The following is a 144,179-nucleotide window of genomic DNA, read 5'->3' on the forward strand; positions in this document are numbered from 1 at the left end:
TTGGGAAACGGACAAGGCTGAATACACACTACATATGCTTGTTTAGTGTCAGTTAGAAGTATTTTCGTTGCTTTTGATGTTGGTAATTTGAAGTGATATGATTCAGTGTTTGTGACATCATGTCCAGAAAAATAGGTACATTTCTTGACACATGTCTTGGAACTCCCCACTGTAGGAGGCTGGACTGGCTTGTAGTGAGTACCAAGGGGTACTTGCACCTTGCACCAGGCCCAGTTATCCCTTATTAGTGTATAGGGTGTCTAGCAGCTTAGGCTGATAGATAATGGTAGCTTAGCAGAGCAGCTTAGGCTGAACTAGGAGACGTGTGAAGCTACTACAGTACCACTTAGTGTCATATGCACAATATCATAAGAAAACACAATACACAGTTATACTAAAAATAAAGGTACTTTATTTTTATGACAATATGCCAAAGTATCTTAGAGTGTACCCTCAGTGAGAGGATAGGAAATATACACAAGATATATATACACAATAGCAAAAATATGCAGTATAGTCTTAGAAAACAGTGCAAACAATGTATAGTTACAATAGGATGCAATGGGGAAACATAGGGATAGGGGCAACACAAACCATATACTCCAGAAGTGGAATGCGAACCACGAATGGACCCCAAACCTATGTGACCTTGTAGAGGGTCGCTGGGACTATTAGAAAATGGTGAGAGTTAGCAAAATAACCCACCCCAAGACCCTGAAAAGTGAGTGCAAAGTGCACCAAAGTTCCCCTAAGGACAAAATAGTCGTGTTAGAGGGAAAATGCAAGGAAAACACAAATCAGCAATGCAACAACGATGGATTCCTGTCTGAAGGTACCTGTGGAACAAGGGGACCAAGTCCAAAAGTCACAAGCAGCTCGGAGATGGGCAGATGCCCAAGAAATGCCAGCGGTTGGTGCAAAGAAGCTCTTACTAGGCTGAAGAACTGTGAATACTGCAGGAACGACAAGGGCTAGAGACTTCCCCTTTGGAGGATGGATCCCCCACGCCTTGGAGAGTCGTGCAGAAGTGTTTTCCCGCCGGATGGACGCCAACAAGCCTTGCTACACGCAAATCGTGCGTTTGGCGTTTTTGGACACTACTGGGGCCCAGGAGGGACCAGGAGGTCGCAAATTGGACCTGCAGAGAGAGGGGACGTCGAGCAAGACAAAGAACCCTCACTGAAGCAGGTAGCCCCCGGAGAAGTGCCAGAAACAGGCACTACGAGGATGCGTGAAACGGTGCTCGCCGAAGTTGCACAAAGGAGTCCCACGTCGCCGGAGACCAACTTAGAAAGTCGTGCAATGCAGGTTAGAGTGCCGTGGACCCAGGCTTGGCTGTGCACGAAGGATTTCCGCCGGAAGTGCACAGGGGCCGGAGAAGCTTGCAAAGTCGCGGTTCCCAGCAATGCAGCCCAGCGAGGTGAGGCAAGGACTTACCTCCACCAAACTTGGGCTGAAGAGTCACTGGACTGTGGGGGTCACTTGGACGGTGTCGCTGGATTCGAGGGACCTCGCTCGTCGTGCTGAGAGGAGACCCAAGGGACCGGAGATGCAGCTTTTTGGTGCCTGCGGTTGCAGGGGGAAGATTCCGTCGACCCACGGGAGATTTCTTCGGAGCTTCTGGTGCAGAGAGGAGGCAGACTACCCCCACAGCATGCACAAGCAGGAAAACAGTCGAGAAGGCGGCAGGATCAGCGTTACAGAGTTGCAGTAGTCGTCTTTGCTACTATGTTGCAGGTTTGCAGGCTTCCAGCGCGGTCAGCGGTCGATTCCTTATCAGAAGGTGAAGAGGGAGATGCAGAGGAACTCGGCTGAGCTCATGCATTCGTTATCTAAAGTTTCCCCAGAGACAGAGACCCTAAATAGCCAGAAAAGAGGGTTTGGCTACCTAGGAGAGAGGAAAGGCTACTAACACCTGAAGGAGCCTATCAGCAGGAGTCTCTGACGTCACCTGGGGGCACTGGCCACTCAGAGCAGTCCAGTGTGCCAGCAGCACCTCTGTTTCCAAGATGGCAGAGGTCTGGAGCACACTGGAGGAGCTCTGGACACCTCCCAGGGGAGGTGCAGGTCAGGGGAGTGGTCACTCCCCTTTCCTTTGTCCAGTTTCGCGCCAGAGCAGGGGCTAAGGGGTCCCTGAACCGGTGTAGACTGGCTTATGCAGAATTGGGCACATCTGTGCCCAACAAAGCATTTCCAGAGGCTGGGGGAGGCTACTCCTCCCCTGCCTTCACACCATTTTCCAAAGGGAGAGGGTGTCACACCCTCTCTCAGAGGAAGTTCTTTGTTCTGCCATCCTGGGCCAGGCCTGGCTGGACCCCAGGAGGGCAGCTGCCTGTCTGAGGGGTTGGCAGCAGCAGCAGCTGCAGTGAAACCCCAGGAAGGGCAGTCTGGCAGTACCAGGGTCTGTGCTACAGACCACTGGGATCATGGAATTGTACCAACAATGCCAGGATGGCATAGAGGGGGCAATTCCATGATCATAGACATGTTACATGGCCATATTCGGAGTTACCATGGTGAAGCTACATATAGGTAGTGACCTATATGTAGTGCACGCGTGTAATGGTGTCCCCGCACTCACAAAGTTCAGTGAATTGGCTCTGAACAATGTGGGGGCACCTTGGCTAGTGCCAGGGTGCCCTCACACTAAGTAACTTTGCACCTAACCTTTACCAGGTAAAGGTTAGACATATAGGTGACTTATAAGTTACTTAAGTGCAGTGTAAAATGGCTGTGAAATAACGTGGACGTTATTTCACTCAGGCTGCAGTGGCAGGCCTGTGTAAGAATTGTCAGAGCTCCCTATGGGTGGCAAAAGAAATGCTGCAGCCCATAGGGATCTCCTGGAACCCCAATACCCTGGGTACCTCAGTACCATATACTAGGGAATTATAAGGGTGTTCCAGTAAGCCAATGTAAATTGGTAAAATTGGTCACTAGCCTGTTAGTGACAATTTGAAAGTAATGAGAGAGCATAACCACTGAGGTTCTGGTTAGCAGAGCCTCAGTGAGACAGTTAGGTACCACACAGGGAACATATACATGCACACCTATGAGCACTGGGGCCCTGTGTGACAGGGTCCCAGTGACACATACATATAGGCCACAAACCTATGAGCACTGGGGTCCTGACCAGCAGGATCCCAGTGACACATAACAACCATACTGAAAACCTAGTGTTTTCACTATGAGCACTGAGGCCTGGCTATCAGGATCCCAGTGAGACAGTGAAAACAGTGACAAACATCCTGACATACACTCACAAACAGGCCAAAAGTGGGGGTAACAAGGCTAGAAAGAGGCTACCTTCTCACACAACCCCCCCCCCAAACGAAGGACAATAAGGCTAACCTTGGCCAGTTGAGACTTTATTGTCTAAGTGGTGATAAGTAGAGAGTAGCTCTGCAATAGACTGGTTACTCCCTTTATCATCCACTATATGGTTACTTCCCTGTGGGGATGTAAACCACCCTGTTTGAAGTTTTTTAGCTAACCAACAATGTGAAGATGTATTTTCAGAGTTTCTATCAGTAAGTTTTAGTTTAGAGCAGTGGGAATTATCCACTGAACCTATTTGTAATGATGGAAATGCCAGACAGGGATGCTGTCTCAGTAAAGCCATAGCTGGACAAAAACTTTGTCCATTTGGCTGGAAGAGAGAACAGGGATGCTGTTTCTCTTGAGTTGGAGCAGGGCAGGGATGCTGTCCTATGAGCTCCACACTAGGGCAGGGATGCTGTCCTAAGTGTTGTGAGGCAGTACAGGGTTTCTGCACTAAAGTTTCTCTGGGAGGGTTGGAGGGATGCTCCATGTTAACTAAAATGGTGCTCTTTTTCTCACCAATGTTAGTTATCCCACAGAGAGGTACTTCCACCTCAGGGAGTCCAGCTTTGCCAGCTGATGATTCCCTTGGAACAGGTGCCACCCCAGGAGAGGTTTCTCCCACCACAGGAATAGTATCCTGAATGGTAGGGTGGTTAGGGGATACTGTGATACCCTTTTTACCTGTTGATGGAGAGGGATCCTGAGTTTTCAGGCCTTCTCTCCTTTGCTTTTTCATTTCACTTGAAATGAGAGGGAACAATTCCTCAGGGATGCCCAGCATGGCTGCATGGGCATAAAACTCTACATCAGCCCAACCTGAGGCCTCTAGGTCATTACCTAAGAGACAGTCTACAGGTAAGCTAGGTGATACCACCACCTGCTTAGGGCCAGTAACTCCACCCCAACTAAACTGAATTATAGCTAAGGGAAGAAACTTAGTGGAGTTATGGACATCAATAATCTTATACTGTTGTCCAATGATGTGTTGTTCAGGAGGCACTAGGTTTTCAGTCACCAAAGTGAAACTGGCACCTGTGTCCCTGTAGGCCAAGGCCTCAACACCATTTATTGAAACTGTCTGCCTGTACTTATCCATTGTAAGGGGACAAGCAGCCAGTGTGGCAAGGCCAATGCCACTAGGTGTGACAGAAACTGTCTTGGGACTGATTACATCAGTTTCCACTATGGACCCATAAGTGAACCCAACTACACCCTTTGCTTGACTGTTGCCAGCAGTCCCACCACTAGTACCACTACTGCTAGGGGCACTAGAGCTTGATGTATTAGTGGTGGTAGGCTCAGGGGGTTTACCTGGACAGGACTTATCCCCTGGCCTATGGCCTCTGTTTTTACACACAAAGCACCAAGGCTTTTTAATGTGTGCAGGTTGGGAAGAAGAGGAAGAATTTGTTTTATCCCCACCCTCTGAAGAGTGTTTAAGATTTGAAGTGGGATCTTTGGTTTTACCCTTATCCCCATGCTTATCTTGAGATTTTTCACCATCTTTCTTCTTATTGCCATCTTTGTCACCCCCTGTATGAACTTTTCTGTTCACCCTTGTTCTGACCCATTTGTCTGCCTTCTTTCCCAATTCTTGGGGAGAGGTCAGATCAGAGTCTACCAGGTACTGGTGCAACAAATCAGACACACAATTATTAAGAATATGCTCTCTCAGGATCAAGTTATACAGGCTGTCATAATCAGTAACTTTACTGCCATGTAACCACCCCTCCAAGGCCTTCACTGCCTGGTCAATGAAATCAACCCAGTCTTGTGAAGACTCCTTTTTGGTCTCTCTGAACTTTATCCTGTACTGTTCAGTGGTTAAGCCATAACCATCCAGGAGTGCATTCTTAAGAACTTGGAAATTATTGGCATCATTTTCTTTCACTGTAAGGAGCCTATCCCTACCTTTTCCACTAAATGATAGCCATAGGATAGCAGCCCACTGCTTTTGAGGGACATCCTGTACAGCACAGGCCCTCTCAAGTGCAGCAAACCACTTGTTAATGTCATCCCCCTCCTTATAAGGGGGAACTATCTTGTGCAGATTCCTAGAATCATGCTCTTTTGCAGGATGACTATGGGGAATACTGCTGCTGCCACCATGGGTATCTAAACCCAACTTCTGTCTTTCCCTCTCTATTTCTAAAGACTGTCTATCCAAATCCAGCTGTTGCTTCTTGAGCTTCAGTCTGGTTTGTTCCACTCTCAATCTATTGAGCTCCCTTTCTAACAATCTGTCATCAGGGTGGGTGGGAGGGACATTTCTAGATACAGAGGTATGATGGGAATGAACAGAAGGAGACCTGTCCCTTACAGAGGGCACCCTAACAGCTTGGCTACCAGTATAATGTGAGAGCACACCATTAGTATGGTGTGATTCAACTTCTGTACCAACTATGCTAGACTGTCTAGTAATGGGCAGGCTGAGAAGTTTCTTTCCTGAACCTTTTCCTGGGGGAGTCCCTGGATCAGATTGAGAACCATTAGCTACTTTTTCTACAGATTGGGCACTTATGGCCTTATCCTGTACTCTAAGCATATTAATTAACAGTTCTAAGGAAGGATTCTTCCCTACACTCAAACCTCTCTCTATGCAGAGACTCCTTGCTCCTTTCCAGCTAAGGTGATCATATGCAAGTTTGGACAGTTCAACATTTTGGCCTGTGCCAGACATTTTTAGAGAGAGTTGAAGTGATAGAAAAAGAGAAAAAAGTTTTCAGAACTTTTTGGAAAGACAGAAAAAAACTTTTTAAACTTTTAAGAACTTTTTGAAAGTTTAGAAGTACTTTTCAGCACTTAGAAAAGAGTGAAAAGAGGAAATGCAAAACTTTTTGGCTATGTGTATATACACTGACCTTGTTTTGTATATTTTTCTCTTATGAAAAGTACAATGACAAGAGTGGTAAGTAGTCTCAAAGCACTTATCCCACCACTGCACAACCAATGTAGGAGGCTGGACTGGCTTGTAGTGAGTACCAAGGGGTACTTGCACCTTGCACCAGGCCCAGTTATCCCTTATTAGTGTATAGGGTGTCTAGCAGCTTAGGCTGATAGATAATGGTAGCTTAGCAGAGCAGCTTAGGCTGAACTAGGAGACGTGTGAAGCTACTACAGTACCACTTAGTGTCATATGCACAATATCATAAGAAAACACAATACACAGTTATACTAAAAATAAAGGTACTTTATTTTTATGACAATATGCCAAAGTATCTTAGAGTGTACCCTCAGTGAGAGGATAGGAAATATACACAAGATATATATACACAATAGCAAAAATATGCAGTATAGTCTTAGAAAACAGTGCAAACAATGTATAGTTACAATAGGATGCAATGGGGAAACATAGGGATAGGGGCAACACAAACCATATACTCCAGAAGTGGAATGCGAACCACGAATGGACCCCAAACCTATGTGACCTTGTAGAGGGTCGCTGGGACTATTAGAAAATGGTGAGAGTTAGCAAAATAACCCACCCCAAGACCCTGAAAAGTGAGTGCAAAGTGCACCAAAGTTCCCCTAAGGACAAAATAGTCGTGTTAGAGGGAAAATGCAAGGAAAACACAAATCAGCAATGCAACAACGATGGATTCCTGTCTGAAGGTACCTGTGGAACAAGGGGACCAAGTCCAAAAGTCACAAGCAGCTCGGAGATGGACAGATGCCCAAGAAATGCCAGCGGTTGGTGCAAAGAAGCTCTTACTAGGCTGAAGAACTGTGAATACTGCAGGAACGACAAGGGCTAGAGACTTCCCCTTTGGAGGATGGATCCCCCACGCCTTGGAGAGTCGTGCAGAAGTGTTTTCCCGCCGGATGGACGCCAACAAGCCTTGCTACACGCAAATCGTGCGTTTGGCGTTTTTGGACGCTACTGGGGCCCAGGAGGGACCAGGAGGTCGCAAATTGGACCTGCAGAGAGAGGGGACGTCGAGCAAGACAAAGAACCCTCACTGAAGCAGGTAGCCCCCGGAGAAGTGCCAGAAACAGGCACTACGAGGATGCGTGAAACGGTGCTCGCCGAAGTTGCACAAAGGAGTCCCACGTCGCCGGAGACCAACTTAGAAAGTCGTGCAATGCAGGTTAGAGTGCCGTGGACCCAGGCTTGGCTGTGCACGAAGGATTTCCGCCGGAAGTGCACAGGGGCCGGAGAAGCTTGCAAAGTCGCGGTTCCCAGCAATGCAGCCCAGCGAGGTGAGGCAAGGACTTACCTCCACCAAACTTGGGCTGAAGAGTCACTGGACTGTGGGGGTCACTTGGACGGTGTCGCTGGATTCGAGGGACCTCGCTCGTCGTGCTGAGAGGAGACCCAAGGGACCGGAGATGCAGCTTTTTGGTGCCTGCGGTTGCAGGGGGAAGATTCCGTCGACCCACGGGAGATTTCTTCGGAGCTTCTGGTGCAGAGAGGAGGCAGACTACCCCCACAGCATGCACAAGCAGGAAAACAGTCGAGAAGGCGGCAGGATCAGCGTTACAGAGTTGCAGTAGTCGTCTTTGCTACTATGTTGCAGGTTTGCAGGCTTCCAGCGCGGTCAGCGGTCGATTCCTTATCAGAAGGTGAAGAGGGAGATGCAGAGGAACTCGGCTGAGCTCATGCATTCGTTATCTAAAGTTTCCCCAGAGACAGAGACCCTAAATAGCCAGAAAAGAGGGTTTGGCTACCTAGGAGAGAGGAAAGGCTACTAACACCTGAAGGAGCCTATCAGCAGGAGTCTCTGACGTCACCTGGTGGCACTGGCCACTCAGAGCAGTCCAGTGTGCCAGCAGCACCTCTGTTTCCAAGATGGCAGAGGTCTGGAGCACACTGGAGGAGCTCTGGACACCTCCCAGGGGAGGTGCAGGTCAGGGGAGTGGTCACTCCCCTTTCCTTTGTCCAGTTTCGCGCCAGAGCAGGGGCTAAGGGGTCCCTGAACCGGTGTAGACTGGCTTATGCAGAATTGGGCACATCTGTGCCCAACAAAGCATTTCCAGAGGCTGGGGGAGGCTACTCCTCCCCTGCCTTCACACCATTTTCCAAAGGGAGAGGGTGTCACACCCTCTCTCAGAGGAAGTTCTTTGTTCTGCCATCCTGGGCCAGGCCTGGCTGGACCCCAGGAGGGCAGCTGCCTGTCTGAGGGGTTGGCAGCAGCAGCAGCTGCAGTGAAACCCCAGGAAGGGCAGTCTGGCAGTACCAGGGTCTGTGCTACAGACCACTGGGATCATGGAATTGTACCAACAATGCCAGGATGGCATAGAGGGGGCAATTCCATGATCATAGACATGTTACATGGCCATATTCGGAGTTACCATGGTGAAGCTACATATAGGTAGTGACCTATATGTAGTGCACGCGTGTAATGGTGTCCCCGCACTCACAAAGTTCAGTGAATTGGCTCTGAACAATGTGGGGGCACCTTGGCTAGTGCCAGGGTGCCCTCACACTAAGTAACTTTGCACCTAACCTTTACCAGGTAAAGGTTAGACATATAGGTGACTTATAAGTTACTTAAGTGCAGTGTAAAATGGCTGTGAAATAACGTGGACGTTATTTCACTCAGGCTGCAGTGGCAGGCCTGTGTAAGAATTGTCAGAGCTCCCTATGGGTGGCAAAAGAAATGCTGCAGCCCATAGGGATCTCCTGGAACCCCAATACCCTGGGTACCTCAGTACCATATACTAGGGAATTATAAGGGTGTTCCAGTAAGCCAATGTAAATTGGTAAAATTGGTCACTAGCCTGTTAGTGACAATTTGAAAGTAATGAGAGAGCATAACCACTGAGGTTCTGGTTAGCAGAGCCTCAGTGAGACAGTTAGGTACCACACAGGGAACATATACATGCACACCTATGAGCACTGGGGCCCTGTGTGACAGGGTCCCAGTGACACATACATATAGGCCACAAACCTATGAGCACTGGGGTCCTGACCAGCAGGATCCCAGTGACACATAACAACCATACTGAAAACCTAGTGTTTTCACTATGAGCACTGAGGCCTGGCTATCAGGATCCCAGTGAGACAGTGAAAACAGTGACAAACATCCTGACATACACTCACAAACAGGCCAAAAGTGGGGGTAACAAGGCTAGAAAGAGGCTACCTTCTCACACCCACTTGTGGAGTCAGGCAATGTTCCCATTGCTTGTAATTAAAAACTACTTTGGAAGTACTAGCTCAATATAAAAAAATTGTGTCCATAATAATGATAACAGAACAGTTCCCCATAATTTGCAGTGTCCATATATAAATCTTCACTTTCAAACACAGTATAATACTAAAGCTCAGAAAGCAGACAATCAACTGTTTTAACATCCCAGTCATCAGAAACAAACCCAGGGGTAATGATGTCATTCATTGACATTTTAAAAACATATGAAATTTGTAACAATTCAGTTGATCCAAATATATTACATGGTACTTTATCCCAAACAATCCCACCCGGAACTGGAACAGCCGAAATATTCACAAGGGACATGTACCTTTGCACTTTGGAAGAAGACAAACAAGGCTTTAAAACCTCATCCATCAGATTGACAGCAGAACGTTCAGGAAGATAATGGCCATGTATTGGCAGAAAGAAGACAACGAAAATTCCAGTGCAGAGAAAGAAAGCAAGCAATGCCAATATGATCTGCAGATAATACCATGGACGAAACAAATAGTTGTGTTTAAGTCAGTTAAAAAGCTTACATATACCATGTGCTGGTGCAATAGCTGGTGCTGAAGAAGCTGATGAAAAATCATGATTGTCACCAAAATACCCAGTAGCAGTCTGTGCAAAAACTGCAGCTGGTGCAGGTGAAAGAAAAGTAGTAGATATATCCAAAGAGGGTTCACCGTAGACAATCCCATCTGTATGTGTTTCATTTGTAAATTACAGGTCAACATTTTGGACATTTCTTATTAATGTAGCGGTGACTGGAATCAACAAAAATTCATTCTCCACCCTCCCCAACCTCAGGGAAATAATTTCAGTGCTGTTTAATGCTTCAAGAGGCATCTCCTGTATGGTAGTGTGAGAGGCATGGGAACTACCCAGAAATCCTTGTGATCTTTTCTCAAACTAGATCCCCAATCTTGGGAACCCAACCTGTGGATGTTGGTAAATCCCTCATTCCCAAGGTGGCAGAATGTGCTGATGAGTGTTCATCACAGAACTGTTGTAATTACTGCAAGACAGTGACAAGTTCATTTATGTCAAAAGGTGTTTTAGCTGCCACTGCACCTAGACCATCAAGATCTGGGACATACATAAGTATGCCAAACAGGACTTGATGGGGGTACGGCCTACAAAGGTTCTTCTTGGCAGATTCTTTAAACTCTCTGGACTCCATACAAGTGAAGGACCCACCCACAACCTGAGCCTAGTACCGTAGATGTTAAGGATTGCTTTGAGTCCTAGTTTTTCCTTTCCATTACCAAATTTGCCTTGGGATGTTAGGGTGAAGAAGAATAGTGCATTGTATTACCCATCCCATTGTTCTCATGGCATCCCCGTATGCCCTAGAGGCAAAAGCAGGGTGGCTGGTCCAAGTGGGAGACTTGCAAATCTTTAGTAACAGCTAGAGCGTCAGCTGATCATTGTGGCCACACCCATAGGAATCTGGAACAAGAATCTACTGCAAGTAAAATATATTTGTATACACTATCTGAATTTAAGGGACCACAATGGTCTAGGTACACACACTACATAGGCTTGTATAATATTAAGAGGGGTGTCTGTAGTGGGTGCTCGATGGTGGAATATTTAATTTAACAGATGTCACAGCTAAGGACATATTGCTTGGCCTGTTTGTATAGGCCGTGCCACCAATAGCGTTTTTGTAAATGAGAGATAGTAGCCACCACACCAGCATGGGCAGAAGCAACACCCTCATGAGCTGCTTTGATCAGTTCTGGTCTACGATCTTGGCTGGTATCATACGATCACCCACCCCTGGTAATGTAACAAAAGGGATGTTTTGGGCACTTCAATGGCAGGAATATTTGGTAGGGTATGCTTTTGGTAAAGGCTTGCCTGCAGCTGATGTATTCACAGCAGCCAGAATGTCATCATCCACCCTCATGTGAGAATGAGTTACTGCAGCAAGAAAAGATGTAGCAACTGCAGATTTGGCAGCTTCATCAGCCAATGAGTTTCCTACATGTATTCCAACAATTAGGTGGCCCAGTGTATGTATTACATGAGTGCGTGGCAGTTTGTCTTTGAGTCCTGTCAACTTCCCCCAAAAGAATTTGTGTTTTATTGTGTTTCCTTTGGAATCTCTGAACCCATTAAAGCATCAGTAATGCAAGTTTTCGTTAAAGTACTGGGCACAAACAATTAGTATTGGAAGAGCAGGATCCATATGTTCCAGTGCCAAAAGCAATTCTTTAATCTCAGCAAGTTGTACTGTGCAATCCCCTAGTGACTGCCTGTAGGTTCATAGAGGGTGGGAGTTATCATCCCTCATAACTCCACAACAAGATACACAATCCGCAGAGTATTGGTGTTTTGTACCTACTGCTGTGTAAATGATGATTCTGTAATGGTCAGGAGGCATGACATTAGTGTGCATGAGGTACTCAAAAACATATTGGAGAAATTCTTGGGTCTGTGGTTTTGGATCAAAATCATAAAATAACATCAGTGGCAGTCAAGGAGTTAGCCCATTGCATCAAAAGTCGATGTAATGCTTTAGCATTTGAAATGCAAGCTTTGGTAACAGCCTCAAACACTGGAATTGGGGTAGCAACAATAATGTGCTTAGCCTGGGGCAGAGGTTTCTCCTTGATTACCACCATCTGAACTGAAGTCAGCATTTTGTCTGTTGGTGGAGTATAGATGTGATTTGTAAGCTATGGGTATCATGTCACCTTCATTGAATGTGACATGTGTGAATCGTATGGCACCCAGAATGACTCAGATCACCACATTTGTTTTGTTTTAATGGGTGTGTAAGTGTTTTGCTTCAAGCATGTCAGTGTGTAATCATCTCATTATTTCTATAAGTTGTGGTATCCAATGTATGCTTGAGAAATCAAGATGTATTAAATCATAAAGTGGTTTTATGCACTGAGCATAATCTGTAATGTATGTTCTGCCAAAATGAAAGAATCCTAACAAGGATTGGAGTTTTTTTATATTGTTTGGTGGTTGTAGCTGTGCACACTTCTCTGAAAAGCGTGGTGCAAGACTTTTACCCTCATTTGATAGCTCATATCCCAGATGCAGGACACTGACAAAAACACTTTTAGTTTTCTTCAAATTGAAGTCATAGACATGGTCGGCAAATTCCAATACAAAGTGATCTACCCTGGCCAAGGTGTGTGTTGAGGTCGTTGTCCGTCAGAGAAATGGCATCTACATAGGAAAACTCCTCAGGATAAATATCATGTAATACTGATGTCACATGGGCTGAGAACAATCCTGCACTGTTCTTATACCCCTGGGGAAAACTGCAAAAACATCGCTGAGAGACTAACAGAGAGAATATGCTTCAATCCAGGCTTTCAGGTGCTGGATTTTAGCAGAAAAAAACGTAGGAAATATCTAGGGTTGCATTGTTTTTTTTGCATACAATGTTGTTCATAAGAACTTGCCTATGTGAATTTTGAAGCAAATGTACGTATATGACTGTTTAAATGTCTGTATTCTAAGACTATTCTGTAAGAATGGTCCGGCTTAGCTACAGGAAACAAAGGGTTATTAATAGCTGATATGCAGGGTTCATTTACTCCCAGGTACTCAAGTTGTGAGAGAAGTTCCCTCACTGGGGCTTTAGCCTCATGTTTTTTGGGGTATTGAGGTCATACTTGTAGATTGGACCATATAGGTATTATGTGATAAGGTGGGTGCCCATCCCAACCGATGTGTTTGCGGTACAGCACTGGAGCCTGTGACAGAGCCAAATCTGCAGGATAGGCTTCCTTTACTGGTGCTGGAACTAGGACCAAGAAATAAGACAAAATGACATTTTCCCCTTGTGGGAACATTTGGACAAACTCTGGTGGCCAATCTTTTTCTGCCAGAAGAATGTCATAGCTTGAGTTAACCTTTCCCAGAAAATTACGTTAATTGTGCTGTTAATGTCCCCCTCAATTTGAGTTTGTAATTTGTAGACCCTATTGGATGGGGTGACGTGCTGTTCTGGGATTTCATCCTGAAAGTAGTCATTAGTTGCTGTCACCTCTTGAAGCTGTTGAAGATTCTGGTGAAATATCATGACCTCTGCTGCACTGTCTAGCAGAGGCCCTGCCCAAGTCTTGTTCATCAGTAATGTTCTCAATATGTGTGGCATACTTAGCCAAAATTGCTGCAACCTTTTTCTTTTTGATTTGGGGTTTCTGCAGTGGAAGTACCACTTCCTTTTTTATTGTGATGTCATAGTAGCGTGTGAGTCTTTTTTTGGTTACATGTGCTTGTTTCTGTGTTCGCCCGCTCACCTGTCTCAGTCCATTTGTTGGATGAGTCCAGAAAGGTACGAGAAGGGTGCACATCAGTATACTGATGCCTGAAGGTTTATTTAAATTGTCCCGATTTCTAGGATTGTATCATTTCTCAGAGTTTTCCATATGCAGAGATTTTCCTAGTTCTTTTACTTTATCTTTATTCAATTTTTGTTTGTCCTAGCATTGTTTAGAAGCCTCCTGAGCTTGCTTGGCATTATCCTTTTTGGAATTACCTGTAAGCTGTGGCTTAGTTGGTCTGGCTTCAAGACTGTCCTGACCTATACTACACTAACATATGTCTCTGTGATAATCTTTGGTAGCTCACGTTCCTGTTCTATTTGAGGAATGTCTCTGAGCCACTGGTATAGTGCCAATGCTTCTGCTTTCCCTTTATGCTATTTAAAATGGCTGAGGAGACTGTGCCAAAATTACCCATTAATTTCATACCCAATTACAGGGCAGGACAAGCCCCATGTTAATTTTGAATTATTTTTAACACATCTGGTAAATTTGCCAGGGTCAGCATACCATATGTTGTTGTGTAAATTGCAGCAAATACTGTGCCCTAAGTGGCATAATCATCTATAAAGGAACCATTTCAAATAACAGGAATACTGTGAGAATTATGTGTTTATCTTGGGGTCCCTTATGCAAAAACCCTGCTTCCAGCTGATTTTTGTTTGTGCAATCCAAAATGGAATTTCTTCACGTTTGGTGGGAGCCTTACCCATAATTGTATTAATAGTTACTAGGTTTATCCCAGGTGTAGTCAACTGTGGAGCGGCTGGAGGAGCCCTCGCTGGGGTGGTGTTCAAAGTCTGCATTAAGAATTGTATTATGTGTCTATATAAGTTTAATAAATTATTATATAATGGCTGCAGATCCGCCGCTTGTAAATTTTGTATGTTTGGAAATGGTGTGCATGTAGCCAATTCTGACCATATAGGTTCACCATTACTTAGGGGACCTAATTTAACATGTTGAATTACATGAAGAAGGGTGTCTTGAAACCAATTTTGGCATTCTTGCTATGTGTGTGGTATTTCTAAATATTGGTAAGATGTGTATTGCACAGGTGGGTTTGCTACAGTGTATGTATGAAAAGTGTTTGTTTTTGCATCAACTGAGGAAATATGATCCATGAATAGAAAAAATCTGTTATGTATGCATTGCAGGCTTCAACCACATACATAACATCTCCACTCCAACCAGCAACCCCATTGCCAGTTAAATATTAAATAGCATTTGGTCTTCAATGTACTGGAATAAACACTGATTGTGGTTGTGCCATATTTAAAAGACAAAATTCAGAGATTAAAACACCAAATGGGGTATCAATTTAAGGTTCAAGCTTGACCAACCTCCACACTAAGATAGGTACTTCCTATTTAGCTGAGAAGGATTTTTTCTTCATGCTACGGACATCTCTGTATAAAGACGATTAGGGTACCTTTAGCATCTGAAACAGAGTTACTCAGGAGATCTGTTAAAGTTGCTCCTTACCAACATTGGTAGCGCCATGTCATGCAGTTCCTATTATGATAATAAGACTGAGGCCCTCATTACAACCCTGGCGGTAAATCCGGCTTATTGCCGTGCAGAAGACCGTCAACATACCGCTGCGGCCATGGAATTCCGCTACAGGTGTTACGACCCACAGCTCGGAATCCGCCACAATACAGACACCCACACAAGTCCGCCACACCAAAGGTCAATGATAAACTGGCGATAGCAAAACCTACACCGTCATGCCAACAGGAATACTCCCACACTATCACGACCCACAAATCAACGCGGCGGTCATTCAACCGCGATAATCCATTGGCGGTTACACACCGCTGCGCTCAAAATATACACACACTTACAAAACACAACCACATTGGACAAATCAAAATACACACACCTGATACACATACACCCACCACACCCACACACCCAATCCAATATGAAGCACACACCCATATCACCCAAAAACCCTTACTACCAAAATTTTGAAAGAAGGCCAGAGAGAGAGACTAACTAAAACAACACCAGCAGCCACAGACACACAACATCCACGCACCTCAAACAACACACACCAACACATCCCCTCACACATCACAACAGACACCACCTCACACATCACCCACACCACATCATGGCACCCCAAAGACACCCCAGGTTCTCTGAGGAGGAGCTCAGGGTCATGGTGGAGGAAATCGTCCGGGTAGAGCCACAGCTATTCGGATTACAGGTGCAGCAGACATCCACTGCAAGGAAGATGGAGCTATGGCGCAGAATTGTCGACAGGGTTAACGCAGTGGGACAGCATACAAGAACAAGGGATGACATCAGGAAGAGGTGGAACGACCTACGGGGGAAGGTGCTTTCCGTGGTATCCAGACACCAGATTGCCATACAGAGGACTGGCGGTGGACTGCCACCTCCTCCCCCACAACTAACAACATGGGAGGAGCAAGTCTTGGCAATTATGCACCCCTGTGGGCCTTGCAGGAGTAGCAGGCGGACGGGACTCCACCTGCATGCCATCACATCAAAAAACAAATGGCAACTCATCAATTGAAATCAATGCACATCCTAATTATGTAAGAAAAGACTTAAGGGTGCTCATACACTGAAACACATCGTTGCCCAGGTTTACTAAAGTAGACCCGTTCTAATAGTAAGGAAACAAACCAGTGGGGCACACCAACAAAACAATGTCTATACTTTAGAGATAATATAATATCTTGATGAGATAAACTGAAGAATCATAATAAATTCAACTAGAATGCTTGTTTGGTCCTCTCCCTTCCTTAAACAAAAACAATCATCTGACCAAAAAAATGAAATATACAAATATAGAACTACCCAAGAGAGGAGTCTGTCCATGCAGATAGATATTTTAATACAAAAAGACTATAACTTCTTATATACATAAAGATATACATATATACACAAAACATATAGAAAAAGAATGAATAGCCATCAGCCGACACGTGTTTCGTCCTGACTGGACTTCTTCAAGGCTGAGAAAATCATAACAAACAACAATCAATCAAGACAAACATATATATACAGTTTTACACAGAAATGAAAAAATATATACATTTTGTTCTATTATTTTTCAAGATAAATAGTCAAAAGTATTTTTTTTTGGTCAGTTAAATGCTCAGAATGTTATATATACATCCTGTTTATAGTCTTAATTTGAATCTGAACGAGGAACTACAAAGGAAAAGAAGAGAACCACCACCACATACCCTTAGTGGCAAAGTGTTAATTTATGTCCGAAGGTATAGCATGAAGTACTCCCCATGTATTCAAGAATTGGTATATTAAAGCCACAACAATAATGAAACATGCCACATGCACACCCAAGTGTGAAAGGATTTCTCTTTTGTTGGCATTAGACCTAGATATGTACCTTTGATCACTTCTATGTCCGTTATACTCATATCCCATCTACCATACTCTATACAGAGAGGGGAGGGAAAATGAAAATTCCATTACCCTCCTTTTGCTTGTCAACAAAATTCCTCAAGAATGTGAATGTTATTTGTTATAGTGCCATTACTAACCTGTTTTAAACCACAGTCAATCACCTCTTTTCCTTCTTCGTAATCAATCCAAATACTAGGCATCGCACGTTTCATCTATTGATGAATCAACTGAAATACAAACAATTGAAATATCTCTAATGGCCTTTCTAAAAACAAAAAACCTTAGTTTCTATCATTACTGTGTAATCTTCATCCATCCATCTAGCAAAATTTATATCAGTGTCTGCACGGTTTCAATAATGGAACAGAAACACTAATGAGGCTCCATTTTTCCATTACTTACATTAACTAGACCTCCCAAACTCGTGCTGATAACTTACCTATCCACCCATTTTTTTCCCCGTTCTTTTGTATCTTCCCAATCCTGTTTGGTAATCAATCTCGGCAAAAATGTCGAGGGAATTCTGTGCCTCCTGTCAGTCTTCCGGTTTTTTAAAGTCAATAAAAGCCCCTCGCCGGCATTTTAAATACCGCGTTTGTATTCGAGAAGAGCTAGTTAGCAGCGAAGGCGAAGGGAAATTGTGTACCTCCTGCCAGTCTTCCGGCTTTTCTTTACAATGAATGCGAGCCCCGCGCCGGCATTTCAAATGCCGCGTTCATATTCCAAACGAGCTAGTTGACAACGAAAACAGACTTCCGCCTGTCCAGTAGGACTACGGCAGCCATTTTAGAGTGGTTCATTCTTCAATAAGAGCTATCAAACAACGTAGACGGATTGCCGTCTAATATATGTATCAACGGCGGCCATTTTGAAGTGGCAATTTTAATACATTGTATCCTTCACCTAATGCACCAGCCACATTACCAACCTCTTGTAAATCTTCCTGCTTTCACAAAAAGTGAGTGCAAGTCTCTCGTCGCAACAGAGACAGACTTATGCCTATCCATTGTGACAATATGCTTCAAAATTTATGCGAGAATATAAATTAGATCTAATAACCAACAAAAGGGATGAATTTTCCCTTTAGCTTTCAGCCATCAAGTTTCATGATGGCAACGTAATTCATGCCCCAAATATGTACAGAAATGTTACATCACTACACATGCAGAGTAAAGGGTCGCCCCAGTGTATAGAAAATGAGGGTGAGAGAAGGGAAGCTCCCCCCAAACCGTGGGGGATTTGCGGTATGCAGTGTATATCACCAGAATAGGTTGCTCATATTATATGCATGTTATTCTTCATCAATAGTATACCAAATTGATACGTTCAAAGAAAATGATACATTCAGAGGAAATGATATAATTCGTCATCCAAATTCATGCCCATTTCGATCGTTCTCAATTTAATGATCCATTTTGCTTAATTTTTTCGCAAATCCAGTGTTCTATTGCCACCCCTAACGTTTATCGGGATGTGATTTATACCCATGTATTTTACTAATGGGACCTCAGTTCCTGGATGTTTGTCATTAATATGTCGTACTAATGGTGATGCTGTGTCATAGTTTCTTAGGGCTCTGATATGTTCTTGAATTTGTTCCTTCAAGGGCCTGATTGTACTGCCCACATATATCTGGCCACATATACATTCCAATATATATACCACAAATTTCGTATTGCAGTTAATAAAAGTGGAAATTTTGTATTTGTCACTGCCATTATAACTGAATTCAGAAGTGTTATGCAGTGCCATATTGCACATGTTACAATTCCCACACCTATAGAAACCCGCAATTTTTTTAGGAAGCCATGTTGCTTTGCTTTCCATTATCGGTGGTAGAAAACTTTTACAGACTTCATTTCTAATAGTTTTACCTCTTCTATGGATCATTTTTGGTTTCTTAGGAAGTAGAGCAGCAAGTGTCTCATCTGTCTGTAGTACGTTCCAATGTTTACATAGAATGCGATATATATTGCGACTATTCTGACTATATGCCGTGCAGAAACGTATTGCTCTGTATGCCGAGCTGTCTCGCGTTTTCGTATTTTGACCCAGTAGAGTGGTTCTACATGTTTGATCCATCTTTTTTCTTGATGTTTTAATGATATGCTTGGAATAGCCTCTCTGTGCAAACCTGTTTTCCAATTTGTTTAATTCTATGTTGCATATATTGGAATCACTACAATTTCTTTTTAATCTCGTCATTTCCCCAAAAGGAATGGCTGAAATTTGACTTTTGGGGTGCCCACTTTCCGCATGTAGTACAGAATTACATGCTGTTGGTTTGCGGTAGACTTTTGTATGGATCTTATTAGCTGTGATGGATATCTCTAGATCCAAAAAGCAAACTTTGTTCTTACTGAATTCATACGTCATTTGAATATTATAGATATTACAGTTAATATATTCATAGAATTCCATTAATAGTTGTTCAGATCCAGTCCAAATCATTAAGACATCATCGATATATCTTCCCCAGAAGAAAATGTTATCAGTGAATATAGAAGGTCCCTTCTTCCAAACATGTATTGCCTCAAAGAAACCCATATATATATTTGCATATGATGGAGAGAACCGTGAGCCCGTAGCTACTCCTTGTGCTTGCTTGAACCATTGTCCCTCATGTAAAAATACATTATTTTCCAATGTAAATTCAATCATACACAGTATCATTTCAGTATGTTCCATATGAGATGCAGATCTTCCAGACAGAAAGTGCCGCACTGCTTGTAAACCCTTGTCTTTAGGGATACATGTATATAAAGAAGATACATCTAGAGTGACCAACATCATGTCTGGAGTCCAATTCACGTCCTCCAGCTTACGAAGAACATCCTTCGTATCTTGTAGATATGAGGGAATGTTTTTCACAACCAGCTGCAGATAGCTATCAATAAACTCGGAAAGTCTTTCCATGGGCGATCCTATTCCCGATATTATGGGTCTGCCTGGCGGCGAGATGGCACTTTTATGCAATTTAGGTAAAATATATATACATGGTGATGTGGGATAAGGATTAAAGATATATTTGAGTTCCAAATCGGAAATCAAACCCTGATTACACCATAAAAATAACAATTTCACCAATTCATCGACAATCTTTTTGATGGGATTACATTGCAATTTCAAATATGCATTACTATCAGCTAATTGTCTATCTATTTCTTGGACATAGTTTGCTCTGTCTAGAATCACAATGTTTCCCCCCTTGTCTGCCTCTTTGATCACTATATCATGATTGCTCCCCAGTTCCTTTAGAGCTAATCTCTGTTTGTTAGTTATATTAAATGATTTGTGAAAGTTGCCACATTTTATCTGTTTTTGAAGTTTAAACAGATCTTCTTTCACTAATCTCCCAAACACTTCTATGGCGTTATTACCAGGTAACTTAGGGGTGAAACTTGATTTTGGTTTGAGGCCACTATTTAAAGATGTATCCTGAACAATTTTAAGGTCATTCAATAAGTCTAGCCTATCCATGTTGTTATAATCCATATTTTCCAAGGTAAGTAAAAGTTCAATATCTGCAATATCTTTGATAGTATAATTACTTACTGTAGTACTCATTGTGGTATCAGGTGTTGCTTCTATATGTATTTCTGTCTTATCTGGAAAGTATTTTTTAAGTTTCAATTGTCGAAGAAATTTTAAAAAATCAATATGTACTTGCGTCATGTCACACAGATTGGACACACAGAAGCCCAGTCCTTTACCTAAAACCTTTAGTTGTTCTTCACTAAGGATATGTTTAGATAAATTAACAATTGAAATGCTGCTACAATCCTGTGCGGCATCTACCATCTTTTTATTGGATGTAAGTATCAATTGTTCTTGATTTTGTTCCTTGCTGCTCTGGTCTGCATCCCTGTAACTGACTGATTTTTTACTTCCTCTTCTCCTTTGGCCTCTACGTGTTTTGGCCTTGCATTTTGAAAAGGTTGGTTGTAAGCATACCTCTTGTTTCCTAATCTGTACCTTTTTGCTTCCTGTAAAAAACTAGTGGTGGGCATTTGGTCATCATTGAGATTTAAATTAGAATTATCACTAGATACGCTAGTATTGTCCGATTCATCTGACATCACATACCGCCACCCTTACCCTCACACCCATCACCCCAACAACCCACAGATACCCCACTAACACAACCCACACATCCCAAAACCAAGCCCTGCATGCAACACCAATGCATGGACACCCATCACCAAAGCATGTCCAGTACAGAGACTCACTCATGCCCCAAAATCACCAATCACACAAGGACCAAGCCAATAATGCAAGCACAGGAGTACAGGATCACTCACCCATCGCACAAGATGGCACACACAGATACAATAACTATGCATTTACACCCCAACAGGACCCATACCCAATGTCACCGGACAGGAGGTGCCAGACATATCCAGTCCCCCACAGAAGAGATCCACAGTGATGACAGCAGCTCTGCATGCCTGGATCAAGATGACCAGCCCGGCCCATCAGGGACCTCGGGTCAGTCGGTTTCCCTGACACAATCACAAACCACCACAGAGCCTCCCCCCTCAGGAAAAACCAGCACAGCACCCACCCAGCGGTCCCACCCCTCTGTCCCCAGGACATGACAATCAGCAGTGTGTCCACCACTACAGGGAACCCAGGCAACCCCACTAACACAGGACGATCAGGGACATGGGCACATGGTTCAGGGGACAGAGGCAAAGGATAACAGGGAAGCTGGGAGGACTGCTGTGTGACAGGGGGAGGACAGGCCCAGGGAACCCACTCTTCACGAGGCACTCTCCAACATCATGGGAGCTTACCACCATTCCCAGGAGACCATGGGCACGGAACTGGCCAAGTTTCAGGAGACCCAGTGGCTGCAGGAGGAACTCTACCTGGGGATCAGGGAGGACTTGAAGTCCATCAACACCACCCTGGTCACCATTGCAGGGGTGCTGGCAGACCTTCTCAACACTAGGAGGGACACAGTGGCACACTAACGGGCCCCTGACAGTAGCCTGGATGATGAACAGCCCTTCACCTCCGCCGGTGCTAGTGGACATGAGGCACCGACACAGGAACAACAGGCCACCAGCACCCCAACACTTGCAGATGGAGAACCACCCCGCAAGAGGTCCCTGAGATCCAGAAACAAGACAGAGAACATTGCCAAGACCCCCACCAGGAAATAAGACCCCCCTGAATGTCACCCTTCTGTCCCACTATGTCACCCTGCCCATCCTTAAACTGCCATTGCTCCACTTCCAATGCCCCTTTGGACAATGCACCTGTGAAACAAATAGACTGGACTCTGCCATGGACATACCTCCACCATCACCCCAGCCCATTTTACAACCCCCTCCACTTATTTGCACAGGAATAAACACACTTCAATCACAAAACAATCTGTAGTCAGTCTGTGATTTCACAAATTTGTAATTGCAATATCTATGGAATATAGCTTTGTCAATTTACTTGTTCACATACCAATGTAACACAGCTGTAGGCCAGGAGTAAACATAGCAGAGGGCACAAAGTGGGACGCAGATCTGTGAAATGGAAAGTCAAAGTGACAAGTCAGGGTCCATACACTGAGTGAAAATGACAGACTTATGCTAGCTCCAACAATAGTATGAGATGTGGGAAGCACTGACATCTTCTTACCTGTGTCTCACTGGAAGTATTGCATGATGATGTTGTTTCAGTTGTCGATATCCTCTTCTTCTGCCTCCTCTTCTTCACTGTCCACAGGCTCCACAGCTGCGACAAGACCACCATCTGGCCTATCCTCCTGCAGAAAAGACACAAGGCGTCGCAAAGCCAGGTTGTGCAGCCAACATCAGACCACGATTATCTGGCACACCTTCTTCGGTGAGTAGTATAGGGAACCACCTGTCAGATGGAGGCACCGGAGTCTGGCCTTAAGGAGGCCAGAGGTGCGTTCTATTATCCTCCTAGTTCGCCCCTGTGCCTAATTGTAGTGTTCCTCTGCCCTTGTCCTGGGATTCCTCACTGGGGTCAGTAGCCATGACAGGTTGGGGTAACCAGAGTCACCTGCAAATATTGAGGGACAACTGTTAGACATCCCCTAAACATTAGGGAATCTCCCATACCCAGACACCAAATGGAACTGTGTGGGGACTTTAGGCTCACCTATTAGCCACACACGGTGCCTCTGGAGTTGCCCCACCACGTAAGGGATGCTCCTATTTCTCAAAATGTAAGCCTCATGCACTGAGCCAGGATACTTGGCATTCACATGGGAGATGTACTGGTCTGCCAAACACACCATCTGCACATTCATCGAATGGTAGCTTTTCCGGTTTCTGTACATCTGTTCATTCCTGCAGGGAGGGACAAATGCCACATGTGTACCATCAATGGCACCAATGATGTTGGGGATATGTCCCAGGGCAAAGAAGTCACCTTTCACTGTGGGCAAATCCTCCACTTGAGGGAAAACGATGCAGCTGCGCATGTGTTTCAGCAGGGCAGACAACACTCTGGACAACACGTTAGTACACGCAACTGTACGGTCCTCCAGACAAACAGGTGAGTACACTGTGAGCATGCTGCAAGGGCAATGCCTGCTTTGAGTGGTGTGGATGGAAGATACATGGGGGGGCTGAGGCCTGCATGTGCGGATGGTAAGTGTATGTGCATCAGGGCATGGGTGGGAACTGGGGGGCAATAAGTATGACGGTCCGGACAGGTGAGTAATTTCCTTTCCCCCTGTACCATTCCTCTAGGTCAGCACCCACTAGAAGAAGGGTATTTGGCATGCCATCACCAAGGACGTCTGGACTCTCTGGGTCTACCACAGATGGAGCACCCACTGCTGTAAAAGATGGGAGGACCTGCGCCGCTGGAGCAAGAAGACGGAGGAGGCCCAGCTGGGGATGGTCGCACCATGACCCTCCTGATGTCCCGGATCCTGGCGGTGGCCTATCCGGAGTTGGATGGGCGCTTGAGGGCATCACAGCAGCCACAAGGGGGTGAGTACACTCTCATTCAGCTGACTCTGCGCGCATAACGAGGTGTCTCTCAGTGGGTTCCCCTAGGCCAGGGCGAACTTGGTAGGCAAGGTACCTTGTGAGGCAGGCTCTGTGGCACCCCAACCCCACTCGTAGTAATAGCCATCTACACCTAGTCAGGCTCTTGTGACTTCCAGGTGTGCAGCAATTGGGCTTAGGCCTTGTACCCCATGGTCATGTGAATTTTCTAGGAACTGTTATTGCATGGCGTAGGGCTGCTCCCTGTGTGCTGTGTCTGCCAACAGTAGTGGTGTTGCATTCACTGAACATGTTTTTCTTCTGTCTCCCCCCCCTTTTTGTGGTCTCCCTGTTCTTGTGTGCAATAGAATCATCAGGCGGAGGAGCATTGGCACCGGAGCAGCAACCCACTTGGCCCTGGAGGATGAAGCAACGGAGTCTGAGGCCACCAGTGGGACGGAGGGCGAGGGGAAGTCCAAGGCAGGGACAGGAGCAGACACCAGTGACAGCGACTCCTCCTCTGATGGGAGCTCCCTTGCGGTGGCAGGCACCTCTGTGCATCAAAAAGTATAGCCGCCACCCCCCCACCAGCACCGCCCTCCCAGCAGCCCCTCAGCGTGTATCCCGTGCCCGCTCACCCAGGAGGGTGGGCATCTCCTTCGCCCCAGGCACCTCAGCCCCTGCCCCAATCAGCCCTGCTGCCCTCAGTGAGGAGGCTATTGACCTCCTGAGATCCCTCACTATTGGGCAATCTACCATTTAGAATGCCATCCAGGTTGTTGAGAGGCATTTGCAACAAACAAATGCATACCTGGAGGTCATTCATTCTGGGCAGGCGGCCCAAGAGAGAGCATTTCAGGCTCTGGCCTCAGCACTGGTGACAGCCATTGCCCCTGTGTCCAGCCTCCCCCCTCCAACTACCTCCACCCAGACCCAATCCCCTGTACCTCAGCCTATCCCAAGCACACCATCAGACCAGCATGCACACACATCAACACACAAGAGTGGACATGGCAAACATAAGCACCACACATCCCACAGATACTCACACAAGCACCATCCCCAAGCAGACACAGCAACATCCACTGCCTACACTGTGTCCCCCCTCCACGTCATCCTTCTCCCTCCCTGTCTCATCTCCACTCACACCTGCATGCACTACATTCTCAGCCACTACCTCCATCACCAGCACGCCCATCACCACACACTGTTCACGTGCAATCACCACCCCCACTACCATTCACACATTCCCTGTGTCCTCTCCCAGTGTGTCTCCGAGCCCTCCTCCCAAAGTACACAAACGCAGGCACACACCCACCCAACAGCCATCCACCTCACAACAGCCTCCGGTCCATGCACCTTCACCCAAATTCAGCAAACGTACACCTCCTACAACTACTACCTCTTCCTCCACTCCCAAACCCCCTCCATCTTCCTGTCCCAGTGTGTCTAAAAAACTTTTCCTGGCAACCCTTGACCCTTCCCTTCACCTCCCCCCGTCCTTCCCCTAGGGCCAGGCTTTCCAGTTCCCAGCCCCCAGCCCAGCACCTCAGCCACCAAATCCTCAGGGACAGTGGTGCCAGCAACCGCGGGGTCATCGAGTGCGCCACCTATCAGGGCTGCCAGTGTGCCACGAGGGCAAGGACATTCCCCCACCTGCCAAGGTGAAAAAGGTGCCCACATCCCGGAGGGAGAAACCGAAACTACCAGCCACCAAGGGCTCAGCAAAAACAAAAGGGGATAGTGGCAAGACAACTGCAGCACCATCAAAGGTGGGGAAGTGACAAAAGCACAAGAGCAGGTCAGGAGAGGGCGCAGTGGCACCGACTGAGGGACCAGAGTCACAAATTCTGTCCACGAGCACACCAACCTGTACGGCGGCGAACACCGCTAGCTGCCCCCCAACACAACTGCCACCTGCACTGCCACCTGCACCACCACCTGCACAGCCACTGACACGTCTGCAGCCTCAGCGACAGTCCCCAGCCTCTTCCCCAGTGGGCAGCCGTCTGAGACTGTAGGAGACGTCCTGCTGTGTCCCTCAGCAGGTGCTGACCCATGCACCACCGCCAGCACCGCCGCCACAGACACCGCTGCAAGCACCGCCACCGGCCCCACAACGTCCTCGGACAGTGGCACCACCACTGACATGGCTACCGTCCCCAGTGGTCAGTCGTCCAAGGCTGGAGGAGAGTTCCTGGACCATGGGCAGCTTACATGAGGCATGACCTCCATCACTGTTTGCACCTGCAGGTGGAAGGCGAAGCCGCAGCAGTGTGGGGTATGTCGCTGCCTCCATGGCATATCATGCTACCTGTACCTCGGCAATCTCGTAGCACACACACCCAGGTGAGGGAATTGTACCGGCCACACTGCACGTGGTGCACTCTGGGCACCATGTCCCCTCCAGAACCAGTGGAGAGATACATCCAGTACCTCAGTCCTTGGCAGGATGAAGCACTCTGGGCACCAGGCCCCCTCCAGAAACAGTGGAGAGATACATCCACTACCTCAGTCATTGGCAGGATGAAGCACTCTGGGCACCATGCCCCCTCCAGAACCAGTGGAGAGGTGCATCCAGTGTCCTTCATCCTGCCAAGGATAGGGTGAGTGGATGCCTTCTTCCACTGGTTCTGGAGGGGGCCTTGTGGCCAGTGTGGTTCATCCTGCCAAGGATAGGGTGAGTGGATGCCTTCTTCCACTGGTTCTGGAGGGGGCTTTGTGCCCAGTGTGCTTCATCCTGCCAAGGATAGGGTGAGTGGATGCCTTCTTCCACTGGTTTTGGAGGGGGCTTTGTCCCCTGTGATGCAGCACATGGGGAGTGCAAGGTCACAGTCACTCACCTGGGTGTCAGACCCACACGATTTTCTGTGGGCAGGATGCATGACACACCATGGAGGCAGGACTACAGCCCATCCTCCGGCAGGGATGGCTGTACAGTGGTTGCAGTGCCGGTGTCGTTGCTGCCAGTGGTAGGGGGAGGCTCCAGCCCTTCCCCTGCAGCCTTGGACAGCTGCACACTGGGGCTGCCGCTGTTGGCAGTGGTGCTGCTTGCGGCAGTGCAGGTGGTGGTGCTGGTGTCGGTGCTGCCAGTGGTGGGGGGAGGCTCCAGCCCTTCCCCTGCAGCCTCGGATGGCTGCAAACTGGGACTGCTGCTGCTGGCAGTGGTGCTGCTTGCGGCGGTGCCGGTGGCAGTGCTTGCGGCAGTGCTTGCGGCGGTGCAGGTCGTGGTGCTGGCCACGGTGCAGGTGGCGGTGCTGCCAGTGGTGGGGGGAAGCTCCGGCCCTACCCCTGCAGCCTCGGACGGCTGCCCACTGGGGCTGCTGCTGTTGGCAGCGGTGCTGCTTGCGGCGGTGCAGGTGGTGGTGCTAGCTGCGGTGCAGGTGGCGGTGCTGGCCGCGGTGCAGGTGAAGGTGCTGGTGCTGGTGCTGGTGCTGGTGGTTGTGGTGGTAGCCTCCAGGCCTTCACCTTCAGCCTCGGATGGCTGAAGTGCCCTGGCTGGTGTTCTGTGCCCCTTCCTGTCCTTAGCAGATGGTGGTGCCTCCTTGCTTCTGGCAGTTGGAGTCTTTGACTTGGCCTTGCTGGCTGGTTGTGTCTCCCTCTACTTGCTGGATGTTGTCCCGTTCTTGCCCTTGCCAGGTGGTGGAACCTTCTTGGCCTTGGCAGGTGTTGGTGGCACACTGGCTGGGCTGATGGGTGCCTCTGTAGAGCCTCTCACAGCTGCAGAAACCACAGCAGACGTGGACTTGGTGGCTGAGGTGCTCGGCTGGGTTCTGGCCACCCTGGCCTGAGGCGAAAGATAGGGGGAGGGGTAGGGAATAGGTCAAGTGTGACGAGGAAAAACTTCTTAGGGACATTGGGTAGGGAAGAGGGTGAAGGTTTGGGAGTGGAGGAAGAGGGATGTGTCAGTCTGCTGTGTTTGGGTGCAGGTGCATGAGCTGGATGCTGTTGTACTTTGGGAGGAGGGGTCACAGACACAGTGGGAGAGGACACAGGGGACGTCTGCATGGATATGGGGTGGTGACTGCTAGTGAGGGGCGCATAGTGATAGGCATGCTGGTGATGGAGGTAGTGGATGAGGATGTAGTACATGCAGGTGTGAGTGGAGATGCTACTGGGAGGGAGGTGGACCATGAGGAGGAGGGGGACACAGTGTTGGCAGTGGATGTTGGTGTGTCTGCATGGGGATGGTGCTTGTGTGAGTGCCTGTGAGATGAAATGTAGTGCTTGTGCTTGCCTGAGCCACTTCTGTATGTTGATGTGGGTGAATGCTGGTCTGAAGGTGTGCTTGGGATAGGTTGGGGTTGAGGGGATTGGGATTGGGTAAAGGAAGTTGGAGGGGAGAGGCTGGAGACAGGGACAATAGCTGCCATCAGTGCGGAGGCCAGAGCCTGAAATGCTCTCTGTTGGGCCACCACGCCAGAGTGAATGCCCCCCAGGTATGCATTTGTTTGTTGCAAATGCCTTTCGACACCCTGGATGGCATTCAGTATGGTTGACTGCCCAACAGTGAACGATCTCAGGAGGTCAATAGCCTCCTCACTGAAGGCAGAAGGGCTTACTGGGGCAGGGTCTGAGGTGCCTGGGGCAAAGGAGATGTCCACCCTCCTGGGTGTGCGGGCACGGGAAACACACTGAGGGGCTGCTGGGAAGGCGGTGCTGGTACGGGGTGGCGGCTGTACCTGTTGTTGGGGTGAGCACAGAGGTGTCCGCCAACACCAGGGAGCTTCCATTGGAGGAGGAGTCGCTGTCTGTAGTGTCCCCTCCTGTCTCCGTCGTGGTGCTGCCCTCGCCCTCCATCCCACTGGTACCCTCACCGTCGGTGGATTCTGCCTCCAGGGCCATGTGGGTTGCAGCTCCCTTCGTCGCCAGTGCCTCTGCTCCTCCGCCAGATGATGCTAATGCACACAAGGAGAGGGTGACAAAACAAGAAGTGCGGGAGAGACAGAGGATACACTTGGTCAATGCCAGCAACAACACTACAGTTGGCGTACACAGCACACAGGGATCAGCCCTATGCAATAGGCTATGATAGTCAAAGCTAGCCACTAGCCCATGGGGTACATTGCCCAACGCCATTGGCTGCACACCTGAAACCAACAGGACCCTGCCCAGTAGTAGATGCCCACTAACACTATTGGGTTTGGAGTGCTTCAGAGCCTGCCCAAAAAGGGACCTACCCTGCCAGTTCGCCTTGGCCTAGGGATACCCACAGCCCACACCCCCACCCAGGTACAATGCACGCAGAGTCATGATTCAGAATCTGTACACACCCCCTTGCGGCTGCTGTGATGCCTTCAAGCGCCCATCCAACTCGGGATAGGCCACCGCCAGGATGCGGAACAACAGGGGGGGCAGGGTACGACGGGCACCCCTTCCTCGTTGGGAGGCCAGCCCCAGCTGGGCCTCCGCTGTCTTCCTTGGGCCTCCCTGTTCCCTGTGTGTGAGGGTGCTGTGTTCACCAACGGTGGTGTTGGTGCAGCCATTGACCAAGTGTATCTTTTATCTCTTCCCCTCCCACTTTTGTTTTGTCTTGGGAGATGTACTGGTCTGCAAGGCACACCATCTGTACATTCATAGAGTGGAAACTCTTCCGTACACACATTCATGTGCATTAGCATCATCTGGCGGAGGAGCAGAGGCACTGGCGATGGAGGGACCTGCGTCCCACAGGACCCAGGGGGCAGAGTCCTATGACGCTGAGGGCACCAGTAGGACAGAGGGCGAGGGGAGCACCATGGCGGAGACTGGAGGGGACAGTTCTGACACAGATACCTCCTCCGATGGAAGCTACCTGGTGGTGGTGGACACTTCTGTGACCACCCCAGCTGCAGGTACAGCCACCACCCCCCATACCAGCACCGCCCTCTGAGCAGCCCCTCAGCAAGTTGCCCATGCCCACTCACCCAGGAGGGTGGGCATCTCCTTCGCCCCAGGCACCTCAGGCCCTGCCCCAGTTAGCCCTGCTGCCCTGAGTGAGGAGGGGGCATCCATCTCCATCCAGATCCATCTCTGTAGGGCAGTCAACCATTGTGAATACAATCCAGGGACTAGCAGCCCATATGCGACAATCTAATGCATTCCTGAAGGGCATTCACACTGGATTGGCGGCCCAACAGAGATCGATTCAGGCTCTGGCCTCCTCCCTGATGGCAGCCATTGTCCCTGTTTCTAATCTCCCCCTCCAACTTCCACTGCCCAGTCCCATTCTCCTCAACCGCAAACCATCCCAAGCACACAGGCAGACGAGCATGCACACAAGACACCACCCAGGAGTGTCACAGGCAAACACAAGCACCACACGTCATTCCACAGGCACTCACAGAAACACCATCCAGTTGCATCCACTATTTCAACATCCACTATTTCAACTGTCTCCCCCTCTTCCTCCTCTTCCACCTCCCACCCAGTTCCATCCACACTCACACCTGCATGCACTACATCATCATCCACTACAAGCATCACCACACCAAGCAGAACACACACATCACTGCAGACACCTCCACAATAGCCATGCACTCGTCCCCTGTGTCCTCTCCCACTTTGTCTGTCCCCCTCCTAAAGTACACAAACGCAAGCACTCAGACACCCAAAATCCATCCAGCTCACAACAGCATACAGCCCATGCACCTGCACCCAAAAGCAGCAGACAGACAACTCCAACAACCAATCCTTTATCCTCCACTCCCATTCCTTCTCCCTCTTCCCGCCCTAATATCCCTAAAAAACTGTTACTAAATTGTTTTTACATTCTTTTATGGTCAGCACTTGGCTGAAAAGTGATTTATGGAAGTGAATTGAATGTAAAGTGATACACTGAAAAGCCATATTAGTGTGCATTCAATCCAGACTAGCTATCAAAACCCCTGTGGTATAGGGATTAGATTTAATGTTTGAAGAATAAATCTTTTATTACGTTATGTTTTAGAGTGTAAACTAATACGGCCTGATTTATATATTCCAGGATGGGTTACTCCATCACAACGGTGACGAATATCCTATCCACCAATATCTAAATCCCATACGATATAATGGGATTTAGATATTGGCAGATGGGATAACCATCACTGTTGTGACGGAGTAACTCGTCCGTCAATATCTAAATCAGGCCCTTAGTCTACATTAAAACAAAACAATATTAAGGCCCTCATTATGACATTGGCGGTAAATCCCACTTACTGTCATGCTGACTGCCGCCAACTTAAAGCTGCCGCCGCGGATATCCGTTCACCATATTATGACACACACACACCAATCCTTCAGTATTCAGCCACATATACAAATGCGCCACACCAAAGGTCAGTGATAAACTGGCGGTATCAAAACCCACACCGTTATGGCAAGAGAACTACACCCATCACATTATGACCCACGAATCGCCACAGCAGACATTCAACGGCGGTAAACCACTGGCGGTACATGCCACAGCTCTCAAAATGGAAACACACAAACAAAACAACACCACATTGTACAATTCAAACAACACACACCTGACACCCATACACACACCACACCCACACACCCACAACACCATAAAACACACACCCACAGTACCCACAACCCTTTATGACTACTAAGCATTGCCAGCAGAGAGACATCAAGACCACTGACACAACTAGTGCCACACACTCTTCACACCAATACACACTCACGCACTCCACATCACACACCCCAACACATTACCCAACACACCCTTACCTACAGACCTCACACAACACCCATGGCACCACAAAGACACCCCCGTTTCACAGAGGAGGAGCTAAGAGTCATGGTGGAGGAAATTGTCAGGGTAGAGACACAGTTATTTGGAGTACAGGTGCAGCAGATATCGATAGCGAGGAAGATGGAGCTATGGCGGAGAATCGTGGACAGGGTCAACGCCGTGGGACAGCACCCAAGAACTAGGGATGACATCAGGAAGAGGTGGAATGACATACGGGGGAAGGAACGTTCCAGCAAGATACCAGGTAGCCATAGAGAGAACTGGCAGTGGACCCTCACTTCCTCCCCCACAACTAACAGCATGGGAGGAGCAAGTCTTCGCAATCCTGCATCCTGAGGGCTGGCCGGGGTAGGAGGAGTACTGGACTCTAGTAAGTGAACTCTCAGGTACTACAACCTCCCTACCTGCATGCCATCACATACCTCCACCCTCACTCCCATCTCTCCACTCTGTCCCACACACCCCATCATCACATCACACCCATCGCAATGCCAAGCCCTGTATGCTGTACCAATGTATGGACACCACTCACAGCCCTGCATGGACACTCATCACTAAAGCATGCACACTATGGAGAACTAACTATCCCACCATACACCAACGTACACAAGTGAAATCTGCCAGGGCAAATACAACCAAAGAGGGCAAGCCACAGATGCATAATATGTCAGACACAGAAACGATAACACATCATTTACATCCCCACAGGTACCCCAGCCAATGTCAGCGGAGAGGAGGTGCCAGCAATATCCAGTCTCCCAACTGAAGAGGCCCACAGTGATGACAGCAACTCTGGTCTTCAGGATCTGGATGACCTACCTGGCCCATCAGGGACCTCTGGACAGCCGGTTACCCTGGCCCAGTCACACACCACCACACAGCCTCCCCCATCAGGACACAGCACCACAGCACCCATCCAGCGAACCAACACCTCTGTCCCCAGGAAACGTCAATCAGCAGTGTGTCCACTTCTACAGGGACCCCAGGCCACACCTCATACCCAAGACAATCAGGGACCTGGGGTCAGTGGCAGTGGGCACACGGTTTAGGGGACAGAGGCTCAGACCATCAGGGAAACTGGGAGGACTGCTGTGCACCGGGGAGGACAGGACAGGGAACCCACTCTCCAGGAGGCACTGGGAGCCTATCAAAATTCCCAGGACACAATGGGCCAGATCCTAGACAATATGCAGGAGAACAGGCAGCTGCAGGAGAGACAGTACCAGGGGATTAAGGAGGACTTGCAGGCCATCAACAACACCCTGATCTAATATTGGCCATGTCTGCCAGCAGGGGTGCTGGCAGACATGGCCAATATTGTGAGGGAGGCAGCATCACAACAGCAGGCCCCTGCCACTAGCCAGACATCTGAACAGTCTTCCACCTCATCTACCGCTAGTGGACAGGAGGCCCCGCCACAGGACTCACAGGCCACAGCACCCCTCCCCCTGCAGAAGGTGAATCACCCCGCAAACGTACCCTGCGATCCAGACAGAAGCCAGAGACACTTGCCAAGACCCCTGCCAGCAAATTAGACTCTTCTGATTGTGACCCTTGTGTCCCACTCACTCACCCTGTCCACCTTGAACTGCCATTGCTCCCCTTCCTATGTCCCCTTGGACAATGCACCTGTGCTACAGACTGGAGCAATACCCTGAACTTTCCTCCATCATCACCCCATCCGATTGCGCTTGCCCCTCTATATTTTAGCACTTCAATAAACACCCTTGGAAAAAAAAGAATTTTGGAGTATGTCACGTATATCAATTATGTATTCATTGAAATAGGTACAAACATTGCAATTCAACTGTACAGAAAATGAGCATAGATTAATGACCTGTAGCTGGCTGCAGTGATCACACCAGGAGAATATGTGACGTCACCAACATCCAAAAAATGAATTGGCAGAGGGAACAGTAAGTGGGCATAGAAGTGGGAAATATCAGCATGCCAGTGTCACAGAAATTCAAACACATGTCATTGAAATGTAAAGTAACACTGTCCTACCTGTACGTCATTGGAAGTATTGTCTGATCACAGATGTTCTGTTGTCCTCATCCTCATCCTCTGTCTCCTCATCCTCACTGTCCACAAGGTCCACTGCTGGCACACAGACATCTCCAGCCTCCTCCTCCTGCAGGAATGGGATATGGTGTCTGAGGGCCAGGTAATGCAACATGCAGCATGCCACCACTATCTGACAGACCTTCTTTGGTGAGTAGCACAAGGATCCACCTGTCAGATGGAGGCACTGGAACCTGGCCTTCAGGAGGCCAAAGGCCCTTTCAATTATCCTTCTGGTTTGCCCATAGGCCTCATTATAATGTTCTTCTGCCCTTGTCCTGGCCTTCCCCACAGGGGTCAGCAGCCATGATAGGTTGGGGTAACCAGAGTCACCTGAAATATTGAGGGACAACATTTAGCCACACACTATCCCATATGGCCTACACCATACCCATACACCAACATCTACTGGGTGGGAACCAGGGCTCACCTATTAGGCACACTCTGTGCCTCTGTAGTTGGGCCATCATATTTGGGATGCTGCTATTCCCCATGACAAAAGGCATCATGCACCGACCCAGGATACTTGACGTGGGAGATGTCCTGGTGCACAAGGCACACCATCTGTACATTCATAGAGTGGAAACTCCTCCGATTTCTGAGCACCTGTTCATTCTGGTGGGGGTGGGAACAAATGCAATATGTGTTCCATCGATTGCCCCAATTATGTTGGGGACATGTCCCATTGCATAGAACTCGGCCTTCACTGTGGCCAAATCTTCAACCTGGGGGAAAACAATGTACCTGCACATGTGTTTAAGCAGGGCAGACAACACTCTTGTCAGCACGTTTGAGAACATTGGCTGTGCCTTTCCTGCTGCCAAGCCCACTGTCACTTGGAAAAAAACAGGTGGCAGGAAATGAAGCACTGACAGCACTTGCACAAGAGGGGCAATCCCAGTGGGATGACGGATACCACTTATCCAGTCTGCAGACACCTCCACAACAGCCATGCACTCGTCCCCTGTGTCCTCTCCCACTGTGTCTGTCCCCCTCCTAAAGTACACAAACGCAAGCACTCAGACACCCAAAATCCATCCAGCTCACAACAGCATACAGCCCATGCACCTGCACCCAAAAGCAGCAGACAGACAACTCCAACAACCACTCCCTTATCCTCCACTCCCATTCCTTCTCCCTCTTCCCACCCTAATATCCCTAAAAAACTGTTACTATCCACCACTGACCTCTTCCCAACTCCTCCCCCCATCCTGCACATATGGGCAGGGTAGGAAGAACCCAGCCAAGCACTTCAGCCACACAGTCCACAGGCCCAGTCATCACCACACCCACTTGTGGTGGAAAGGGATCCAGGCCACATGTCCTGAAGGTGAAGGAGCCTGCACCAGGCAGCCTCAAGAGAAAGGAGCCTGCACCAGCAGGCAAGAGGGGAATGGAGCCTGCCCCAGCAGGCAGGAAGACCAAGGAGCCTGCACTAGCAGACAAGAAGGGAAAGGAGCCTTCCCCAGCAGCCAGGAAGACCACAGAGCCTGCACCAGCAGACAGGAAGACCAAAGTACCTGGGCCAGGAAGTGTGACGAGCCCCCACCACCACCCATGGTTGTGCAGCCATCCGAGGTTGCAGGGGATGGGCTGGAGCCTCCCCCCACCAACAGCATCACCACCACTGTGCAGCCATCCGAGATTGTAGGGGATGGGCAGGAGCCTCCACCCCCAGCAGCACGTCCACCACTGTGCAGCTGTCCGAAGTTGCAGGGGATGGCAGGAGCCTCCCCACACCAGCAGCACCACCACCACTGTGCAGCCGTCACTGCCGGCAGACGGTATGTAATCCCGCCTCCAAAGCCAGTGGGTATGACACCCACCTGAGAGACTGTGGCCTGGCACTCCCCAGGATCAAGCTCAGGGCATGTTGCCCCCTCCAGAACCAGTGGGCAAGACACCCACCTGAGAAACTGTGGCCTTGCACTTCCCGGGATCAAGCACAGGGCACGTTGCCCCCTCCAGAACCAGTGGGTAAGACACCCACATGCCCATCACTCCCCAGGATCAAGCACAGGGCATGTTGCCCCCTCCAGAACCAGTGGGTATGACACCCACATGCCCATCACTCCCCAGGATCAAGCACAAGGCATGTTGCCCCTCTAGAACCAGTGGGTATGACACCCACCTCCGAGACTTTGGCCTTGCACTCCCCAGGATCAAGCTCAGGGCATACTGCCCCCTCCAGAACCAGTGGGCAAGACACCTACCTGAGAGACTGTGGTCTTGCACTCCCCAGGATCAAGCACAGGGCATGTTGCCCCCTCCAGAAACAGTGGGTAAGACACCCACATGTCCATCACTCCCCAGGATCAAGCACAGGGCATGTTGCCCCCTCCAGAACCAGTGGGCAAGGCACCCACCTGAGAGACTGTGGCCCATGACTCCCCAGGATCAAGCACAGGGCATGTTGTCACCCCCCAGAACCAGTGGGTAAGATACCCACATGCCCATCACTACCCAGGATCAAGCACAGAGCATTTTGCCCCCTCCAGAGCCAGTGGGTATGACACCCACCTGAGAGACTGTGGCCCATGACTCCCCAAGATCAAGCACAGGGCATGTTGCCCCCTCCAGAACCAGTGGTCTTGTAACATCTTCCAGCTGAGCTGCCCCTGTCCCCCTGAGGTGCCTGCCTATTTACCAATTGATGCCCCTGCAGAGTTCTCTCCGTGTTGAAGCAGGTGACCTGTGTGGCCTTGGACTTTTGCCTGTGGTCATGTGGCCTACGAACATTGTGGACTGGCTGTGTCCCTTTTTCTGTACATATGTATATATCTATTAACCTTGCCTAACTTATTTTCCATACTGTGTTGATCTCATTACATTCACTTTTTTTAAATCATTTTGTCCTTGAATTATTTAGCTGAGTGACGGGGTAAATTTTTTTTATAATGCATCTGGTTGTGTGTATGGTGTGTGGGTGTGGGGCGTGTGTTGTGCGTGTGTGTGTCACTCTCTTTTTCCTCCCCCCTCCCCTGTGTGCTAGGTGTCTGTACTAACCATCGTCGTCTTCGCCGGTGTTGGTGTTCGTGGTGGAGCAGAACGTAGAAGATCATTGGGCAGACATGCAGTTCAGGTTCCATGGCGGCGTGGTTGTTCCCTGTGTCTCCAATGGTAAGTCCTTTCCCTTCTGAGCTCTGTTTCCACCAGACTTTTGATGTTGTTGGCACCACCCCGGGAAAGGTGGCAGTTTGGCATGTCATAACATGGTGGGCAGGACATTGACTTCTGCCTGGCTGTAGGCGGCTACCACCGTGGTGGCTGTTGTTTCTGCCCTGGCGGTCGGTGTGGTACATTGGCTGTCTTACAGAGATCTTTCCGCCATGGTCATAATTTGGCAGTAGTTACCACCAGCCTGTTGGCAGTATTATCGCCACTTTATCACCGACCGCCAGGGTGGTAATGAGGGCCTACATTTCTAAGAAGAAGTGTTTTAAATTCATATGTGAAAATGTAGTTCTGCCCCAAATTGACTCAAATGTATTAACAGAGTTACTCCATTTTAACTTACTATAACATGAATCCATGGAACATTGAATTTATAATGTGTGTGTTATATGCGTTTTTTTAATGTATTATTCTTATATTTTAATTCACTTGCATTAGCCTAAGTGAGGCCGTCTAGGCCCTATGTTTATTACTGTGCGGAAAATGCCTAGTCATCTTGCTACCATGAACCTTTTAGATTTCACTCTCATGAGAATGCTAGCCTGGTAATAGATGTCTATTGTTTATACAGAGTCAGCCTGGGAAGTTGTCCATTAACATTTTCTATTGGATGTTACACCTTCAACGTCATGTGGAGTGATAAATTGACAAATCAACTTGCCCAATGAACTTTAATATACGATTCCCCAGTAGGACTTTGGTCAGAATCCGAATCCCGAAGAAGCTAAATCTGCATTCCCCTTTGCTGAACACCTTAGACTCTGAGAGGTATAATCCTCTTTGCCCTTGTTTTTTTTCAAAATGCTTTAGTCAGACTTAGAGATGTTTCCCTAACGAAAGAAGAATTTTGACCAAGCTTCTGAAATGCCGAAGCCTTCCCTTATTTCTTTTTGCCCACTTTAGTTAGTGGCCTATCGCCCAAGATTTCCATTTGCCAAATCATTTTTGTCCTTTTTATTTTTTTTTGTCTTTGGTCCTCATATGTTCAGCCCAGCACATCTTAATCCCTGATTGGCTGATCTGTAGGATTTTCTCTTGCCGAACTAGCTGTACTGAGTTGATCTAAATTTTCTAATGCTTGCTAAAACGGAGCAGCGTTTGTTTTCCATCCATGAGGTCATTCTGCTGATGTTTTGTATTGTGTTTGTAGAGTGCCTAGTTCTCTCAATATTTGTTCTCCTTAATTTATTTCATCATCTTGGTCAACCCTTAGTGATTCTTTATCTTTATAACTTTGTCTTGAGAATTGTCTACATGACTCTGAGTGAATTAAAGCTTGTAATAAAACCCATTAACTTTTTTCTTGTATGACCACATTGGTCATACTGTGTAACTGAATTGGTTTGTATTGAGTCTTAATGATTTGTTCTCCACACCATTTGCAGGGCCAATAGATTAATTGACCTTGTCAGGTGTGATTCCTGTGAAGAAAGAAATGCACCAGCAGCTAGCTGTGCTAAACAATATGAAATTAATAAAATGTATCTAAGTGTAAAAGGCACAGGCTACAGGTCTAATGCTGAAATAAGAGTGCCCATACTAGGTAGTAAGGGCGATCCACAACAGTGTCAGGACTTTAACATGACTTAGGCCCTCATTACAACCTTGGCGGTAAATGGCGCCTACCGCTGTGCTGACGGGCACCAACATACCATGACCGCGGCGGTATTCCGCCACGGGTATTATGACCCACACAGAGAAATCCGCCACTATACAGACACCCACACAAGTCCGCCAGACCAAAGGTCAGTGATAAACTGGCGGTACCAAAACCCACACCGTTACGCCAACAGGAATACGGCGAGAGTGTCACGACCCACGAATCACCGTGGCGGTCTTTCAACCGCGGTAAACCATTGGTGGTACACACCGCTGCGCTCAAAATACTCACACACTAACAAAACTCCACCAAATTGGACAATTCAAACTACACACACCTGACACACATACACACACCACACACTCACACCACTAAACAAAACACACCCACATTACCCATAACCCTTTAAGACCCAAACATTTTGGCAAGTGAGAGAGAGAGAAGCCAGGAGCACCCACTCAATCAGAGCCACAAAACAACCTCACCCATATACCATCCACGCACCTCACACCCCAAAAGAGCACCCCACACACCCGCACATATATCACTCACACTATATCCATGGCACCCCAAAGACACCCCAGGTTTTCAGAGGAGGAGCGAAGGGTCATGGTGGAGGATGTCATCCGGGTAGAGCCACAGCTATTCGGATCACAGGTGTAGCAGACGTCCATTGCTAGGAAGATGGAGCTATGGCGGAGAATCGTGGACAGGATCAATGCAGTGGACAGCATCCAGGAACAAGGGATGACATCAGGAAGAGGTGGAACGACCTACGGAGGAAGGTGCGTTCTGTGGTTGCAAGACACCAGGTAGCAGTACAGAGGACTGGCGGTGGACCCCCACCTCCTCCCCTACAACTAACAACATGGGAGGAGCAAGTCTTGGCAATAATGCATCCTGAGGGCCTCGCAGGAGTAGCAGGAGGACTGGAATCTGGTAAGTCAAATCTTTACTACTATATCCCCCACCCAACCTGCATGCCATCACAAACTCCTACCCCTACTCTCACCCCAATCACTCCACCACCTCACATATACCCCACTATCACAACCCACCCATCCCAATACCAAGCCCTGCATGCAACACCAATCCATGGACCCCCATCACAGACCTGCATGGACACCCATCACCACAGCATCCACATTAGTGACAATCACTTAGCCAAACCAAGCACAACTCACATAAGCCAAAGCTGCCTTGCGAATAACAACCATAGTGGGGAACATACCCATGCACAAGATGGCACACGCAGAAAAGTTAACACTGCAATTGAATCCCCACAGGACCCCTACTCAACGTCACTGGAGAGGAGTTGCCAGCAACATCCAGTCTCCCCACCCAGAAGAGGCCCACAGTGATGACAGCAGCTCTGTGCGCCTGGATCAGGATGACCAACCGGACAGTCGGTTACCCTGCCACAGTCACAACCCACCACAGAGCCTTCCCCCTTAGGAAACACCAGCACAGCACCCCCCCCCCAGCAGGCCCATGCCACTGTCCCCAGGACACGTCAATCAGCAGTGTGTCCACCACTACAACCCCACAAACCCAGGACGATCAGGGACCTGGGGTCAGTGGCTGTAAGCACACGGTTCAGGGGACAGAGGCACAGGACAACAGGGAAGCTGGGAGGACTGCTGTGCGACAGGGGGAGGACAGGCCCAGGGAACCGACTCAACAGGAGGCACTCACCAACATCCTGGGAGCATACCACCATTCCCAGGAGATCATGGGCCAGATACTGTACAAGTTGCAGGAGACCCAGGGGCTGTAGGAGGGACAGTACCTGGGGATCAGGGAGGACCTTAAAAACATCTACACCATCCTGGTCACCATTGCAGGGGTGCTGGCTGACATGGGCAAGAGCATGAGGGAGGCAGTGGCACAACAACGGGCCCCTGACACTAGCCACACCGAAGAACAGCCCTCAACCTCCACCGGTGCTAGTGGACAGGAGGCCCGCCACAGGATCAACAGGCCACCACACCCCACCCCCTGCAGAAGGAAAACCACCCAACAAATGGTCCCTGCGATCCAGGCAGAAGCCAGAGAACATTGCCAAGACCCCCTGCCAGGAAATAGGACTCTCCTGATTGTCACCCTTGTGTCCCACTCTGTCACCCTGTCCACCTTGAACTGCCACTGCTCCACTTCCTATGCCCCCTTGGACGATGCACCTGTGATACAAATAGACTGGACTCTACCCTGGACTTTTCTCCACCATCACCCCATCCCATTGCACATCCCCTTCTACTTATGAGCACTTAAATAAACACCCTTGGAACAAATACACATCTGGAGTCTGTCAAATGATTCAAATATGTATTAGTACAACATTATCAAAGCATAGAAAGTAATATGAACAGTTAAATTTTCATTGGAATGACCTTTAGTGGGCAGCAGTAAACACACCAGGAGCCAGAGTGGGCCACAGAGATCTGAAAATAGAGATGCCAAAGGGTACAGTAAATGGCCATAGACATAGGGAAATCAGGCTGCCATGTACAATGTCCAACTGAAAACTGAAATGTAAAGTGAAGTTACAGTGTCTTACCTGTGTGTCACTGGAAGTACTGCTGTGTTATATTACTTCTGTTGTCCACATCTTCTTCCTCTGCCTCCTCTTCCTCACTGTCAACAGGCTCCACCACTGCCACAAGACCATCTCCAGGCTCATCCCCCTGCAGAAAAGGCACCTGCAGTCTCAAGGCCAGGTTGTGCAACATGCAACATGCAACGATAATCTGGCAAACCTTCTTGGGTGAGTAGTGCAGGGATTTACCTGTCAGATGGAGGCACCTGAACCTGGCCTTCAGGAGGCTGAAGTTTCTTTCAATTATCCTCCTTGTTCGCCCATGTGCCTCATTGTAACGTTCCTCTGCCCTTGTGCTGGCATTCCTCACTGGGGTCAGTAGCCATGAGAGGTTTGGGTAACCGGAGTCACGTGCAAATATTGAGGGACTACTGTTAGCCACACACTAACCCTTAGGGACAACCCCATACCCATACACCTACTTATACTGGGTGAGCTTCTTGGGCTCACCTATTAGCCACACCCGGTGCCTCTGGATTTGGCCCATTACATATGGGATGCTGCTGTTCCTCAAGATAAAGGTGTCATGCACAGAGCCAGGATACTTGGCATTAACATGGGAGATGTACTGGTCCGCCAAACACACAATCTGCATATTCATAGAGTGATAGCTTTTTCTATTCCTGAAAACTTGTTCATTTCTCAGGGGGGGGGGGAAATGCCACATGTGTACCATCAATGGCACCAATGATGTTGGGGGTATGTCCCAGGGCATAAAAGTCAGCTTTCACTGTGGCCAAATCATCCACTTGGTGGAATACGATGTAGTTGCGCATGTGTTTCAGCAGGGCTGACAACACTCTGGTCAACACGTTGGAGAACATTGTCTGAGACATTCCTGATGCCATGGCCACTGTAGTTTGGAAGGAACCCCTTGCCAGGAAATGGAACACTGACAGGATCTGCACTAGAAGGGGGATACCTGTGGGCTGCCGGATAGCTGACATCAGGTCTGGCTCCAATTGGGCACACAGTTCTAGGATTGTGGCCCGATCAAGTCTGTATGTTATGATAATGTGTCTGTCCTCCATTGTCGCAAGGTCTACCAGGCGTCTGTACACCGGAGGGTGTCGCCATTTCATATTCGGCCTCAGTGGTTGAAGCCTATGGAAGAAAACAGTGATCAGTGGGTCATATTCACAAATCTATTGCACTAATGATGCATTTTTTCCTTTACAGAACCAGTATGTGAATCCGAAAATCAGTTGCTGTGCAAATATCTGCTGTGACGCAGTTAGGTGCCATGCCTTGTGCCCCCCTGAAATGGCGGCTGCCTGACCTGTGAGGAGGGACAAGTGGAAATGAGGTAATTCTGCTGGTGTTGTGCGCCATTGCGTTAGGCGGTCGCATTGGTTATCATTAGGCCTTATGAGTTCCAGGAGCCAATGGCTATGGACGCCGGCGGTGACGGTACGCACTGCCACGGACGTAACCGCCATTTTCTATCTGTTCACTCACTTGCTACCTGACCTTCAACAGGAGAGGACCTACACTGCATGTGCTGCTGTCACCTGTGTCCGGAAGCGACAATGGCTCATGTGTCAGCGGAAAGTGCCCCTGCCTTCACTAAGGAGGAGTTGGAGAAACTGGTGGATGGGGTCCTACCCCAGTACACATTACTCTACAGTCCTCCAGACAATCAGGTGAGTACACTGTGAGCATGATGCGTGGGCCATGAATGTAGAGATTGCTGTGTGTGTAAGCCACATGTAGGGAGGGGCAGAGGCGTTCTGGCTAGAGTGCTGCATGTATGGTGGTCAATGTATGTGTGTCAGGGGATGGGAGGGATCTGGTGGGCCATGAGTGTGACGTCTGGACGGTTGACTAATTCCCTTTTCTGCTGTCTTCTCCATGCAGGTCAGTGCCCACCAGAAAAAGGGTATTTGGCGTTCCATCGCCAAGGAGGTGCGGACCCTGGGGTTCTTTGATAGGAGGAGCATCCACTGCCGTAAACGGTGGGAGGACCTGCGTCGCTGGGCAAAGAAGACAGCGGCAGCCCAGCTGGGACTGGCCTCCCAACGAGGAAGGGGTGTCCATCGCACCATGACCCCCCTGATGTTCCGCATCCTGGCGGTAGCCTATCCGGAGTTATATGGGCACTTGAAGGCATCACAGCAGCTTCAAGGAGGTGAGTACAGATTCTGAATCCAGACATTGACCATATTAAGGGTTAACTGGGTGGCGGATGTGGGCGTGGGTGCCCCTAGGCCAGGGCGAAGAAGGCAGGGTAGGTCCCATGTTGGGCAGGCTCTGGAGCACTCATACCCCAATGGTGTTAGTGGGCATATACTACTGGGCAGGGTCCTGTGGGTTTCAGGTGTGCCGCTGATTGGCGGTAGGCATTGTACCCCATGGCCTGGTGACTAGCATTGTAACTGGTAGTGCATGGCCTAGTGCATAGGGCTACTCCCTGTGTTGTGTACGCCAACGGCGGTGGTGTTGCTGGCATTGACCAAGTGTATCCTCTGTCTCTTCCCCCCTTTTTGTTTTATCACCCTGTCCCGTGTGCATTAGCATGGGCCTGGAGGCTGAATCCACCGACGGTGAGGGTACCAGTGGGACAGAGGGCGAGGGGAGCACCACGACGGGGACTGGAGGGGACACCACAGACAGCGACTCCTCCTCCGATGGATGCTCCCTGGCGGAGGCAGACACCTCTGTGCCCACCCCAGCAACAGGTACAGCTGCCACCCCCCCTACCAGCACCACCCTCCCAGCAGCCCCTCAGCGTGTTTCCTGTGCCCGCTCACCCAGGAGGGTGGGAATCTCCTTCGCCCTAGGCACCTCAGGCCGTGCCCCAGTCAGTCCTGCTGCCCTCAGTGAGGAGCCTATTGACCTCCTGAGGTCCCTCACTGTTGGGCAGTCAATCATTCTGAACGCCATCCAGGGTGTCGAGAGGCATTTGCAACAAACAAATGCATACCTGGAGGGCATTTACTCTGGCGTGGTGGCCCAACAGAGAGCATTTCAGGCTCTATCCTCTGCACTGATGCCAGCCCTTGTCCCTGTCTCTAGCCTCCACCCTCCAACTTCCTCTACCAGTCCCAATCCCCTCAACCCCAGCCTATCCCAAGCACACCTTCAGACCAGCATTCACCCAAATCACCACACAAAAGTGCCTCAGGCAAACACAAGCACCACACTTCATCTCACAGGCATTCACACAAGCACCATCCCCATGCAGACACACCAACATTCACTGCCTCCACTGTGTCCCCCTCATCCTCGTCATCCACCTCCCTCCCAATAGCGTCTCCACTCACACCTGCATGCACTATATCCTCATCCACTACCTCCATCACCAGCACGCTCATCACAACACACCCCTCACTGGCAGTCACCACCCCCACATCCATGTACACGTCCCCTGTGACCTCTCCAGAGTGTCTGTGACCCCTCCTCCCAAAGTACACAAATGCAAGCACCCATCCATCCAACAGCCATCCACCTCACAACAGCATCCAGCCCGTGCCCCTGCACCCAAACACAGCAGACAGACACCTCCTACAACCACTCCCTCTTTCTCCACTCCCAAACCCTCTCCCTCTTCCCGCCCCGGTGTCTCTAAGAAGCTTTTCCTGGCAAACATTGACTTCTTCCCTCCCCCCTCCCACTATCCTTCCCCTTGGGCCAGGGTGTCCAGAACCCAGCCCAGTACCTCAGCCACCAAGTCGACATCCACTGTGGTTCCTGCAACTAACAGAGGCTCAAAGGAGGCACACGTCAGCCCAGCCAGTGCACCACCAACACCTGCCAAGGACAAATCCATTCCGCCACCTGCCAAGGTGAAGAGGGGGACAGCATGCAGCAAGGGGAAGGAGCACCAACCACCCAGCAAGGCCACCTCAAAGACTCCAGCTGCCAGAACCAAGGTGCCACCACCATCTGTCAAGGTGAGGAACGTGCAGAAAACACCAGGCAAGGCACTTCAGCCGTCGGAGGCTGCAGGTGAAGGACTGGTGGCTACCAGCACAACCGCCAGCACCACCACCTGCACCGCGGCCAGCACCGGCAGCAGCCCCGCCGCTAGCACTGCCGCAAGCACCGCCACCTGAACCGCCTCAAGCACCACTATTGTCAGCAGCAGCAGCCCCGGTGGGAAGCCATCCGAGGCTGCAGGAGAATGGCTGGAGCCCCACCCACCACTGGCAGCACTGGCACCTGCACCACGGCCAGCACCGCCACCTGCACCGCCACTAGCGCCGCCGCAGGCACTGCTGCAAGCACCGCCACCTGCACCACTGACAGTAGCACCACTACCAGCAGCAGCAGCCCCAGTGGGCAGCCATCTCAGGCTGCAGGAGAAGGGCTGGAGCCTCCCACAACTACTGGCAGCACCCCCACCAGCACCGGCACTACAACCAGTATGCAGCCTTAGCCGCCGCAGGATGGAGTCTAGCCCTGCCTCCATGGACTAACATGCAACCTGGTCCCTGCAAATCTCATGCCTCAGACACCCAGGTGAGGGACTGTAAACTGCCACACCCCAAGTGTTGAATCACTAGGTAAAAGCACCCCTCCAGAACCAGTGGAGATATGCATCCACTCACCCGATCCTTGGCAGGATGAAGCAGACTGGGCACAAAGCCCCCTCCAGAACTAATGGAGAAAGGTATCCACTCACCCAATCCTTGGCAGGATGAAGCACACTGGGCACAAAGCCCCCTCCAGAAGCAGTGGAGAAAGGCACACACTAGAGAGACTGTGGCTTTGCACTCCCCAGGACCAAGCAGTGGGCAGACCACCCACTTGAGAGACAGTGGCTTTGCACTCCCCAGGACCAAGCAGTGGGCAAACCACCCACTTGAGAGACTTGAGAGACTGGGGATTTGCACTCCCCAGGACCAAGCAGTGGGCAAACCACCCACCTGAGAGACTGTGGCTTTGCATTCCCCAGGACCAAACAGTGGGCATGGAGCCCCCTCGAGGAGCAGTGGCGTTATTCCATCTTCCGCCTGAGGTGCCCCCCCTTCCCAGTCCTCCTAAAGTGCCTGTGTGTTTTCGACCTGATGCCCCTGCAGTGTTCTCTCCGTATTGAGGCAGGAGTCAAGTGTGGGCTTGGCCCATGATTTTTGGCCCAGTGGTCTACAGACATTTTGAACGGACAATGTACTGCCTTATGTACATATTGTATATTTTTGTAAATACTGCTTTTCTATTTATTACGTATATCTGCCTATTTCTAAAATATCACTGATTTGACTCTATTCCTTTTGTCCTTGCGTTCTTCCCGGGGGTTACAGGGTGTAAATGTAATAATGCATGTTTTTGTGTGTATGGTGGGCTGGGTGAGGGTGGGGGTGTTTCGTGTTGCATTTGTGTGTCACTCTCTTTTTCCTCCCCCCTCCCCTGTGTACTAAGTGCTGTGCTCACTGTGGTCGTCACCGCCTCCTTTCGTATTTTTGGTAGATGAGGAGGTAGACCAGCATGGGCAGGACCTGCAGCTATGGCTCAATGGCATCCTGGTTCTTCGTTTGTGTCGAGCAGTGAGTGCTTTCCCTTCCAAGTCCTGTTTCCGCCATGCTTTTGATGGCGTTGGTACTGCCCCGGAAAAGCTGGCGGATTTGGCGGGTTGTGATGGGGTGTGTGGTACATTGTCTTCCGCCTGTCTGTTGGTGGTTACCGCCACGGTGTTTGTTGCTACCGCTGTGGCAGTCAGAGTGTTAAAGTGGCTGTCTGTGTTGGCAGTTTTCACCGTGGTCATGATCCTATTTTTTTTACCGCCGGCATGTTGGCAGTATTACCAACGCTTTAACACCGACCGCCAGGGTTGTAATGAGGGCCTTAATAATTATGGAGATACTCATCTTTCCTTGCCATTATGGCAGTTCACCTTTCTTTGGTCTTCCACAAAACCTGTCTTGAAGTTCTCTGCCTGTAATTTCCTCCTTGGGCATTCTTTGTTAAAGCCTCTATGGTGTCCTCTGCAACAAGATACTTGAATTATGACCTCAACTGCTCAAAACGACAGGATGCGACAACCACAAAGAATCTGCCAGAGTTTAAAACACTCCTGCCTTTCAGGCAGTGGCGATCGTCAACATTTTCATAGCTACCGTGTGATTCACCTAATACTGCAGCTACAGAAGTAAACATGCATAGTGTTAAATTATCCGCTGGCATTTAATGATTAACTTCGCCACACGAGAAATAGAAAGTAAAATATACGTGGATTTTGTGTAAAATTATTCTTTTCATTTTCTGCATTCTTTTGGGCTGTGCAGGCTACTTAATTTTCGTTCTACAAACTGACTTTAAATTTCACCTAAATTCATTTATTGGTGTGTTTTAGCATGCCCAGATTGACGTGTTCAGGCCCTGACTAGAAAGCTTTTGCTTCGAGGAAGGAATTTCAACTGCTTTTGACTTGACTGTGCAATCTTTGGCTCATTTTGTGATCTTGACAGAAATGTAAACAAAAGCTTCATTGGTTCCAAGGGAATCGTAACACGTGACAGGCTTCTTCACTCTGCACTTCACAGTTACCCGAATTCTCTCGAAATTCCTGCAAGAAAAATAAGATATTAGTGCAGTCGCGTAGCACTTAGTCAGTCAACACCTTAACTATATGCTTTGCGTATCTCACTGCGAGGAGACGGCTTACTTTAAAATTAATTAGGCCACAGGGGTTGTTTCTGAAGAAAGGAATCCACGTATAAACACACTTCTATCACGCACCAAAATCTGCCACACAAACCGATGCAACCTTCTTCCAACGTCAAGAAGGATCTGCTTCACCTTTCAGTTTACAAGTGGGGTTCCTTTTCTAAATGCGCACAGCACCCGTTCATGCTTGCATATGTACAACGAACAATTATCAGACAGTATTTATGTCCCCCTTACCAATAAATGCAATCATAATTTTATAAGCTGGTAAAATCGGAGTTTACAATGGTGCAATTTCAGTGACATCGTCTATCTCTTGATTAATTAAATATTAGAGAGGGAGAGAGATATCGATGATCAGACATATTAAGACATGTGGGCCCATATTTATATTTTTTAGCGCCGTATTTGCGTCATTTTTTGATGCAAAAGCGACGCAAACTTCAAATGCGGCGCTAAAAAAGTATACATATGGGCCATGAAGCTTTTATCCAGCTATTTTTTCCTGCTGCTCGTTGTATTGGACTGCACTTATTGTAATGGGAATTATATGGTGCTACATCCCCAGACGAAGCGCCGAACCATATTTGTGGATGAGCAGTATGCTAGAGCTTTGGAGTGCTTTAGATGGAAGAGTGTGCGTCGGCCATGTGGCCGACATAAGTACTGTATGATATCTTGCAGGGTTGGCTTTAGTGCTGGTGGTACCCAGTGCGGCAATCTCTGTTGATGTTTCCCACCCAAAACCACCTTCTCTGCAAATTCCCTCACTACCACGCTCCACCAGTGACCCTTAACTCTCCATAGCCATTTTCTCACATACATTTCATTTGTATTATAGTACTACTCATACCAGTGTAGGATGTCTGAGTACTTGACATCACACATGCATTATACAGAGCCAATGAATTATACCTGTGTATATTGGTCTCTAGAAAATGATACTGTTCTTGTCAGACTGGTTTAGGTGGAAAACCTTCTTAAGATGGCCACTTCGTCAAATCATCCACGGAAGTGGATTTGTGGAGAATCAGAATTTCAGTTTCATCTGTGTTAACCTTCAGTAGTTTTTTCAACATCGAAGGGCCCCCTCAGTCAGGCAGTTGCAAACGTGAGGGTAGCTGGAAAGAAGTTCCTATCAAGGTAAAAATTAATCTGAGTATAATCTGCATATGCCATAAATATCGATCCAAATGACTGGATACGACAGGTCAATGGAGCCACATTGACAGGAACCCCGACATTAATGCATCTCAAGTAAGACACAGTTTTTATCCCACTAGAAGATGTAAGAAGATGGAGTCAAACGGAATTCACTTAGATACATCTCTTAGAGAGTGATAGAACTTCTGAAATAACACACATGAATATTTAAGATTTGATTGAGTCATCCAGCAATGATGCAAGGGAAGCCCCAGAAAGATGCACCTTCCAAAAACAACCAGGAGATTCAAGAGACAATGGAATCACCCAATCATTCGATTCGGCCACAATCCTCCAGGGAGGTGCTCCTTCCAAGAACACCCAGAGATTTAAGAGACCGTAGAGTCACAAGTAGCAAATTAGGTGGAACCCAGGGAAGACACAACTTCCAAAAACAACCAGGAGATTTAGGGCCTGATTTAGATATTGGCAGAAAGGTTACTCCGTCACAATGGTGACAGATATTCCGTCTGCCAAAATCTAAATCCCATAGGATAGAATGGGATTTAGATTTCAGAGAATAGGATATCCATCATCATTGTGATGCAGCAACCACTCCACCAACATCTAAATCAGGTCCTTAATAGCAATTAGGTGGTCACTCAGAAGCAATGTTGGTGCAACCTCCAGTTAGACCTAGCTTCCTAAACCACAATGCTATTTACAGACCATGGTGTCACTTAGACTCAAGCTACATGCAACTCAAACAAAAAAGCTGGACCCCATCCAAGGCAGTGCATTGTTTTTGCATTAGTAACCTGGGAATGGGGTCCCTGGGCCCGGAGTTTAGTTTGGGAGGGAGTACCATGTACACCCCCTTCCTCAGAAAATAATTAATTACAATTTGTGCAAACATCTGGGCACTGATCCACTTCCCGGGTAATTAAAGAAAGTTGGGGCAGACCCCACGTGGTCGGTCAGCCATTGTAGGCAGGTTTAAATTGGCAATCTTTAAACATGCATAACTTGGACTCTGTTGGGCTGATTTTCTTGATCTTCAGTTCATATTACTCCTGGTGGCAAGCTCTAGCTACCAGGAACACCTCTTGACCTATACTGCCAAACTTTGCAGGTAGCTGGTTCTACTGAATCCCTGCACCAGTCTTCTCCTCTACCGGTGCTCCTTTCCTGCTGGTGGGGGCTGGTGGGGACTTTCCGCTCAGCGCTTCCATTGGACCTGGCCAATTTTGCAGGGTTACCTCGAAGTTTTATACTTCGTTCCTCCTTCCTGCCTTTAGGACTCTCGGCATTTTGCCACTTGTAACCAGCGCTAAAGTGCATATGCTCTTTATCTAAAAAAATATATTGGGGATTGATTTCTCCATGATTGGCATATTCGATTTACTAGTAAGTCAATAGTGCAGTGCACAGTTTGTGCCCAGGGACTGTAAATCAAATGCTACTCGTAGGCCTGCGGGACTGAATGTGGCACCCTTATGAGTACCCTTGTAATTATGGCTCAGGCCTGCCATTGCAGTGTCTGTGAGTGCATTTGAAACTACCATTTCGACCTGGCAAGTGTACCCATGTGCCAGGTCCAAACATTCCTTTTTATTACCTGTAAGTCACCCATAAGGTAGGCACAAGGCACCCCCATTGGCGGAGTGCAGTGTATTTAAAAGGTAGGCCATGTACTGGTGTACTTTACATATCCTGATTGTGAAATACTGCTAAATTCAGTTTTCACTATTGCAAGGCCTATCTCTCTCATAGGGTAACACTGGGATTGCCTTAAAATATCTTTTAAGTGTAATTTCACATTGGGAACAGATAGAGATCTGTAGTTCGAGGTCTCTGCACTCACAATTTAAAAATACATCTTTTGGTGAGTATGGTTTTTGAATGGTGAGCTTGAAAAAGCCACTTTTAGAAAGTGGGCATTTTGTTGCTTAACCAGATTAAGGCAGCGTCTTGTGCACTACAAAGACTTCTTTTTGAAGCTTGCCTACTTCAAAGACAGAAATGGATTTAAGTACTGGTCCTCTGACCCCACAAAGTTAAAACCCTTCTGGACTGAGGACATTCTGTCAGGAAGAAGAGCTGGATACTGTAGTACGGACTGCCCCTCTGTCTGTTGCTTTGATGTACTGGCCTGCTGCTTGCTGCTTCTGTCCTGGGAGTGAAAGGTCTGGCTTGTCTTTTTACATCCTGTTTCCAAAGCTTCTACAAGGGCTGGGACAGAGCTTACTTCCTGTTAAGAAGTCTCAGGGACATCAAGGACTTCAGCTGCCAGTGCCTGGACTCTCTGGCTGATAGTACTGACTTGCCAAGTGGTGCCAAAACCAGTTTTTGGGTCCTTTGGAGTGTATTCTGGTGCAACTAAGAAGAAACTAAGCACATCAACCTCCAGGGAGACTTTGGAACTGGTGTGTGCTTTCTGACTCCATGCCGCTGCCTGCACCGGAGCTGTGGTCACTGCTGAGTGCAATGACCATGACTTGCAACACAGGCCCGATGCTGCCGCAGCGCCTCCGACGTCCAAAGTGAGTCCTGAGTGCTATGTCCCCGACATCCGGAACACCTGACTCCGCTGCAGCACCTGAGGCCCCTTGGTGTGATTGTGGCACCTCAAAGTTGACACCTCGCATCTTAACCTTCTTTATTAATCGATCTGGCTGGGTCATAAGGAACCAACGCCTCACCACCAACGCCTCATTACCTCCCCTGCAACTGTAAGGAACAGACGCCTCATCTCCCCTGCCTAGCAGCAAGGAACCCATGCCTCGCCTCCATGGTAGCAAGGAACCAACGCTGCACTGGCTCTTGTGGCACCTCTGTGAGAGGAGGCCTCTTTTTGCATGGTTAGCCCCCACTGCCTGATGTTGATATGTTCTAGAAGTTGGTAGTGCCCAGGGCCCCTGCTAACCAGATCCCTGGGCCAGAGATCTTTCCCTAAATTGCTGTGATGCTTGGCACAATGGGATACACTCAGATATAACCTGTAAGACCCTAGTAAACAGGTACCCTAGTAACCAGGGCATGAGATAGTAGGAGTAGGGAATAGGCCCCTGAGGGCAGCAGCACTGATTGTGCCACCCTCGAGTCCTCAAGAGTCCTGCACCTAGATACCCCCAGCACTGCCAGTGCAGACTGGGTGTATTGGGGCAAACCTAAAAAGGCAAATTCGACATGGCACACTCTCTGTGTGCACTGTATACCGTACACTGCAAATGCTGTGGGTAAGTCACCCCTCTAGTAGGCCTTACAGCCCTAAGGCAGGGTGCACCATACTATATGTGAGGGCATAATTGCATGAGCAATATGCCCCCACTGTGTCCTTGCCAGTCCTGGGACAAAGTGAGTGAACAGAGTAGCCATTTTAAGTACATGTACTGGGCACTGGTCAAACACGGGTTCCTCAGCTACATGATGGCCACTCTCTACCCTTGGTTGTTTGGTATCAAACAACTCGGAATATTACATCCAAACTGGTATCAGTGTTGGATTTAACCCTAAATGTACCCAGGGGTAACCTTAGAGGTGCCCCCTGCAAAAGCTAACCCTACCTGGCATAGTTGCTGACTGATTCTATCCAGACTGCCACTCCAGACGGCCAATATAAAAGCCTGGGGGAGAGCCATGGCTCTCTGGTCTGTAAGACAATACCCTTCCTGGGTGGAGGAGCTAACACCCCTCCCTAAGGAATGTGCAATACCCTGGCGGTGAGCTTCAATGGGCTACTGACCCAGAAACTCGGGCCCCAGGCCTGCTGCTAGCAGCAGATGACTTCCCCCTTTGGAAACTCCCATTTTTGGTGGGAGCAAAGGCGGGAAACCAGACAAAGGGTAGGAGGAGAGGCCTCACTGAGAATGCACCACCCCTAGGGGCTTGCAGGCGAAGTGGACCCTCCATCTCATTTTCCTCCATGTTGGATGGCAGGAAAATAACCAATAGGGTTTAGGGAAGTGACCCTTCCCACAGGAAGTGGTCACTGTAGTGGGTGTAGCCACCCCAGGGGAAGTGGCCCCTAGGACACTACCAGGTTCCCCCTAAAACACCCACTAAATTCATTATTTAGTGGGCTCCCTTAGACCAAGAAATTAGATTCATCTGGAAGAAAAGGAAACAGCACCAAAGAACCCGAGAGGATGAGAACAGAGAACCTGCTGCATCAGAAGAGGCTCCAAGACCCCTGCTTGAAGCACCAGTCCAGACAATTGCCACTGCGGAGGAGCTGACCACTGGACCAACTTCAGAAGACCCTGAGGACCTCCAGGCTTTGCAAATAGCCAAAGAACTCCCTCCTGAGTGGAGGCACCACTCAAGAAACCACAGGAACCTGCAAGGAACCTGCAAACCGGTGAGGGACACTTCACCGACCAGATGTTATCTCTGCAACCGGAAGTTGTAGCAAGACCCAACAACACACCAACAACAGCCCAGATGAGACCTGCAAGTGTGACCAGTTTGGTGGCACAGCACCCTCCCGTGGCCCAGTTGTGGCAATACCCCAGGTACTGACTAGTGCACATTGGACATCACCAACAACAGCTCTGCCAGAGCTGCGACTGGACCAGAAGGAAGCCCCATTTGAGGGACTTCAGTGACACCCTGGACCTCCCGCCAGAGTGTCTGCGACATCCTGTGAGACCCCAAGAAGACTTACCTCCAGCTCCAAAGGGTCCCTTTGGGCACAGCATCCAAAACCTCGAAAACGCCCTGAACCTGCCCGCCCTGAGCTTCGCATCACAGGATCTGCTGTGTGCTCTGGGTCCCCAGCCCCTTTCAACCTCAACAGCCCAAGGGGACCCTCAAGCACCCACTTTAAATTTGTAAACCAGCTCCTTTTCCAAGTGGCCCCTCCAGGTGGCCCTGTGGCAAGAGGTGTTCCAATGCTGCTCCTGCCGGTACTGGGAGCCGACCGAGGCTCTCCAGCTGGCACAGTGTGCCCACCGACCACTCAAGCCACATTGCAAGAGATACTGGTACCCCAACTGTAGGATTTTTTATCCATTTTTAAAGGTGACTGTGCATTGATTCCAATGGTATGTATTTACAGACAGAAAGACTAACTTTATTAAAACTTCAAAAAGTCATAACTCAAAAAGTACTTAATGTATTTAAACGATCTTGGTCTTAAAATTTATATAAAAGTCTGAAGTATTTTTATATATTCTGGTCTCGAGTTACTGAGTGTGTGTGTGTGGTGCATGATTGGATTTGGCAGTACAGCAAATACTTAGCACATCTCCTGGATTAGCCTAACTGCTCGACCAGCTATCTTAAAATTTGGAGCATTAGGTGGTGTTATTTTTACCTCTGGAAACCAACATGTGGTTGCCTGGACCCCCTGCATAGTGTGCCTAGTTTTGCACACTACATAGAGGGTCAGCCTCCTACATTTGGTGTATCAGCGGTGGGTTAAAGACTTTGGCGGTCATTATGAACCAGGCGGGAAAGACTGCACCACCGGCGGAGACGGTAACTACCCCCAAATGAAGAAGCATAGGAGAAACAGCCAGTGGCCCATCCACTCACTGCCATTTTGGTACCACTGCCGACGACAGCGAAGGCGATCTTCAGCCCAGCAGAAACGCCCAACCTGACCACATCATGAAACACCACACTACCAGCAGTTCCGGGGCGGGAACCACCGGCATGCAAAGCCTGGCGGAAATGACCCATATAAAGGGAAACACTCACCGGAGGCACACAGAACACGCTGACGTTGACATGGAGCGAGAGTTGGAAATAATCCCAGTGCTCCTCCTTGCGATATTTCTCCAGGACCGTGACTGCAGACGAAGACGGCAATGGTACATACCGCAGCCTAGCACACATGGGAGGAAAGGGCACAATTACACAACCACCCACCCCACCCACACCGCAATGCACACCCAACCCCTCCCAACACCCCAAGCCGTACACACCCTAATAAAATGTACTTACCAGACACAAGCCAACAAATACCTGCACCAATGCACACCCCTGTGCACACCCTCCCCCACAGTGAAACGCTGCACAATGGGTCAACAGAGCACCAACACGTCTGCTGGCATCAGAATTTATTCCCAACAAAATCCAATTTGTACAAACAAGGTAATTGGCCAGTCCATTTTAAAGTCCTGGAGGGGCAAATATAGCCCACACTTGACCCCTACGATGGAAAAGAAAACTCCACTGAGAAGGGGCATCCATGGTGCAGCCAGGCACCTCAGGGTTCAGGGGCAGGGGGTGGTGGGGATTCCGGTTTGGAAGGAGGGGTCTTGGGCGTAGGCTCTGGAGGCGGAGAGGGTTTGGGCTTGCCCTTGAGAGGAGGAGGAGTGGGCCTGGACCAGGGGTGGCAGAGGAACCAGGGTCCACACAGGCCTTCTTCCTCACTAGGGAAGGGGCACAGGAATAGGTAAGGAGGACTAGGAAGGACTTGGATGAGGAAGGAGTGGGTTTCTGGGGCCCAAGGGAACGTTTGGGCACAAGACGGGTGGGCCAGTGGGTTAGAACAGGTCAACATGGAAGAGGAAATGCTTTCGAGGAGCAGCTGGAGGGGTTTTGGAGACAGGTTTGGGAGTGGAGGTTGAGGGAGTGGTGTTATGAGATGTAGGTTTGCTGTGCTTGGATGCAGGTGCCTGTACAGTATGCCCGTGTTTGGTGGATGAGTGTGGAGTTGATATCTGTGAGTGTTTCTGTGTCCTGGGAGGAGGGGGGGTGGACACAGTCAGGGGGGTGGATGTTGCCGTGTCTGCCTTGGAATGTTGGGTGTGTGCCTGCATGTGGTGGGACGTTTGGTGCTTGTGTTTGTTTGCCTGCTTCTTGGGTGTTGATTTGGGTGCATGGCTGTCTGCAGGTGTGCTTGGGATAGGAGAAGGGAGTGGGGTGCTGGAAGGAGTAGAAGTGGTGGCTGTGGGAACAGAAAGACCAGGGACACTGGCTGCCATCAAAGAGGAGGCCAGAGCCTGAAAAGATCTCTGTAGGCCAGATATGGTACAGTGAATGCCTTTCAGGAATGCATTGCATTGCTGCATCTTTGATGCCAGCCCCTGAATGGCATTCACAATGATTGTCTGACCAACTGAGATGCTCCTCAGGAAGTCAATAGCCTCCTCAGTGAGGGCAGCAGGGCAAACGGGGCAGGAGATGAGGTGCCTGGGGCTAAGGAGACGCCCACCCTCCTGGGTGAGCAGGGACGGGCTATTCACTGGGGAGCTACTGGGAGAGCGGTGATGGTATGGGGGTTGGCAAAAGAGGATAAAGAATGGTTGGGCCGAGAAGGGTCTACCACCACCAGGGAGCTGCAATCGAAGGAGGTGTCGGAGTCATTACCTCCAGTGATAGTTGCCTTTCCCGTAGTACTCCCCTCACCCTCCAACCCACTGGTCCCCTTGGCGTCGGTGGACTCTACCTCCTGAGAACCATGGGCTGCAGCATCCTCACTCACCGGTGCCTCAGCTCCCTCACCAGATGATGCTAAAGCACACAAGGAAACAAGAGCACAGAGGGGTGGAGGGAAAAAACACCAAAGAAGTATGTCAAATCAAGGTCAAACATACCTGTTGGCACACATACAACCCCAACCATCTCTGGCACTAACCCCCAGCAGACACAATATTTGACATGAATGTGCCCCTGACTGGTAGACATGATCCCAGAGTACACTACATGACCATCCTGGCCCTCTACTCTGATACACTTTGCAATGGGATACAATGAGAGACAATGGCAAGACCACAAATCTGCAAATCCATGAGGCTACATCTAAACCAATAGCCCAAGCAGGGGACCCCTCACAGGCCTACAGTCCCAGCCATTTCTACCTAAGGCCAAAATCCCACGGATGTAGAGGGGGGCAGGACTTCAGGGACACACCTGTCTATGTGCCTGGCACTACACTGCATGCACCCCATGACACCCAATTGCACTCAGCACAGCAGCCTCACAATAGTGTTGGTACCCACCCCATTGTGGCTGCTGTGCTGCCTTCAAGCGCCCATCCAAATCGGGATGGGCCACCACCAGTATGTTGGCCTTTAGGGGGGTCAGGGTCCGACGGGCACCTCTCCCACACAACCCTGTTGGGCCTCTCCGGTCTTCCTGGCCTAGCACCGCAGGTCCTCCCCCGCTTCCTGCAGTGGGTGCTCCGCCGGTTGTAGACCCCCAGGGTCCGCACTTCCTTGGCGATGGCTTGCCACAATCCCTTCTTCTGATGGGCGCTGACCTGCATGGGACACAGAGAGTAATGAAACAGATGTCAGTGTGGGTGTCCCATACACAAATGCCATGCCAGTTTGACCTGACATGGCCCATGGAGACACACATATTGACAATAGCCAAGCAAACAACAGCCAGACACATTACGGGTAAGCATCCACACAGCCAATAAAAATGTCTACAAGCATCCGCCACATTCATGGATGTCAATTAGCAACTTACCTGAGCCTCTGATCGCCCATACAGCTTTGCATACAGGGGTAGGACCCCATCCACCAGCTTCTCCAGTTCCTCTGAGGTGAAGGCCGGGGCCCGTTCCCCTATAGCATGTGCCATCTTGAGGACCAGAGTCAGGACACAGTAGCTCACGCAGTGGAGTTCCGTCCCTCTCGAGGTGCAGGAGTCAAGTTACAAGGGCAAATCAAAATGGCGTTATTTCCCGTGGGGGTGTGCACCGTCACCGCCGGGGGTGATCGTGATTGGCCCTGCTTCCCCATAGACACCAATGATATCCAATCAACAGGTGCACAGCAGTGATCACCGTCTACCGCCATGACGATTAATGCCAGCGGAATGAAGTCACTTCCTACACTACACTACCTGTAGGGCAGGGGGCTTCCATTTTGCATCCACCACACCTTCATAGTCTGTCTGGCGTCCTAATCCATGGCTCCATTCCCTCTCCCATTCGTCGAGTACTGGTATGATCAGTGATCCTCCTCATTGAATAATAGTGGGAAGCGTGCCTACACTGTGATGCAATGACACATACTCACCTCACCAGACAATACCCTGACAGGATTACCATGTTCTCTGCATCTGTGTGAGGGACAATAGTGTTGCATGTACAAGAGGAATGGTGGAACAATGTTATTGAAGTGTTTGCCACAACTCAATGTGTCTCTCTTCCACCCCCATAGGTACAGACACATGTGGTGAGGGAGAGCCCCATCTGTTTACAGACTGTGTCTGTGCTACATTTTCTGGCCACAGGCTCATTCCAAGTTACCGTGGGCATGGCAGCTGGGGTATCTCAGCCAATGTTCAGCAACATCCTGTCTAATTTTCTTGATTTCTTTGTGCAACACCCGCAAAGTTATGTCCAGTTTCCCCAAGGGGCTGATCTCACCTCCATCAAATCTGGATTCTATGCTTTTGCAAATATCCCCCATGTGATAGGTGCCCTTGATGGTACCCACATAGCTTTCATACCCCAAGAGTAAATGAACAAATGGTCAGAAATCATAAAACCTTTTACTCCATGAATGTCCAATTGGTGTGTACGGCTGATCAGTCCATTACTCATGTCAATGCAAGGTTGCCAGGATCACTCCATGACTCCTTTGTCCTGAGAAACAACAGTGTGCCACAAATGAAGGGACAACTACAGGGGGGCAGAGCTTGGCTCATAGGTGAGTGTGTATGACACTGGATCAGTTATGTAGCTGACAGACAGGCTGTATGCAAGTAGATAGGGTGTGTTTCATACCTCTTTTGCCCACTTTTCCAGGGGGTTCTGGCTACCCAAACATGCAATGGCTCCTGACACCTGTAAGGAATCCTAGGACAGATGCAGAAATCCATTCTAATGAGGCACATGGTCTCACTAGACGGGTCATTGAGCAGACCATAGGACTCCTGAAGACAATATTGCTGCCTCCATCTCTCTGGAGGATCCCTGTGCTATGTCCATGCTATTCCCCTGACAAGGTGATTCAGATAGTGGTGACTTGCTGCATGCTGCACAACTTGGCTATGAGGAATCTATCCCACTACTGGATGAGGAGGATGCTGACCCAATCACCCCTGCCACCTCAGAGGATGGATGGGAGTGATGGGAAAGAGGAGGGGCAAGACACCAGCTCCAGGACCCAGCTAGTCCGGCTATACTTCCAGTGACTCTCAGGTACTGTTCTATGATGCCAATGGGTCTACTGCATTGTTTCAGGGTGACTCATGTGCAAAGTGCTCTGGTGTCCCTTACCAGTGATGTGTAATCTTCATGTATGAAGGGGGAGATGTGTGCTACAGCAATGGAATGTACAGTGTAACATACTTCAAACTCTGCAGTCTGTTGGACTCCCTCATGCAATGTAAACTGCGTTTGAGGGTAACTGGCTAATATATTCACATTTCCATTTGAGTGGTCATATTAATGAAGGGCAGATATTCTGAGTGCACAAGTGTATTTATTCTCAGACAAGACATTCATGAGGGATGGGACAGTGGAAGAGAGTGAGCACATGGTGAATAATATCCCATGTACATTTCCACAGCTGTTGGTAGCACAGGGACATAGTCCATGGGGCCATTGGAAGATGGTGATATGGCAGTGGCATGTCAACAAAGTAGCTCAGTAGCACACAAGCAAGACAGTTCAGGGCAAAGTCACTTTCTGGCGGTGGCCTAGGTCTTGGCTGGTGTTTCACAGGGATGTCTGGGTCTGAGGCCACGTTTGCAAGGGGGAAGCTGGGCTGCAGGGCAAGGGGTGCTGGTGTCCTGTGAATCCTTTGGCAGTGCCACCAGTCTACTAGCAGCTGCAGATGTCCATGGCAGGGCATTGTCCTGGCTAGTGAAAAGGGCCTGCAAGTGGGTGGTGGACTCAGGCTGGCTGTGGTACTGGCACTGCAGCACCCCTGCAATGGAGGCCATGGTAGCTTTGAGCTGTTTTCATTTCTCCATGGCCTCCTAATGATGTGCTACATGCAGCCTCTGATCCTCCTCCAGCGTAGCCAGGATCTGGGCCATCCTGTCCTGGGAATGGTGGTATGCTCCCAGGACCTCAGCAATGGCCTCCTGGGCGGCAGCATCCCTCCTTGGGCCACCCCCTTGGGCCACTGCTCCCCTCCCACTGGCCCTAGCCCCCTGTACCTGTGTCCCCTGCACAGGTCTGGCAGTCCCACTTGCACTGGGCCCTTCATCATCCTGCCTGGTGGTAGGTGGAGACTTGGGTTTCTTTACTTGTGGGCAGCCAGTCTGTGGCCTGGAGACACTGGTGTGGGGGTGTTGTGCCAGAGCTGATGGTGGTGGCTGAGTGGTGGAGGTGTGAGTGGTGTCCTGGGTGGGGCTCCTGGAGGGTGACTGTCCAGGGCTGTAGGATGGCCCAGGGATTTCTTCTGTGTCCAGGCATCCCTCTACACACTCCTGAGTGGGGACTTCATCTTCAGGTGGAGGACTGGCACTCCTTGACGTCTCCATCCAGGTGGGATGGGTGGTGGTGCCTGTGTGTGAGGGAATAGAGATGTGGGTGTCCGGCATTTACTTGTCCCTTTCAGCACTGCTTAGGAGTTATTGGTGGTTCCATTCCCATGTGGTTGCATGCTGGGTCCCTTTGTCTTCTTTTGGATGCATTTCGGGAGGGGGGTGTTGCTTTCTGAGTGTTGTGTTGCTCCTCCCATTTCATGCCTGGGTTGGTGACTGTGCACAAAAGGCTGGATAGTGATCTGGGGGGGTTGTGGGCATGCAGGGTACATGGGTAGGAGTGTCTGGGTGTTGTGTGCTGGGTAGGGGATGGTGGCATGGTGGTAGTGAGAGGGATGGGGTGATACATGCATTCCAGGTGTAGTTGACTTACCCGGGTCCAGCCCTCCAGGGAGTCCAATGAGGACCTCTGGGTGCAGGATTGCCAAGACCTTCTCCTCTCAGTCGGTGTATTTGGGGGGAGGAGGTGGGGGACCACGCCAGTCTTCTGTGCGGCGATGTTGTGTAGTTATGACATGGAATGCACCTTCCCCCGCAGGTCGTTACATCTCTTCCTGGGGGGTCATTACAACACTGGTGGTAAAAGCCGCATACCGCCATACAGAAGATGCCAACACACTGCCGCGGCCATGGAATTCCGCCACGGTCATTATGACCCAAAGGTCGGAATCCGCCAAAATCTAGACACCCACACAAGTCCGCCACACCAAAGGTCAGTGATAAACTGGCGATAACAAATCCTCCACCGTCACGCCAACAGGAATACGCCCACACTATCACGACCCACAAATCCACGCAGTGGTCTTTCAACCGTGGTATTCCATTGGCGGTACACACCGCTGTGCTCAAAATACACACACATTTACAAAACACAGCCACATTGGACAATTCCAAATACACACACCTGATACACAAACACACACCACTCCCACACACCCAATACAATACAATACAAAACACACACCCACATCACCCACAAACTCTTACGACCACAATTGCGACTGAAGGCCACAGAGAGACACCACCATCTACAAACGAGCATCCACAGGCACTCAACACCATCACCCACATAGCATCCACGCACCTCACACAACACACCTCTAAAATCACCCCAAACACCACAACACACACCACCCCACACATTACTCACACCACCCCATGGCACGGCAAAGACACCCCAGGTTCTCTGAGGAGGAGCTCAGGGTCATGGTGGAGGAAATCATCCGGGTAGAGCCACAGCTATTCGGGTCACAGGTGCAGCACACCTCCATAGCTAGGAAGATGGAGCTATGGCAAAGAATAGTGGACAGGGTCAACACAGTGGGACAGCACCAAAGAAATAGGGATGACATCAGGAAGAGGTGGAACGACCTACGGGGGAAGGTGCGTTCCGTGGTCTCAAGACACCACATCGCGGTACAGAGGACTGGCGGCGGACCCCCACCTCCTCCCCCGCAACTAACAACATGGGAGGAGCAGGTCTTGGGTATTCTGCATCCTGAGGGCCTCGCAGGAGTAGCTGGAGGAATGGACTCTGGAAAGTCAAATCTTTACTATTACATCCCCCACCCTACCTGCATGCCATCACATACCCCAACCCTCGTCCTCACCCCCATCACTCCTGCTCCTCACACATGTCCCAATATAACAAACCACCCATCCCAACATCAAGCCCTGCATGCAACACCAAAGCATGGACACCCATCACCAATGCATGGCCACTGCACATACCCATACACCCCCCTAAACCATCATCACACAAGGTCCTACACAGGAATGCAAGCACTGGGATACACGGTCACCCACCCATTGCACACCATGGCATACAGATGCAATAATCATGCCTTTACACCCCTGCAGGACCCCTACCCAACGTCACCGGACAGGAGGGTCCAGATATGTCCACTCCACCCACAGAAGAGGCCCACAGTGATGACAGCAGCTCTGTCCAACAGGATCTAGATGACCAGCCCGGCCCATCTGGGACCTCAAGACAGTTGGTTCCCCTTACACTGGCACAGGCCACTACAGAGCTTGCCCCCTCTGGAAACACGAGCACAGCACCCACCCAGCGGGCCCATACCTCTGTCCCCAGGACACGTCAATCAGCAGTGTGTCCACCACTACAGGGAACCCAGGCTAACCCACCACCCCAACAACACCAGGGACCTGGGGACAGTGGTAGTGGGCACACGGTTCAGGGGACAGAGGCCCAGGAGCACAGGGGAACTGGGAGGGCTGCTGTCCGACAGGGGGAGGACAGGCCCAGGGAACCCACTCTCCACGAGGCCCTCTCCAACATCATGGGAGCCTACCACCATTCCCAGGAGAAGATGGCAACGGTACTGGCCTAGTTTCAGGAGACCCAGCGGCTGCAGGAGGAACAGTAATTGGGCTTCAGGGAGGAACTCAGATCCATCAATTCCACCCTGGGCACCATTGTAGGAGTGCTGATGGAACTCCTCAACACCAGGAGGGACACTGTGGCACAACAAGGGGCCCCTGACACTAGCCTGGACGATTAACTGCCCACCACCTCCGCCGGCGCTAGTGGACAGGAGCCACCACCACAGGACCACCACACCAGCACCCCACCCCCTGCAGAGGGAGAACCACCCGCAAACGGTCCCTGAGATCCAGGACAAAGACAGGGAACGATGCCAAGCCCCCCGCCAAGAAATGAGACCACCCTGATTGTCATCCTTTTGTCCCACCTTGTCACCCTGTCCATCCTTAAACTGCCCCAGCTCCACTTCTTATGCCCCTTTGGACAATGCACCTGTGAGACTAATAGACTGGACTCTGCCATGGACATTCCTCTACCATTATCCCTCACCATTTTACAACCCCCTCCAAGATTGAGCACTTAAATAAACACCCTTAAAGCACAAAACAATCAGGAGTCTGTCTGTGATTTCGAAATAGTGTATTAGCAATTACAGTGGCAAAATGCTCTTTCAAATGTAATGTCAACATACCTATGTCACACAGCTCTAGTCCATGAGGAAACAAAGCAGATGTCACACTGTGGGACCCACATCTGTGAAATCGTAAGGGAAAGTGACAACTCAGTGACCATACACTGGGTGAAAATGACAGACAGATGAGAGGTAGTGGATTAAAATCAGATGTAGCAGGCAGTGTTGTCTTCTTACCTGGAAGTATTGCAGGATCATCGTGTTCCTGTTGTCGATGTCCTCTTCTTCTGCTTCCTCGTCTTCACTGTCCACATGGTCCACAGCTGCCACAATACCTCCATCTGGACCATCCTCCTGCAGAAAAGGCACCTGCCATCGCAAAGCCAAGTTGTGAAGCATACAGCAGACCACGATGATCTGCACATCTTCTTTGGTGAGTAGAATAGGGAACCACCTGTCATATGGAGGCACCGGAACAAGGCCTTCAGGAGGCCGAAGGTCCGCTCTATAATCCTCCTAGTTCACCCATGGGCCTCATTGTAGCGTTTCTCTGCCCTTGTCCTGGGATTCCTCACTGGGGTTAGTAGCCATGACAGGTTGGGGTAACCAGAGTCACCTGCAAATGGTGAGGGACAACTGTTAGACACACACTGACTCATAGGGACATCCACAGACCCAGACAACTATTCCCACTGATTTGGGTCCAGGTACTCACCTAATAGCCACACCCGGTGCCTCTGGAGTTGCCCCATCACATAAGGGATGCAGCTATTCCGCAGGATGTGGGCGTTATGCACTGAGCCAGGGAATTTGGCATTAACATGGGAGATGTACTGGTCTGCCAAACACACCATCTTCACATTCATCCAATGGTAACTCTTCCGATTTCTGTACACCTGTTCACTCCTGCCGGGGGTAGCAAGGCCACATGTGTCCCATCAATGGCACCTATGATGTTGGGGATATGTCTTAAGGCATAGAAGTCACCTTTCACTGTAGGCAAATCCTCCACCTGAGGGAAAACGATGTAGCTCCACATGTGTTTCAGCAGGGCAGACAACACTGTTGACAACACGTTGGAAAACATAGGCTGGGACATCCCTGATGCTATGGCCACTGTTGTTTGAAATGACCCACTTGCTAGGAAATGGAGTACTGACAGCACCTGCACTTGAGGAGGTATTCCTGTGGGATGGCGGATAGCTGACATCAGGTCTGGCTCCAACTGGGCACACAGTTCCTGGATTGTGGCACGATCAAGCCTGTAGGTGATGATCACATGTCTTTCCTCCATTGTCGATAGGTCCACCAGCGGTCTGTACACCGGAGGATGCCGCCATCTCCTCACATGCCCCAGCGGACGGTGCCTATGGAGGAGAACAGCGAGCTGAGAGTCAACCAACTCTGAGGTACGTAAACACAGCTTACTCTGAAAATATTCATAAATCGAAATTTGCCTGTATGAGTGGTTAGGCAAGGCCTAGGTATGTGTGACGCAGTCAAAAATAATGCCTTGTGGACCCCTGAAATGGCGGCTGCCTGACCTGTAAAAGTGGGACAGGGGGATATGAGGTAACCGTCGCGGTAGGCGGTCGAAGACCGTGACGCAATTCTGTATTGGTTAACATTGGGCCCTATGGGTCCCAGGAGCTAATGACGATGTACGCCGGCAGTGACGGTACGCACCACTGCGGACGTGACCGCCATTTTCTATCTGTTCAATCACTTGATACCTGATCTTCGACAGGAGAGGACCTACACTGCAAGTGCTGCTGTGACCTCAGTCTGGAAGAGACAATGGCTCGTGTGTCTGGGGAAAGGGCCCCTGCCTTCAGCACGGAGGAGTTGGAGAAACTTGTGGATGGGGTCCTCCCCCAGTACACGCTACTCTACGGTCCACCAGACAAACAGGTAAGTACACTGTTAGCATGCTGTATGGGCAATGCCTGTGTGGAGTGGGCTGGATGAAAGTTGGGGGGGGTGAGAATGAGGCATGCATGAAATAACTGTGAGTGCATGTGCGTCATGGCAGGGGTAGGGATGCGGGCCAATGACTGTGACGGTGCAGTTGGTAATTACTTCTCTTTTCCCCTGTACAATTCCTGTAGGTCAGCGCCCACCAGATGAAGGACATCTGGCGTGCCATCGCCAAGGAAGTCCGGACCCTGGGGGTCTACCACAGACAGAGCACCCACTGCCGGAAAAGATGGGAGGACATTCGCCGCTGGAGCAAGAAGACGGTGCAGGCCCAGCGGGGGGTAGCCTACTAACGTGGGAGGGGTGCCCGTCGCACCATGACCCCCCTGATGTTCAGGATCCTGGCGGTGGCGTATCCGGACTTGGATGGGCACTTGAGGGCATCACAGCAGACACAAGGGGGTGAGTACACTCTCATTCTGCGGATTCAGCGCTCAGTTTAGGTGTCTGAGTGGGGGAGATGGGCTGTGGGTTCCCCTAGGCCAGGGCGAGTTTGCTAGTTAAGTTCCCTTCTTCAGGCAGGCCCTGTGGCACCCCACCCCACCTGTGTACAGTGACAACTACACTTAGTCAGGCTCCTGTGACATCCATGTGTGCAGAAATCCACCATAGCCTTGTAAGCCATGTCCCAGGGATTGAATAGTGGACCCCAAGTGCGCGGCGTAGTGCAGGGGGCTTCTGTGTCTGTCGTGTCCGCCAACAGTAGCGGTATTGCATGCACTGAACATGTTTTTCTTCTGTCTCCCCCCACTTTTTGTGGTCTCCCTGTACTTGTGTGCATTAGCATCATCAGGCGCAGGAGCAGTGGCACCAGAGCAGGAGGGAGCTGCATCCCACATGGCCCTGGAGGGCGACACTATGGACTCCGAATTCACCAGTGGGACGGAGGGCAAGGGGAGCTCCACGGCGGGGACAGGAGCTGACACCAGCGAGACAGACTCCTCCTCTGATGGGAGCTCCCTTGCCCCCCGCATCTACAGGTACAGCCGCCACCCCCCCTACCAGCACCACCCTCCCAGCAACCCCTCAGCCTTTGCCCCGTGCCCGCTCACCCCGGAGGGTGGGCATTACCTTCGCCCCAGGCACCTCAGGCCCTGCCCCTGTCACCCCTGCTGCCCTCAGTGAGGAGGCCATTGACCTCCTCAGGTCCCTCACTGTTGGGCAGTCTACCATTTTGAATGCCATCCAGGGTGTAGAGAGGCAGTTGCAACAAACCAATGCATTCCTGGAGGGCATTTACTCTGGTCAGGCAGCTCTTCAGCGAGCTTTTCAGACTCTGGCCTCAGCACTGATGGCAGCCATTGTCCCTGTCTCTAGCCTCCCCCCTCCAACTTCCTCCACCCAGACCCAATCCCCTGTACCTCAGCCTATCCCAAGCACACCTTCAGACCAGCATGCACACACCTCAACACACAAGGGAAGCTCTGGCAAACATAAGCACCACACATCCCACCGGCACTCACGCAAGCATCACACACATGCAGACACACCAACATCCACGGACTCCACTGCGTCCCCCTCCTCCTCATCTCCCTCCTCCCTCCCTGTCTCATCTCCACTCACACCTGCATGCACTACATCCTCAGCCACTACGTCCATCACCAGCACACCCACCACCACACCCCGTTCACGTGCACTCACCACCCCCACGACCATTCACACATCCCCTGTGTCCTCTCCCAGTGTGTCTGTGAGGTCACCTCCCAAGGTACACAAACGCAGCCACACACCCACCCAACAGCCATCCACCTCACGAGAGCCTCCAACCCATGCACCTTCACCCAAAGTCACCAAACGTACACCCCCTACCACCACTACCTCTTCCTCCACTCCCAACCCCCCTCCAGCTACCCATCCCAGTGTTCCTAAGAAACTTTTCCTGGCCAGCCTTGACCTCTTTCCATCACCTCCCCCACCCTGTCAGTCTCCTAGGGCCCGACTCTTCAGGTCCCAACCTAGCACCTCAGCCACAACATCGGCGGGACCAGTGGTGCCAGTAGTCACCGGATTATGGAGTGCACCTGGCAGCAGGGCAGGCAGTGTGGCAAGGAGCCAGAGCACAGACAGTCCCCCACCTGTCAAGCATAAAAAGTTGGACAGTGCCCGGCGGGAGAGGGGAAATAAACCACCCACCAAAGCCTCTCCCAGGGGTACAGTTGGGAGTGTGGAGACAGCTGCGACACCATCCAAGGGGGGAAAGGGGCACAGTAAAACCGGCAAGTCTGGGAAGATCAGCACAGTGGAGAAGACCGCCACCAGCCCCGCTGCCCAGGAAGCAACCGCCAGCAGCAGCCCCACTGCCACAGACAGGACCGCCAGCAGCCCCGCTGCCCAGGAAGCAACCACCAGCAGCAGCCCCGCTGCCACAGACAGGACCGCCAGCAGCCCCACTGCCCAGGAAGTGACCGCCAGCAGCAGCCCCGCTGCCCAGGAAGCGACCGCCAGCAGCAGCCCCGCTGCCCAGGAAGCGACCGTGAGCAGCAGCCCCGCTGCCCAGGAAGTGACCGCCAGCAGCAGCCCCGCTGCCACAGACAGGACCGCCAGCAGCCACACTGCCCAGGAAGCGACCACCAGCAGCAGCCCCGCTGCCCAGGAAGTGACCGCCAGCAGCAGCCCCGCTGCCCAGGAAGCGACCGCCAGCAGCAGCCCCGCTATCACAGACAGGACCGCCAACAGCTAAACTGCTGCCCAGGACACCGCCGCCACAAGCACCGCTGCCAAGGACACTGCCACAAGCACCGCTGGCCAGGACACCGCCGCTAGCAGCCCCTCAGGGCAGAACAAGACCGCCAGCAGCTGAACCGCTGCCCAGGACACCGCCGCCACAAGCACCGCTGCCAAGGACACCGCCACAAGCACCGCTGCCCAGGACACCGGTGGCAGCAGCCCCGCAGGCCAGTCAGCGCAAATGATTCCGATGCTACTGAGTCCGCCACGGGCAGGATGAAGCACTCTGGGCACCAGGCCCCCTCCAGAACTAGTGGAGGGATACATCCACTACCTCTGTCCTTGGCAGGATGAAGCACTCTGGGTACAAGGCCCCCTCCAGAACCAGTGGAGAAAGGCATCCACTACCTCAGTCCTTGGCAGGATGAAGCACTCTGGGCACAAGGCCTCCTCCAGAACCAGTGGAGAAAGGCATCCACTACCTGAGTCCTTGGCAGGATGAAGCACTCTGGGCACAAGGAGACCTCCAGAACCAGTGGAGAGATACATCCACTACCTCTGTCCTTGGCAGGATGAAGCACCCTGGGCACAAGACCCCCTCCAGAACCAGTGGAGAAAGGCATCCACTACCTCAGTCCTTGACAGGATAAAGCACTCTGGGCACAAGGCCCCCTCCAGAACCAGTGGAGAAAGGCATCCACTACCTGAGTTCTTGGCAGGATGAAGCACTCTGGGCACAAGGCCCCCTCCAGAAACAGTAGAGAGATACATCCACTACCTCTGTCCTTGGCAGAATGAAGCACTCTGAGCACAAGGCCCCCTCCAGAAACAGTAGAGAGATACATCCACTACCTCTGTCCTTGGCAGAATGAAGCACTCTGAGCACAAGGCCCCCTCCAGAACCAGTGGAGAGATACATCCACTACCTCAGTCCTTGGCAGGATGAAGCACTCTGGGCACAAGGCCCCCTCCAGAACCAGTGGTGACTGTTATCCACTTGAGAGACTGTGGCTTTGCACTCCCGAGGATTGAACAGTGGGCAAACCACCCACTGTAGAGACTTGAGAGACTGTGGCTTTGCACTCCCCAGGATTGAACAGTGGGCAAACCACCCACTGTAGAGACTTGAGAGACTGTGGCTTTGCACTCCCCAGGATTGAACAGTGGGCAAACCACCCACTGTAGAGACTTGTGAGACTGTGGCTTTGCACTCCCCAGGATACATCAATGGGCATGGAGCCCCCTCATGGATCTGGCGTTGTGCACACAACCGGCTGAGGTGCCCCCCCTTCCCCTCCCCCTGAGGTGCCTGTTTTATTTCTTTCTGATGCCCCAGCAGTGTCCTCTCCATTTTGATCGGGTATTGAGTGTGGGCCTCGCCCATGCCTTTTGGGTCCAGTGATCCACGGACTATGATGGTGGAATCCCTTGGACTTGTGTTCTTGGTGTATATAATTGTATATAGTATAAATGTATATATTTGTATATATTTTTGATTCATGTCTTTGAATATATCACAATTATTCAACTCATTTCCTTTTGTCCTTGCATTCTACCAGGGTGGGTTGGGGGGTGTAATTGTGATGTATCAACATGTACTTGTGTGTGTGTTGTAGTGGGTGAGGGTGGGTGTGGGGGTTTTGCGTGTTGCATGTGTCACTGTTTTTTCCCTCCCCCCTTCCCTGTGTCGTAGGTGCAGTACTCACCGTTGTCTTCGCCGCCAGCGTTTGTGCTCCTGGTAGAGGAGCAGGAAGATGAAGGCTGGCAGCGTTTGGAGCTCCGGTTCTATGGTGTTCTGGTTCCCCGTGGGGTGTGTAGAGGTGAGCGTTTTCCCTTCGAAGTCCTGTTTCCACCATGTTTTTGTTTGCGGTGAATCCACCCCGGAAAAGGTGGCGGATTGGTGGGTTGTAATAGTGTGGGCGGTATATTGTCCTCCGCCTGTCTGTTAGCGCCGCTGTGTTTGTTTGTACCGCCGTGGCGGTCAGAGTGTTAAAGTGGCTGGCTATGTTGGCGGTTTCCCCCACGGTCGTAATTCCATTTTGTTTACCGCCGGCCTGTTGGCGGTTTTACCGCTGCTTTAACACCGACCGCCAGGGTTGTAATGACCACCCTGATGTTCTCCCTTGTGCGTGGATGGATTCCCACAGCATTGACCTTGTTGACAATCCTCTGCCATAGCTCCATCTTCTTGTCCAAGGGCGTCTGCTGCACCTGTTCCCCAAATAGCTGCAGCTCACCCTGAGTATTTTGTCCACCATGGTCCTCAGCTCCCTGTCGGTGAAACGTGAGTGCTTAGGGGGTACCATGGTGTGTGTTGTGGGTGGTCTGTTGTGGGTGTGTTGGTGACTGTGCTGTTGTGTTGTTGTGTGGTCTGTGATGGTGTGTATGCTGTGTTTGATTTTTGGTGGTGGTTTTGTGTGTGTGACTTGTGTGCTGGTTGCTTGAATGTATGTGTGTTGTGGTGTTTATTTCTGTGGTGCTGTTGGTGTTGCAAAGGATTGTGGGTTGTGTATGTGTGTGTTTTATGGTGGCGTGGATGTGTGTCAGGTGTGTGCTATAGATATTTGCCAATGTGTGCTTCTGTTGCTGGCGGGTCCTGTTTCTGAGTGCAGCAGTCATTACTGACAATGGTCGTTCGACATTCACTGTCCACTGAGCTGATTTGTGCTTCATTGTTTGGTGGGTGGGGGGTGTGTAGAGATGGTGGTGGCGGGGTGCTGTGTCCTGACTTTCCACCGTCGTTGGCCCTGGCCATGAGTGGAGGTTGTCATTTTTTTGACAGATTATTTTTTTGGCATCATTATTCGGCGGTGTGCAGTCCACTGCCACTGGCGGTCTTTTGTTCACTGTCAGCACGGTGGTTGGTGGTGATTCCCGCCAAGTTCATAATGAGGGCCTTTGTATTGCTGAAACAACTTTTTCAATTGTGTACACACATGAATAATTCTCTAAATTGTCTTTAGATAATTGTTTTGGATTTTTCTAATTGACTACCAATTTTTACACATTTTTAAAAGTAATTGTTAGGGACCTGGTTAGGTCCCTACAATTTTAGAAAACGTTTAAAGGACTTTGCTTTAGTTGGTTATCTAAAAAGTAGAACTCTAAATTCTAAAAAGGTCCCAACTTTAGTAAGATAAAAATGTCTGACTCAGAGTCCAGAACTCAGGACCTCAACCTGGAAACTTATTAGGCATATACCAAAGACCAATTAAGGGGACTCTGCAGACTATACAAGATTCAAACTGGAAAAAAAACCAAAACAGGGAAACATAGGTTTTTGTTGGTCAAGTATGAAAGAGATCATCCCCCAGCTATTGCTGATGATGCATCTGAGGTGGATGAAGAACCTGTGGGCAATGGGGAATGGGGTAGCTCCTCTTCTCACACAAGCTCTAGAGAACTCACAGATACAGACCTGGATATTGCCAGACTGACCAAAGGACTGGCTTTAGAAAGTCAGCTTTTGGAGATAGAAAATTAAAGAAAAGAGTTGGGCTTGACACCCATCTCTGGTGGCAGCATACAAGTGTTGAAAGAAAAAGCTTTCAACATTAAACTCCCAAAATAAGTTGTCCCTCCCTTCACTGAATGGGATGAGATAGTGAAATGGATTTCTGCCTTTGAAAGAGCCTGTAATGAGTGGTAAATTGAAAAGAAACACTGGGGCACACTTATGTGGATGTTATTCTCAGGAAAGTGCAGTGATAGGCTCCTGACACCTAATGAGGCAGATTTTAAATCCCATGACCTCACGAAGGGTACCCTGATTGAAGGCTTTGGATTTACAACTGAAGAGTACAGGATAAAGTTCAGGGAGGCTTGAAAATCCCAGAGCCAAACCTGGGTTGACTTTGCGGACTATTCAGTAAAAATGCTGGGTGGTTGGTTAGCTGGAAACAAGGTACAAGATTATGATGGGCTGTATAATTTATTTATGAAAGAGCAGTTGTTGAGTAACCGTTCCAATGATAGGCTACATCAACATCTGGTAGACCTGGGTTCACTTTCCCATCAAGAAATGGGGAGGAAGGCAGACCATTGGGTCAAAACAAGGGTGACCAAAACTACCATTGGTGGGGGAGACCAAATAAAGAGGCCAAAAAGCCCCCCCAAAGAAAAGATGGGAGCCAGGGTAAAAACAACAATGAGTCTTCTCAAGGCCCCCAAAAATCTGCACAGAAGGGTGCGCCCAGGGACTACTCACAGTCCGGGGAATGGTACAAAGGGAAACACTTTCACCCCAGCAAGGATTGGTGCCAAGAATGTAAGACAAAAGGGCACCAAACTGGAGACTCTGGCTGTAAAAACAAAATGAATGCCTTTAGTCAACCTGCAGTAAATGCAGTTGCCATATCCAGATGTGGTCAGCGGTGTGCCCTGACCATGTTAGTGTCCCCACAGAGACAACAGTAGTCACTGAGGGTGGGGTAGATTTATCCTGTGCTGCCTGGCCAAGTAACATGAACAAATACAGGCAGCACCCTGTGATTAATGGGAAGAAAACAGAAGCCTTGAGGGAAACAGGGGCTAGCATCACTATGGTGTCTCAGCACCTGATTCTCTCATCTGAGGTCCTGGTAGGGAGGTCTTATCCTGTCACCAATGCTGACAATGAGACCGAGTTCCACCCCATGGCCATTGTAAACTTTGAGTAAGGAGAAGTAGCAGGGCAAAAAGCAGGGCAAAAACAAAGTTGTTGTGTCCTCATCCATCCCTGTAGATTGCCTACTTGGTAATGACCTGGAGCATTCCCCCTGGGCTGAGGTAGAGCTTAAGACCCATGAAGCAATGCTTGGGATCCGAAAGTGGGCTTTTGTCAAGAATAGGGCACAGAGCAAACTTCAGAGAGAAAAAGGAGAGCTGGATCCTGAAATAGTGAACCAGCCTTATAAGAGAAAAGGCAAGAAGAGGAGGAGTTACCTACCTGAGAGGGAACTGAGCGTGAAGACCTTAGGCCTTACCACCCAGAACTCTTGGGCCCAGGGGGACCCTCTAGGGAAGTTCCGTGCCAGGGACAAAGGGAGTGTCCCACTCTTGAAGGCCTGAGACAGCAAGCTGCTCAGGAGGGGCTAGGAAATGTCAGAGGTACCCACAGGGTCTACAGGGAGGAGGGGCTCCTGTTCATTGAAGCCAGAGACCTCAAGCCTGGTGCAACCATGAGGGTGGTAGTGCCCCAGAAGTTCAGAGACATCCTTCTCACTTTAACCCATGACATCCCCCCAGCAGGGCATCTGGGCCAGAAGAAAACATGGATTAGGTTGGTGAACCACTTCTACTGGCCAGGTATGTCCCAAAAAGTGAAGGACTTTTGGCAGTCCTGTCCTTCTTGCCAAGCCATTGGCATGGCAGGTGGGCACTTAAAGGTCCCTCTGATTCCACTGCCTGTGATTGGGGTTCCCTTTGAGAGGGTAGGGGTTGACATTGTTGCCCCCTTGACCCTCCAACAGCATCAGGACATAGATACATCTTAGTGGTAGTGAATCATGCCACTAGGTATCCTGAGGCCATTCCCCTTAGGACAATCACTGCACCTGCAGTGGACAAGACCCTCCTGGGTATCTTTACTAGGGTGGGCTTCCCTAAGGAGGTAGTATCAGACAGATGGTCAAACTTCATATCTGCCTTCTTAAAACACATGTTGCAGGAAAGTGGTGTGACATATAGGTTCACTACCCCATACCATCGACAAACCAATGGGCTGGTAGAAAGGTTCAACCAGACCCTAAAAGGCATGATTGGAGGATTCCTTGAAAAACTCAGAAGGAAATGGAATGTCCTACTTCTTTGCCTGCTGCTTGCCTACAGGGAAGTGACACAAAAGGGAGTAGATTTTTCACCCTTTGAACTTTTGTTCGGGCACCCTGTTAGGGGACCACTGAGTCTTGTAAGGTAAGGCTGGGAGAGACCTCTCAAACAGCCCAAACAGGACATTGTGGACTATGTGCTTGGCCTATGTTCCAGAATGGCTGAGTACATGGAGAAAGCCAGCAAAAATCTTCAGGCCAGCCAACAGATTCAAAAGCTTTGGTATGACCAAAAAGCTGCTATGGTGGAGTTCCAACCAGGGCAGAAAGTTTGGGTGCTGTAGACTGTTGCTCCAAGGGCCCTCTAGGACAAATGGTCTTGGCCCTATTCCATTCTTGAAAGAAAAGGGGAGGTCACTTATCTAGTGGACCTAGGCAGTTGCAAAAACCCAAAGATAATTATCGGTCAATCGCCTAAAACTCTTTTTTGACAGAGCTGATGTGACCATGCTCATGGTCACAGATGAGGGACAGGAAGATGAGAGTGAACCTCTCCCTGATCGCCTCTCCAGCAATCCCCAAGACGGTTCTATAGATGGAGTGATCTTGTCAGACACCCTCTCAGGACAACAGCAGACTGATTGCGGGAAAGTCTTCAACCAGAATGCTGAGGTTTTTTTCTCTGACCCCTGGTAAGACAAACTGGTGTACCTATGATGTGGACACTGGTGACAGACTGCCTGTCAAAAATAAAAATTTCAGACAGTCTGACCATGTCAGAGAAAGCATAGAAGCTGAAGTCAAGAAAATGATGGATTTTGGTGTCATTGACCCTCAGAGAGCCCCTGGACTAGTCCAGTAGTGTTAGTCCCCAAACCTCACTCCAAGGGTGAGAAGAAAGAAATGAGGTTTTGTGTGACTACAGGGGCCTCAACTCAGTAACGAAGGCAGATGCACACCCAATCCCAAGAGCTGATGAGCTCACTGACAGACTAGGGGCAGCAAAGTACCTAAGTACTTTTAATTTAACATCAGGGTACTGGTAGATTGGCCTGACTCCAGGAGTAAAAGAGAGGTCAGCATTTTCTACTCCTAGTGGGTATTATCAGTTCACTGTTATGCTCTTTGGACTGAAAAATGCACCTGCCACCTTACAAAGGTTAGTGAACCAAGTCCTTGCTGGACTGGAAACTTTTAGTGCAGCTTACTTAGATGACATAGCTGTTTATAGTTCCACCTGGCAGCATCACCTGATCCACCTTGGAAAGGTCCTTGAGGCTCTGAAAAAGGCAGGCTTCACTATCAAGGCCAGTAAGTGCCAGATAGGGGAGGGGAAAGTTCTGTACCTGGGCCACCTAGTTGATGGAGGCCAAGTACAACCTCTAAAACCCAAGGTTCAGACTATTCTGGCTTGGGAAGCTTCTACAACCCAGGCACAAGTCAGGGCTTTCCTTGGCTTTACTTGATATTACAGGTGGTTTGTGGAGGACTATGGCACAATAATTGCCCCCCTCACAGAACTCACCTCCAAAAAGATGCCCAAAATGATCAACTAGACAGTGAGTTGTCACAAGGCCTTTGAAACTCTGAACAAAGCAATGTGCTCTGCTCCAGTACTACAAGCACCAGACTACTCTAGGGAATTCATAGTCCAGACAGATGCTTCAGCAATGGGGATAGGAGCAGACCTCTCCCAAAGGAATGATGATGGACATAACCAGCCAGTTGCTGTTATTAGCAAAAAGCTACTCCTTAAGGAAGGCCATACTTGTTTGGCTCTCACTTCTCTGTTCAGACTGACCACAGGCCTCTCAGATGGCTACAACAAATGAAAGGAGAACACCCCAAGCTGAGGTAAAAAACTGATCTTTTGCATGAAGATACACTGAAGAAACACTTGCCGGGCAATAACTAAGTCCAATTTGAAAAGCAGGGAGGCTGTTTTATTTCGCAAAGATCTAAGGCTCAAGATTCAAACATTAAATTTATTTTATCATTTAGTAAACAAGAGAAACGGCTCAGGGCGATTATCAGAAAACATTGACCTTTGACTCAAGGGGACCCGGTAATAGGCACTACAGTTTCTAAGTCACCGCCTATTATATTTAGATATGTCCCCTCTATCAGGGATGCCTTGGTTAATAGTATTCCTGAATTGATTGAAAAACAAAGTTGGCTCTCTAAGAAAAGGTTTTTACAAATATATCGCCTGTAGAGCCTGTAAATTTAGGACCAATACCACTGAATACACTACGCCATTCCATGAAGGATTGCAAAGGATAACTGTTTTTTCAGTTGTAAAACTGAATATGCAGTATATGTATTGGAATGCAACTGTACTTTAGGCATGTTGGTAGTACCAAACTACAGGTTCACAAAAGAATTCTTCAACATTTACGAGCCATTACCAGCAAAGATACCACATACTCAGTAGCAGGACATTTCAATGAATGTCATGACAATAAATCCAATTGCCTTAAGTATTATGTAATTGATGTGGTCCCCAAACGGATGCTAGGAGGTAACCAGGATCGGTTATTAGGCAATAGGAGACACAATTTATGTTAAATTTAGATTCCATATCTCCAAATGGGTTGAATTTGGAAGAAGAGTTGGACTTTTTTTATAAGATTATTATTTAGTTGGAAAATGCACAAAAAGAGGTAGTTATTATAGATAGTTCACTGAGGGTGGTTGTAAGTAGGGCCGTTATGTCCCTTCCTGTTGCTTATTCTGAAATTTTATGGTAACACTCGTGAAAGAGACAGGAACTTTCATACTTGATGTCAGGTGGTCTATGCATGATTCATAATACGTTATGATTATGTTCGTGATCATAAGTAATCAGTAAGAAATTCAGGGATATGCATCTGTTGATATGCTGCTTTGTTAAATTTGACCGGTGTTACACGGTAAAGTTAGCCCATAATGGGCAGAATTGCTCTTAAAATGAGGTTACATAGGTCAGTGCATATATAACTATCTGTGTGTATTTGTTACATGTGAGTACTAGAGTAGGTCAATTATGACTTGAGCTAAGATGATAAATAATTGTTGTTGTCACATGTCATGAAGGAGAAAGGAAAAAATATTTGACATTTTTTATTTTAAGGATGTTTTCACAATTAATTTTGCATAATTTCTATGGCATCTTTTAACTAGAATTATGTATGAGTTTTGAGAAAATGTGATTTTCAATCAATCAATCAATCAATAATTTGTTAAGTGTGCTACTCAACTGGCAGGGTTTCAAGGCGCCGGGGGTTGGGGAGGTTCTACTGCTCGAAGAGCCATGTTTTGAGGCGCTTTCTAAAGGCTAGGAGGTTCTCGGCCTTGCGTAGGTTGGTGGGGAGGGAGTTCCAGGTTTTGGCGGCGAGGTGGGAGAGGGATTTGCCGCTAGTAGTGGTGCGTTGGATGCGGGGGACTGTTGCAAGGGTGAGGTCGGCAGAGCGGATCTGGCGGGTCGGGATGTGACAGTTAAGTCATTTGTTGAGGTAGGCCGGTCCAGTGTCGTGGAGGGCTTTGAGAGAGTGGATTAAGATTTTGAAGACGATCCTTTTGTTGATGGGCAGCCAGTGTAGGGTTCTGAGGTGGGCAGAGATGTGCTTGTGGCGAGGGTGGTTGAGGATGAGACGTGCAGTGGTGTTCTGGATGCGCTGGAGTTTTCTCTGAAGCTTGGCTGTGGTCCCCGCGTAGAGGGCGTTGCCGTAGTCCAGTCTACTGCTGACGAGGGCGTGGGTGACCGTTCTTCTGGTTTCTATTGGAATCCGCTTGAAGGTCTTGCGCAGCATACGGAGGGTGTTTAAGCAAGAGGATGATATGGCGTTGACTTGCTGAGTCATGGAAAGAGGCGGGTCTAGTATGAAGCCAAGATTGCGTGCATGGGTGGTGGGTGTCGGGGGTGGTCAAGGGTGGCCAGCCACCATGAGCCGTTCCATGCTGACTTGTGGGTCTGAAGATGATGATCTCGGTTTTTCCTGAATATAGCTTGAGGTGGCTTGCTGTTATCCAATTGCCGATCGGGAGGAGTCCGGCGTGGAGGTTGTTCTTGGCGGTAGAGGGGTTCCTCGTGAAGGAGAGGATGAGCTGGGTGTCGTCGGTGTAGGAAATTATGTTGAGGCAGTGGGGTCGGACGATGCTGGTGAGCGGAGCCATGTAGATATTGAAGAGGGTGGGGATGAGTGAGGATTCTTGGGGGACTCCACATATGGTCTTGGAGGCTTTAGACCGGAATGGAGGGAGGTGAACTCTTCGGGTTCTTTCGGAGAGGAAAGAGGTGAGCCAGTCCAGGGCTTTGTGGTGAATTCTGGCATCAAAGAGGTGTGTGTGAAGGGTTTGTGGCATACGGTGTTGAAGGCTGCGGAAAGGTCGAGAAGGATGAGGGCAACGGTTTCACCCTTGTCAAGTCTGGTCCTGATGTCGTCAGTGCAGGCGATGAGGGCGGTCTCGGTGCTGTGGTTTTTGCGGAATCCAGACTGGGAGACGTCGAGTATGTTGTTGTCCTCCAGTAAGTGGGACAGTTGTTTGTTGACTATCTTCTCTATGACCTTCGCGGGCAAAGTCGGTAGTTTGTGAGGTCTTCAGGGTCTGCTTTGGGTTTTTTGAGCAAAGCGTTGACTTCAGTGTGTTTCCAAATATCTGGGAAGGTGGTGGTCTCGAAGGAGCTGTTGATGACGGACCGGAGCTTGGGAGTGATGATTTGGCTGGCCTTGTTGAAGACGTGTTGGGGGCAGGGTTCTGTTGGAGATCCTGAGTGGATGGTGCTCATGGTTTTGGTGGTTTCTTCATTGTTGGCGGGGGTCCAGGTGCTCAGTACGTTGGTGCGGCAGGGGGTTGGCTGTGTCGGTGCTGGTGGGTGACGGTGTTATGAAGTTTTCGTGTATGTCTGCAATCTTGCAGTGGAAGTAGCTGGAGAGGGAGTTGCAGAGGTCTTGCGAGTGCGGAGGGTCGATGGCACAGGATTTGGGTTTGGTGAGTTCTTTGATGATGGTGAAAAGTTCCTTGCTGTTGTGTGCATTGTTGCCTATGCGCTCTTTGTAGAAGGATCTGTTGGTGGTCCGGATGAGCTGGTGGTGTTTGCGCATGGCTGATTTGTGGGTGGAGAAGTTGCTCACTGATGGTTCTTGGCGCCAGGCTTTCTCAGTTTTCCGGCATTCTCCTTTGGAGGTCTGAAGTTCTGCGGTGAACCAGGGAGCTGTCTTGTTGATGTGTTTTTTTTTTTTTTTAGTAGAGTGAGGGTGTTTGCGCAATCGTCAAGCCATCATCTGAGGTTGAGGACGGCGGCGTTGGGGTTGTTGGTAATGGGTGGTGTAGATTGGGTGAGGTTGGAGATCAGTTGTTCCTTGGAGATCTTGTTCCACTTGCGGTGAGGGATAGGATGTTGTTGGTGGTGGGTGGTGGGCTTCAGGAAGGAGAAATGAACGCAGTGGTGGTCAGTCCAATGGAGTTCGGTGGTGTGAGTGAAGGTGATGTGGCTGCTGGAGGAGAATATGGCGTCAAGCCTGTGTCCGGCTGAGTGGGTGGGCGAGGTGACCAGTTGCTTGAGGCCGAGGTTTGTGAGGTTGTCCAGCAAGGCAATGGAGTTGAAGTTGCTGGCGCTCTCCAGGTGGAAATTTAGGTTGCTGAGGAGCAGGTAGTCCGGGGAGGCGAGGGCGTGGGAGCTGATAGTGTCGGCGATGGTGTAACAGAATAGGGGACGGGCGCCTGGCAGTCTGTAGACTGTAGATTTTACTAAAGTGACCAGTAAATTATGAATTGCAATTTTGTTCACATGCTTATAAAGCAATTTTTTGAACTGTTATATGAACATGTATTTATTGTGATAATATTGTATGGTAATTTTATGGCAATTGACTGTTAAAGTGTAAAAGTCTGTCTTCCATGACCATAGATCAGATAACTACCACTTAAACAAGTGGCAGTGACGTTGTGCCTCTGTGAACAAGGCCAGGCTTGACGAAACACATTATGGTGGATATGTTGCAGTAAACGAGGAGAAAAGGAGTTGGGGACTGTGCCCGGTTGTTTGGGTTGGAGAGACGGGAGTGTTGATAAATATATATATATGCCCGGTTGTTTGGGTTGGAGAGACGGGAGTGTTGATATATATATATATATATCAACACTCCTGTCTCTCCAACCCAAACAACCGGGCACAGTACATGTGTATGTATATATATATATATATATATATACATAAATTCTGCATTTTTCATTAATGTTATAAAAGTTGTCATGAGTTCTGTATTATCTGGGGTAATTACCAGTCCATGAGAAGGGAGCAAGTTATAGTTCCCTAGGACGCAAGTTATAGTTCGCAGGAGTTGGCCACTGGGCCTGTCTCTCTGGGTGTGAGATTGGCTGTGAGAGTGTCTGTCTGGGTGTGAGAGGGTTTGTGTATTTGTGAGAGTGTCTGATTGTACTCCAATAGATGAAAGATGCATTCACCTCATGAAGTATTTCAAATAATGTTTCAGTATGGAATTGCTGAGTAAGCACACATGCTTTGCCTTCAGGCCCAGAATGGAAGCTCACCTGCTCATTTAGTAAATGCTACTTTGTTGGGGAAATGTCTATTGTGGTAGAGGAGGGCCCCCATCCCCGGGGTCTGAAATAATTCTATAGGGGGGCACGCTGCCCCCCTCCCCGGGTCGATTTCAGCCCAAGGACCCCATCCCTCAGGATCCAGCCATGTCACCTGAGTGCCCTAGGGCACCCAGTCACCACCATTGGGACCTTGGGGGGAGCCTCAAGGCCCTCGCAGTCCCAGCCGGCTCCCTGCTTCCTACGGATAAGGCTCCCTCTTTGTGAGAGCAATCATGTCCTCTGGTTCTCTGCCTGCATCGCTGCAGACAGGGAAAAAGAGGAGACCTCCGCTGAAAGCAAGTTAGAGCTGTTTGAAAGCTGTCACTTGCTGCGAGTGAAATGTTTGCTCTGACTTAGCAGGTGCTGTCAAAGCTCACAGCAAGTCAGAGCAAACAACTATGTCCTAGGGGTGGGCATCCCAGGACATAGCAGGAGCCGGCCTTGGGGGATGACTGTTCCCAGGGCCATCTATGGCTCCTTGAGGGGGGCCGCACAGCCCACCTCCAGCTTAAATAGCCCTGGGTAGGTGGTGTTCCTTGGGGCAGACATTCCTTATTTAAATTAAGCCTCAGGGAGGTACCACTACCTAGGGTTGCAGGGGGGGACCGTGCCATGCTGCCACATTCATCATATCCTAAGCCCCAGGGAGGTGGAGGTCCCTAAGGCAGTGGAGGGGGCACATGACCTGCATTCATTATATCTTATATCCCGGGAGGTGGTAGTCCCAAGGGCAGAGAGGGGGGCATCTGGCCCTTCTGCATTCAAAATGTCAATAGCCCAGGGGAGGTGGTGGTCCCCGGGGCTACGGGGGAGGCAATACGGGCCTCCCCCATTTTAAATAAACACTTTGCCCCAGGAAGGTGGTGGTCCTGGGGGCACAGTGGGAGGCAATACAAGCCTCCCTCATTTTAAATAAACTCTTGGCCCTGGGCAGATGGTGGCCCCTGGCTATGGGCGGGCTATGTGCCCCCCACACATTACTATATTATAGGCCCGGGGAGTTGGTGGTCCCCGGGGCTAATCTAAGCTCTAGGAAGAGGGCCCCACATGCCCCCTCCTTTAATTCATAATTGTTGTTGTGCATGGACAGTTTCGGGGAGATTCGTCAAGCAGGGACTTAGTACAAAGAGGGGTCAAAAAAAGTATGTTTACCATGTTAATTCCCACAGGAGTTCAGGAAACGACTACAGCCCGAATCACTGGATGGAATTACACCAAATTTGGCAGAAAGGTAGCTTTTGGTTTGGAGATAACAGTTTTTGTTTCTTGGTGTAAATCTATTCAATAGTTAGGCAAGGATGTGAGTTACAGTTACCTTAGGGCATGAGTTACTGTTTCTTGAGATAAGTATAACTATAGTTGTTGAATTTCTATGGTTTTGTGCATGCAAAATCTGAACTGTAATGTCCCACTAACCTTTGTTTTTTTTGTGAGTTTGTTTAAGGTTTTCCTAATTCTATTTCCTAACTATAACCTCCCTGTAGCCTTTATTTTTTAGTTATATTTAAGTAATGTTTAATTCTTACCTTAATCCAAACCCTGGGCCTTCAGTCGTGCATGGCAGAGGTTGGCTGCATGCCCTGCAGCCAACACCCCATAGTACACCAACCCTTCACCACGCACGGCCTTTGGCTGTGCACCGAGGGCATCTCCATCAGCTGCAAGCAGCGGGGGTTGGTCGCTGCCACTGTGGGTGGTGGGTGGTGGCTACAGGGTCTGGCCTGTGGCCAGACCCTGTGACCAACACCTCGTATACACCCAATTCCATACCACGCACTAACTTTGGCAGTGCACAGCAGGGGTTGGCCGCAGGCACTTTGTGTGATGGGGGTTGGCCATATGGCCTGCCCTGGGGCCATGCCCTGCTGCCAACCATAGGCACCCAACCCAACGCTATGCACTGCCTTCAGCAGCAGGGGTTGGCTGCAAGGTCTGGCCCGTGGCCAGGTCCTGGTGCCAACCCCCCTGTAGGCACCTAACTCTGGTCTGTTAGGATCCAGGGCACCAGGCAGCCTCAAGGAAAGGGTGCCTTCCCAAGCTGCTGCCAGGAAGGGCAAGGAGCCTGCATCAGCTAGCTGCTGCCAGGAAGGGCAAGGAGCCAAACCCAGCTGCTGGCAGGAAGGGCAAGGAGCCAGCTCCAGCTGCTGCCAGGAAGGGCAAGGAGCCTGCTCCAGCTGCTGCTAGAAAAGGCAAGGAGCCAGCACCTGCAGGCAGGAAGGACAAGAGGCCTGGTGCAGGGACTCAGACGGAGCCCCCACCAACAACCATGGTTGTGCAGCCATCCGAGGCTGCAGGGGATGGGCTGGAGCTTCCCCCCCAACAGCAGCAGCACCACCACCAGTGGGCACCTGTCCAAGGCTGCAGTGGATGGGCTGGAGTCACCCCCCACCAGCAGCACCACCACCACCAGTGGGCAGCCATCCAAGGCTGCAGGGGATGGGCTGGAGCCTCACCCCACCAGCAGCAGCACCACCACCACCAGTGGGCAGCCATCCGAGGCTGCAGGGGATGGGCTGGAGCTTCCCCCCACCAGCAGCGGCAGCACCACTACCACCATTGAGCAGCTGTCACCGTCGGCGGACGGTATGTAGTCCTGCCTCCATGGGCTGCTGTGCGGCCTGCCCCTTGCAAATCCAGTGGGTATGACACCCACCTGAGAGACTGAGGTGTGGCACCTTCAAACTTGCACCTAAACCTCTTTCAATGTTGCCAAATCCACTTGTTGGCCCTTCAATAGAAGGGCTCCTATGATTATGGTTTAAAACAAAACAGGCACTAACTTCAGTGGCTATGATTAGCATCTTACATAGAGCACACTGTGAATGGGCTTCATCCAAATACAGCAGGCCCTGGGAGTAGGAGATGGCCTGCAGTCATATCATGATCCTATTTCCGCTGTTTACAATTTCCACTGTGCACATCTTTTAGCTCTGTGGGTTGGAACTCCTTTTAAGATTTGTTTGTCTTTTAAACTCTTTGCCCTGTTCCCGTGTCCTCAGTGCCCACTGCAGATATTCTTTTGCAATCTTTGAAAAGAAAATGGATATTTTTGGAATAATATTGGCTCAGTATTCTAACCATATGTAGAAGGATATTTATTCTATTTTATATCACCCATACAAAACGGATACTCTTCTGGCTGTTGTCCCTGTAGTGAACTCTGATCACAGCTGGTACTGGACCGCGCTGTGTCTCACAACGCATATGGTTTGTCACTGTGGCCTGTAACACTGAGGCTCAACTAAGGCTGACATGTTTTCTTCATGTGAGCTGTTGCATGGGCAATGCTTCTGTGGGCAGATAGGCGGATACTTTGATAGCCAGCTGTGTCTGTCTTCAAGTGAGCCGTGCTGCATCTGAGGCACACTGGGTGAAAGTGAGTGAGTTACAGCATGCACCAAACTGCACCACATCTTAGCCACTCTGATTGAAGGGAGAGCCAGTCTACAGTATGCTTGCTCCGTTACTTTGAACTCACCATTTTCCGTAGCCTACTGTGGCTGATTCCTATGAGCTGTGGCTGCTTTGTGCTCCCTGCTGAGCCGTGTTGACCCACGCTGAGTGATGTTAAGCAAGGCAGCAGAAGTGAACAGGCTATTCTCCTCTTGCCATTGCTTCCATGGGACATTGTCCTCTTCGCTGCGCTGTCTCCGTGTGACATTGTTCTCTTTCCTAGCAACCTAAATTGTTCCCCATCAGCATCAATCATCTGGGATTTTAAAAGATACAGAGCTGTGAGGTGCAACAGCTTGAAAGCACATCCAGCTTTTGTTTCTCCTCATCGGCACATATCGAGGAAACATCAACGCACTCATCCCTTCTAGCTCCATCTTCCCTAATTTCTGGATCCACCTATGTATATGTGACCTGCAATAGCAACCATAGAAGAGGACTTTTGTTTTTCTTTACATTGTCATTGTGCAGCAATAATGTCTATACTAATAACAATTTACTTTTAATCCAGCACATTGTGAGTACAGAACTGCCTTAATAATAATATTATCTTCCTTTGCTCTCATACTTATATTAATTTGTTATTTTTAGCCAGTTATATTGCATCATAGTTCAAGTGTTGTAGTACTAATTCAGATATCTTCACAAGTACTTGATTGTTAATAGTTATCAAGCTTTGCATGGCAGCAGCTAGAATGAGTCAGCCCCCACCTTTCCTTAATGAAGTAGGGGATCCACAGCTGCCCTGGGAAGGATAGATACAAAATGTTGAATCTTATCTCATCACAATAGGGGGATGGAAATGTAGTTCAAAAAGAAAACAACATGTGTTATTGCACAATATAGGTATACATACTGGGAAAATGTATGAGGCTTTTCCAGAATCTACATTGACGGAGCAAGGAGGAGGTGGAGAATGGCAACAAGATTTATATCCGTTCAGATTAAATAGGCTAGAGGATTACTTCAAGAAAAAGATAAATGTAGTCTTAGAAATATATATGTTCTTCTGTAGGGTACAAGACAAGAATGAGATGATAGTATAGTAAATTGCAGTTCTCTGAGGCTTATCAGCCACATGCAAATTTGATCAACTTACTCATTCCCACATAAGAGGTCAGTTCTTAAGATGCACAACCCCAAGGTGCAGGATGAACTACTTGATTTGAATCCCAACCTAAAAGAAGTGATAGAAATTGCTAGGGGAATAGAGCATACTATCAAATGCATACAAAATGAAAACTCAGGCTAAAAACAAATTGCTAAATGGGTCAGGGGATGTTAATAGTGTTGCTGAAACAGATGAAATACACAAGGTAAAAAATATTGATGAACCGAAACTTAACAAAATGAGTAATAAACCTGACACGTTAAGGTGTTTCAAATGTGGTAGCACTCATCACTTTGTGAACAATCCAAAGTACCCTGCAAGGTCTGTGTTTTGCAAAAAAAAGTGTAACAAAAGACTGTGTTACAAAAGACTATGGAACAAAGAAAATAGATTTTGTTAAATATTTAAAGTAACATGATTGTGAAACTGAGAATTTAATAATTTTCCAGGTAAGCTCCTTTGAGAAAAATTAGAATATGTCCTTTCCAAAATGTGATACTACATTGGATGGGGTGAGATTTAGCGTTTATGCTGACTGGTGTTCCACATACATGCTTATCGGTAGCAAGAATTTCAAGGATACATTTGCAGGGAAGGATTACACTTTAGAACCACCTGACATTAAACCACTCTGGGTTATAGTAAAGATCTGATACCATTGGAAGGAACGGTTAAAATGCGTGTATTATACAACTACAAGAGCCCAGTAGGAAAGTTATACATAACTAAACTGGGTTCAAATCTATACAGGGTGGAAATAGCAGAAGGAAATGGGTATAAAGGTTATCCCTGAGAACAAAGAGCAAGTACTTATGATAGATAGATAGATCCGTTACAGGCAAGGATGTATGTGAAGAGTTCCCTGAAGTTTTTCCAAATAACTTATGTCATCTAAAAAACTCTGTTCATAAAATTAATCTTAAAAGCAACACTATTCCAGTGGTTCACAAAACCAGACCCATTCAATTGCTCATGAAAAAAAACCTAAAAAAGGAGCTAGACAAATTAGATGTTCAAGGTGTAATTGAAAAGGTTGAAAATTCAGAATGGCTTCCCCATATATGTATTTCCACCAGGAACAATTCTAATGACATTAGATCACGTGTAGACCTTTGTGACCTAAATTCTAACATTTGGGTAGACATCCTCTACCCAGGATAAAAGAAATGTTAATTCTAGTACACAATGCCAATCTTTTAGTGTGCCGGATCTTCGAGCAGCCTACCATCAAGTGGCACTCCACAAAGAATCTAAACAGAGACTGCACTCATCGCTGCCACAGAAGACATCATGACCATCTTCGACCAAGGGGAGTCAGCAACTCTGATCCTTCTGAACCTCTCAACAGCATTTGATACAATCTCCCACCATCCCTCTCCTCAAAGGACTCCACAACATAGGCATTGAACAAAAGACCCCTAAGTGGGTCGCCTCTTTCCTCTCATGCAGAGCATCCTCCTTCCTCCCTTCACTTCTACACACAAAAACATCACCTGTGGTGTACCCCAAGGATCCTCCCTCACCCCAACCCTGTTCAACATCTACATGACTCCCCCCGCAGACATCATCATATCCTACAGACTCAATAAAATCTCCTACGCAGACAACACTCATCTAATCCTCTCAATCACCGAAGACCCTCACAATGCCAAAGCCAACTTCAGAAATGCCATGACCAACTTAGCAAAATGGATGAAAAACAGCTGCCTCAAACTAAACACAGACAAAATGGAAGTCCTGATCTTTGGGAAGAACACCTCCCTATGGGACCACAGCTGGTGGCCAGCAGAACTCAGACCAATGCCCTCTCCATCAGACTACGCACAAAACCTCATCATCATTATGAAAAGCCAACTATCCATGAATCGACAAGTAAACTTAGTCGCCTCTTCCTACTTCTGCATCCTCTGTATGCTCTGCCGAATCTTCAAATGGATCCCTACCGACACCAGAAAGACAGTCATTCATGTCCTTGTCACCAGCCACCTCGACTATGGCAATGCTGTGTATGCAGGAGTGTCCTCCCAGCTTCTTAAAAGACTCCAGACTCTACAGAACCCCTGCAGCCAGACTCATCCTCAACTTCCCCAAGCTCTCAAGCATCACTCCACACTTCAGAAACCTTCTCTAGTTCCCCGCCCAGAAGAGATGCCAATTCAAAATCCACTCACATACAAGGCTCTTCGCAACCTAGGGCAGTCCTACATCAACCATTGACTGAGCTTCTACATCCCAGCAAGACAACTACGCTCTGTCTTGCTAAACCTTGCACACACACCTCGCATCCATTGCAGCTGCAGTGGAGGTTGCTTCGTCTCCTATACAGCAGCCAAGTCCTGGAACAGCCTGTCCCTCCAGCTCTGAACAGCTCCCTCTGTGGTGGACTTCAGAAGGAGACTAAAGACATGTCTTTTCGACAGAGACACTGTACCTGCGGCACCCAGATACACATGGGTGATAGTGCTGCACTTTACAATTGCTATGATTCATTAATTGAACCACTTACATCTTTCACTAAGTCCTTTGGAACCTATAGTTACTGCAGAATGCCCTTTGGTTTAGCATCAGCAGCTGCTGTCTTCCAAAGGGTGATGCAACACATATTAAATGTTTGCATGAAGCACATTATGCTTTCAAGATGACATTTTGATATATGGATCATCTGAAAAACAACGAAAATCTGAAAATGGTCCTTAGTGAACTCTAATAAGCTGGCTTTACCATGAAAAAAATGCTAAATTTGTGTGACGGCAGTTGAATATTTCGATCACACTATTTTCAGCTAAGGTATCAAACCTACAATCAACCTTCACTCCTTCTAACAAAGAAGAATTGAAACCCTTTCTAGGACTTGCTGAATATATGTCCAAGTTAGTAGATAACTTTTCAGACTCAGTACAACCCTTACTCTCACTACTGAAACAAGGAACCTCATTTGAGTGGAAGGATGCACACCCCATAGTTTTTACAAAGGTTAACAGAGCAATTGTGAAGACACCCAAAATTGGTAAATTTGATGGTAACCATAACACCATTTTAACTATTGGTGCCAGTAATAAGGGTATCGGGGCTACCCTATCCCAAGTAGTAGAAGGAACAGAAAGTATAAACACCTTTGCTTCCAGGTAACTTAAAGGTTCTTAAATGAATTTTTCCACTGAAGAAAAGAAAGCATTAGCTTGTTACTGGGGTATCAATCATTACAGGTTTGATTTATGGAGTTTGCCATTCATGATAAGAACAGATCATAAACTTCAATTCCAGTATTATCAACAAAATTCATTGAAAGCACCACCCCACATATAGCCCAGTAGATCCTAGCGTTACAAGGCTATTACTTCAAAGCAGATTATGTACCAGAACCAAAGAACTTTGCAGCAGATTGCTTGTCCAGATTACCTATTACTGATCATACATCTGACATATTATCTTCTGATGAAACTGCCCTATCCATTACCATCCCTGCAATATTGGAAAAAGAATGGGCAGACAATACCAGCAAAGATGTAACTTCATTATCTGTTAAAGAGAACATTCTGCAGGTATGGCCTCAAAAATGCAAAACTCTTCCTGAGCACTTACAACTGTATTGGAACAAAATAAATTAACTAATTAAGAAGAGTATATCTTGAAAGTTAACAGAATTGTACCTCCAGAAATATTAAGGGAACATGTTGTAAATATCACCCAAGAGGGGCATTTAGGAAGGAACATAACTAAGAACAAGATCAGGGCAGAATTCTGGTTTCCCAACATAGATAAAATGCTAAAAAATTAAGTAACAGATTTTTATGCCTATGTGAAAAACGACAAAACCAAAGTCACACACAAAGCCCCACTTTTTCCTGTGAAAATCCAATCTAAACTATCGGACAAATTGGGATTCGATTTGATAGGGCCCATTAACATTCCAGGAATTAATCACAAATTCATATTGGTATTGATTGACTACCATTCACAGTGAATTAACACTGTATTTGTGAGTAACACAAGCACTAAGTCAAAAACATTTTCACAAAAAAGTATCCTTAATGCTATATTAACTGATAATTGGGTACAATTCACGTTGTAAGAAATTAAACCATTTTAAAAGACTAATTATCAATCACATAAGAACTCCTCTATACTGCCCTAAAACCAGTGGATTGGTGGAGAAAACAAATACAATTATAAAGGAAACTATCCAAATAGTGTGCACTACAGGCAAACCTATACAGAAAACCTTGAGAGATACAGTGTGCTCATACCACACTTCTCCCAATTCTGTTGCAGGAATATTTCACTTCACAGCCCTAAAACGGAGGAAGCCTAGTTCCATGCTCACCCCCAGTTGGCTTATTGGAGGACAACCAATATAGGCTATTAGGGACGCCATGGCAAAATCAGTCCATACTCACCAGCAAAAGTACAAATCCTGGTATGACAAGAAATGAGGAACTTAAGAACACAAATGGAAGATAAGACACTGGGTGATAGTAAAAACACCCTGCTTGAGTAATACCAAATTCAACAAGTTTTCCCAACCATTTAAAAAATATAAAATAAAACAAAAAAGAATGATTCTGGAGAATGTGGAGCATGGACAGAATAGCCCATTGTCCAGAGAGCATCATTAATAATTCAGACTCTCAAAGCAAAACAGGCCAAAATTAAGTTGAAACAACAGAAAAAAGGAAGAGCACTAGGAACATACATTCTCCAATCTGGGTAGTGGACTATGAATGAAACAATTATGTTCCTGTTTGGGATCATAAGCCTCAATTTTTGTTTTTAACACTCTTTTGCTTCGGCTACAGTAGGCGTTAACTATAACATCCTATTTTATAATTTTCTGCTCAAGGGAGAGAGATATGTTGTGAGTTTGGGAGTTGATTTAAAATGTTCATAGGTCTGTCAGACTGGCACCAGTCTGTATCATTATTTTGTAAATATGCCCAATAGTTTCACTTTTGTTGCTTAAGTCCTCATACCTGGCGGCCAAAGTCATGCTTCTCTGAGGAACCCTAACAGTGATAGAACGTAAATTATAGCTCTGCCCCTTGTGTCACTAAAGTCATTAGACTGTGACAGGTTTAACAGGTGACAGGTTTAAGCTCATTAACGTAAAAGAGAGATAAACTAACACAGAAAGCTGCACTGACTCACATTTTAAATGTGCAATATGCCTGCATTTTACAGTACCACATAGGTGCCTTTTCAATTATGTCACATACTATAGAAAGTTAAGGTTGATGTTAAAATGTAATTTAGACTCTAAACTAACAGCTAATGTTGAAACAAATTTAGATTTCTTGTGTCAGTCAGTCAAATAACTTTATTCGGCAATTGCCATAAAATTACAAACCAAGACACATTTCCCAATCTATAAATAGTAAAATAAAACTTTAAAACCATTACTGGAAGCACCAGATGAACATCCAATCTGAAACCCCTTAACATACATAGATAAATATACTAGACATGATTAAAAATCACAAAGTCAGAAAAGTACAAATGTTAGCGTTAAAAAGATATACTATACGTACATAAAATATTTAAAAAGGAGTAGGCCTTTTCCTAATACGTAAAGAAGCTGTGACAAAGTCTAATACATGGTGACAAATTTGGATATTAGGCAATCTCTGAAGGTATAGCAGGGCTTCCTTATAATGAATAGGTCTAAAAAGACGTAACGTGGGTAAAATAAAGGCCCCTCTAGGTGCAGCATATAAAGGGCAAAAAAGAAAAAAATGCAAAGTGCTCTGGGTTGATTTGGAGTCACAGGGACAAAGTGGTAAATCCTTTTTCCAGAAACATGGTTCAGGGAAAGCTACCTTAAAATGAATTAGATTAAGTCTAAAAAGTGTTAAAAAGGAAATTATTCTAAAACTTGAAAACCAAGACAAATAGGGTTCAAGGCATGGAACAGTCACAATCCGAGAATAAGAATCGAAAGATTTCAATTTCAGGGAACTATAAAATCTCAGCTCTGATATGTGCTTGGAATAAGTAGACTTCAAAACAGACCTAGAGTTTGTGGTTAACAGATGGGGATCATCAAACATATATCTAAGCCCTAGGTTCTCAAAGGAGTTTTGCAGAAACATAAGCCAGGGAATCCTATTTGAGTATTCCAATTGAAGACAATCAGAGATACAGTCTTGGACCAAACTTGCCATAGGGTTTGACCAACATTTGATCCACAGCAGTAGGGGAGCCATAAAGACCCTGTCCTCCAAAAAGCACTGACCCAGTTCTTCATGGCAGATTATGTTTGCGGTGCATTTTGGAACCAACAATAATCTGCGCAGGAATTTATTTTCTACACTCTGAAGAGACGGTATTTTATTATAGCCCCAGACGCCTGCCCCATAAAGGACTGATGCAGTGCATTTGGAATTATAAAGAGTTTTCAACTGAGCAGGGGGTCTGTGACCTAGTTTATTTGAAAAGCGAAAAATTGCTTCATTGTTCCTTATCAACTGTTGGAGCTTAAAATTAATGTGTGTCTTCCAGGACAAAGAAGAACTCATGTACATGCCTAGATAACAAAATTCTTTGACCTTATTAAGAGTGTGCCCTCCCATAGAAAATAGTTTAGACTTTGTATTGCGTGGGCCACAAGTCATAACAAAAGTCTTGGGGTAATTTACTTTCAGATCCAGATTCAGCATAAAATCATAAAATACATCCAGTAGTCCCTGTAAACCGTTTGCAGTACGGGCAATTAAAACTGCATCGTCAGCGTATAATAAAACTGGAAGGTGTCTCTGACCCATCTTCGGTATGTCCTTTGCATGTTTTAAAAGTGAATCATAGAGCCCATTTATATAAATCAGAAAGAGAAAAGGGGCTAAGATACATCCCTGCCTTACGCCCCTAGTTGACGGGATGGGGGAGGTTCTCTGCCCATGTGAGCCGACCTGAACAGAAATTGTTAGGTCTGTGTGTAGGCGTTTAATAAGCTCCAATAGAGGCGGATCACAGCCTAAGGCTTCCAAAATTTGCCATAACTTTGACCTATTAACCATATCAAAGGCACTGGTTAGATCAATGAAAGCCATGTGAATAGACTCTTTTTTGACTGTCACATATTTGCTGAGTATCAGCTGCAAGTTTAAAACTTGCTCAACTGTGCCTACACCAGGTCTAAAACCAAATTGAATAGGGGATAAAATCTGGGCCTCGGACACCCAGTCTTCTAACCGGGACAAGATCACACTACCTAAAATCTTTGCCGTCGAATCAATAAGAGAGATTGGTCTGTAACAGGAAGGATCTTGTCTATTACCTTTTTTAAAGATAGGAACAATAATGGCCGATTTCCATGAAAGGGGCACGTTACTGTTTACCACACTATTCAAAACATTTGTAACTAGCGGACCCCAAAGATCAATTTCTGATTTAAAAAGATCAGCGGGAACCCCATCGGGGCCGGGAGCTTTTCCCTGCCTTGATCTATTGATAGCATTTTTGACCTCGTGGAGGTCAAAAATAATGTTTGGGGCCTTAGTTTTGGAATCTAAATTGAAAAGTGCAGAAGGATTTACATGCGAATTCTCATAGGTTCCTGAACAGAAGACTTTCCTAAAATGAGTTAACCAGACATCCTCAGCAATAAGACAGTCATCGGCCAAAGAGTGGTGACCAGAAAAGTATGAGTGATTAATCACTTTCCAAAATTTAGAAGTGTCCTTCTGCTCAGATGCAGCCAAAAGATCGCCCCAGGCCCTGGACCTAATTTCTGATTTCCGTTTGTCAATGGCAGCCTTATAATCAACTCTGGCTATTTTAACTAATTGACGGGAGAGAGGAACTGCTTTAAGTGCATCTTTGAGTTTTTTGTGGGCAGATGAACACGCGGAGTCGAACCATCTGTGGGCCGCCGGCCCCTTCGCAGGCCTGTCCACCGCCAAGGCGCGTGAAATGTCAGTGCTTAAAAATTCAAATTCACGCACTATGCGGTCAGAATCTAACTGCTGGGAGAGACACATATGAATCGAGTCCGACCTACTTCTTACAATTTCCTGGTTAAAAAGTTTTGGATCTATTTTGTCCCATTTTAAACGTATGCCACAGTTTGGATTATAAACAGTAGCAGCGCTCAAGCTTTTATTATTGGGTGCCTGAATAATTTTTAGGTCCAATATAATACTAAGGGGGTTATGATCGCTCGCACAGTGGGGCGTAATCTTGAATTCTTGAATTACGTAAAAATCAGAGGAGCTGATAAGTATGAAATCGATAATACTCCCCCTCAAATTCCCAGTAAAGGTTGGTATATTGCAGGCGTCAGGGGCCAATTTCTCGGTAACATGGACCAAGTCAAATTTACAAGTAAAAAGGTTTAAGGCATCTCCTTCAGATGTATGGTTAAAATGAAATACTGACTCTCTGCCCTCAGCAGGAAAGGCACACAGGTCCATGTGTTCTTTGCTGCACAGAGGAGTGTTGAAATCGCCCACCCATATAATAATTAGGTCACTATTCTGCAAAGCATGTGAAGAATCTATAAAATCCGTTACCTCTTCCAAATGACCCATAAGGAGGCCCCGAGGGATATTGTTATAAAAGTTTAAAATAAGGATATCCTTTTGGCCACAAATAGAGACTAGGACAACCATAAAATAAAGGGAAGACCAGATTAAAGACACTTTTAAAAGCGGGAGATGTACGGAAACGAGAACTAAGAGGCCGCCACTAGCTCTCCCCATCTGGGAGGTTAATGCCAGCTGACACAAAGAGGTGAAACTGTTCAGGAGGAACGTATCTTTGGACCAGGTCTCCTGTAGACAGATTATATCGTAGGAGGAAATGAAGCTCTTCCAGTCCGAATTGTCAGATTTGGATCGCAGCCCTGCTATGTTCCAGCTAAGCAGAGTTAATGGTCTAGACACGGGACATGACATTAGAACTTTAGTATTTATAGGAGCTTCCAGGTCCAAATCAGGCTTTCCTGTGTCCCAGATACATTCAGCGTGGACATTCCCAGCCTTTGGTCTCTCCTTTTTAGAAGAACAGGGGTGGGTCACCGATAGTCAATCGTTCACGTCAAGGTGACTGAGAGTCGAGAACCGGTTGCTAAAGGGTACATTTACCTGTAAATGAAGCCTTTCAAAATCTGGTCTGCGAATACTAGAATTAGTGACAATGCGGTTTGGTAGGAGCACAGGGTCGTAAAAATGATACAGGGGATGTATTTGAATCCTGTTAGTTGACATTTTACAGTAGTCCAAATTGGTCAAAAAATTGTCTACTGAACGAGGATTAGCAAAATTTAAAACAACATAGTCTCCCTCCTCCAATACTTTGGAGTGTCCTACCCTCCTCACTCTTCGGGCCATGAGAATCTTATCATTGTGGAAACAATTGGATTTGAAATTGAAGTTCAACCAGTGACCAGCTTTTCTAATTAGGGAGTGGGTATCTTCTTGTTTGGAGCACTCCAGAGGAGGAACATTTGAGAGAACCAGAACGTACGGGTTGCAGGCAGGTGGTAAATGTAAAAAGTCTGCATGGTTAGTAAGTTTAGTAGGATCTTTGTCATGCGTTCTAGAGGAATAAACTTCCCTTATCGGCCCTGATGCAGGGTTGTCAGCGAAAGGTCCTTGACCAGAGACGGTTCGTGGATCAGGCAAAAAATTACTTACTCCTTGGGGTACCAAAGTAGGGGGAGGAGTAGACTGATGTGCTGGTTCGGGGCTATGAAGTATTCCCGTGCATAAAGGACCTGGTTTTAAAAAACTAGATAAAAACCTGGTCACATCGTTACAAAAGCAATCGAGCTTCCTAGCGATCAAGGTGGAAATTTTTGCCTCAAGAGTTGCGCAAAAGGATTTGAGTGTCAAGTCAATAAAACTAGAAAGATCTTCAGGAGCATCCTTACTCGGAGGGCATTCGGGGAAGGAGACCAGGGTGATTGGGGGTTGGTCACTATGGGCCAGGGAGGTAGGTAGATTCTTATTGGAGCCCGGGGCCTTTTTTGTATTTTTGAGCTTTTTCCCGGCTCTCCTCTTCTTCAAAGGGGGAGAATCGGCCTGAGAGCAAGAGCTTTCAGGAGGAGGAATAGCTAAAAGGAGAGAAGAATTAATTTGGTCGGTAGTGGGGAGTATATCGGCGCCCAACTGGCTGGTATTCAGAGGCGAGATCAGTGATGAAGGACCAGTCCTTGGAAAAGTGGAAATATGGATGGTAGGTTCCAAGGGGGGGTGTTGAACAGTACTTTGGACAGCCCCAATCCTTTCTTCTACATGTTCAAGTTCGGATTCAATGGCCCCCATCACAGAAGATAAATAACTAGTAATGGAGGACTGAAGGGAGCTGGACCCGGCTTCCCCCTTCTGAACATTAGACTTTCTTTTCCCCATATTTGATAACAAACTCACACAGTATCTGAAACAGCACCCCGATGGAGATTCCACAGGCAGAAGAAGTAGACGTTAGGGGGGGGGCCCAGCCCGGCCTCTTCCGGTTGATGTCGGGCGAAGGACGGGCCCGCCTTTGGCCCGGGCTTTGCCCGGGCGCCACCCGCGCAGCGGGAGCGCGACAGAAATATAAAGGGCTCCTGCCCCTCCTCCGCTCACGGCGCTTCCCGCGACGGCAGGAGCGCGATTTCAAAATTAAAGGGCTCCTGCCCCTCCTTCACTCACAGCGCTTCCCGCGACGGCGGCAGCGCGACAGAAATATAAAGGGCTCCTGCCCCTCCTCCGCTCACGGCGCTTCCCGCGACGGCGGGAGCGCAATTTCAAAATTAAAGGGCTCCTGCCCCTCCTTCACTCACAGCGATTTCTTGTGTTTAATGAAAGATAAATGACTTTGAATATATGTCCAAGTGAGAAAAATGAAGTTCTCAGCTATACTTGATGTAATGCAATAACACTTTTCCATTTGAAATTAAATGTTTTGCTTAAACTGATTAAATATTAAAGTTTGCATATTATATGTGTTTTACTAATAAATGTTTTTAAATTCATTTTATATTTTTCTTGTGTTAGCATGAAAACTGAGGCTTACAGCACTTGCATTTCCCAGCCATGTCAACGTGCTCAATTGTTTTTTCATATCGTAAAGCCTTCTTTTCGATTTTGTTCCAATGAGAAGCAAAGTCCCATTTGTAAAAAGTCTATTGTTTAACTGTAGAAAAACTGTACCCTTTTGGCCGTGAAAGTTTTTTAAATTTATTTATTTAAATTGTATTTATCATTTTCAGCAATAACAAAGAACAAAGAACAAGCGCAATGACAAGCCACAAAACAATATCACATTTGATCAACAGACCATTAGTACAAGTCATACACTGTGTTATTGATAACAATCTAGCTTAGGTTGGACAGTGGGAGGTATAATGCCAGAAAAAGACAAGGCGGAGATATTAACAAGGATAAAATGGGTTTCAGCATGAGCTTGCGTCATTGGAGGGCTGCGAGGCTTGCAGAGAAGCGGCGAGTGTGTTTAAATAGTCCCTCAGTGGTTGCCAGATATCTTTAGGTCTACACAATACTGGATGGAGCGAGGCATGCAGTTCACTATTGGTGTCACAGTATGTGAGGCAGGCCAGCCAGGAGGCAGTGCTAGCACATATTTGGAGCCCCACCGGAGCGCTGTCTCCCTTTTTGCCAAAAGGAGCAAGATTGCAGCAAGGTGCATAATGGACTTTGGCAATTCACCAGTGTATCCGAGCAGGGATGTAAGTGGGTCAGGACTGGGAGGCCACCCCACAGTGACCGATAATCGATCAAGCACTTTGTACCAAAAGCGACCAACATTGGGACAGGTCCATGACATGTGTAAAAATATGCAGTTGGTGCTTGGCATTTGGGGCAGGCTGGGGAGTGAGCCGGGTCAATACAGGCCTTATCACTGGGGGGTAATGTTGGCTCTCCTAAGGAATCTCAAGTGGATTAGCTTGTGGCGTTGATTCCCTGAGCCCAGCATTTGTAACAGGAAGAGCCCTAATACACATTAGGTAAAGCTTGGACACCTACCGGGCCCCCAAGTCCGCCAAAGCAACCAGGACGAATGATGCAAATTCGGCCGGTGCCAGTGGATGTGTGGGATAGCGTGCGCGCAGAGAACTTTGCAGTCAGCATAGTATGAAGTGCTGCAATTGTGTGGCATCAGTGAAACAGGTATGTGTGGTGCATGAATATATGTGGTTGTCTGGGAAGACTTCCCCAAGGGTATGGAGGGTATGGAGTTGAAAAGTTTGCAATGTGCGCTGAACCTGCACCGCCTGTGTAATGCGTATGAAAGGATTATTAATTAGTTTCAGTGCTGGGGAATACAGTAAGTCACAGTGAAGTAGGCAAGAAAGTTTAAGCTAAGCCCAGCTGGTTGTAGCAAGGGTTTGGATATCTCTGCAATGCAATGGAACACCATGGGGCAACTGTGCGCTCAATGGAACAGGTGCCGACAGGTCAAGTTCTGGGATGGAATATGAAAGACGAGCATCAGGGTGAAACCAGTGATGTGTATACTGACATTGTGCCACCAGGTAATAACATTGGAAGTGGGGAACCCCAAGGCCTCCAAGCTCATAAGGGAGTGAGGACTTCTCAATGATTGCGTGGGTGTCTTTCCACCCACACCAGCCGAGTGACCAGGCCACGGAGTGTTGTAAAGAAAGAATTAGTAAGAGGGACTGGAATGTTTATGAAGAGAGACAAGAATTGTGGAAGAACCACCATTTTAATGAGTGATATCCGACCTGCTATGGAAAGCGACAGTTTCACCCACCTGTCCACATGAGCAGTAAATCTCTCAATTGCAGGCCCGTAGTTTGAACGTATCACCTGTTCCTTGTCTCTATGGATGTGAATACCTAAGTATTTTGCAGAGTCTGAAGGGCAGCGCAAGGAGAACTCCATTACAGGTGGGCGGGTGATGTCAGTTAGCGGAAAAAGCTTCAAGTTATTCCTGTTTATAGGTAGACCAGAGACTTCACCAAAGCGATTTACTTTATCCAGTATTCGTGTAAGATTAATTTCTGGATGGCGAATGAAAAGTAATATCTTCAGCATACAACGACACCAGGAGTGGCCCACTAGAAAATTGAAGCCCTCTGGGTATGTGTCCTCACTTCAAATGGCACACCAGTGGATCCATTGCCAGAATGAAGAGCAGGGGGACAAAGGGCACCCCTGCCGTGCATCATGCATTATGGGAAAAAGGGGGAGAGTACACCCTTAAGCTTTATGGCAGCAGTGGATTGCGAGTATAGCATTGAAATCAGATCGGTGTACCCGCATGGGAACACAAGCTTACCAAGTACACCGTGCAAAAAGGGGCCATTCAAGTGAATCAAAAGCCTCTTCAACATCTAATAGGGCAATCGCCGCTGGAACCTGCGGTGATATTCTGTTTAGCACCAAAAAACAGTGCGAAGATTGATGAAGGTGGAATGGTGTTGCACAGAACCAGACTGAGCAGGGGAGATAATCTCATCTAGTTAGAAGGAGAGGTGGGTAGTGAGTGGGTGGTGACCACCTGGGCCAGGATTTTATCACCGAAGTTTAATAGGGAAAGGGGTCGGTACGATCCACAATGTAGGGGGACTTTACCTGGTTTGGGTAAAAGAGCAATTACCGCCTCGCGCATGGTTTCAGGGAGAACCCCGGATTACATCACCTCAGAATAGACTGATATAAGGCTCGGACTAAGTATATCTTTGCATTTCTTATAAAACGGCCCAGTAAACCGATCTAGCCCAGGAGCGCACATCCCAGCCAGCGAGCCTGTGAATCCTCCTTGACAGTAAAAGGCTCACTGAGGAACCCTGCTGGGTGGAGGTCAACCAGACCATAGCAATTTTGTCAAGATAGCCTTGCAATGCGGGATGTGGTGGTGTCGCTTGTGCTGTATACAGAATGGAATAGTATGTGTAGAGTTCCACCTGAACCTCAGCGGTACCAACGGCAATACTGCCATCCGGCCTTTTAATTTCTAATATATGGGATGAATGGTAGGAGGGTCTGATCAATTTGGGCAATAACCTCCCGGGTTTGTCACCCTCACCATATAGACAGGCTCTAGTGTATCTGCCCATGTAGTGCATTTCTCTGTCCGCCGGTATAATAAACTCATCGAGCAGGAGCTTACAACAATATATTTGAGGGGTGATCTCAGTGGGCGCTGTCTCGTGGTCAATATCAGAGAGCTGCGCCTCCCATCTGCCAGACTTCGGCGTATATCTCTCAGGACACTGGTGTGCGTGGATATGCAATTACCTCTGGTATATGTCTTAAAGGTGTCCCACAGCACCACCCAGGTGCTCACAGAGCCCTCATTTAACTTGAAAAAGTCAACTATTGCCCTCCTCAAGGTTGCTCAGAATGGAGCGTTTAGCAGTGCCATATCCAGGAACCTCCAGAATTTCCTGGTGCCACTAGCTTCGGGGACAGAGAGTGTGATAAGTACCAGTGAGTGATCAGACAATTTTCTGAGTAACTGTTTATCAGCTAAAACCCAGTGTGCGACAGTTCTAGAGATAAGCCAATACTCGATACGCGACCAGGTGTCATTGGGTGCTGAATAGAAGGTGTAGGCCAGGGTGCATTGCCAAGCAATCGCCATGGATCGTAAAATGCTAGAGTGCTGCAGAGGTCCCTCAACATCCGAAGGGAGTGGGGCTTAGGGTTTGTGGCATTAGAAGTGGTTTCAAGTGCAGGGTCCATCGTCATGTTAAAGTCTCCACCAATCAGGGCGTGTTCTACGTCAAAGCAATCAATGAGTGAGTGGAGATCAAGAAAAAATTCTGGAGCGTCATAGTTTGGGAGCATGGACATTTACAAGCAAAATCTTACGATTATCCAATAGCCCTGCTGCCATCACATATCTACCATCACTATCCGATCAAGTCGACAATAGCCTAAACAGTACTGTTTTGTGAACCAGGATACACACCACCCGAGAGTAAATGCTGTTGCTAGCAAAGTAGCGGTGCGGGCCCAAGGTGGATACAAAAGAGGGTGCAGCACCAGTGGGGAGGTGGGTCTCCTGTAGGAAAGCAATCTGCACTGCATGCCTGCAGAGGTATAACAGCACCAATTTACCTTTACAGGGGTTGTTGAGGCCAGGGATGCTCCCGGACATAAGTGTTAGGTCTAATGAGTTTCTTGCACTGAGGCTATAGCCCTCGAGTGTTGGAAATGTATGCTCATGTATAAAATGGATAAGTTACACTGCATTGCACAACAAAACAACATTTCAACGCCCATCCCATAGGGGTAGAACAACACTCCCACCTCCCACACCGGGCCTATAAATACCAAGTGAAACCCACATAACCCTAACGAAAGACCAGTACAACAAAAAAACAGAGAGCTTGGTATAAACCATGGGAGCATGACAACGCAGGAATGTCAAAGTGGAATAGGAGTGGGCAGTCTATTTAAGAAATCTGTGTTAAAGCCAACAGAGCGGCAAAACAGCATTTATCATAAGTAACCAAGGGAGATTCATTGTTGAATCAACAAGGTAGGGACCTTGGATCGACCCGCACAGTCTAGTCAGGGGGAAATAGTTCCATACTTGAGGCATGCCTAGCATCTAGATTGTCACACCCTCAGGGCGCCCAAGGGACAATCTACCGGGCCCAGGGTGTTGCTTGCAGAAAGCCATGGCGTCATTAGGGTTGTCGAAATAGCACAGTTTATCGTTCACCTCAGCTCTCAACCTAGCTGGATATATCACGCGATATCGAACGCCAATACAGCGGAGCGCTGCCTTGACCGCAGAGAATTTCCACCTGGCTTCCTGCAATGTTGGCATGAAGTTGGAAAAGAGGGATACAGCTACTTCCTGGTATTGCAAAGGGCCCTCCTCTATGGCCAGCCGGAAGGCAGTGTTGCGGACCCTATAGTTCAAGAGGTGAGCGATAATCAGGCGGGCAGGTGCCGGGGGGGGGCCTAAGAGCCCAAGGTGTGCAGTGCCCTTTCCAACACAAAAGAGGAAGTGACGCTCTGATGCCCCAACAGCCACCACCAGTAGTTTCTCAATGAAAATGTCCAGCCAGCCAGTGTTGGTGGTTTCCACAATTCTGGCTATGTGTAGATTGCTATGGAACCTCGTGCCTCCAAATCTTCCTTTTTAATAGCCACAGTTTTCAACCTCCCCTCCATTTTCTCAAGGCACTTTATGAGAGTGATTCAAAAGATGAGTTCATAAATCAGCCTCTGATGAATTGTCCCCACCGTATCATTCAGTTGAAGAAGGGGTACATAATGTAATCCCAAATGTGCCAACTATTCCAATTACACACACACACACTGATTCAGACAGTTTCAAGCATAACTGCAAATCCAGTGATAGAAGTGCCTGTGGTTTATCAACCAGTTCTGTCTGTTAATACAGCACTGTCAATTATAAGTACAGTTATGAATCAAGTAATTCCAAGTCCTAATGTGAATCAGATGGTGCAGACACCTAATATAACTACACTGGTGCAGAACTGTAATCCGAATCAGCCTATGCTGCTGTATACACCAGAGCAGACAATGTCAAATGTTACCCCAAATCGAACAGGACAGGCTTTTAGTATTGTTTGGACAGGCCACCGTACTGGAATGACAATTCCACAAGGTCCGACAAATCTGATGGGTCCTGATGCACTAACAGTTCCCGTAACTATAGGTCCAGTTGTTCCCTTTTATGCTTCAGATAACCCTGGAAATAACGCCCAGTCAATGAATACTTCAACAGTTCCCGAATGCCGGCTGCATCTGCAGGGATATCGCCAATTGGTATGCGGAGATCAGTATAGTCAAAGAATTTGGAGGTGGAGAGAATAGCTTCTTTATTTCCCAGAGATGACCCCTACACAAATTGCAAAACCTAATCAGATGTTAAATCAAGCAGGACCAGTTCTTGATGCGAGGTTCCCTCAGGAAACCTCACCTTCTTACATGCTCACACCAAATCAGATTTTGAGTGTGCATTGCAGTACCCCACAAAATGTGCCACAGAGAAATAATATTAGTTTACAAGGTGTTTCAGCAAAACAGTTAACTGACTGGTTAAACAATCTTAGCCCACAAAGAGCGACAGATGCAACAAATAGTAATGTTAGATCGGACGAGACGCCAGAGATAGAGAGAGAGCAGTGAATGTGCCAAGACTGAAAATAGAATTACATGAATTGATTATGGGAACACTCGAGATGGAGCAAATAGGGATATACACAGAAGATTAATTGCGATTCATGTGTAAAGATGTTACCCAACATGCAGGACTGACTTACGATAAGCTAGCAGAATTGGCTGAGAAATATGAAGTGGATTTAGAAAAATCAAAACCTTTAAAGAGAAGTTACAGATTAGAGTTCAGTACCAAAGATTTTCATAATATGAGATCGTCTGGAATAAGAATGCACATTAAGGAATTAATTACATACATTCAAACAAGAAGAGCATTAGATAAATGGGAAGGCAGATGAGCAAAGAAAAGAGATCAGAAGAAAGCAAAGCAGAATTTGCCTCCGGCAGGAGTAAATCAGGCTGAGAACAATGTAAAATGATGCCCATGAGAGAAGTACCAGTTGGAGGTTATGTGCATGTACCTTGGAGTAGGAGTGATATACTGTCATTCACAAATGATTACCTATGATCAAGAGAGAACCAGTGGAGTGGTACAAGGAGATAGAAAGATTTGTGAAACTTCCAAAATGCCTGTGGAAAGATTTGAATACATTGTTTGACATTGTGGTTCCAGTTGATTTGCGGACTGAGTGGAAAACAAGTATTGGTTGGCCAGATTGTGAACCTCCTAGAGATCCAGTAACAAGTGCACCATCTGAAGGGGTGATGAAAAAATATTATAAAGATCATTGAATTCTTGAAGAACAAAAGCCCTCATTATGAACATGGTGGCAATCACCACCGACCGCCATGGCGACGGTGAACAGAAGACCGCTAGTGGAAGTAAACAGCACACCGCCGAACAATGATGCCAAAAACTAAAACCTCAAAAAATCCTGCAACCTCCAGCCACTGCCAGGGCCTATGATGGCGGAAAGGCTGTACACCTCACCCCGTCACCGCCATGCAGACAAGTCCTCCGTCCACCAAATAATGATGGACAAATCACTGTGGCGGATAGTGGATGTCGAACAACCATTGACAGTATGGACCACCAAGGTCAGCAATGGGACCCAACAACAAGAAATGCACACATTGGCAAGTTTGAAACCCACACACCTGACACACATCCACAACACTATAAAACACTCACATACACACCCCAAAAATCCTTTGCAATGCTAATTGCACAAATGAGACTGACAACACTATACGCAGACACTGAACACAACATAACAAAAGTCATATACCCAAATACTCAACAGCACCCTCACCAATACACCCATACAACCACACCCATAACACACACCATGGCACCCCCTAAGCACCCACGCTTCACAGATAGGGAGATAAGGACCATAGTAGACAAAATACTGAAGGTCGAGCCACAACTTTTCAGGGCACAGGTGCAGCAGACAACCATCGCCAGGAAGATGGAGTTATGGCAGATGATTGTCAACAAGGTCAACACAGTGGGAAACCATCCACGCACAAGGGACGACATCCGCAAGAGATGGAAAGATCTGCACTAGAAGGTGAGGTCTATGGCATCCAGGCACAACATTGCAGAACAGAAGACTGGTGGAGGACCCCCACTTACACCCCTGACTATACCGACTGGGAGGAGAAGGTACTGTCTATCCTGCACCCAGAGGGCCTCACTGGACTCACTGGAGGACTAAACTCAGATAATTCTACTACAATTACTTCATATCCACCATATCAGCTGGTTCCTGGAGTTGATATCTTCCCCCTCTTCATCCTCACCATTACTCTCATCCCCTCTCAGAGGTTGCAGGTCAGGTTGGACAGCATCCTCCTCCTCTAGAAAGGGGATAGCTTTCCTCACAGCCAAGTTGTGCACCATGCAGCAGGCCACCACTATTCTACACACCTTCTCAGGGCCATAGCTCAGGGATCCCCAGACAGATGGGGGCAACAAAATATAGCCTTCAGGAGACCTATAGTGCGCTCAATCACCCTCCTTGTACGTCCATGGACCTCATTATAATTCCTCTCTGCATCTGTCCTGGGATTTCTTACAGGTGCCAGGTGCCATTGCAAGTTGGGGCAAAAGAGCACTTTAACAAACTGCCATTACTTGCATACAGGCTGGTTGTAGCTATGTACTGATCCAGTGTCATACACACTCACCTATGAGCCATCCTCTGCCCCCTTGTAGTTGTCCCATACAGTGTGGGACACTGCTGTTCCTTAGGACAAAGGAATCATGGACTGATCCTGGAAACCTGGCATTTACGTGTGATATGTACTGGTCAGCAGTACATACCAATTGTATGTTCATGCAGTGGAAGTTCTTTCCATTCCTGTACACCTGTTCATTCACTCTTGGGGATATGAGAGCTATGGGGCTCCACCAATGGCTCCTATCACATGGGGATGTTGGCAAAGGCATAAAATACAGACTTGATGGCAGGGAGTTCAGCCCTTTGGTGAAACTGGACATACGTCTGCAGGTGTTGGACAAATGCATCCAGGAATTTTGACAGGATGAGGCTAAACATTGGCTGTGAGAACCCTGCACCCATGCCCACTGTCACCTGAAATGAGCCCGTAGCCAAAAAATGGAGTACAGATAGCACTTGCACTTCAGTAGGGATGGCATGATGATTCTGATTAGCCAGTCTAAGTACAGGATCCAGTAAGGCACATAGGTCTTGGATTACTGCATGATTGAGTCTGTAGGTAACAATGATGTGACATTCATCCATGGTTTCCAAATCAACAAGAGGTCTGTACACAGATGGGGCCCTCCCTCCCCACATGGGTATGTACCTATGGGGAAGGAAAGAACACATATGAGGGGCACACAGACACATGCAACACAGGCTGTTACTCTATTAATGGATGTGCAGTATGTAGGTTATACACACAGACACTATGTATCATGTACAATGTCAGGTACATGTGTGAAGAGTCAACTCTGTTGTAATGGCATCCCAGTGTGGACATATTATATAAGATGGGTGCATGTGAGGATCAGACACTCATGTGAGCAAGCAACTAAGGGCGGAGAATTGGAGGCCCTGAATGGGGCCCCGGCCAGGATATATTTACATGGTGGTAGCAGGATGGCAGGAGGTCTGAGGGAGGGGAAGTGACATCATTCAGCTGGCGGTAGTCGTGATGTCGGAAGGCGGTGTTTACCGCCGCGCACCCAATCATTGGATTACATGGTTGTCAACGGGGAACCTGGGCCTATCATGATTGCTGCTGGTGGTGACGGTGCACACCGCTGCGGTACGTACGCCATGTCGTCAGACCAATGACACTTGACTTCTGATTCCTGTGCAGGGCAGTACTTCACTGAGTGTGCTACTGTGTCCTGACTCTGGTCACTTAAATGGCATGAGTCACAGGGGAACGGGCCCCGGCCTTCACCACAGAGGAGCTCGAGCAGCTGGTGGACGGGGTCCTACCCCTGTATGCCAAGTTATATGGGCGGCCAGAGGAGCAGGTGAGTTGGCGGATGTCTTGACTTGAATTTGTGTGATGGGTGTGGATGTCTGTATGCATTTGTGTTCGATTTGTAACTGCACAGCCGTAGATTGAGTGGCATGTACTGTTTGTGAGTTGGTAACATGATTTTTTTAAATGGCCGTTCCATAGAGGACGGCATGTCATCTGTATTAAATGCACACATCCTGACGTCTGTTTTTCTGATCTGTGTTTCCCATGCAGGTCAGTGCCCATCAGAAGAGAGGACTGTGGCAGGCCATCGCCAACGAGGTGCGGACCCTGGGGTCTAAAACCGGTGGAGCACCCACTGCAGGAAGCGGTGGGAAGACCTGAGGCACTGGGCCGGGAAGACCGGAGAGGCCCAGCTGGGGAAGGCCTCAGAATGAGGAAGGGCTGCCCGTCGGGCCCTGACCCCCTAATGGCCCACATTCTGACGGTGGCATATCCGGATTTGGATGGGGGCTTGAAGGCAGCACAGCAGTCACAAGGGGGTGAGTACCAACACTGTTTCATACTACTTTGATGGATGTACAATACAAAAGGCAAGGTGGTTAATGCTACAAAGTTCGCACATCCAATTCAAATTTTGTAAACAGTTTAAGGAAAATTCTTGACTTTTACAAAGGCGAATGGCCTGGTGTGACACCCAACCACCACAGGTGGCAAAATGCTGATCGGGAGGCCAATCAGACCTGTAAAATGTCAATGTAAACCAGGGCACACCAACGTAGTCCAGAAGTGTTCATCCAAATGGAGAAGTAAATTCACGTTATTGTAGTTGATCAAGGTTTCTTCCTGATAAAATACGGTACATCCAAAAACAGCTGACACGTGTTTCGTCACATTGACTTTCTCAAGGCTAAAAACATATTGTTGGGAGATAATGTCCAGAAGTATTGGGCGGTAAATATATCCCCATTTGCAGTGGGAGGACGGGTTTAAGAGGTCTTAAGCATAAAGTTACTGTTAGTTCAAAACGTATTCTCGGTTGTCCTTCCAAGAATGCATCCATAGGACATGGCCATGATAAGCCATATATTAGTGAAGACAACGTCCAAGCTTAATATGCAGTTCGTACTGTCTTAACGTATTCTATAGTAGGCTGTCTGCCAAGTACTGGAAGTTCTCAAAGAAAATTCAAGGAGAGATGGCCATGATAAGCCTCGAATGTTAGTACTGTGAAGACAAAATAAGTGGCTACGTACTAACATTCAAGGTTGATACTTTGAGGGATGTGTTTGGGTGCTGTGGTATGTATGCTATCTAGTGCCAGGCACTCTGACAGGTGTGTGCATGCAGTCCTGGCCCCCCATAGACCCAGAAATGGTGTGGGGCAGGTGTGGCTGGTCCAAATAGGCCCATGGGGGTTCACCTTTCTGTACTCTTGGATGCTTTGTGGGCTCATTGACTAATGGGTGCATTGGCTGGGCATGGTCCCCCATGTGTATAGTCCACACAGTTTCTCCGGTCTGTGTTTCTTGTGGGTAATGGGGTGTATTCTGGGGAAGTGGCCCTAGACAGGGGCACAGTCATGACTACTGTTGTAGGTGGAATGAACATTCATTCTGTTATTTACAGATTTCTCTCATGTTTTGTCTCCCCACTCCTGTGCTCTTGTGTCCTTTGTGCATATCAGCATCATCTGGCGAGGGAGCAGTGGCACCGGCGAGTGGCGATGCAGTGGCCCATGGTTTGAAGGTGGCTGAGTCGGCGGAGGCCAAGGGGACCAGTGGGTTGAAGGGCAAGGGAAGTACCACGGGGGAGGCTACTACCACTGGCGGTAGTGACTCTGATACCTCCTCCAATGGGAGCTCCCTGGTGGTGGCAGACCCTAGTGGGCCCACCCTTCTATGTCATCTTCTGCTACCCCCTCATGCCATCTCTGCCCTCCCAGTTGCTCCCCACCCAGTTGCCTCCCACCCAGTTGCCCGTGCCCGCTCACCCAGGAGGGTGGGCATCTCGTTCGCCCCAGGCACCTCATCCCCTGCCCCAGTCAGCCCTGCTGCCCTCACGGAGGAGGCTATTGACCTCCTGAGGACCATCTCTGTAGGGCAGACAACCATCATGAATGGCATCCAGGGGCTAGCATCCCAGATGCAGCAATGCAATGCATACCTGGAAGGCATTCACTGTGCCATGTCTGGCCTACATAGATCTTTTCAGGCTCTGGCCTCCTCTTTGATGGCAGCCAGTGTTCCTGGTCTTTCCGTCCTACCTCCAACCACCTCTATTCCTTCCAGCACCCCACTCCCTTCACCCATCCCAAGCGCACGTGCAGACAGCCATGCACACACATCAACACACAAGAAGCACACAAACAAACACAAGCACCACACCACCAGACCTGCAGACACCCAGACAACGATCCATGTACACTAGCAGCCTCTTTTGTCCCACTGTGTCCACCCCCTCCCAAAAACACTAAAACGTTCACAGACACCCACACAACACACATTCACCACACATCAGCATACTGTACAGGCACCTGCATCCACGTCTGGCACACCTACCCCTGGTACAAGCACTCCCTCTATCTCCACTCCCACACCTTCCTCCAAATCCACACCAACTGCCCCAAAGAAAGTTTTCCTCTCCCGTGTTGACCTGTTTGAACCAACTGGCCCACCCTGTCACGTCCCTAAATGTGCACATCTCCTTGCCCAGTCCACTCCTTCCTAGTCCGCCCCAGTCTACCCTTCCCATTCCTGTGCCGCTTCCACAGGGAGGAAGAAGCCCCGTGTTGCCCCAGGTCCCTCTGCCCCCCCCAGTCCAAGACCACTCCCCCATCTTACAAGAGCAAGCCAAAACCCCAAATGTCAGCCCAAGCACCCCCCTTCCAGACATAAGTCTCCTCCCCTGCCACCCCTTGCCCCTGTTCCCTGAGGTGCCTGGCTGCCCCATTGATGTCCCTTTACAGTGGAGTACCCTGTACACATGTGGGAGTCAAGTCCGGCCTATTTGGGCCCTTCAGGGTCTTCTGAATGAACTGGCCAATGGCCTTATTCAGACATTACATTTGTCAAGTTATATAAAAGTTTGAGTGCCCAGTGGTGCTGTTGGCACAATTTGGTGACATTGTTCATTGTTTCATTGTGGAGGTGTGGTCTGCACATGTGTGTACTTTGGTGCAGGTATTTGTCATCTTGTTTTGGGTAAGTACATCTTGTTCTGGTGTATATGGTGTGGGATGGTGTGAGGGGTTGGGAATGCGTTGTAGGGTGGGTGGGGTGGGTGTGTAACTGTGCCCTTTCTTCCCATGTGTACTAGGTTGCGGCTCTTACCATCGTGGTCTTCGTCAGCGGTCATGGTCGTGGAGGTATGTGGCAAGGAGCAGCACTGGCATTATTTCCAACTCTCTCTCCATGTCTGCCTCGGCGTGTTGTGTGTACCTCCGGTGAGTGTTTCATTTTATTTGGTTTGTTTACGCCCCAGAACTGACGGCGTCTTGTGCTTCATTATTTGGTGGGTGGGTAGGGCCTTTCCGCCGGCCTGTGTGTGGCTTCCTTTGTCCTCGTCGCAACTCCAATGCTGGCAGTGTGTGGCTAGACCGCTACTTGTTTCTCATGTGCTTCATTATTTGGCGGTCCAGATCACCAGCCTGTGGGCGGTAGTTACCGACACCGCCAATGGTGCGGTGTTTCCCGCCATGTTCATAATGACCTTCAAAGTGTCAAAAACAACCAGGTTCAAATGCAGAGAATCCAAAGACCCCAAATTACGAAGGTACTAGTTTCCCCAGAACAGCAAATGCAGGTTCCACAAGCCTGATGCCACAGCAGCACGCGATTGTTCCTCAGCAAAAAACATGAATCAGATGGCAAAAGTAAACGCAAATCAATTGGAAATGCAAATGTGAACCTGATAGTTTCACAATTTCCCTTAATTGATTTGAGTGATGAAGAATTCCTAGAAACATTCCACAGTGATAGTTCCAATGATGAAGGTTGCATGTTAGCCCCATCCTAAGATGAACATCAGTGTGGTCTCTATGTAAATGCCAATTTTATGGGACACAACGTATCATTCTTGGTCAACACTGGAGCTACACGTTCTACTGTCAGAACAGCAAAAGTGCCAGACTTGCCCCTATCAGAAAGAAGAATTCAGGGTATAGGAGTAGCAAACAAGCAATTGATAAATCATGTGATGAACATGCTGCAGTAAAAATAGGTTCATTTGAAGACAAGCACTGGTTTGAGATTCAAGTCCAGTAAGTCTGTTGGGATGTGACATTTTGTGTAAGCTAAACTATTCAATTAGCTGCACACCCAAGGAAATGAGGAAGAAGATGTCCCTTGTAAAATTGTAGAGCAGTACCCACCTGTCATTTTGTATCCAGTGATGAAATGTGATGATTTGTCAGGAGAATTGAGAGAAAGTCATTCCTAAAGTTCAGGATTTTTCAGGAAAGGATATTGGTTTCATGAAAGGAGTTGACCCAGTCAAACTTACAGTGAAGCCAAATGCAGTGCATCTGAGATACCACCTTGTAGGAAGCTGACCTGGTGTGTGGTGGGTACCTAAGGTACTTACACTTTATACCGGGTCCAGGTATCCCTATTAGTGTAGTGTAGGGAGTTTCTAGAAGACAGGTTCTCTAAACGTTGGTGTGGATGAGCAGCTAAGACTTATTTAGGAGACATGCAAAGCTCATGCAATACCTCTGTAGTCACACAACACTTAGACACATGAAAGAAACCACTAAGTGTTACAAAAATAAAGCTACTTTATTTTAGTGACATAGGCCCTCATTATGACATTGGCAGTAAATTCCGAATACCGCCACAGTGACTGCACCAACATACCACCGCGGGGGCAAACATCCGTGGGCCAGATTATGACACATACACACAAAACTGGCAGAAAACAGCCACACCCTCAAATCCGCCAGACCCACCGAACGTGAGAAACTGACGGAACTATCACCCATACCGTTACACCACCAAAACAACGCCCTCCAAATGACCCACAAATCACCACAGCGGATATTCAACAACAGTAAACAATTGGTGGTGAACACCCCTGCGGCAGATACGGCCACCCAAAAACAAAACAAGACAAGATTGGCCAGAACCAAAAACCCACACCTGACACAAATACACACACCCTAGAAACCCACCAACAGTACTCTAAAACACAGCCCCACATCACCCACTAACCTCTGCAAACGCGACAAGATGGCTCCACTTTCGAGGACAATCCAAAAGAAAACTGCACACCAATCACAACTACCAATTCAGCTGACACGCACCACACACAACACACACCACCACATCACACATCACCCCTGTACAACCTACACACACCACACAACACCCATGTCCCCACAAAGGCACCCCCGTTTCACCGATGAGGAGTTGGGGGTCATGGTGGAGGAAATAGTCAGTATAGAGCCACAGCTGTTTGGAGCACAGGTACAGCAGATATCCATTGCCAGGAAGATGGAGCTATGGTGGCGGATCATGGACAGGGTGAACGCCGTGGGACAGCATCCACGAACAAGGGACGACATAAGGAAGAGGTAGAACGACCTACAGGGGAAGGTGAATTCCATATCAGCAAGGCACCAGCTTGCTATGCAGAGGACTGGCGGTGGACACCCACCTCCTCCCCCACAGCTGACAGCATGGGAGGAGCAAGTCTTGGCAATCCTGCATCCTGAGGAACTCACTGGAGCTGCCGGAGGACTGGACACAGGTGAGTCAACATTTACTACCTATAATCCCCCCATACCTGCATGCCATCTTGATCCCCACCCTGAATCCCATCACCCCACTCCATCTTACACAGTGCACCACCACAATCAACAAACCTAAATGCCAAGCCCTGCATGCTGTACCCACTGCATGCACATCCCTACCAGCCCTGCATGTACTCCCACCACCAATTCTTGCACAACATGGAGAACTAACAATTCCGCAATCCATCACCATGCACAACCAAAGGTGGCAGGGCAACAGCAATAATATAGGGAAAGCTAGGGATGCAGAATATGTCACAGACATGTAGCATAATATACCACTTACATCCCCACAGGTGCCCCAGCCAATCTCAGCAGCGAGGAGGTGCCACGACTTCCCAGTCCCTCACCATAAGATGCCCCCAGTGATGACAGCAACTCTGGACTTCTGGAGCTGGATGAACTCCCTGACCCATCAGTGACCACTGGTCAGTTGGCCATCCCAGCACACACCCAGTCCACCACAGAGCCTTCCTCCTCAGTATCCAACCCCACAGCAGCCACCCAACGTCCCCACACCTCTGTCCCCAGGACACGTGAATCAGCACTGTGCCCACTTGTACAGGGACCCCAGTCCACACATCACAGGCAAGAAAATGAGGGTCCAGGGGTCAGTGGCAATGGGCACACCATTCAGGGGACTCAGGCACAAGAGGCCAGGGACTGTTGGAGGACAGCTGTGTGCCAGGGGGACGAAAGGCCCTGGGAACCGACTTCCCAGGAGGCACTCACAAATGTCCTGGGGGCATATCAAGAAGGACAAGACGAGGCAGGTGATAAACATCATGCAGGAAAACCAGCAGCTGCAGGGGGAACACCACCAGGAGATCAAGCTAGAGTTGCAAGCCCTGAACACCACCATGGTCTCCATTGCAGGGGTGCTGGGTGACATGGACAACATCATGAGGGACTACACAGCACACCAGCGGGCCCCTTCCACTAGCCAGTGTACTGACTAGCCCTCCACATCTGCTGCAGCTAGTGGACAGGAGGCCCTGCCACAGGACCCACAGGCCACCAACACCCCTTCCACTGCAGAAGGTAAACTACCCCGCAAACGATCCCTGTGACCCAGACAGACACCAGAGACACTTGCCAAGATAAAGACAACCACCAGGAAATGAGGCCCTCCTGAGTGTCCCCCTTGTGTTCCACTGTGTCACCTTGTCCACTTTGAACTGCCATTGCTCCCCTTCCTATGGCCCTTTGGACACTGGAACTGTGCTACAAACAGACATGCCCACTACACTGGACTATTCCCAATCATCACCCCACTCTATTGCACTTCCTGTTGTATACCAAGTTTCAATAAACACCTTTGGATACAACTTGAGTAATAGTGTTTTATCTACAGGTAACATACAATGTATTAAATTGTAATGAACTGCATGATCCTGTGTAAATGTCCAGTAACATGTTGATCCATCCTACAAATGTGTCTCAGCAGTTTGTACACATCACAGGAGTACACTGTTGGAACAACACCAACATCTGCAAAAAGGGAAGGCATAGGTGACAGTCAGGTGGGATACAAAGGTAATGACTCACATTATGCTACAGTCACACAGCACAACACTAAAACGTAGAAATGTTTAGTTCAACAGTCTTACCTGAGTGTCATTGGATGTACTGCAGGATTATATGTGACCTGTTGTCCACATCCTCCTCCTCTCCCTCCTCCTCACTGTCCTCATTGTCCACTGCTGCCACATCTGCATTGTCACCCCCCTCGTCCTGCAGATAGGGCACATGCCGTCTGAGGGCCAAATTGTGCAACATGTAGCACACAATAACAGTTCTGCAGACCTTCACAGGAGAGTAGCAAAGGGATCCACCTGCCAGATGAAGGCACCTGAACCTAGCCTTCAGGAGCCTGAAGGTCCTTTCGACAAACCTCCTGGTACGTCCATTACCATCATTGTACCTATTCTCAGGCCCTGTTCTTGGATTCCTTACAGGGGTCTGGAGCCAGGACAGGTTTGGGTAGCCGGAATCACCTGCAAGAAGTAAGGGACACACATCAGCCCTACACAATGGCATGGGCTATGACTCCTGAAGGCATACACTGGGTGGGGACTCAGGCTCACCTATTAGCCACACTCTTTGCCTCTGTAGTTGTGCCATCAGGTGTGGGACACTGCTATTCCTCAGGACAAAGGCATCATGCACTGACCCTGGATACTTGGTAGTGGCGTAGGAGATGTACTGGTCAGCAAGGCACACCATCTGGATATTGAGTGAGTGGAATCTATTCCGAGTCCTGTTCACTTGTTCATTGGCCCCTGTGGGGGGGACTGAGGCAAAATGGGTCCCGCCAATGGCCCCAATTACATGGTGTACGTGTCCTATTACATAGAATCCAGCCTTCACAGAGGGTAAATCATCTACCTGGGGGAATGCAATATAGCTGCACATGTGCCTGCGCAAGGCTGCGAAAACCCTTGCAAGCACAATAGAGAACATTGGCTGTGACATTCCTGCAGCCAAGCGCACTGTCACCTGGAAGGAGCCAGTTGCCAGGAGATGGAGCACTGAGAGTACCTGCACAAGAGGGGGTATTACTGTGGTGCAACGGATAGCAGGTAGGAGATCAGGTGTAGGAGGGTGGCCTAGCTTTTAGTGGGAACCTGATGATACTTACACCTTGTGCCAGTTCCAGTTATTCCTTATTAGTAGATTAGTAGTGTTCTAGTAGCTTAGGCTGAGGAGGTAGCTATAGCAGAACAGCTTAGGCTGAACTAGGAGACATGCAAAGCTCCTACTATACCACTTATATCATATAGCACTATATCATAAGAATCACAATACTCAGAGTTACTAAAACTAAAGGTACTTTAGTTTAGTGATAATGTGCCACAAATATCTCAGAGGATATATTCCCTTAGGAGGTAAGTAAAATACACAAAATATACACACAAACCAAAATGAGGGAAGTAAACAGTTAGAAAAGTAGTGCACACACTGTAGAATATAATAGGACGCAGTAGGCCTAGGGGCAACACAAACCATTTACTAAGAAAGTGGTATGCAAACCACTTGGGGACCCCTGGCCTAGTGTAGTGTGTAGAGGGTCGCTGGGAGTGTAAGAAAACACTAAGGGTGCTCAAGATACCCCACCCCAAGACCCTGAAAAGAAGGAGTAAAGTTAACCTACTTCCCCAGAAACACACTAGAGTCATGATAGGAGATTCTGCAAAGACCACAACAGACTGCAAAGCACTGAACATGGATTCCTGGACCTGAGGACCTGTAAAGGAAGGGGACCAAGTCCAAGAGTCACGAAAGTGTCCAGGGGGGCAGGAACCCACTAAGCTCCAGATGAAGGTGTAAAATGGCTGCCTAGGGGTGGAAGAAGCTGAAGATTCCGCAACAACGAAAGACGCCAGGAACTTGCCCTTTGCACAGAAGACGTGCCACAGTATGCTGGAGGATGCAGAGTTGTTTCCACGCAGAAAGACCGCAAACAAGCCTTGTAGGCTGCAAAGATCGTGGTTGAAGAAAATGGGTGCTGCCCAGACCCAGGAAGAACCAGGAGATCACCCCTTGGAGGAGGAGAAGGGAGGGGACGCTCAGCAACACGGAGAGCCCATGCAGAAGCAGGCAGCAGCCACAGAAGAACTTGAACACGGGTTCAAGAAAACTGAGCATGGCGGTCATCTCAACACTATAAAGAAAGGTTCCACGAAGCCGGTGGTCAACTCAGCGAGTTGAGCAATGCAGGACAGAGTGCTGGGGACCTGGGCTGTGCTGTGCACAAAGGATTTCTTGCAAAAGTGCACAGAAGCCCTAGCAGCTGCAGTTCACGCTGTACACAGGATTACTGTCTGGCGTGGGGATGCAAGGACTTACCTCCACCAAATTTGGACAGATGGACCACTGGACTGTCGGGGTCACTTGGATCCAGCTCCTGTGTTCCAGGGTCCATGCTCGTCATGATGACTGGTGAAGCAGACATTTGGTGCCTGCGTTAGCAGGGGGAAGATTCTGTCGACCCACGGGAGATTTCTTCTTGGCTTCCAGTGATGGCAGTCAGCCCCCAGAGCATGCACCATCAGGAAACAGTCGAGAAAGCCTGCAGGATTAGGTGCTACAATGTCACTGGTAGTCTTCTTGCTACTTTATTGCAGTTTTGCAGGTGTCCAGGAGCAGTCAGCGGTCGATCCTTGGCAGAAGTCAAAGAGGGAGATGCAGAGGAACTCTGGTGAGCTCTTGCATTTATTATCTGAAGAGAAGCCCAAAGGAGAGACCCTAAATAGCCCTCAGAGGAGGATTGGCCACCTAGTCAGGTAGGCACCTCTCAGGAGGGATCTCTGACGTCACCTGATGGAGCCCCCTCCAGAACCAGTGGGCAAGGAGCCCCACTCAGAGGCCTCCATTCTGCCCTCTCACCTCTGCATTCAAGATGGCAGAGGTCTGGGACACACGGGAGGAGCGCTGGGCACCACCCCTGGGGTGGTGAAGGACTGGGGAGTGGTCACTCCCCTTTCCTTTGTCCAGTTTCGCACCAGAGCAAGGGCTGGGGGATCCCTGAACTGGTGTAGACTAGTTTATGCAAGGAGGGCACTATCTGAGCCCTTCAAAGAATTCCCAGAGGCCAGGAGGGGCTACTCCTCTCAGGCCCTTACACCTATTTACAAAGGGAGAGGGTGTAACACCCTCTCTCAGAGGAAATCCTTTCTTCTGCCTTCCTGGGACTGGGCTGCCCAGACCCCAGGAGGGCAGAAGCCTGTCTGTGGGTTGACAGCAGCAGTAGCTGCAGTGAAAACCCCAGAGAGCTGGTTTGGCAGTACACTGGGTCCATGCTGGAGCCCCGGGGATGCATGGGATTGGCACCCCAATACCAGATTTGGCATGGGGGGAAAATGCCATGATCTTAGACATGTTACATGGCCATATTCGGAGATACCATTGTGAAGCTACATATAGGTATTGACCTATATGTAGTGCACGCGTATAATGTTGTCCCCACACTCACAAACTCTGGGGGAAATTGCCATGAACTATGTTGGGGCACCTTGGCTAGTGCCAGGGTGCCCTCACACTTAGTAACTTTGCACCTAACCTTCACTAAGTGAGGGTTAGACATATAGGTGACTTATAAGTTACTCTAGTGCAGTGTAGAATGGCTGTGAAATAACGTGGACGTTATTTCACTCAGGCTGCAGTGGCAGTCCTCTGTAAGAATTGTCTGAGCTCCCTATGGGTGGTAAAAGAAATGCTGCAGCCCATAGGGATCTCCTGGAACCCCAATACCCTGGGTACTTAGGAAGCATATACTAGGGAATTATAAGGGTGTTCCAGTGCGCCAATCAGAAATGGTAAAAATGGTCAATAGCCTGCAGTGACAATTTAAAAGCAGAGAGAGCATAAGCACTGAGGTTCTGGTTACCAGAACCTCAGTGACACAGTTAGGACCACACAGGGAACACATTCAGGCCACAATTATGATCATTGGGGTTCTGGCTAGCAGGATCCCAGTGAGACAGGCAAAAACAAACTGACACAGAAGTAAAAAATGGGTGTAACATGCCAGGCAAGATGGTACTTTCCTACACCAGACTTCAATTGTTCGCACAGCTCTGTGATTGTGGCCATGGCCAGACGATAGGTGCATATGATGTGCCTGTCCTCCAGGGTAGCAAGTCCACAAGGGGTCTGTACATGGGTGCTTGCCTCCTCCTCCTATTCCTCCGCAGTGGTTCATACTTAAGAGACCCAAAAGTAACAAGGGAGTGACTACAGGAACCATGAACACACTACAGCTGCGTACACAGAGCATGCTTGTATGTTGGACACTGTAACTGTATAGGTGAGAACATTCGACTACAATGATGCACTTATCAATCTGTATATGTGTACCAGCATTAGAAAATGGCACCCATCTGTCCTGTATTCAGGGACAGGTGGAAGTGACCTAACTCCACTAGCGTTTGCATCATCGCGGGAGGCGGTGTGCAATGCTGTGCAATTCCCCATTGGCTAACATAGCCCTTTATGGAGTATGGGAACCAATGATGATCAACGCCGGCGGTGACGGCGTTCACCGCTGCGGGCGTGACCACCATTTCTTTCTACCACTTCACTTGATTCCTGACTTTCCACAGGACGACAGCTCCACTGCGTGTGCTGGTATGACATGTATCTGGAACCTGCCATGGCTTGTGCAACAGGAGAAAGAGCCCCAGCCTTCATGTCGGAGGAGTTGGAGAAGCTTGTGGATGGTGTCCTACCCCTGGATGGGCAGTTGTATGGGCCTCCAGACCAACAGGTGAGTACACCATGGGTACTTTGCATGCAACATGGCTGCATGGAGATGTGTGTGTGTGCTGGCTGTGTGTCATATGGAGTGGGTATGGCTGGGGGCAGCGCTAATGCAGGGATTCGGGTCATGTGTGTGCCTTATTGGAGGATGATGCATTTTGAAGGCCATCTTTGTGACATGCTGGATGGTCTAGTCAATGTTGTCCCTCTATTTGTGTTTCCTCTGCAGGTAGCACCCACTTCAGGAAATGGTGGGAGGACATGGGCCTGGAAGATTGTGGAGGCCCATCTGGGGACAGCCTCCCAAAGATGGAGGGGTACCCATCGGAACCTGGTCCGCCTGATGGCCCGCATATTGAGAGTGGCCTACCCAGAACTGAACAGGCGCTTGAGTGCATCACAGCAGCCACAAGGGCTAAGTACAGTGTGTTTGACAACCGTCTCTGTTGCCTTGCATGGGATTTAGGTGTAGGGACTAGTCAGTGCCCCAATATGCCAGTTAAGACATTGCTGCATGGTCCAGCTAAGCTTTATAGTGTGAAATGCATGTTTATTATAGCTAGGTAGCTGGTTTCCCACGTCAGACAGGGCTTCGCTGGTCCCAGTTGGTGTGTAGCTGGCAGAGTTTGGCTCCTATCTGCTGTGGTACTTAGCCAATGGTATGCCAGTGTGGTCCATACTGCACATTCTCAGTCGTAGTGTGTGACAGTGATGTGTATGCCATTTGTGCTGTTGGTGGTGTGATTGACCATGTGCTCCCTTTCTTTCTCCCCTCTCCTTTTGTCATCCTATCTATGTGTGCATTAGCATCATCTGGCAAAGGAGCAAGGACACCGGTGAGTGAGGGAGCTGCAGCCCATAGGACCCAGGAGACAGAGTCCACTGACCCCGAGGGGACCAGTGGGATGGAGGATGAGGGGACCACCACGGCGGGCACAGGAGCTGATACCACCGACTCTGATTCCTCATCCAATGGGAGATCCCTCGTGGTGGCAGACCCCTCTGGGACTACCACAGCTACAGGTTCTACTGCAACCACCCTACCAGCACCACCCTCCCAGTATCCCCCTGCTGAGTTGCCCTTGCCCGCTTACCCAGGAGGGTGGGCATCTCCTTCACCCCAGGCACCTCAGGTCCTGCCCCAGTCAGCCCTGCTGCCCTCAGTTAGGAGGCTATTGACCTTCAGAGACCCATCTCTGTAGGACAGTCAACAATAGTGAATGCCATCCAGAGGCTGACATCCCAGATGCAGCAATGCAGTGCCTTCCTGGAGGGCATTCACAGTGGCTTGGCGGCCCTACGGAGATCGTTTCAGGCTCTGGCCTCTTCACTGGTGGCAGCCAGTGTCCCTGTTTCATCTGTCCCCCCTCCAACTACCACTTCCCAGTCCCAGTCTCCTCACCCCCAACCCATCCCACGCACACATTCTGATAAGCATGCACACAAAACAACACAAAAGACTCATACAAACACAGGCAGCACACTTCACTCCACAAGCACTCATACACCCACCACCCAGATGCACACACATCATCCACGGCGTCCACTGTCTCCCCCTCCTCCTCCTCCCTCACAGTCACATCCTCACTCACACCTGCATGCACTGCAAGAACAGTCCCTGAACCTACCACCTGCACAGCCTTGCCCACAGTCACCAGAACATGCAAAAACACAAAAGTGGTCAGCAGGTAGGGACAAATTCAAAAACTACTTAAAGAGACCAGTGCTAAACACTGTCCTTATGGGTAAATTACTTTCCCTTATTTATTTTAAATCATTATTGTGCAAAGTCAGCAGTGGCTCGTGAGAAGACAGTATACAACATAAATATATACATCAATATATACATCACATCTCAAATATCTACTTACATATACACAAACATTTATAACAAGAACAAATCACATTGTTGGCAATTAAGCCAAAGGAGGGTTATGCCCAGCAACATTTCTTTTCATTGTGGTTACTGTTACAAGTTTGTAATTGTAATCCGCTAGGTTGCGATGATTGAAGGTTTAGATATAACCAACTGACAAACACCTATTTATTTTTTGAAAGGTATTATGTAGTGCATATTATATTTCTTAGCTGAGTCGTTTGACTTAAAGACCTCAATCTCACAAAATTGTGTCAACGAGTTTCAGCCTCTTCAGTCAGGGCCTCATCAGGACTATCAGGGGGCAATGACGCCTCTTTCTTTTGTTGAAATGAATAATGCTCGAGAGTCACTGCATCTATTATCATGTTGAAACTTTATTAATTCGAAGGAGCAACCAGGCTCATTATCGGAACCTCAGAAGAGGTGGCTGCACTTAATTGCTGTGCCGACTGGGTTGTAGCGGTTAGCGGCATACGGGGCAGCTAGTGGAAACGGATTCTGTTTTTACGAAGTAGCTGCCTCTCCAGTCACCACAACAGCAGACCTGCAGACATGCACCTGACACACCACATGGGCAGTCACCACCACCACCATCACCACCTCATGCAGCACACCAACCTCACTTTCAGACACCACAACATCAAGCCTCACGTCCTCTCCCACCCTGTCTGACCCCCCTCCACAGACACACAAATGCTCCCACTCAGACCCCCAACAGCCAACCACCTCACACAAGCACACTGTCCATTCACCTGCACCCAAGTCCAGCACACCTCCTCCTCCCACAACCACTCCCTCCACTCTGATCCCTCCTCCCATATCCTGCCCCATTGGCCCTCAGAAGCTTTTTCTTGCCTGCCTTTACCTCTTCCCTCCCTCTTCCCCCTCCTGGCCGTAAGAAGAAGGTCCCACCCCAGCCCAGTACCTCAAGCACCCAGTCTGACACTGCTCCACCCCCAAAGTCTCCAGCTGCCACTAAGGGGCACATGAGTGCAATGCCCGCCCCTGCACCAAGGACACTCACCCCAAAATGGAGGGCTAAAGTGCTGCCCCCTCCCAAACAGACTATCAAGACCTTGGAGCCACCTCCAAAACCTAGGGCCAAGGAGGCCCCACCCAGATCCAAGGCCAAGGAGCCCCCCCCAGATCCAAAGCCAAGGAGGCCCCACTCAGATCAAAAGCCAAGGATGCCCCACCCAAAACCAAGTAGGCCCCACCCAAGACCAAGGACAAGGAGGCCCTACCCATAACTGAGCCCAAGGAGGCTCCACCCAAAACTAAGGACAAGGAGGCCACACCCGAAACTGAGCCCAGGAAGCCCCATCCCAAACCAGAGGCCAAGCAGCCCCCTCAGTAACCAGTGGGCAGGGAGCCCCCTCCAGAACCAGTGGGAAAGGAGCCCCCTGCGGAACCAGTGGGCAGGAAGGCCCCTCAGTAACCAGTGGGCAGGGAGCCCCCTCCAGAACCAGTGGGCATGGAGCCCCCTCCAGAGCCAGTGGGCATGGAGCCCCCTCCAGAACCAGTGGGCAAGGAGCCCCTTCGAGAACCAGTGGGCAAGGAGCCCACTTCAGAACCAGTGGGCAAGGAGCCCACTCCTAATGATATGCCCCCCCACCCCTAGCCCCTGAGGTGCCTGCCCATTTCCAACATGATGCCCCTGAACAGTGATGTCCCGGTGTTGTCAGGAGTCAAGCTGGGGCTTGGACTTTGCCCTGTGGGCATTTGTGACATTGGACTGGCCTTTGGGCCTGCATTTATGTGTATATGCAGTTGTGTATGATGTTTTTACATGTTGAATATTCATCGAACAGGAATATAGTGGTTGGAACAGTGTATGTGTCCTCCCTTTCTTTGCCCTGGCATTCTGTTACTGTTGTTTTACTCTGCAGCTGGTTCTGGGTATGTGGTGTATGTGTATGGTGTGTGTTGTGCGTATGTGTGTCACTCTCCCCACCCTCTAGCCCTCCCTTGTGTGCTAGGTGGCTGTACTCACAGATATTGTCTTCGTCAGCGTTGGTGCTCAAGGACGTCCATGGCGTGGTACAGCATTGGGAAGACTTACAGTTTGGGTTCCATGGCGGCCTCCGATTCCTGAGTGTCCCTGGAGGTGAGTGTCTCCTTTTATATGATGTGTTTCCACCAGGCTTTTGGTGCCATTGCTACCACCCTGGAAATCCTGGCGGTGTGCTGTGTCATAATATGGTGGATGGATTCTTGTCTTCCACCTGTCTGTAGGTGGCTACCACTGTGCTCAGTGTTCGTACTGCGCTGGCGGTTGGTGTGGTCATTGGCTGTCCATGGGAGGGTTCACAGCCATGGTCATTATTTAGTGGTCATTACAACCAGCCTGTCGGCGATGATACCGCCATGTTAACCTTGGCAGTCAGAAGACCACCAGGGTCATAATGACCACCATAATTACTAACAAGTACTAGAGATGCAACCCTCCAATAGAAGGTAAGTAACACACTAAGGCCCTCATTATGACATTGGCGGTAAGTGCGCTTACTGCCATGCTGACTGCCGCCAACATACCGCAGCGGTATACCGCTATGCCTATTATGACCCACACACAGAAATCCTCCACTATACAGACACACACACAAGTCCGCCAGCCCACAGGTCAGTGATAAAATGGCGGTAGCAAAACCCACACCGTTACGTCAACAGAAATACACCCACAGCATTATGACCCACGATCACCGTGGTGGACATTCAACCGCGGTAAACCACTGGCGGTTCACACCACTGTGCTCAAAATACACACACATACAAAACTACACCACATTGGACAATTCAAACTACACCTGACACACATACACACACCACACCTACAAACCACTATAAAACACACATCCAAATTACACACAACCCTTTAACAATACAAACAATTTACAACTGAGAGAGAGACACGCCAGAAGCACCCACAGAACCAGAGCCACAGAACAAAATCACCCATACACCATCCATGCACCTCACAGCACACACCCCAACACATCACACCATACACCCTCACAAACACCAATCACACTACACTCATGGCGCCACAACGGCACCCCAGGTTCTCAGAGGAGGAGCTAAGACTCATGGTGGAGGAAATCATCCGGGTAGAGCCACAGCTATTTGGAGCACAGGTACAGCAGACGTCCATTGCTAGGAAGAAGGAGATATGGCGGAGAGTCGTGGACAGGGTCAACGCCTTGGGACAGCACCCCAGAACAAGGGATGACATCAGGAAGAGGTGGAACGACCTATCTGGGAAGGTACGTTCCATGGTTGCAAGACACCAGATAGCTGTTCAGAGGCCTGGAAGTGGACCCCACCTCCTCCCCCACAACTAACAACATGGGAGGAGCAAGTCTTGGCAATCATGCATCCTGAGGGCCTGGCAGGAGTAGCAGGAGGACCAGACTCTGGTAAGTCAAATCTTCACTACTTTCACCCCCCCCACCTGCATGTCATCACATACCCTCACCCCTACCCTCACCTCATCACCCCAACACCTCACATATACCCCACCCATCCCAGTAATCAGCACTGCATGCACCACCAATGAATGGACACCACTCACAGCCCTGCATGGACACCCATCACCACAGCATGCACACTAGTGACAATCACTTAGCCAACCAAATCGCAACTCACACAATCCAAAGCTGCCTTGGTAATAACAAACATAGGGGGAAACATACCCATGCACAAGATGTCACCCACAGTAACAATAACACTGCTTTCACACATCCACAGGACCTCCACACAACCTCACTGGAGAGGACAAAGGCACAGTCCCATACCATCACAGAGCCTCCCCCCTCAGGAAACACCACCAAAGCACCCACCCAGCGGGCCCATATCACTGTCCCCAGGACACGTCAATCAGCAGTGTGTCCACCACTACAGGGATCCAAGGCCACCCCACAAACACAGGACGATCAGGGACCTGGGGTCAGTGGACACACGGTTCAGGGGACAGAGGCCCAGGACAACAGGGAAGGTGGGAGGACTGCTGTGCGACAGAGGGGGGACAGGCCCAGGGAACCAACTCTCCAGGAGGCACTTGCAGGGGTCCTGGGAGCATACCACCATTCCCAGGAGACCATGGGCCAGATACTGGACAAGTTGCAGTAGACCTGGTGGCTGCATGAGGGACAGTACCTTGGGCTCAGGGAGGACCTGAGGGACATCCATACCACCCTGGTCACCATTGCAGGGGTACTGGCAGACATGGCCAACACCATGAGGGAGGCAGTGGCACACCAGCGGGACCCTGACACTAGCCACATCGATGAACAGCCCTCCACCTCCGCTGACGCTAGCGGACAGGAGGCCCCGCCACAGGAACAACAGGCCACCAGCACCCCTCCCCCTGCAGAAGGAGAACCACCACACAAAAGGTCCCTGTGATCCAGGCAGAAGCCAGAGATCATTGCCAAAACCCCCGCCAGGAAATAAGACTCACCTAAATGTCACCCTTGTGTCCCACTATGTCACCCTGTCCACCTTGAACTGTCATTGCCCCACTCACTATGCCCCCTTGGACAATGCACCTGTGATACCAATAGAATGGACTCTATCATAGACTTTTCTCCATCAGAAACCCAGCCCATTGCAATACCCCCTACACTTATTAGCACATAAATAAACACCCTTGGAGAACTAATACAAGTATGGAGTCTGTCAATTGATTGAAACATGTTTTTGTTTAACAAGCTGTAAACATTGCAATTCAACTGTACAGTTATATATACATAGGTTTGACATGTAGTGGGCAGCAGTAAACACACCATGAGCCAGAGTGGGGCACAGATATTTGAAAATAGAGATGCCAAAGGGTACAGTAAGTGGCCATAGAATCAGGCTGCCATGTACAATATACAACACACAATTGTAATGGAAGGTGAAGTTACAGTGTCTTACCTGTGTGTCGCTGGAAGTACTGTTGAATTATAGTTGTTCTGTTGTCCACATCCTCTTCCTCTGCCTCCTCTTCATCACTGTCCACAGGCTCCACCACTGCCACACGACCATCTCCAGCCTCTTCCTCCTGCAGAAAAGGCACCTGGCGTCTCAAGGCCAGATTGTGCAATATGCAACAATGATCTGACACACCTTCTTGGGTGAGTAGCACAGGGATCCACCTGTCAGATGGAGGCACCGGAATCTGGTCTTCAGGAGGCCAAAGGTGCACTCAATGATCCTCCTTGTTCGCCCATGTGCCTCATTGTAACGTTCCTCTGCCCTTGTCCTGGCATTCCTCACTGGGGTCAGTAGCCAGAAGAGGTTGGGGTAACCAGAGTCACCTGTAAATATCAAGGGATACCTATTTGGCCAGACACTCACCCTTAGGGTCAAACACACACCCATATACCAACAGACACTGGGTGGGGACCAGGGGCTCACCTATTAGCCGTACCATGTGCCTCTGGAGTTGAGACATCAGATATGGAATGCTGCTATTCCTCAAAATAAAGGCATCATGCACAGACCGGGGATACTTTGCATTGACATGGGACATGTACTGTTCCGCCAGGCATACTATCTGCACATTCAGAGAGTGAAAGCGCTTTCGATTTCTGAACACCTGTTCATTTCTCTGGGGATGGGGGGGCAAAATGTGTACCATCAATAGCACCAATGATGTTGGGGATATGTCCCACTGCATAGAAGTCGGCCTTCACTGTGGCCAAGTCCTCCACCTGGGGGAATACTATATAGCTGCGCATGTGTTTCATCAGGGCTGACAATACTCAGCACGTTTGAGAACATAGGCTGTGACATTCCTGCTGCCATGGACACTATCATTTGGAAGGACCCACTTGCCAAGAAATGGAGCACTGACAGGACCTGCTCAAGGGGGGGAATACCAGTGGGGTGGCGGATAGCTGGGATCAGGTCTGGCTCCAATTGAGCACACAGCTCTTGGATTGTGGCCCTATCAAGTCTGTAGGTTAGGATAATGTACCTGTCCTCCATTGTCGGCAGGTCCATCAGGGGTCTATAAACGGGGGTATGTCACCATCTCTTATTCATCCTCACCGGTTGAACCCTAGGGTGAAAAACAGTGAGAAGATGGTCATATTCATAGATATCCTCAGATTTAAATTTTAATTAAATGCCTTGCATTTTTTTACAGAAATAGTATGTGAATGTGTAGGTCTGTTGATGTGCCTATGTCTGCTGTGACGCAGTTAGGTGCCATGGCCTGTTCCCCCCGGAAATGGCGGCTGCCTGACCTGTGAGGAGGGACAAGTGGAAATGAGGTAATTCCGCTGAAGTTGTGCGCTGTTGCGGAAGGCGGTCGAATACCGCTGTGCAACATCTCATTGGTTATCATTGGGGCCTACGGGTTCTAGGAGCCAATGGTGATGTATGCCGGCGGTGACGGTACGCACCGCCGTGGACGTGACCGCCATTTTTGATCTGTTCACTCACTTGCTACCTGACCTTAGTCAGGAGAGGACCTACACTGCAAGTGCTGCTGTGACCTGTGTCTGGAAGCGACCATGGATCGAGTGTCTGGGGAAAGGGCCCCTGCCTTCACTCCAGAAGAGTAGGAGAGACTGGTGGATGGGGTCCTACCCCAGTACCCTTTACTTTATGGTCCTCCAGACCAACAGGTGAGTACACTGTGAGCACGATGCGTGGGGCATGGATGTATGGAGAGCTGTGTGTGTAAGCCTCATGTAGTGGGGGCTGAGGGGTCCTGGGCAGATTGCTGCATGTTTGGTGGGCAATGTCTGTGCATAAGTGGATGGGAGGGATATGGTGGGCCATGAGTGTAACAGGCCGGACGGTATGACTAATACCTTTTCTTATTGATCTTTTTCTGCAGGTCAGCGCCCATCAGAAAAAGGATATTTGGCGTGCCATCGCCAAGGAGCTGTGGACCCTGGGGATCTTTGACAGGCGGAGCACCCACTGTCACAAATGGTGAGAGAATTTGTGCCACTGGGCAAGCAAGACGGCGGAGGCCCAGCTGGGAATGGCCTCCCAACGAGGAAGGGGTGCCCGTCGTACCTTGACCCCCCTGATGTTCCGCATCCTGACGGTGGCCTATCCGGAGTTGGATGGGCGCTTGAGGGCATCACAGCAGCCGCAAGGGGGTGAATACAGTTTCGGAATCATGAAATTGCACGCGTTGAGGTGTTATCTGGGTGGAGGATGTGGGTCTGTGGATGCCCCTAGGCCAGAATGAACATGGCAGGGTAGGTTCCATGATGGGCAGGCTCAGGTGCACTCCAACCCCAATAATGCTACTGGGCAGGGTCCTGTGGGTTTCAGGTATGCTGCTATTGGCGTTAGGTATTGTACCCCATGGCCTGGTGACTAACATTGTAACTGGTAGTGCATGGCCTAATGCATAGGGCTGTTCCCTGTGAGTTGTGTACGCCAACGGTGGGGAAGTTGCTGGCATTGACCAAGTGTATCCTTTGTCTCTCCCCCCCTTTTTGTTTTGTCACCCTGTCCTTGTGTGCATTAGCATCATCTGGCGGAGGAGCAGAGGCACAGGCGATGGAGGGAGCTGCACCCCACATGGCCCATGAGGCCGAATTCACCAACAGTGAGGGCACCAGTGGGATGGAGGGTGAGGGGAGCACCACGGCAGAGACTGGAGGAGACAGTTTGGACAGCGACACCTCCTCCGATGGAATCTCCCTCACAACAGCATCCAGCCCATGCACCTGCACCCAAACACAGCAGACAGAGACCTCCTACAACCACTCCCTCTTCCTCCACTCCCAAACCTTCTCGCTCTTCCGACCCCAGAGTCCCTAAAAGGCTTTTCCTCTCCACCCTTGACCTATTCCCTCCCCCTCCCCCGTCCTTCACTTCGGGCCAGGGTGGGCAGAACCAAGGCCAGCATCTCAGCCACCAAGTCCACGGCCACTGTAGTTTCTGCAGCTACTGCAGGTGTGAGAGGCTCCAAGGAGTCATCCGTCAGCACTGCCAGTGTGCCTGCACCACCTGTCAAGGGCAAGAAGTGCCCACCAACTAGCAAGGGCAAGGAGGCACCACCAGCAAGCAAGGGCAAGGAGGCACCACCATCTAGCAAGGGCAAGGAGGCACCACTGGCTGCCAAGGGCAGAAAAGGAACACCAGCTGGCAAAAGCAAGGAGGCACCAACAGCTGCCAAGGGCAGGAAGGGAACACCAGCTGCCAAGGGCAATGTAAAAGACACAGACGCCGCAGGCAGGATGGATCTGGTGCCTGGGGCTGGGGCTGGAGCTGCATCTGGGCAAACAACACCAGCCATTACACTTCAGCTGTCCAAGGCTGCAGATGAAGGGCTGGAGCCTCCCCACACCACTGCCAGCACCACCACCTGCACCGCCACCTGCACCACTGCCAGCAGCAGCAGCAGCCACAGTGGGCAGCCGTCCAAAGCTGCAGGGGAAGGTCTGGAGCCTCCCCCCACCACTGTCAGCACCACCACCTGCACTGCCGTCAGCACAGCCACCTGCACCACCACCTGCACCACTGCCAGCAGCAGCAGCCCTAGTGGGCAGCCGTCCGAGGCTGCAGGAGAAGGACTGGAGCCTCCCCCCACCACTGTCAGCACCGCCACCTGCACCGCTGTCAGCACTGCCATCAGCACCGCAACCGACACCACTGCCAGCAGAAGCAGCCCCAGTGGGCAGCCGTCCGAGGCTGCAGGGGAAGGGCTGGAGCCTCCCCCCACCATTGACAGCACCGCCACCAGCCCCGCAACTGCCATCACTGAGCAGCCGTCACTGCCGGCGAGCAGTGTCTAGTCATGCCTACATGGGCTGTAGTGCGTCCTGGCCCATGCAACAACTGTAGGTGTGAGACTGTGGACCTTGCACCATCCAGGAGCTGCATCACTGGACACAAGGCCCCTCCAGAACCAGTGGAAGAAGGCATCCACTCACCCCCTCCTTGTAAGGATGAAGCACACTGGGCACGGGGCCCCCTCCAGAACCAGTGGAAGAATGCGTCCACTCACCCCCTCCTTGCCAGGATGAAGTACACTGGGCACAAGGCCCCCTCCAGAACCAGTGGAAGAAGGCATCCACTCACCCCCTCCTTGCCAGGATGAAGCACACTGGGCACAAAGCCCCCTCCAGAACCAGTGGAGAAGCCATACACTTGAGAGACTGTGCTTTTGCACTCCCCAGGACCAAGCAGTGGGCAAACCACCCACTAGAGAGACTGTGGCTTTGGACTCCCCAGGACTAAGCAGTGGGCAAACCACCCACTAGAGAGACTGTGGCTTTGCACTCCCCAGGACCAAGCAGTGGGCAAATCACCCACTTGAGAGACTGTGGCTTTTCACTCCCCAGGACCAAGCAGTGGACAAACCACCCTCTAGAGAGACTGTGGCTTTGCACTCCCCAGGACATCGCAGAGGGCATGTAGCCCCCTCCAGAAGCAGTGGTGTTGTACCATCTTCCGGCTGAGGTGCCCCCCGTTCCCCTTCCCCCTGAGGTGCCTGTGTCTCTTCAACCAGATGCCCCAGCAGTGTTCTCTCTGTATTGAGGCAGGAGTCAAGTGTGGCCTTTGCCTATGTGTTATGGCCCTGTGGGCCACTGACATTTTGGACTGGGCATTGTCCCTCCATTTGGATTTATTGTAAATACTGTTTTGTAATAAGGACATATTTATCTAAATTTATATTATAACACTGGCTTTACTGACATCCTTTTGTCCTTGCGTTACGGGGTAGATATGTACTGTTGTTGCATCTGTTTGTGTGTATAGTGTTGTGGGTGGGAGTGTTGCGTGTTGCATGTGTGAGTCACTCTCTTCCCCCCCTCCCTTGTGTGCTAGATGCGGGACTCACTGTGGTCGTCTTCTCCGCCGTTCGTGTTCCTGGTGTACAGGGAGGTATACCAGCATTGGGAAGATCTGCGGTTTGGGCTCCATGGCGTCGTGGTTCTTCCTTGAGTGTCAAGAGGTGAGTCGTTTCCCTTCTGTGCACTTTTTCCGCCGTGCTTTTGATGGCATTGGTACTGCCCCAGAAAAGGTGGCAGATTGGTGTTTCATAATACAGTGGGCAGTACATTGTCTTCCGCCTGGCTGTTGGCGGTTACCGCTGCGGTGCTTGTTGCTACCACCGTGGTGGTCGGTGTGTTAAAGTGTCTATCTCTGTTGGCGGTTTCCACCGTGGTCAAAATTCAATTTTTTCTACCGCCGGCCTGTTGGCGGTATTACCGTCGCTTTATCACCGACCGCCAGGGTTGTAATGAGGGCTTAAATATGTTCACCAGTAATCAGAAATAGGCATGGAAAACAATTGAAAACAGTGCAAACAGCAATAGACAATAGTGACCCTGGGGGGAACCCAAAGCATATCCTAAAAAAATAGAATGCGAGTGAAGGACCTCCACCTAGGTAAGTGGAATGTGTAGAAGGGAACTGGGAGAACTAGGAAACCCCAAAGGTAAGTACCACAGCGCCCCCTAGCGACCAGGAAGAAAGGAGTTGCAGGATTTTCGATAAACCACCCAGAAGGACTAAAAAGAAGATATTGCAATACCCAGACAAGACTTCAAGAAACCAGTGGAAGATTTCTGAAGAGGAAGACCTGTGGAAGAAGGTGACCAAATCAAAAAGTCACAAAAGTGTCTGGTGGGTGGAGGAGCCATTACCCACCGACTGTGGTTGCAGGAGTTGGTTGACAGTAGGATGAAGACGGTCAGCTGTCAGGAATCCCCAAGGTGCCTCCTGCGTTATCTGTCAGCATCCCCAGGGATTAGGGTTAAAACATATCTCTGTTCTTGGTTAAACCTTCATGTTTCTAAGTAAACACATGTTTCAAAGTTACACAATTGGTTTTATCAATGCTTGTTTTACCAATGCTTGTTTGTTAATGTGAGCAGGTGTAGACATTTGCTTCTAATTGGATGTGGTGTAGACATGTGCTTCTAATTGGGTGTGGTGACTCATCCACATGTGGAAACTCAACTGCTTTCCTCATTGGCTATAAATAGCAGAGTGAAGCATGCCTCCCTGCTTGGCTTGTTTTGCTTCCTGATCTCAGCATCTGATTTGGCAGTCTAGCCCCTGCTGTCATCCTCATATTCAGGACTTTTGAGGCAATTCTTTTCTTCGTTCCTGTACCAGCTGACACCAGGCATTCCTCCAGCACTCTGGAAAAGACTGCAGCTAAGTGACTAGTATTCTCCAGGGAGTTGGTTCTTTGGGCGCTGCACTTACCTAGAACAGCTGGTGTATTTCAGACCTAGTATTTTGGAAGAGTTCTTATCTTGAAGAGACTAGTGCATTTCTGAACATTCTACATTTTTATTATAGTTACTTGCCTAAATGTGCTTCAAGAAATCTGCTTGAGCTAAAGTACTAAAAAAAAGTGACAGTGCAATTTTAAAAGAACATTTATGTGACTTTTCTTTCTGTAATAGCATAACCCTTGGATTTACATTGTGTCATTCATGCCTGTGTTTCAGGTTTGAGGAATTTGTTTTTGAAGGATTTTTCACACACATAGTGAAACCAAACCGAACTGTGCCACCCTAACTGTTTAAACCCAGACTGGACGTTTGTATTGCTTGGATTGTTTTTGTTCCTTTTAGTTCAACCCTATGCATGCAGGAAAGTTATATGTGATATAATTAATGCCCTTGTTTGTCTTTCTTTTGCATGATAAGTGCAATTGCATGATAAATGCAACCACAGTTCTAATTGCAGTGTGCAACAGTGAATCTCTGTGAAGCCAGCCCTAGTGTCGCAGTACTTATTGTTATGGTACTCAGTTTGGGTTTTTGGTAATGCAGTGTTAGTAATTGTGCCAACAGTTATTATTATCCAAGAAAAGTGCTGGAGCATCCCAGTGTTCTTCTACCGCTCCCGTGCCCATATCAGAAAAAGAGATTCAGTTTCAAGGAAGTTGAGTGCACTAACTCTACTATCACCTGCCCCCCGAAGATACAGGGTCCCTGGCTGGACCGGCAAAACGTGGCAGTGTATGGTCTCTTTTTTTTCCACTCCCCCTTTCCTTTTGGGACACCTGCCGGGGTTTTCTGTGTCCACCAAGTGCTGAGAGGTGTTCCAGGAGGTCGGGGCATACCATCGCCCCTGCAGACATCCTGCTTTTCAGGTGAGTTTCCCCATCTCGACATCAGCAATGCAGCCCTGGAGCTGGAGAGGAGTTCTGAAGGATGCAGTCAATGTTCCACGCCAGATGGAAGATTGCAGTTGGTTAGTGGTATGGAAAACCACCAACAAGCCATGGCAAAAGGGAAGTTGCGATGAAGCAAAAGTGGAGCTGCCGGGGAACAGCAAGGTCCAGGAGGACTCAACCCATGGGAAAAGTCCTGAGGGGACCCTCAGCAAGGCAGAAAGTCCACAAGAGAAAAGGCAGCCTCCACAGGAGACACACTGGATAAGGAACCAGGGGCCAGATGTAGCAAACTTTTTGCATGGTGCAAACAGCGAATTTCGCTGTTTGCGACATGCAAAAAGCACATCGCGATGCCCATTCCCATTTTGTGAGTCGGTAACCTGGTTACCGACTTGCAAAATGGGAATGCGAGTCGCAAATAGGAAGGGGTGTTTCCCTTCCTATTTGCGAGTCGCATCGCAATGCAGAATTGCTTTGTGACCGCGGACGCAGTCGCAAAGCAATTCACAGTTACCACCAGTGTCACACTGGTGGTAAACCATTTGCAAAAGGGAAGGGGTCCCATGCCATGGGACCCCTTCCCCTTTGTGAATGGCCCTGAAAAAAAAAATTCCGAGCAGGCATTGGTCCTTTGGACCACTGCCTGCTCTGAAAAAATGAAACTGACACGTTTCATTTTTTTGTGTGTAATGCAACTCGTTTTCCTTTCAGGAAAACGGGCTGCATTGCAAAAAAAAAACTGCTTTATTGAAAAGCAGTCACAGACATGGTGGTCTTCTGTCTCCAGCAGGCCACCATCCCTGTGAGTGCTGCGACTCGCAAGGGGGTCGCAAATTGCGACACCTCATTAATATTAATGAGGTGGGCCTTTGCAACCCCCTTGCGACTCGCAGATGGTGTCAGGGACACCATTCTGCATCCGGCTTTGCGACTCGCAAATTGCGATTTGCTCAGACTCACAATTTGCGAGTCGCAAAGTCGGAATTTGCTACATCTGACCTCAGGAGTCGCAGAGGAGCCCACGCATCACAACTGGAGAAGGGTCCCATGCCGCAGCATAAGCACGCAGAGAACTGTGCATCGCAGGAAGGAGTGCTGGGGCTACATGGAACCTGTAGATCTCTTGGAGAAGATGCCAACAAGCGCTGGTAGGTGCAACAGGCGTGGTGCACTGGTGTACTGTCCTGCATGGGAAGGCAAAGGGTTACCACCACCCAAGTTGGACAGCTGGTAGAGAGCACTGAGGGGACCACTCCAGACCACCACTAGTGATGCAGGATCCACGCAGTTCAGGATGAGAGAGATCCACACAGCTAGTCGTCCTTCCAGTTGGTGACAGCGGATGCAGGGGAGTGACTCCTTCACTCCAAGGGCTGGCTGCAGGCTGAAGACTTGCTGTCCTTAGAGGATATACAGCTGGAGAAATGTTGCAGAAGCTGGAAATGAGCAGTGGAAACCATGTTGCAAGCAGAGCCTTCGTCGTGGATGCAGATTGTCAGTTCCTGAGGGTCCAGTTGCGGTTCCAGTGGCTCGAAGTAGAGGTTGCAGAGGAGTCCTGCTGGAATTTTGCAAGCCGAATCTGAGGACCTGCCCCAGAGGAAGACCCTAAATAGCCCTGAAGGGGGGATTAGTCACCTAGCTAGGTCACCTATCAGGAGGGGTCTCTGATGTCACCTGCCTGACCTGGCCACTCAGATGCTCCCAGAGGTCTCTGCCCACCTTGGATTCAAGATGGCAGAATCCAGAGACCCTCTGGAGGAGCTCTGAGCACCATCCTTAGGGTGGTGATGGACAAAGAGAGTGCTCACTCCCCTTTCCATTGTCCAGTTTCACGCCAGACCAGGGACTGGGGGTCCCTGAACCGGTGGAACTGGTTTATGCACAGAGGGAACCAAGGGCCAGATGTATCAAGGTTTTTTGCATTCGCAAACGGTGTGAATGCCTGTTTGCGAATGCAAAAAGCCAGTTCAGAATGTATGAAAGACATTCTGAACGCAATTTTAAGGAATCGCAAAAATAGCGATTCCTTAAAATTGCAACCCTGTTTAGAGAGTCGCAAATTGCGACTCTCTAAATAAGAAATCACAAATAAGGATTCCTTATTTGCGATTTCTTAGCACATGTATGAAGCCATTTACCACCAGGTTAAACCTGGTGGTAACCATGTGCAAAATGTAAAAATGCATTTTAAATGCATTTTTAAAATGTGCATGTAAAGCATACATGCTCTTTTGGCATGTGTGCACCTTAAATGTCCCCCCAAACATTTTTGGGGTGCAGCAGAGGGGGCCTTAGGCCACCAGCACCCTGGGGTTTTGCATTTCCAAAATTGAGATTCCTGGTTAAGAAATTGCAATCTTGGAAATGCAAAAAATTCGCAGATATGGGCCAACAGGCCCATAGGTGCGAATGGGGACAGATTCTCTATTTGCGATTCGGTAATAGCATTTGCAATTTTTAAGAAATCGCTATTACCGAATCGCAAAAATCATACATACCTTTTTGCATTTCTGAAATAGCGATTTCTTAAAAATCGCTATTTGAGAATCGCAAATCGGTTGTATGATACATCTTGCCCCAATTGTGCCCTTCAAAGCATACCAGTGGCTTGGGGAGGCTACCACTCCCAAGCCATGTAGCACCTATTTCCAAGGGGAGAGGGTGTTACGGCCCTCTCCCAAACTCCCAAGAGAAATCCTTTGTTCTGCCTTCCTGGGCTTGAGCTGATCAAGCAGCAGGAGAGCAGAAACCTGTCTGAGGGGGACAGCAACTTGGGCTGCCTGGAAAACCTCAGAATGCTGGTAGAAACAATGCTGGGGGTCCTCTAAGGAGCCCCCAGAATGCATGGAATTATACTTCCAATACTGGCAACAGTATCGGGGAATGATTATGACATGTTTGATACCAAACATGCTCAGGTTTGGAGTTACCATTATGTAGCTGGACATAGTCAGTGACCTATTTCCAGAACATGCATAAAATGGCGTCCCTGCACTCACGAAGTACAGGAAAATTGAACTGGAGTTCATGGGGGCACCTCTGCTAGTGCATGTGTGCTTTCACACACAGGTACTTGCACCCTGCCCTCTCAGCTAGGAGGGCCTACCATAGGGGTGACTTACAGTGACCTGGTGTAGTGACCTGTATTGAAAAGGTGCATGCACCTTTTCATTCAGTCTGCAATGGCAGGCCTGCAGTTACATTTTACATGGGCTCCCCATGGGTGGCATAATACATGCTGCAACCCATGGGAATCCCCTGGTAACCCAATGCCCTGGGTACCTGGGCACCATATACTAGGGACTTACATGGGGGCGCCAGTATGCCAAATGTGGGTGTATGTGGTTCAAGTAACCAAGTTTAAAGGGAGAGAACATAATCACTGGGGTCCTGGTTAGCACACTGACAACAGGCATGAAATGGATGTCACCATGCCAAGAAAGAGGGTACTTTCCTACACACCTTTTATCATGACACCTAACATAGTTAGGAATAGCCCCCTAGGCTGAAAGTCTGATTGAGCAAGGAAATTTTGGGAAGCCCTTGTAATTCACCTATTTTAGGATTGCAGAAGGACAATGGAGTGATTTTATTTCAAATTCCTTGTGAAGCGAAATGGCTTACGTTCACTGACTTGTGTCAAGCCCTTTCTTCCATTGTCGTCCATGAGGTCAGCCAGTTCCTTTTTTAATTTAAATTTGGCAGTCATATTTTAACATGGTGTTATACTCCTCAGAGGTATACGGAATCAACCATAAATCTTGAATCAGAACTTGGAGTCCCTTAAAATGCCCTATCATTCAGTCTTGGTGTTGCATGACCAGTTGGTTGTGTCAAATATTGGAGAGGCCTGCAGAAGAGATACCATAGCTCTCTTGAATCATTTAGAAGAAAATGGACATAATGTTTCCGCAGCAAAGTTGCAGTACTGTAAAAAGAAAGTCTGATACTTATGTTACCACACAGAGAAAGGTGCAAGGAAGGTTTCCCAAGACAGAATTTTAGCAATCATACAGATGAATCCCACAGTTACTCATAGGGAAGTCAGAATGTACCTGGGAATGGTTGGCTTCTGCCGCCAATGGATTCCAAATGTTTCCCTGTTGGCCAAGCCCTTACACAGATTGACACATAAAGTTGGGTCTGATCTGGTGCCATTTGAGGATGCATGCATGAAAGCCTTCACTGAGCTGAGAGAAATCTTGCGCCAAGCACCAGCTCTGGGAATGCCTGATTATAACAAATGTTTTTCTTCATTTTACTGTGAGAGGGAAGGATGTGCTCTCTCTACTTTGACACAGTTAAATGGAAGTGCCAACACGCCTGTGGCATATTTGTCAGGCACACTTGATTCTGTAGTTGCTGGGTTTACCGGCTGTTTGAGAGCCATTGCCCCATTAAGTCTCAGCATCGTGCAATGCAAAGGCATTCTTATGGGCCACCCCTGAATGTTTTTATTCACCATTCAGTTTAGATTTTGCTTACCCGTACTAAGACCCAGTTCCAACAAGTGTTCGTCTGACCAGCTACAAGCAAGTGATCCTTGGTTCTCCCAATGTAAACCTTGCACAATGTAATGTTTTGAATGGTGCAACTCTTTTGCCAGATATTGTTGAAAAAGCAAGCAACTGCGAGGATGAGGTTGAGCATGACTGTCTTAATGTGACTGAACTGTGCATAAAACCAAGACGCAATATTCAAGATGTCCCCTTGGATGAAAATGATTGTACTTTTCATTGATGGCTCACATTTAACCCCTTCGCTGCCAGGCCTTTTCTCCCTCCTGTGCCAAGACTTTTATTGGCTATCTGGGATAGTTTGCGCTTAGGCCCTCACAACATTTTGTCCACATAAGCTACCCACACCAAATCTGCGTCCTTTTTTACCAACATCCTAGGGATTCTAGAGGTACCCAGAGTTTGGGGGCTCCCTTAGAGGAGATTAAGAAATTAGCCAAAATACAGCTAAACATTGTTTTTTAATGGAAAGGTCTGCAGAAGAAAGCATGTGTTTTCCCCCTGAAAATGACATCAACAAAGGGTTTGTGGTGCTAAAATCACAATCTTCCCAGCTTCCAGGAACAGGCAGACTTGAATCCGAAAACCACATTTTCAACATAATTTTGGCATTTTACTGGGACATATCCCATTTTTACAATTTTTTGTGCTTTCAGTCTCCTTCCAGTTATTTAAAGAAATAGGAGTGAAGCCTATGCTGGATCCTGGACAGCTAAACATTTGTAAAAAGTAGACAAAATTCTGAATTCAGCAAGGGGTCATTTTTGCAGGTCCTTCAAGGTTTTCCTACAGAAAGTAACACGCTAAAATAAAACTAAATTGAAATTGAGGTGAAAAAAGAGCCATTTCTGCCTACATTTTATTCTATAACTTTTTCCATCTATGGCAGTTTTTTAAAAACAATATACCGTTACGTCTCCTGGACTCTTCTAGTTGTGGAGATATATATGGCGTGTAGGTTCATCAAGAACCCTAGGTATCCAGAGCCAATAAATGAGCTGCACCTTGCAATGGGTTTTCATTTTATACCGGATATACAGCAATTCATTTGGTGAAATATAAAGAGTGAAAAATAGATAGCAAGGAAACCTTTGTATTTCCAAAATGGGCACAAGATAAAGGTGGTCATTACAACCCTGGCGGACGGTGTTAAAGTGGCGGTAAGACCGCCAACAGCCCGGCGGTAAAAATTTTGGAATTACGACTGTGGCGGAAACCGCCAACAAAGACAGCCACTTTAACACTCCAACCGCCACAGCGGTACAAACAAACAGCTCGGCGGTCCCCGCCAACAGACAGGCGGAGGACAATGTACCGCCCACACTATTATGACAGGCCAATCCGCCACCTTTTCCGGGGCGGATTCACCGCAGATAAAAACACGCCGGAAACAGGCATTTCAAATGAAAAACGCTCACCTCTACACACTCCACGAGGAAGGAGGAGACCATGGAGCCAGAACTCCATATTCTTCCTGCGATAGTCTTCCTGCTCCTGTACCAGGAGCACCAACGCCGGCGTCGAAGACCACGGTGAGTACTGCACCTACGACACAGGGGAGGGGGGAGGGAAAAAACAGGGACACACACACGCAACACCCCAACCCCCCCACCCACACCCACTACAACACACACACCAATGCATATCTATACATTACAGTTACACCTCCCCGGAAGAATGCAAAGACAAAAGGAAATGAGTGTAACCATTGTGATATATCAAAAATCAGTAAGCAAAAATATACATATATACACTATTAACACAATATACACCACGATTAATAGTCCAGGTATTGAACCATTTATAGTCCGTGGACCACTGGGCCCAAAATGCATGGGTGAGGCCCACACACGATATCAGATCAAAACAGAGAGAACACTGCTGGGGCATCAGATAGAAATACAACAGGCACCTCAGGGGGAAGGGCAGGGGGCACCTCAGCCAGATGAGTGCACGATGCCAGATCCACGAGGGGCCTCCATGCCCATTGATGTATCCTGGGGAGTGCAAAGCCACAGTCTCTCAAGTCTCTCCAGTGGGTGGTTTGCCCACTGTACCATCCTGGGGAGTGCAAAGCCACAGTCTCACAAGTCTCTACAGTGGGTGGTTTGCCCACTGTACCATCCTGGGGAGTGCAAAGCCACAGTCTCTCAAGTGGATAACAGTCTCCACTGGTTCTGGAGGGGGCTTGAAACCCAGAGTGCTTCATCCTGCCAAGGACAGAGGTAGTGGATGCATGTCTCCACTGGTTCTGGAGGGGGACTGGGGCCCAGAGTGCTTCATCCTGTGCAGGACAGAGGTAGTGGATGCATGTCTCCACTGGTTCTGGAGGGGGACTTGTGCCCAGAGTGCTTCATCCTGTGCAGGACAGAGGTAGTGGATGCATTTCTCCACTGGTTCTGGAGGGGGCTTGGTGCCCAGAGTGCTTCATCCTGCCAAGGACAGAGGTAGTGGATGCATGTCTCCACTGGTTCTGGAGGGGGACTGGCGCCCAGAGTGCTTCATCCTGTGCAGGACAGAGGTAGTGGATGCATGTCTCCACTGGTTCTGGAGGGGGCTTGGTGCCCAGAGTGCTTTATCCTGCTAAGGACAGAGGTAGTGGATGCATGTCTCCACTGGTTCTCGAGGGGGACTGGTGCCCAGAGTGCTTCATCCTGCCAAGGACAGAGGTAGTGGATGCATGTCTACACTGGTTCTGGAGGGGGACTGGTGCCCAGAGTGCATCACTCACCCCGACACGGTCCCTGTTGTGTCAGTGCCCCTGCCGCTCATGGGCTAGCGGTGCTTGAGTTGGCGGTCCTTGCCCTGTTCAGCGGTGCTTGACTTGGCGGTCCTTGCCCTGTTCAGCGGTGCTTGCCCTGTTCAGCGGGTCTTGACTTGGCGGTGCTTGCCCTGTTCAGAGGTGCTTGACTTGGCGGTCCTTGCCCTGTTCAGCAGTGCTTGCCCTGTTCAGCAGTGCTTGACTTGGCGGTCCTTGCCCTGTTCAGCGGTGCTTGCCCTGTTCAGTGGTGCTTGACTTGACGGTGCTTGCCCTGTTCAGCGGTGCTTGACTTGGCGGTCCTTGCCCTGTTCAGCGGTGCTTGCCCTGTTCAGCGGTGCTTGACTTGGAGGTCCTTGCCCTGTTCAGCGGTGCTTGCGCTGTTCAGCGGTGCTTGACTTGGCGGTCCTTCATTGCCCAGCTGGGCTGGGGCTGGCGGTCCTTCATTGGTCAGCTGGGCTGTGGCTGGCGGGGCCCTCCTGGGCAGCTGGGCTGTGGCTGGCGGGGTCCTCCTGGGCAGCTGGGCTGTGGCTGGTGGGGTCTTCATGGTCAGCTGGGCTGTGGCTGGCGGTGGCCTCCTGGCCAGCGACGATGGGGCTGGCGGTGGCCTCCTGGCCAGCGACGATGGGGCTGGCGGTGGCCTCCTGGCCAGCTGGGATGATGGCGGTCTTCTCCGCCGTGCTGCTCCCCCCAGACTTACCGGGTTTCTTCTGCCCCTTCCTCACCTTGGGAAGAGTCACAGCTGAGTCCACACTCCCCCCGCGACCCCTGTGAGTGGCTTGGGTGGCTGGAGTCTTCCCCCTCTCCCACCGAGCACTGGCCAACTTCTGGTGCTTCACGGGGGGGACTGGCTGTGCTGTGGCTCTGTGACACACTGGCTGACCTTGTGGCCGGTGCACTCCACATACCTGTGACAACAGGCACCACTGGTCCCGGAGATTTTGTGGCTGAGGTGCTAGTTCGGGACCTATGAGTTGTACGGGGGTGGTGGGAAATAGGTTAAGGGTGGACAGGAAAAGTTGTTTGGAGACACTGGGACGGGTAGCTGGAGGGGGTTTGGGAGTGGAGGAAGAGGTGGTGGTTGTAGGAGGTGCAAGTTTTGTGGCTTTGGGTGCAGGTGCATGCGCTGGAGGCTGTTGTGAGGTGAATGTATGTTGGGTGGGTGTGTGCCTGCGTTTGCGTATCTTGGGAGGGGGCGTCACAGACACACTGGGAGAGGACACAGGGGACGTGTGAATGGTAGTGGGGGTGGTGAGTGCACGTGAGCGGGGTGTGGTGGTGGGTGTGCTGGTGCGGGACGTAGTGGCTGTACTGGTAGTGCATGCAGGTGTGAGTGGAGACGAGACTGGGAGGGAGGAGGGAGACGAGGAGGAGGGGGACACAGTGGAGGCAGTGGATGTTGGTGTGTCTGTATGTGTGTGATGCTTGCGTGAGTGCCTGTGGGATGTGTGGTGCTTATGTTTGCCTGAGCTTCCCTTGTGTGGTGAGGTGTGTGCAGGCTGGTCTGATGGTGTGCTTGGGATAGGCAGAGGTACAGGGGATTTGGTCTGGGTGGAGGAAATTGGAGGGGGAGGCTAGACACAGGGACAATGGCTGCCATCAGTTGTGAGGCCAGAGTTTGAAAGGTTCGATGAAGGGCCGCCTGACCAGAATGAATGCCCTCCAGGAATGCATTGGTTTGTTGCAACTCCCTTTCTACACCCTGGATGGCATTCAAAATGGTAGACTGCCCAACAGTGAGGGACCTGAGGAGGTCAATGGCCTCCTCACTGAGGGCAGCAGAGGTGACAGGGGCAGGGGCTGAGGTGCCTGGGGCGAAGGTGATGCCCACCCTCCTGGGTGAGCGGGCACGGGGCGAAGGCTGAGAGGCTGCTGGGAGGGCGGTGCTGGTAGGGGGGTGGCGGCTGTACCTGTAGTAGTGGGGGGCACAGATGTTGCCGCCACCACAAGGGAGCTCCCATCGGAGGACGAGTCCGTGTCACTGGTTGCAGCTCCTGTCCCCGCTGTGGTGCTCCCCTCGCCCTCCGTCCCACTGGTGTATTCAGAGTCCGTAGTGTGGCCCTCCATGGCCATGTGGGATACGGCTCCCTCGTGCTCCGGTGCCACTGCTCCTCCACCTGATGATGCTAATGCACACAAGAACAGGGAGACCGCAAAAAAAGGGTGGGGGAAACAGAAGAATGACATGTTGAGTGCATGGCTTACCGCTACCGTTTTCGGACAAGACAGACACAGCAGCCCCCTGCACTACTTTGCGCTGTTGGGCTCTACAGTGCAATTCCTGGGAAATGGCCTACAAGGCTATGGACGACATCTGCACACATAGATGACACAGGGGCATGAATAGCTGTACTTGGCACTCTACAGAGGTGGGGTGGGGGGCCACAGGGCCATGCCTTACAAAGGGGCCTAGCCTACGGAACTCGCCCTGGCCTAGGGAAACCGACAGCCCTCCTCCCCCACCCAGACCCCTCCACTGCGCGCAAAGTAAGCTGAATGAGAGTGTGCTCACCCCCTTTTGTCTGCTGTGATGCCCTCAAGCGCCCATCCAACTCCGGGTAGGCCACCGCCAGGATCCGGAACATCAGGGGAAGCCATCCCCAGCTGAGCCTCCGCCGTCTTCCTGCTCCAGGGGCGAATGTCCTCCCATCTTTTCCGGCAGTGGGTGCTCCGTCTGTGGCGGACCCCCAGGGTCCGGACGTCCTTGGCGATGGCACACCAAATATCCTTCTTCTGGTGGGCGCTGACCTACATGAAATGTACAGGGGTAGAAGAGAAGTCATTACCAACTGCGCCGTCAAAGTGAGTGCACCCCATCACTACCCTTGCCATGTGGCACATGCACTCACCGTCTTTAATGCACTCAGAACTCTGCCCCCTTCCTTCTTACAACCAGCCCTCTCCACACAGGCATAGCCCATGCAACATGCTCCCTGTGTACTTACCTGTTGGTCCGGAGGACCATAGAGTAGCGTGTCCTGGGGTGGACCCCATCGACAAGCTTCTCCAACTCCTCTGATGTGAAGGCAGGGGCCCTTTCCCCAGACGCACGAGCCATTGTCTCTTCCAGACCAAGGTCACAGCAGCACTTGCAGTTTAGGTCCTCTCCTGTTGAAGATCAGGTATCGAGTGATTCAACAGACAGAAAATGGCGGTCACGTCCGCGGCTGTGCGTACCATCACCGCCGGCATACATCGTCATTGGCTCCTGGGATCCATAGGGTCCAATGTTAACCAATGCAGCATTGCGCTGCGGTCTTCGACCGCGTACCGCGACGGTGTTCAACGCCAGCGCATTTACCTCACATCCCATTGTCCCACTTTAGAGGTCAGGCAGCCGCCATTTCACGGGCCCACATGGCCTAATTACCAACTGCGTCACACATACCTAGGCCTACTCTCAACACACATACAGGCCAGATTTTGTGTATGAATGGTGTTCTGTGTAGACTGTGGGTACATACCTCTGAGTTGTTGGACTCTGTGCTCGCTGTTGTCCTTCATAGGCACCGTCCGGTGGGACATGGGAGGAGATGGCGGAATCCTCCGGTGTACCGACCGCTGGTGGACCTGTCGACAATGGAGGAAAGAAATGTGATTATCACCTACAGGTTTGACCGTGCCACAATCCAGGACCTGTGTACACAGTTGGAGCCTGACCTGATGTCAGCTATCCACCATCCCACAGGAATCCCCCCTCAAGTGCAGGTGCTGTCAGTGCTCCATTTCCTTGCAAGTGGGTCTTTTCAAACAACTGTGGCCATGGCATCAGGGATGTCCCAGCCTATGTTTTCCAACGTATTGTCCAGAGTGTTGTCTGCCCTGCTGAAACACATGCGGAGCTACATCGTTTTCCCTCAGGTGGAGGACTTGCCTACATTGAAAGGTGACTTATATGCCCTTGGAAATATCCCCAACATCATAGGTGCCATTGATGGGACCCATGTGGCTTTGGTCCCCCCCCACAGGAGTGAACAGGTGTACAGGAACCGGAAGAGTTATCATTCCATGAATGTACAGATGGTATGTTTGGCCGACCAGTACATCTCCCATGTGAATGCCATGTTCCCTGGCTCAGTGCATTACGCCTACATCATGCGGAATAGCAGCATCCCTTATGTGATGGGTCAACACCAGTGTGTGGCTATTAGGTGACTCTGGTTACCCCAACCTGTCATGGCTACTGACCCCAGTGAGGAATCCCAGGACAAGGGCAGAGGAACGCTACAATGAGGCAAATGGGCGGACTAGAAGGGTGACCAAACGCACCTTTGGCCTCCTGAAGGCCAGGTTCCGGGGCTTCCATATGACAGGTGGATCCCTATCTACTCACCAAAGAAGGTGTGCCAGATCATCGTGGCCTGCTGTATGCTTCATAACTTGGCTTTGCGACGACAGGTGCCTTTTCTGCAGGCGGATGGTCCAGATGGCAGTGTTGTGGCAGCTGTGGAGCCTGTGGACAGTGATGAGGAGGAAGCATAGGAAGAATACATGGACAACAGGGACTCAGTCATCCAGCAATATTTCCAGTGAAACACAGGTGAGAATACATTCCTTCCTACTAAAGTACTTTTACACTTCTACCTCTATCCTGTCTGTCGATGTCACCCAGTGTATGGTCACTGAGTTGTCACTTTCCCTTACGGTTTCACAAGTGTGGGTCCCAACGTGTGTCATCTGCTTAGATTCCTCATGGACTAGAGATGTGTGACATAGGTATGTTGACATTACTATTTCCTGAAAATGTTGTCACTGTAATTGCAAATACACTATTTCGAAATCACAGACAGACTCCAGATCTTTTGGTGCTTCAGGTGTGTTTATTTACATACAAAATATTGGAGGGGGAAGTTAAATGGTGAGGGGTGATGACGGAGGAGTGTCCATGGCAGAGTCCAGTCTATTAGTCTCACAGGTGCATTGCCCATATGGGCATTGGAAGTGGAGCTGGGGCAGTTTCAATATGGGCAGGGTGACAAAGTGGGACAGTGGGATGACAATCAGGGTGGTCTCATTTCTTGGCGGGGGTCTTGGCATTGTGCTCTGTCTTGTTCCTGGATCTCAGGGACCGTTTGCGGGGTGGTTCTCCGTCTGCAGGGGGTGGGGTGCTTGTGTGGTGGTCCTGTGGCGGTGCCTCCTGTCCACTAGCGCCGGCAGAGGTGGTGGGCAGTTCATCATCCATGCTAGTGTCAGGAGCCCCATGTAGTGCCACAGTGTCCCTCCTGGTGTTGAGTATTTCCTTTAGCACCCCTACGACGGTGCCCAGGGCGGAGCTGATGGTTCTGAGTTCCTCCTTGAACCCCAAATACTGTTCCTCCTGCATGCGCTGGGTCTCCTGAAACTTGGCCACTACCGTTGCCATCGTCTCCTGGGAGTGGTGGTATGCTCCCATGATGGAGGAGAGGGCCTCGTGGAGAGTGGGTTCCCTTGGCCTGTCCGCCCCCTGTCGCACAGCAGGCCTCCCAGTTCCCCCTGTGTTCCTGGGCCTCCG

This window comes from Pleurodeles waltl, chromosome 5, assembly GCF_031143425.1.
Source record: "Pleurodeles waltl isolate 20211129_DDA chromosome 5, aPleWal1.hap1.20221129, whole genome shotgun sequence".
NCBI classification, from domain to species: domain Eukaryota; kingdom Metazoa; phylum Chordata; class Amphibia; order Caudata; family Salamandridae; genus Pleurodeles; species Pleurodeles waltl.